Below are 144179 nucleotides of genomic sequence, written 5' to 3'. Positions count from 1 at the left end.
CGCGTCACGTCACGCCCCGCTGCCGTGGCTGTGGTTGCGCCCCTGGAGGAGGAGGCAGAGGGGGGAAGCACCGTGGAAAACGTCGTCCGCTCGCCCGCGCCTCCGCCGCCTCATGCCGTGGCGCCGTCCTTCCGCCAGCCCGGGAACCTGCATGGTCGGGCATGGGGAGCGCTGTGCCCTCCCGCGCCCCCAGGGCTGAGGCGCCGCTCGCCATTCTGCGGCGGCTGCTCGCCGCACTGGGGCTGCTGCTGCTGGGCGCAGGTACCGGAAGTGGGGGGCTGGGAGGGACAGGAGCGCAGCCATGTGCGCGCAGACTCGAGGAGCTGGCGGGTCCTTTCCCTTCCGGTAGAGCCTTTCATGAAGGAGGGATTAGCGAGCTGGGGCTATGTAGTCCAGAGGAGAGAAGACTGAGAGGGAATCTCGTTAGTGCATATAAATATCTCCATCCGAGAGGATGGTGCCAGATTTCTTCATTGGTACCGAGCGGCAAGAAGAGGAACAAGGCTATAAACTGAAATACAAAAAGCTTCAACTCAACATTAGGAAGAACTTCCTTGCATTAAGGGTAGCAGAACACTGGAACAGGCTGGCAGGGAGGTCATGGAGTTTCCCTCTCTCGAGACATTCAAACCCTATCTGGACACGTTCCTGTGTCACCTGGTCTGAGCGATTCTGCCTTGGCGGAGGAGTTGGACTAGATGATCCCCAGAGGTCCTTTCCAGCCCTAAAAATTCTGTCATTCTGTGTTTTATTGGACTGTTTGATAACTTAACAGACTTGCTCAGCTAGCCTGATTTACTTGTGATTAAAATAATATTATGAATACAACTAAAGGGAAATAAAAGTTTTGATGCTTTGAAAGTCTGGCTCTAAACCCAGTATTCCCTCTGTCATTTTGCTTGGCGTGGGTCTCTTTTGTGTATCTGGAAACAGAAGTTGATTCTTGTTAGGGTTTTTTTCCCGTATTGTGCAGAGGCATGTATGGCTTGCACAAAGAAATTTTTACCTTACCTACACGAGTCATGGTCATACTTAGCTGTAGGTGGGGGATTCCTCATTCAACTTTGTGTTGTCTTGGGATTTTGACAGATTTGTGTTAGGTATGCGTCACTGGCAAAACAGTGCTCTTATAAATTCATGGTTTGGGTATGCAGAGTAAGTCACCGCAATACTGACTCAGGAAGGTCAGCTAAGGAGCAGGCAAAGAAATTGATGATATTCTCTTATCACTGGGTGCATTGCTGAAAACAGCTGTTTAAAAGTGAAAAATGTTGTTATTCAGGCTATTTTCTACTTCTCATGGCTCAGGAGTTTCTCATACATTTTGTTTTCCCTTTTTTTTTTAACTTTTCTATGTGTCTTTGTGGCATTCAAAACCTGCTTTATGACAGTGGAAAATTTCAGTTAAATGTTCCCACAGATGAATTTTAATAGATAGTTTTGCACGCTTGAACAGCTGTTGCATGAAGTTGTGCACCTATTCTTTATGAAGGTCCATTTTCTCTTTGGATGGCAGGAAATGTGATCTCTCCTAGATTGGGGTCCTCCTGGTTTTAACCTGTGTGAAAAGTGGGGTTCTGTTGCTCTTAGTGTGTCTTCATTTAATTTTTGCCCCTAGTAAGTTCTGCAATGTATAGGTGTGTTAGCTGAAAACTTGCACTTCAGACAACTGGGTTTTTTCATGCTTTAGTCCCCAAAAAATGAGCAGTGAAGCTTTAGCTATGGCAGTACCAGGGAAATAAAGCAGACTGCTTGTCCACTTACCTACCCATTCTCCCCCACTCTGGTTTCTAAAAGAGAACTTGGTTTTTGCTTTATTCAGTCTAGTTTTTGTCTAAACATTTTTAGACATTTGGCATCTAACATCTAAGCAATGTCTAAAGAACATTGCTTTGTTGCCTTTACCACATTCTTCGGAGGGGCAGAATTCTATATAAAGATTAAGTGAATTGTGTAAAGCACTTCAAGACTAAATGAAGACTTTCTTATTGACTAAATGATTGATTTAAACAGAGAACTGCATCATCATCTTGGTATCTAGAAAAATATTTGGCTTGTGCTTGATAGGACTTAGTGCTCTTAATTTTCATCTGGACAATATGAAGTAATGGATTAAGACATCACGAGTCCTGTCATCTGAGATAGTCTCCATTGTTATCTTTCTATCTTTCAACCTTTCTTTTTTCTAAAATGCAATGATTCCATAATGGGTGAGCACTTTTAAGTTTTTTTTAAGTAGTTTTCTATGGTACTTGTGGGAGTGGAAAGGGGGATTGCCACCGAGGAGGTTTGCTTTATGTCTTTCTGCTGTCTATTTTGTGCTTAGGTGACTGTGAGCTGCACACATCTTGTGGAATCCAGAAGTGCACCACTGATTTTGTATCCTTTACCTCACATCTAAACGCAGCTCTTGAGGACTTTGATTTGGAATTCTGCAAGGCCCTGCGGGCATACTCTGTGTGTACCTATCGCAATGCCAAAGTATGCCGTGGAAACCTAGTCTACCATTCTGCAGTGCTTGGGATTGGTGATCTCATGACCCAGAGAAACTGTACCAAAAATGGACCCATATCCTCCACCAACTCTGAAATGACCCATGATCTTTGCAACTACAGTGGCCACACAGAAGCAAGAGAACATCAGGGGGGAGAGGAGATACCTCCTCCTACTTACCTGTTTTGTGGTTTGTTTGGGGATCCTCATCTGAGGACTTTTAAGGATCACTTCCAGACATGCAAAGTGGAAGGTGCTTGGCCCCTCATAGACAATAAATACTTATCAGTGCAAGTGACCAATGTGCCTGTGGTCCCAGGATCCAGCGCTACTGCTACAAACAAGGTACAGATTATTTTTCTGCACTGTGCATGCATGCAGAAGTAAAAGGCCAAGACAGTTAAGTAAGTCATTTAGCTCTTAACAGTGAAGAAGTATATTAGCTTCAGAATCTTCTATGCAGTAGTATAAAAAAGTAAAACTCTTAGCATCTTCTTCAGTGAGCAAACAAAACAGGTTCGTTTCTTCCCTCTGCTCCTGCTTAAGACAAGAAAACCTGTGCATATCACCACACAAACCTGTAATTATACTGATGTAACGCTTTAAACAGTTATTGATTATTGAACATCTGTGACTGCCTCTGCACTAACTAGAAGTTTTAAAAAACCATACAATGCTTTGGATTGGAAGGGAATTTAAAGATGGAAAGTATATATGTGTCTTCTTTTTATTAATTTTCTAAACTTCACAGCTAAAACAAAACTGGTTACCAAAACACTGATGACTCAGAGCCAAAACAAGAGGACTGAGAGGAGGTAGCAAGCTAAATGTTTGTGACAAGGACTTAGTACCTCACCTTTACTAAACAAGCAGTGGTCTTAAAATTGTGCCAAGAATATTAAACCCTTGTTGAGACAGGCAAGACTTAGGATTGTATGCCTCTCAGATACTTTGAGGAGTGTTGAGTAGAAATACGTCCGCTAGTATTTAATAACTGATGCTATTTCTTTAACTTAAGAAGAGTCCTTGTTTCTTCCTGCTGGATGTGGGTAGCAAGTGTGTCCATCAATTACTTAATCGTGCATTTGAAGATGATACTGTCACATATCTCTTTTGGAGGGAAAGAGCTTTTTTAAAAATTGTGGTAGCGTAGCTCTTGTATTGTCAAGCTACATCAGGCTATGTGTACACAGCCTCAAGACATTTACACTAGAGAATTTTCACTGTGTTGTTAAACCTGGAAGTAGGTTTTCTTAATTGCTGGACTCAGAAGCAGGAGTTGTCTCTCACAGTAGGGTAGAGCATCTTCTGTAGAGTTGGCTGGGCAGTAGTATTAATATAGAAAAATCAGTTTTACTATTAAGTTTGTGCTGGATTCTGAAGTATTGAAGTAATGGCAATGCTTGGATGAATGAACAGAGATTGGACCAAAGTTCAGAATTACATGTTCTTAACTTGTACTAGTTTCAAAACCAGTCTTCATTGTGAATGAGTTCTGAAGGTGTATAAAATAAGGAATGAGAGTAATATGAGTGTGCTTTGCAAAAGAGACTTTTATCTCCTGCAGTCTCCTCCAGTGGCTTTTTCTAAAGTGGAAGAAAAAGCTGCATTTCATAATCTGCAGTAAGCTTTTATGCTCAGTTTTACTAAACTCTCGCTGAATTTTCTTCTTTTTCTTGTTCCTGATAGTAGTAGAGGAAAAAGTTGAGATTCTTGTGTACAAAGTGTATGGATGGCTAGGGTGTGGTTGTAGTAGATAGGTGATCATAAGTTTATCTCCATTCTGAAAATTATTGATTATGGTAGCACATTATGCTGGTATTTGTCTTTTCAAAGAGATAAAGAGGAGAACACCAGGAGTAAATGTACGCACATACTGAGGGAAAGTATGATTTTAAAAAGTGCGCCTTCTGTCTTTATATATTCTTGATAAGAGGGGTTTTTTCCTTTTTCTTTGATTTGGGTATTTTTTTCTTCTCTTCCACTAGTCCCTGTCATTTGCCCAAGTGCAGCTAAGTGTGCAGAAGCAATCAAATGAAACAAGATCTATTATTTACAATACTAGAAACATTTCTAATGCTGATATATCTTGCATGTTGCATAATGCTGCGCCCTGATCTCGGGAGAGGAGGTGACGCAGGCTGCCAGCAAGCTCCAACCCCCTTCCTCTGCACGTGCCTTTAAGTGGCTGCTCCCCACCTTGAGCCACAGGCTAGGGCCGAGGGTAGCAGTTTGGCCACTGGTAGGAACCCCTTCTCGTGACCTGGCCGAGCAGGCAACCGGAGTTCTCGTCCAGCGGGAGTGGTTAAGGAGAAAGAGAGGGACTCTCTGACTGCAGTTTCCAAGTTGCTTTTATTCCTTCCTGGAGAGGAGACCACAGATGATAACAAAGAAGCAAACCAACAGGGAGGCGGCACAGAGGAGCAAGGAGTATGCAGATACATTAACTTATAAAGGGGGGCTGACTGTGGGGAGGAGTCAGCCTAACAACCAATGGTTAACAACTGGGGAGGGGCTTAAGGGGGGACTAAACTATCATATAACCAATGGAATAGGAGAGGGGAGGAGAGCAGATGTAACTGACTAATAAGAGGAGGAAAATTACATAACTGACATGGAAGAATCTAGACAAAGGTGTGAGGATTAGCAAGATTGACAGGCTGTAGGGGCAGAATTACAGGGATTGACATCAAAGTATCTGGAAAAAGAGGCAGGAACAAGGGTGATTGATAGAGAGGGTTGGTACAATGTAGGGTGAAACCAACTAGGAATAATGTAGGGGTACATGGAACAGAACATCGCAAACATGTTGAAGCACAGAACTAAAAACAATAAAGCTGAAAACCACACCACCACAGTTGCCTAGTCCTTGAACTTTTTTCCTTTTTTTTGACAGATAACAGAATTTACCACACCTGTTGTAGGCAAGGAAAGTTGTTTGAATGTACAAGTGACTTAGAAGATAAACTTTAATATCTCTGATACATGCTCTTGACTCTGTTATTTCTAGTAGGAGCAGAAATACTACTCTAATGAAATAGAAGAGGCCTGTTAAGCTACACTACCACTGCTTCATTCACTCAAGTAACATTTTCCTCTGCAAGTATTCCATTTTAACTGTGGTTGGCTGTCTGCTGTTGGATGTGCTTAAATTATTTTGGCCACTGGATAGCTTAAAGGACTTCTAAAGAGCTACACTTCAGTGACATTTATCTACATAGAGTAATCTCTACCTGAGAGCATCCAGTAGGTCATCTACCTTCACCATATGAAAAGTTTTCAGACTATTCCTTTTTGTTAGTTTGGCTGTTTTTTCATTGCACGTATTTGAAATAGATGTTTAATGGGAAATAAAAACAAAGGTATATGCTGAGCTTAAATTGTACAGAAGCCCAAGCAAATACTAACCTAATTAGTCCTGTCTAAAGAGGTTTAATGAAAAGAAGTACAACAAGTGTAGAAGATTTAATTTTTCCTGAATGCATTTTTCAGAGAAGTGGTTTTAGAAGCCGTAGAAACAGAATGGTTAATCTTCAGCCTATTCTCCTTTTGAAAGGTGCAAACTTTCCCTTGCCCTTGTAGGGAGTTAGTACTTTTCACTTTTATGGTAGCTTTCTGCTGTACCAATCTTTGAGGGAGTTGATAATGAAGGCAACTTTATAAGTGAAGTTTTCTTCTCTCTCCAAAACCTAAGAGACTGTGGGAACCCCAGCAGCCTGAGGACTATCCAGTAAGTTCATAAAGGACAAGAGAATGCCAGGACGACGCTTCAAGTAAGAATGTGAGGAATAAACGGATGTTGTCTCTCCCCTACCCCTGAACTTGCATCTGGCATGAAAGTATGAAAAGCAGGAAAAATTTCCCTTGAATCCCTTAATTGGAAGAGCACATCTTGTGAGAGTTGTGTACTTACAAAAATGCTCTTCACAATTTGTTTGTAGATCTTTTGCACATTTGTGTTACTCATAGTAACATGTTATCTTTCACCATGAGCAGAGCTATTCCATATTCTGTGGTCTAGCTGAAACTTTGAAACTCCAGTGTTTTGAGCTTACCTGATGTACTTTTGCCCCTTGGCATAGGATCCTAGGGCCTTTCAGATGGAAAAGGAAGATCATCAGCAGATAACTGGGAAACTGAGTTTAAATTTATGCTCTTCTTTCTTTTTTTTTCTTTTTTTCTGACAGACTTCCTGCACGTGTTTTGAGTAGGTCACTGGCATTATTCGTGTTTGATTTCTGCAGCTGTAGATAAAGAGCTTCCCCCTATCTTGGAGGGAGTTTTGAATTCCCTGAGAATAAATGTCTATTACAGGGAGCAGGTAGGAAGGGTATTGTATAGTGCATGAAATAGTACATTGAGGTTTTTAATTTTTATTTATTGTGTCCTTTTTTGGAGTAGTACAAAGTCTTTATAGCCTTTTGCACCTGTGACAGGTATTCTGGATATCACTAAAGTTATTGTCCCTGAATAGAAACTGAGGCAGGGATGCTTAGGCTTGCCAGTGGAAAGCTTCCCTTCTTGTTTGGAGGTGTCTTCTTGTTTGCATTAATTGGAAATGGGGGTTTTCCTGTCCAGGTGTTTTATAATAGATAGCTTGAGGGTGAGAGAGTGAATTTAATGACACAGAGAAGGAAAAAAACTACACAGCTTTTCACTATAGTGATTTATTGGGTACAAACCTTGGAACCTGGGAATTGGTGCTATCAACAGGGTAAAGGAATTTTGAGGATAAATGTTATTTTACCCAGAGTCAAAAAACCTTAAATATCTCTTTTGTAGCATGGTTTCATATTTGCAGGAAATTATTGCAGAGTGAGTACAGTGTAATAGAAAAATAATTAAAAGGTAGTTGGAAAATAAATGTTCTAAATGTTTTAAGAAATAGAAGGATCAGGTAACTTGTCACATCATTATTCTTTTCATCTTTATGGACATTTTGCTTAAGGCAGAGATTAATTTGTCTTATTAGGTAGAAGTAGCTTTATACTACAGTTTCATTGGAGGCTGCAATAGAATCATTGAGGTTGGAGAAGACCTTTAAGATCATTGAGTCCAGTTGGACTCAACTGTCCATTCCACCACTTAATGTAATCTGTGAGTGCCGTGTCTACATGCCTTTAAAACATTTTTGGGGATAATGATGCAAGAGGCTGAGAAGCCTGCTCCAGCGCTTGACAACTCTTTCAGAGAAGAAATTTTCTCTAATATTCAATCTAAATCTTCACAGGACAGCTTAAGGTCATTTCTTCTCATCCTGTCACTTGCTGTTTGAAAGGAGCGACTGACTCTTTCCTGGCTACAACCTCTTTCCAGAGACTTGTAGAGAGTAGTGAGGTCTCCCTTGAGCTTCCTTTTCTCCAGGCTGAACGTCCCCAGTGCCCTCAGCCTCTATTCATCAGTCTTGTGCTTCAGATCTTTCCCCCCGCTCCTTTTCCCTCCTGTGGACTTGCTCCAGCACCCTAGTGTCTTTCTGGTTAGGAGAGGTGCAAAACTCAACACAGGTTTTGAGGTGTCACCTCAGCAGTGCTGAGTAGCAGGTACAGTCCTGCCCGGGTCCATATAGCTGCACTTTGGCACCCAAGGCAGGATGTCCTTGGTCTTCTTGGGCCCCTAGGCCCACTCTGATCCGTTCAGCCAGCTGAACAACCAGCATCCCTACGTCCTTTTCCACTAGCCACTTTTTCACTCACTCCTCCCCAAGCTTGGCAGTGTTACAATAAATGTTGAAGTTAATGATGTTAGATTCTAGAATTCTGTGAAATGCATAGTAAAATAACAACATAGTGATACCTTCGTCATTGTAATTGAATTGTGGCACTAGGGAGGATATCACTGTTGTCACTAGAAATGTAGGGATGTGACTACCATCAGGCTAAGAATAATTTATTGCACTTCAGTCTAAGAAAAATTTACTGCTCATCAGTCTCAGAGGCCGTGAGATTTTAGAGGAGCAGGCAGTCGGCTGTAGCACAAAGTAGTCACAAGTTTCTTCGTTACAAGGAAAATATATAACTTTCTAAACCAATGGACAGTTGCCACAGGATTTATCTTATTTTTCTAACCTATCACCTTTATTTACTTCTGCTACACTGTGGATTCTTTTTATCCAATGGTCTTCTAATTCACAGGCAGACATATGCTTCTATTGTTACTTCTAAACTCTTAGCTTATTCCATACAACCACACCCCTACATTATAAACCCTTCACCATTTTACCAGTACAGATTCTCACTTGCTTAAGGCATATTCTTACCTACAACTGTAGAAATACAAATGTATGATTTTTCTGCTTAGTATCTGTGTATTGTATTTTTTCATCAATCTAAGCCTCTAAGGCTGCAGATCAAACCCTTCCATGTCTGATTCCCACAGGAAGATAAGTACAAGAACTCAAGAGTTGAAAGTGTTGGTTTTGTTTAAGGCATGTTTAAGGCATTTTTGTTTAAACTTTCTGCAAACACATTAGGGTCTTCTCTAGAAATGGTAGTTTTACAGCTCAGTAACACCATCTTTGAAAGGTTTTGTATGTGCAGTGGAATTTAAGAAAGCTTTTTGAGCAGTGTACTCATCAGTACTGGCATCACTAGGAGTGGGAGGATGAAGTCCAAAATGAAATGTGTGAATTTTATGTGTGGGATTTCTTTGGTTTAGTAATCTTACTATAGCTGATGTTTGTTTATAGTATCCTCAGATACAATAAACAAACCTCTGGAAACCTTTACTTTCATCTTTCAGGGTGCCTCACTTCAGAAGACCTCTGTATGTGCCCAAAGAACAAGGCTGATACACTGATAGTTTCAAAGATCTTTCTTCATGTGAAGATTTTGGCATTTGGGTTTTTCCATCCTAAGTTTAGAAAGGGCAGCTAATCTAGTCTGTAAACAGTACTGCATAAGCAGCTTTGTGAAGGTGTTCTTGGGAACCAGACAGAATATGAAAAGTACTGTAGGTACATAAATATATATAACATGAGTTTGTTAGAAATAACCATTCTCACTTTTTAATTCTCTCTGATACCTTGGTAATTTAGAGAGAAAGCTCTGCAATGACCTTGTGCTTCATCTCCCTTCACAACAGGTTCTAAAGTATCTATAGTACCAGGGCATGATGCTGAGATAGGAATGTGTGATAAGGCAAAGCCCATGCAGCACTCTGGTTTTACTAATCTGGCCTATGTATTAGATGGATGCCACCCAACATACAATAGAATATTAAAAATCAGTGTCTTGAGCTGCAATGTTTAAATACAATTATGTCCTTGGAAAATCTTAATGGTCTCTGTTGAGTCTCTGTTTAGAGAGTCCTTGCACCATGGAGGCCTTTATTCATTTAATAATATTTCAGCTGTCATTCAGCATCGATTGTTATTGCTAATCTTAAATTAGGATGAAGGCTTCTTGTTCCTTCTCTGTGTTCTGAAATTGTGTGCATTTCATTCTTGTAAATGAGGGAGTTCTGGAGAGAGCAATGTGATAGCTGCTTCCTGATAAATTTTGCCAGGTGCCTTGCTTAAATATTTAATCAAGCAGCCAGTTCAGTGTCTCATTAAAACAATGTGACTTCTTTTTGGCTCCAGGCTAAGGAGACTTAGAGCTTTACTTCTGTAGGTGTGTAAATTATTCTTTCCTGGCAGAACAGTGCAAATGTGCTCAAGGAAATAGCAATGCTTCTTTGTCTGAGCAGGCTGAGATTGAAGTCTGTTTCATTCAAACTGTGTTACACAAAATAAAAGGACTTTTACTGCACTATGGCCTGGATTATATGCAGAAATATTAATCATTTGAGAGACCTCAAGTTTCTCTTCTGTAGGTTGCTGAGCTTACTTTACTAAGAACAAAGCTGTGAGATCATCTTTACAGCAACAGGGGCACTTGTGTGTTTTCTGGATTTTGGGCATAAGCATTCCAGCTCAGCTGTGGTTCACAGTCATCACTTTACCAAATTACTTGACTACAGATGGTCTCAAGGTATATAGCTGATACATCTTATGCTGTATAACTAATTAATGCAAGGAAGAACCATTGGAAAAATCCAGTCAGCACTAGTGAGAATATATGAAGTCAAAATGGTAAGTAATGTCCATGCTGTGAGACAAACACTGACAAAGCATCAACCACCTGAGATTAACAAATATTGAAAATAAATGTAATATTGCTTAGGATACGTCTGCAGACTCCAAAGAAGAAATTGTTGCAATGGAAGGAGAGAGGTGGGAAGACTTGTGTCTAATACAAGTGGTGTAGAGAGGTGACGCTAATGAGGGCAGAGGTTTTATTCAAATTGTTTTTAACTGGCTCTTGATTTAACCTCTTCCTTTTACTTTAAAACAGAGAGGCAGAAATGAAAGTTGTGCAGAAGTGTGATGGTTAATTGAAATTAAAATGTGAAGTTGCTGTGGAACAGATTTTAAGTTTAACCTTTGTTTAAAAATCCCTTCTGATATGTTTTGAAGTAATGTGAGTCTCATGGCAGACTACTTAAATCATAGACTGTAAATCATTTGATATAATCCATCAATGATGAAAATAATTATTACAATATCTATTCTTGGTGCAAAATGTCTTTTGAGCTTTTCAAGAAGTCATTCCCCTCTAGTCATTCTTCCTCTAAAGGGAGTAGCATATCTGTTTGTAATACTTGGATGTGAATTCTAATTTTTGTTTTAGGAAAGCTGCTAGACACTCCGAACTTGGTCTGCCATATAGCCTAGTTATTCCCTTCAAGTAAGAATGGAGGACCTGCTTTTTTTTTTTTTTTGTGACCTACTCCAATAAATAGAAAGGTTTAAAAGGCTAGTTCTAATATAAAAAAAATTAATTGCTTTATGCTTATGATTTTGATGTTGAGCGTCACTCACTCTTCAAAGGCACATCTCTGGGTGTCTTTCAGTTTTGCATTGTTTCTCCTGTGGGCACATTTTCTAGCACAGTGGACTCTAAAGTCAAATCTCCCAGTTCCTAGGACTAATGTATCCAGGATCCCTAAGCTGTTATTTGACTAGTTGTTGTTCTTGGTCCTGATTATACCTTTCCCTGATTTGCATGGTCTCATTCTGGTTTTGCCATAGTTGCCAGCATTGTGGGAATTATTCGGTCGTTATGCTTCTCTATCATTGCAGGATGCATTCCAAAGTGTTAAGGAAGTGTGAGGCAGGAGGTAGTTGTTATGCTTAATTAAATGTAAAGTGTTTTCCTCTCCTGACCGGGAGGCTGTTGCCACATGCTAATAGTCTTACTTCCAGACCAACAAAAACACAAATCTAACACATGCCATCCAGTAAAATACTGCTTTAGGCATGTGTACAGGCTGCTTTCCTTAGGCGAGAGTTGTGAACAGCTGACAGGTTTGAAGGTAGTGGGCAGTTCCAGACATATTCAGTTACAAAATGGAAAAGGGATTGAGGTGATGATTTCTTTCCACTAACTTTGCCCTCTTTTCCCCCTCCCCCGCAGATAACTATTATCTTCAAATCATACCAAGATTGTACAGATCAGAAAGTATATCAAGCAATGACTGATGATTTGCCTGCAGCTTTTGTTGATGGTACAACAAGTGGAGGAGATGAGAACACCAGGGGCTTGCACATTGTGGAGAAAGTCAGTGGCAAATATATTGAGATGCATGCAAGGTACATCGGAACCACAGTGTATATCCGCCAGCTTGGGCACTACCTGACCCTGGCCATTCGCATGCCCCAGGAGTTGATCGTGGCCTTTGAGGAGAGCCAGGATCTGCAGCTGTGTCTGAACGGCTGCCCTTCCAGTGAACGTATTGATCAGAGTGGCTACTTGCCATTGCCTGTGATGGGAAAGCTGCTTCCTTGGGGTACTGCATCTCATCCCCGATCAGGGTACACACTGGAAACAGCCACCACCAAATGCCATGAGAAGATGCTTGTGAAGGACATCTATTTTTACTCATGTGTATTTGATCTACTCACCACTGGCGATGACAACTTCACAGCTGCTGCTCACAGCACCTTGCAGGATGTGGAGGCACTGCACCCCAGCAAAGAGCAGTGGCATATCATTCCCAGGAGTGGAAATGATGGTGTGGGCAGGGATAGCAAATTCTTTGTCAGTCTTGGACTTCTATGCTTGATCCTTGTTCCATATTTGTATGATTTTTTTAGACTCTTAACAAAATTTTGAAATATATATTGTTATAATATATTGAGTTAAGAGGAATATGTATGTATATACCATGTATATGAAGGAATGTTTTGTCTTGCAGCATCAATCAGATAGGATGTTCACTGTTTTCATGTATGTTTGATTCAGTATTCTATGTATCTATTTGTTTTACAGTTGTTGAAAAGTTTTATAGTGTCCCTGCATTGAGACCTGATAAAAAGCACTTTATTTTTCACACATTAAATATATAAGTGTGTACCTCAGTAACTATGTGTTACACAGTGCTCTCTTTTCTCTAAGTACTACTTGGTTTAGCACATTTTTTAAACTGTTTTCCCAAGAGACCTTTAGTTAATGCCAAACATGTATCTTTTGAAGTTAGTGAATGGTCTCTGGAGAGAGCTTAAACTTAGAGGGAACACCTTTTTTTATTTTTTTTTTATTATTCTCTCCACAGGCCCTCCAGTTGTCTGTATTCTAGAAGGCTACAGATTTATGGTTTTTTCATGCTTGGAAACCCCACAATGTATCAATCTTTGCAAAAAGTTGTAGGTGTGATTCATTAGCATACCAGTAAGTATTTGTGCGTGTGTAATAGAGTGGCTGTGCAGTGTGTAAATATTTTAAATTATTATAATAGAAGAACAGTTGTCGTGTCCCATCCCTGCCCCTGCTGAGGAATGTCAGTAAGGTGGTGTAAGTGACCCCTGGTGGGGTGCACAGAAATTGGATACATAGACCATGTACTGGGCAGGTAATCTATAAACAAACTCTCAGTTTGTCTCCTAGCCAAACAGGATGGATAGGATACTGGATAGCTATGTGCCAAATACAGTTGTTATGCTTCTTGCAGATGCTTGTTTCCCTCTGTTATATAGGATATGTAAATTTATGACCAGCAGCTGCAAAACAGGCTAGTTTATTGAAAAAGATGAGTTTATTGAAAGAGATGAGAAAGCTAAGATGAGGAACCATTCCCTCAAGATCAACAACTCCCAGTTGTACAGTTCCTTTGTGGTGTTTGCAGAGATACAAGAATTTTAACACAGGGATCTGTGTTACTTCTGCATCCCTCCTGAGAGACATTATAAAAATCCTCTTTTCAAGTTATTGGAGAACTCTCAGACCAGAAGAACCCCAGAACAGAAAATTATTTTCTGTAAAACTGAAGAAGAGATGGGGAAATTTGAATAAATTATACAGAAAAGTCAACAAGATTGCAGAACTTAGTGTAACAAGGTGATCTGTTAAATATTTATGGAGTATTTCAGCTGCAAGGCTAATCACACAGTGTATAAGCAAAGTGCCAAAACTTAAAAGAAGTTAGGTCAGATACATACAAAGAAATACAGACCTAATAAACCTAATCACAACTGTGAATGTTGCTTCACTAAGCTTGTATTTCAACTGGAAGTTGAAGTGTGTGAGAAATAATCTTATCTGGAAGATGAATGAGTCAAACGAGTTGTGGAAATTGCCATAGAAGGCAAAAGGTGCTTTAAATATGTATATGTTTACTGTACACAGAAGGCAGCTGTCATATCTGTGGGAGCTTTCTCACAGGGTCAGTCTAACACCACAAGCTCTGGAGAAGGCTATGTAATGTAATCATCCATTGGTATTGTAATGCAACAACCAGTCAGCCATTACTGATGCTGTTTGCTGGGCGTTCTCTTAAGCTACCTTGGATATTGTCACTCAAAAGGGTTTTTGAGTATCTTCTAGAACTGTCCTAATCATATGCTAACAGAGCTTCTAATAACAGGTGATTATAGTTCTCTGTAGTTGTGGAGTCTGACGACTTCCTTAGTGAGCATATTGCAGGACTGGCAGAGACTGTGTGCCTAATCCTTTATTTTGTGTGTACAGAAGGCTCCTAAATAAGGGTATTATAAAAAGAAATAGTAGGCTCAATTGCGTGTCAAACCAAAGATTATTTTTTTCTTCCTGGAAAACTTGTCTGGAATGTGCATAGAGCATCTGTTAAGTGGAATACAACCGGAAAGTACAACCTTTTCTTATGGGTCAAGTTACAGACCTTCAAAATTGCATTTCCTTTCAGACTACTGCTGTACTACCAGAAAATAGGATACCAATTATTTATATTCTCCTACTTTAGCGTTATGACTACTATGCCTTTGTTGTATGAGTTTTGAGGCTGTGCCAGTGTCTGTTTACTTATATATACTCCAAAGTGAAGCAAGCAATTCTGCAAGCTTTGTACTACCTAATGAGAGTTTCATTACTGGACATGTTTTGAAAAAAAGCCTAGGAGCATTATGGCTTTCTTCTCCTCTGAGAAGAGTCACAGAGCACAGTTTAAAATCTTGCATTCATTTTGTCATAAAGGTACAGCTATTGTCTGAAATTTTCATGCTCTGGTTATTTAATGCCCATCTGTGTCTTGACTGATATAAATTATTTAGTGTCTTTCCCTGTTCCAGTTATACAATATCCAAATGGGACTAGTAGCAATTCCCTTTTTTTAGCAGGTATTATGTGTTTTTTACAAGGTAAGTATTCTCTGTACTGTGCTGCTACTTCTCTTCAATTGTATTCAAAACAAATAGGGATTGTGGGGATCAGTGTTGTGCATTAGATTTTATAGTTCTCATTAATTACCTTGTTATGCAGAGCAACATAGCTACAGATTGAGTACAAGTATGCAGGTGAATTTGTGATGCTGATGTAAAACAACTGCATCTGATCTGATTCAGAATTCTTTATGTTTGTAAATGAACTTTGTTGACATTAAAAGCTGCTATTACTAAATTGACTGTGAACAGTAAGATTGATTAAAATCTTTGTGGAGGGGTATATATAAGAACTCATTAACTAGATATAAAAAAAGTATGTCATACGAGGTGTGCCAATACCTTATTTATAGGAATTATTTTACACTTATTTTCCAGTTACATTATTTTACAATTATTTTAGAGCTTAATGTACACATCTGTCTACACTGTAACAATAAAAGAATATTTATTTATGTACACAAAATATGTACATGTCATTGATTTAGCATGTGCTGAGGGCTGGATCTACAGAAGTTCTGTATATCTAGTTAGTGTGTGAAGTATCTAAATCCAAAACTGAGGCACACAGTAAAGCCTTTTCATCTTGAACCCAGATGTTTCTCGGGGTGAAGCAGTCCAGCTGGAGAACAATTGTCCTTCTCGGACGCCCTGGCTAGCTATCCAGCACCGCTAGCAGTAGGGGGGCACTATCCCAATTGCTGTTAGCAAACTATATACAGACATGAACAGAACAGGACAATCGGAATCAGTGGCGTGAGCTGTTTATTTCACACTTCAGTCTCAGTACATTGTTAGGACAATGGAGACAGAGTATGTTTACAGCTCTCTGATTCAAATGGAATGCCAAGGAAACGTCGTATTACAGGGTAGCATAAAGGCATCTCAGCCTAGGTTTCAGCCAATCACACATAGAGCAAAACATATTAACAATAATTCTATCCAATCATATGAAACACACGTAATCGTAGTTAACACAATAGAGACTTATTTTCTAACACAATGGCTGGTTTATGAGAGACAAAGCACAGAGACTCATTCATACTAACCTTCCAAAGATATATATTACATAAACTTGTTGCAACCTATAAGGGCAAATCACAGGGGCTTATTGTTCTATTTCTCACATCTGCTCTACTGCTTAGAAAACTTTTCGCTGTATTAGCAATGTTCACAAATTTGCTGTCTGAGGCCTGGTTTTTTTACCACTTGTTGAAGTGAGGGGGAGACGACCATCCTTTAATGCATCGAACTCAGGTTTATTGATTGATCAGTCACTTTAAGTAGCAGTGTTAATTAACTTCATGCATATTCCAAAATCCAGGTTTACGATAGGCTAACAGAGAAAACTCTAACCACTCCTTTTGCTTTACAATACTGTTGATTGTTTACACAAAATAAAACCAGTGTTCCCACTGTGATATGAACGGTTCCCAAAACTTCCATATCTGTTCCCAGGGTGCCATCTTTTCCCAGAGAGGGTGTTTCACTTGTTATGGGAAGACTGCCTGAGAACCTTATTGTTTATACAATGATGCCTGAGAGAGACTAATTGTTTATAGAACTCAGGCTGGGAACTGCTTTGGAACTGCTTCACAGCTACCTGTTACCTTTCTCTCAATTGCATGGCTTCATGGCCTTTTTCTTTAAGCCATGCTTGAACTAAACTCCCGACATTTCCCCCGTCTTTTTCTTTAAGAGAAAGGAGGTTAGTTTGCCACATTTTCTCTATTGTCCTACTAACCATCTTTTGGATACAGCTACAGAAACAAGGTACGATAAGTAAAAGCAATAAGAGTACACCTAATATCCCTATAGCATATTTTACAAGGTTTCTTAGCCATGATCCCAATCCTAAATTTTTAAGCCACTCATCAATTCCCAATCCTTCTTCTTCTTTAAGGCTGTTAAGCCCTAATCGTAGCTCTTTTAACTTAGCAAGAATAGATACAGAATGATCAGATAAGTTCATGCAACACATCCCTTCAAACTCCTCACATCCATGGCCTTGAGCTAATAATAAGAATCTATAGCAGCTCTATTTTGTAAAACAGCGTGATTAACACTTTGTACATCTGAAGTTAACATCTCTAATATCTGTGAAGTTCTATTTAATTCACCCTTAGCCCAACACCCTATTTGTTTTGCTAGAGTCATTGCTTTGCTTGCAGCACCCCATGGTAGGAGAGCTGAAACCATCACTTGTTTAAATTTACTCCAGAACCATGGATCTCCTATTTGACTACAGTCTAAGTTATGTAAGCTGCGCCTTTGCCTGCTTGTCTTATGACTTAGTTGCGTTAACACAGATATATTAGGGTGGAATAGTGATCACTTGCCTAAATAACAAGGTCCACCCTGAGGCTGGGCAGGTATACCATTCCAGGCTCTATCTCCACAAATTAGAAATATTCCTGTAGGTAATTTCTTAGGTGTCAGGATATTAGAGCCTTTACATTGATTATAAAGCTGTTTGGACACTATGTCTGGGCTTAGAGATGAATCCAGAGTAGCCCATGTTTGTTTATGCTGACTCATCTTTTGAGAATTAGAGTAATCAAAGCTGAACCATCCACCGTTGGAAGTGCTGGTCATGCTAGCATTTGCACTTCCAGAAAGCTCCAACTCCTCAGGTGGAGAATGCAAAGGAATATTAAGTGATTGAATTAGCAGACATTGGCGGTAGCCGTCACTCTGACTGGCAGTATACCCTTTTTGCGCAGGCAATTTAATATTTACCATATTGTGCATACATAAGGCACGGTTATTAATAAGACTGCAGAATTCTTGAGGAGACCATACTGGCAATGCTGAGACAAAGCGACGACTAATTAATCTGTCTAGCAAGTGTTATTCATACATTATCTCTAGGTTGATTAAAATGTGTTACCTTTAATTCTTCAGCTACTATTACACCTAGCAATATAACAAAAGTAAACCTCATTTTTCTGTTTTTACTTTGACCTTCTTTTTCTTATCAGTTTTTAACCTTGCTGTTCCTGAAACCTGAAGACCACACCTTTGTAACCTTCTAATGCAGTTATCTAATGCTTGATTGGGATCTCCTTTTATAGGCCCTACAACAGAATGTTGTGTTAAAGGCACCAGTTTTCTATACCTTACAGAGGTTATATATGATGCACTTTGAGCTTTAACCCTTTTCAAAATACACTGCACCTCCCACCGATAATAAGCCAAGATTTTCTGCTCATGTGATTCATAAAGATCTAAAGCTGAGGCAGTGTTTAGTCCTGTTTCATTTCGTAGTGCCCACTCCCAATTATGTTCCCAGGTATGTCTATAATTACAGGTGTTACACCATAAATGAAAAAGTGACAACTGATCCACCCAAAAGATCTTGTCACAACCCCCACAGCACAGTGCACCCAAGCAGCACAATTTGGGCTGTGACATTCAAGGCAGCTCTCTTTTGCCGGTCCTTTTATATGGAAAGATGATAATGATTCAATAATGTCAATCAGTTCCCTGGTCGTCCGGCAACGGCGTTTTATCCTTAAGGGTTAAAATCACCCCCAGCTGAGCCACAATGTCCAGCCTTATCGGGCATTACAGGGTAGGTGGTAATTAGACTAAGAAAAGAAGGCTGTTAGCTGTTTTCATTCATGTGAACCTGCAGAGGAGGTGAATGGCGAGTCTGAAAACGATCCTTTCTGTCCTTGAGATTTTCACATCCACCTTTTCCTTGGGTTTCTCAGAAAAGTTCAAAATCAGTTTTACAGTCTGTAATTCTTTAGTCATTTGGCTGAAATGGCATCAGCTGGGCGATTCTCAGTCCTTAGTTGATTTGGAGTGGTGAGAAAGTAGTATGCACTTGAAGCACTTAAAATATTTAACTTAGCAGACTTATTTTCAAATTAACAGAACTTAACTGGCTTCAAAATTCTATGGGCTAACTGTGCTACACTCTTTGCAACATAAGAATAGGCAATTCTAATAACTAAATAGTATTTTCAGCTAGCAAAGTTTCTCTGATGTTCACAACAACACTTTGAACACAAGTCACAAAATAAACACCTATCGTAAAAGCATAGATCTATCTAACATCACTTAAACTTAATAGCACTTATACTTAAAATACTTAAACTTAAAATATTTAAACTTAATAGAACTTAACATTACTTAAACTTATCTTTACTTAAACTTAATAGATTTTTAAATCAACAGAACTTACATGTAAAATCTCTTAATTCTAACAAAACTTAACTATAACAAAATTTAACTGATTTTAAATAACAGACTTATTTGTAAATAATGTAAGATCAAACTTAACAGAATCTAACTTATCTTAAACCTAATATGATTTAACCTTAACAGACCTCGAACTTAACAGAAAATAAACTTAACAAACTTAACCTTAATAGTATTTAGCATTTAATTTACTTAAACTACTTAATAACAGATAAAACTTACTATAGACATAAAATATAGCATTTACTATAACTTACTTACAGGCCTGATTCTAAAATATTAAGCTAAAATAACTTTGTTCACGTGTTTGCTATAGCATTTCTATATCAAAAAGCACACTCACGACATCTCACTCATACAATCAGTCTAACATATCTTAACATTTTTAAACTTTTCAAAATATAATTCTAGAGTCTGATGTTCCACTGACTGAGCCATCTGGGCTTCTGATGTTAAAGTCTCTGCCAATACAGGTGATTTCAAGACAGCACAACCAATGCCGAGCCAAACCGGCCGAAATTTGACCCATGCATACAGTACGCTGATTCCTGTTTCAGTCTCTGCCAGGAAGAACAAAAGTGCCTTTAACTTTCCTTGTTTACCATCACTTGTTTCTTAATTTCAACAGGGATCTTTTCCTTTTGTTGACAAAAGTTAGATCCATTAGGCTGTTAGGTCTTAAACTGAAGCTTTTGCCGGCTGTAGGAGGGAGGGAGAAACGCTCCCGCTGCAAAAAGCGCTCCAGTCCCGCGGCGCTGGGCACTTTGTTTACTCGCCGGCAGGCTGACTCCGCTGCAGGCACCGTTGCACCCGAGGCGGCTCCCGCCGCGGCGGCTTCGCTCTCCCCCTGCGGCGGCTTCGCTCTCCCCCCGCAGTGGCGGCTCCGCTCCCTCTCAGGTCGGCGCGGCTCGGCTCCCGCGGTGGCGGCTCCGCTCTCACCGCCGCTGCCTCCGCTCTCCCCGCCGCTACAGCGCAGCATTTTAGGCAGTCGGTCGCCGCGGCTGCTCCCCATGGCGGAGCGCCCGTGCCGAGTTCGGAGTAGCACAGACTCGGAAGCACCATGAGCTGCGGCTGCTGTCTTGCACTCAGAGAGATAGTAAAATAGTGCACCATATATCACTCGCCATGGCCTGCTTAGCTTCTTGGCAGTTTTACCACTCTCTAAAGCAGCCTCTGACAATAAATCAGCGAATTCACGCAATTCCGTTAACTCCTAAACTGTGTGGGGATTCACAAAGATTCCCTGTTCCAGACCATAAGCCAGAAGACCTTGCAATTCCTTCCGTAAGTCTATTCCCTTAATTTGCCTTTTTTGCAAAAACGTAATAAAAAGTTCATATGCGGCTTGCCTTTCCATACCTCTTTTTAAGTGCGCACTTTTGCCTAGCAGCGTTTTCCCAGACTTCGGCCACACATATCGGCTGGACCCATCTAATATGGTCGCCAGGGCACAGCGCGTATCGGCGGCTTTTTTCCTCCGCTTTGGTTTCGCGCTTGTTTGCCGCTCCTGCTGCTTCGGAGCCTGAACCAGTCCTCACTTCTCGTGGTGTTCGCAATCCCCGTGGTGTTCGCGATCATCGTGGTGTCCGCTATCACGTCCGGGTGTCACCATTTGTTGAAGTGAGGGGAGAACGACCATCCTATAATGCATCGAACTCCGATTTATTGATTGATCAGTCACTTTAAATAACAGTGTTAATTAACTTCATGCATATTCCAAAATCCAGGTTTATGATAGGCTAACAGAGAAAACTCTAACCACTCCTTTTGTTTTACAATACCGTTGATTGTTTACACAAAATAGAACCAGTGTTCCCACTGTGATATGAATGGTTCCCAAAACTTCCATATCTGTTCCCAGGGTGCCATCTTTTCCCAGAGAGGGTGTTTCACTTGTTATGGGAAGACTGCCTGAGAACCTTATTGTTTATACAATGATGCCTGAGAGAGACTAATTGTTTATAGAACTCAGGCTGGGAACTGCTTTGGAACTGCTTCACAGCTACCTGTTACTTTTCTCTCAATTGCATGGCTTCATGGCCTTTTTCTTTAAGCCATGCTTGAACTAAACTCCCGACAACCACCTTCTCAAACCTCTCTAATTTTATGAATCCCAACACCCAATCTCCGTGGTTTGGGACAGCACCTGAGATAACCGCTCTGTGCTATGACAGCAGCACTACCTTATGGTAGGACATGGCTTGGCTTAGGCCAAGTCAGCAGAAAAAGAAGAGAGCGCTCTCTCACAGCTACGGTGAATCCAGGTTTATTGGGTCCCAGGGGGAACTGACAGCCAAAGGGAAAGAGGGGGAAGTTGCAACAGCTTATAAGGAGGGAGGGAAACAAGGGAGGAGTCGGTCCTTGGACGAATAGGGTTTCAGAGGGGAGTGGGATACAAAAGATTGACTTGGGGAGAACACCAATGGGGATAACTTGAGGGTGGGGCCCTGGCCTCTGAACCAATCACTCAATGCTCTAGCTAGAAATTTCTAGAGAGTTCTAGAGAGAAGGGTAGGAGCGCCGAGTGACAGGGCACTGGGGAGGGATTTGAGAAAGGGTACATTAATCCCCAAGGCAACTGGGGAGGAGTTGGGATAACTGGCAGCACAAGGGAGGGAAGGGAGAACCAGGGCAGAACCATTACATGATGGGGGCAACAGAACAGTCCAACTTACATAGACACAACACAACATCTCCCCCTTTATTGTTTAAAAAAAATAATGAAAGGTAATCTCCAAATGATGGAGGACACAATTGAAACTACAACTAAAATTAAAAGAACTAAAAGCACAGAAAATCGGCCCCACCCGACCTGAGAGACCCCATAGGATAACAGCAGCTTGAGAGGGAGCCATCAGGTTGGGGTTGCTGAAACAACAGAGAAACAAAATTGAGAAACAAGTTTAAAAACCTTGGTTCTGCCCCAGGAGGAGGTCTAGATCTAGGCTGAAGGCTTTGTGCTTCCTCCTCCAACAGGCCTCCTCGACCTGCGCCACAACCCCGACTACCGGTGCTTTCTTTGGAAGAAAGGGCTGGACCCATTTGGATGGAGCCCATTTCAAACCTGAGGGAGTGGACACACATGCGTATCCCTTTCCCCAGGTTCCCAGGTCAAAGGGCCCTTCTGTCTTCCAGGTCTCCGGATCCTTGACTAGGACTGGAGGCCTGGCTTTCAGGTGCAGCTGTATGTGGTGACCAAAGTGCCTCACTATAGAAGGATTAAGGTTGTCAAGTGCCTTGGACAGTCGGACATGTGGGGACTCCACTGCCGTGCGTTGTTGTTTCAGAACCTTTTTTAGGCTCTGGTGGGTCCTCTCCACCACGGCTTGGCCTGTCGGGGAATAGGGGATGCCAGTCTTGTGCTCTATTCCCCATTGCTGCAGGAAGCTCTTGAGTTCCCTGGATTTGTACACTGGGCCATTGTCAGTTTTGATGACCTTGGGGGTGCCCACCACACAGAAAGCCTGCACAAGATGTTTTTCTGTGTTGGCTGCTTTTTGCCCTGTATGGGCAGAAGCATAGACTGCACCGGAGAAGGCATCCACGGAAACATGGACGTAATTCAACCGGCCAAAAGATGGGACATGTGTCACGTCCATTTGCCACACCTCACAACTAGACAAGCCTCTGGGGTTGATACCAGAGTTGATGGATGGGAGTTGATGGGACTGGCACTGAGACCAAGTAGCCACAATCACCTTGGCCTGTTCTCAAGTGATCTGAAATTTTTGAACAAGGCCAGGGGCGTTTTGGTGGAATAGCTGGTGGCTAATCTTAGCTTGGCTGCACACATCCGGGAGTGGGGGCCATCTGGACTGGAATGGGAAGGGCATCAGCTCTTTGATTGCCCTCTGCAATGAACCCCAGCAGGTCGGTATGCATTACGAAAAAGGTTGCTCTCGGTGGGAGACCAGCATGACTAATCTTGAGAGCAAGTTGAATAAGGGAATGTTGGACACTTCCTGCAATACTGCATTTTCTGCCCTGGACACTACACCTGCAATGTAAGACGAATTTGTGACCAAATTGAACGGTTCAGAGAACCTCTCGAAAGCCCTGATGACTGTGTCCAATTCAGCTACTTGAGGTGATCCTTCCAGCTCAGTAACATCAGCCTCCCACCGCTGGGTTTGAGGATCCTTCCAAGTCATTACAGACTTGTGAGATGCTCTGGACGCATGAGTAAACATGGTCAGTGCCTTCAGAGGGGTTTGTCTCTGAACCGAGAGCCGAAAAAAAAAAAAAGACAAGGAAAATTGAACATCCTGATTAAAAATTTTGTGGGCCAGCTGATCAACAGCGATTTGGCTGGTGTAGCTGTCCAGTGCTAATTGTAACATCTCATTCTCTCTGAGCAGTTTGTCAGATGTGTCCTTTTTGAATTGGCCCAATTTCAATTGGATGGGGATGTGAATGCTGTCAAAATCACAACCTGCAAGCTTCCTGATCTGTGATCTTGCCTTGCGGATCAGTTCTGCCATCAGCTCTTGTGGCTGTGTCATCCTCTTGGACCTATGGTGGCCGAGGAAGAGCCACTCTATAATTAAGAGAGGGTCTCTCGAGCCTCGGTCGTTGTCCTTGGGTGACTCGTCCCACTGAAAAATCACCCCATGGAGGTGTGGCAACTTTCCTAGAATAATAAATTTGAACGGCAGACCCGGCTGATATCTGTGGGCCTGCCTGGCTGAAGTGGACTTTTGGATTTTCTCCAGTGCTGTCTCTGCCTCCTAGGTAAGTGACCTAGGAGAACTGAGCTCCTCTCCCCTCTTCAACAAATTGAAAAGGGGGCTAGGTCATTGGTTGGAATTCCTAGCCAAGGCCTTACCCAATTCAAAGACCCACACAACTGGTGGACATCTGCCAAGGTCTTAACATTACCCTTTATAACCAATTTTTGCAGCACAATGGTCCGCCTGCTAATCTCCAAACCCAGGTACTTCCAGGGTGGCATCCACTGAATTTTGTCCTGCTGAAGCTCGAAGCCTGCAGCAATCAATGCATTGCTTGTCAGGTCAAGTACGTGAGTAAGTATGTCATCCATTGAAGCAAACAAGTATGTCGTCCATATAATGGAGAATTATAGCGTCTTTTGCAGCTGTATGTACTGGGGACAACAAGGAAGCCATGTACCACTGGCAGATAACAGGGCTGTTTTTCATTTCCTGTGTTAAAACACGCCAGTGGTAGCGCTTCGTTGGGGCTTCATGGTTGATGGTGGGGACCATGAAGGCAAAACATGGGGCGTTGTCAGGAAGTAGGGGAATTTAAAAGAAACAATCTTTTACATCTACAATTGCCAAATCCCAATTTTGGGGGAGCATCATTGGGGACAGCATCCCCGGTTGGAGAGGACCCATGTCCTTAATAACATTATTAATTTGGCGGAGGTCATGGAGGATCTGCCACTTATCTTTGTTGGGTTTTTTGATGACAAAAACTGGGGAGTTCCATTCCAACATGGTCTCTACTAGATTACCTTTAAGCAGCTGCTCCTGGACGAGCTCATTGAGCGCCTTCAACTTTTGTTTATTGAGTGGCCACTGTTCTACCCATACTGGTTTATCGGTCTTCCAATGCAACTTCTGGGTAGGATGCTCTTCAGTGACCGCAACCCAAAAAACCTGGGGAGCCGCTGGGAGGTCCATTCTGGCTCCCCACTGGGCAAGAAGATCTCTCTCCCACAGGGGTTCCATATATTCTAAAACAAATGGGCGTATAGATGCCAATTGCCCATCCAGCCCCTTAATTTGCACAATATTCTTGGATTGTCTCGCCAATTGCATGCCCCCAACACCTTGAACGCGACCAGCCACATCCTGCAACTCCCAATGTGACAACCATTCTCGAGAAGGAATGATCGTCACATCTGCCCCTGTGTCCAAAAGCCCCTGGACAGATTTGTGATCTCCACCCCTCAAAAGGCAGCAGGTGATCTGGGGCTTTTCTCTCCCCAAAACCTGGGTCCAGGCTGCCATGTAAGGGACATATTGCCGAGGTATGCAAGGCAGCTCTGAACCCCAGGTCAGCTCAGGCACTGGGATGGCCTGAGCTACAACCTGACCTTCAGGCAGGAAGAGGGGAGGGCGGACACAGTACAGCCCCATAGCAAACTTCCCTGGGTCTGATGTTAAGAGACCCGGGACTATATTTAATTCAAACAGTGTAAACTTTGTGTCTCTGACGACCACATACTTACATCCAATCTGTCTCCAGTTACCTGGGCACTCAAGGGAAACAGTTACCAGATGGAAGTTGAAGTCTCTTAGATGGAGTGGTCCGGTCAGCTGCAACCTGAAAGGGATAGTTTTAGAAAGTGTGGTTAAAATGGGACTAGGTTGAATGCAGTCTAGACAAGTCAAGTCCGGTTTCACAAAGTCAGGTTTGGTTGTGGACACAGGCAGGCCTGGTTTAGAATTCTCTCCTCCTTTCTCCGCCCAACAAGATGTTTTTAAACCTGCCTCATTTGTTTCTCCACACAAGGAGGGACTGCACTCAGAAACTAGTTTTTTTGTTGTGGGTTTCCCCGAGGTTCCTGCCCTTTCCTAAATTCTAAAAACTGGAGTCTCTGGGGGCAGTCAGGCATCCAGTGTCCAAGCTTCCCACAGAGATGGCAGGGAGCAGTTCTCCTTTGGAACGGTCCTGGGACGCGGGGACATGATGGACAATCGGCCAAAGACAGGGCTGGATCTACAGGTGTAACCTCCATGGTGTCAGCGGCAGCAATCCTTCGAGGTTGTGGTCGGGTTTTGTAGATGAGGTCTCCCGGTGACAGCGAGACTTTGTGTGCACGAACTTCCAGCATGTGCTGCAGAGTAGGAGGAGGGTCCAGGGGTAAACTGAAAATGGCAGTTTTGCAAGCCAGGTTAGCATTTGCAGATGCTACCTCCTTGAGAATCTCCATCCTGGCCTCCTCACTCTGCACCTGCAAATCAAACTGCTTTGCGAAGGCAGTCAACAAAGGACATAAATGATTCATCTGCATGCTGGAAAATTCTAGTATAGGTGAAACACTGCTGACCCCAACCACAAGAAAGCCCTTTCTGCTGCCCTGGCAGTTTCTTTTAATGCCTCCAGGGGAATGGACCTAGCTTGGGAATGACCATCCGCCCAATTCCCCATCCCGCACAGATGGTCATTTGAGATGTTATCACCATCAAAATCAACACCAGTGTGGGGATTGTCCCAAAGGGAGGGTAGGATTCCCACCACCTCCTTTTTCAATGATGCCTCCCACATGACAAACTCCATGGGGTTTAGCAGGCATGAAAAAAGGTGCCGCAAGTTGGAGGGGGTGACTTCTGATTCTGTCAACATGGCCCTCAGGATCCCCCAGAAGTACTGGCTCTCCCAGGAGAAATCCTTTTGGGCCTTGTCAGATGTTTGGGTCTCCGCCCCAAGGGAGGAGTCAAAGGGTGGAGCTTCATAGGAGGGAGGAGAAATGGGAGGAGCTGCCGAAGGAGGAGGGGCAGAAGGAAGTTGGGAGGAGTCTAGGGACAGGAAGGAGGTTTTTGGGAACGAAAAGGATTGTGGGATAAGGAAGGAGAAAGGGCGGGAAAAGCCATGTGGCTCCCTCCATCTTGTGCTCCATGGGAGCCACCTTGGGGAGGGAGATAAAACTGAACTGAGGATTTAGAAACTGGGGATTTATTAACTGGGTGAGAAAAGGAAGGAAAAGACCACCGAAGAGTCTGGCCAGGACTCCTCGGGCGGGAGGATTGGGAGCTTTGAGGGGAGCCAGGGGAATGGTGGACACCCTGTGCTGTGCTGAAGCGGGCTGCCCCTCTCAAAATCCCACTTTTAGGGCAAGCAGGGGAGGGAGAAGGGCTAGGAGCAGGGGAACAGGGAGAATTGGGCATTAAGCTCTGTAAAGACAACTGTTTTCCCAATTGAGCTGGATTTTAACACCGATTTAATTTGAGAAGTCCAAAATAGGATTTTTATCAAAGAAGAGTCCCCTGACTTAACAGAATCTTGTAATTTACAATTAACAACATCCCAGAAACTGGGGTCATAAATTTGGTTGGGGGAAATTTCTGGAAATTGGGAAAACAGCCATTTTAGTAATTTTTAAACTCTTTTTTCTGAACCTTAACACACACCCCCCCCACAAGGATTCCTGCAACTTGGGTAAAAGCTCTCTTCTGAGCTGCAGAAAAGCAAGCACCCATGATAAAGACATTATGTGGTGCGACTCAGTCCACCCACCACCCCAGAAAAACTTTAAGAAAAGGAACAAAGAGCCCCACACCAGCCCCTGTCAGAAAAAAGAGAAAGCTGCACAGCAAAGTGAAGCCCCCTGCCACACCACACGGAAAATGGCGAACGGCAGCTGCGGGCTTCCCCGTGCCATGCCACACGGCTCTTAAAATGGCGGGTGACGGCTGCCGGCTCCTCTGCGCCATGTGGTCACCACGCGGGAGCTTGGAGCTGCCCATGCTGGTGTCCTGCTGCAGCGGCAGGAACCAGCTGCACCGAAAAGCGGGAGCAGGAACAGGCCTGCGCTGCACCAAGAGAGCCCAAAAACCGAGCCGCCACCGCGCCACTGGATAGAGGAGGGGCAGGGAGAGAACGTGCCGCGGCTGCAAAACCGCGCACGTGAAAAACGGCAGAGGAAAGTGCTGCGCAGTGCCAGGGGATAGACAGAATAGAAAGACAGGGAGAGAAATAGAGAAATACTTACAATCTGGCAAGGGACAAAAGAAATCTGGGAGCAATGGTTTCTGCTGGGGGAACGACTCCTTGGGTGTGAGGAGCTGCCATTCCCGATCCCCCAGAGCACCACCCACCAAAAAGGGGTTGACTCTTCTGGAGGTAATTTGACGGCGAATGAGACTTACAGCCTCATCCGCAGAGTCTAGAGATGCCCTCAGGCCTCATGTTGGGCGCCAAAACTGAAGCGGTCCAGCTGGAGAACAACTGTCCTTCTCAGACATCCCGGCTAGCTATCCAGCACCGCTAGCAGTAGGAGGGCACTATCCCGATCTCCATGGTTTGCGACAGCACCTAAGATAACCGCTCTGTGCTATGACAGCAGCACAACCTTGTGGTAGGACATGGCTTGGCTTATGGCCAAGTCAGCAGAAAAAGAAGAGAGCGCTCTCTCACAGCTATGGTGAATCCAGGTTTATTGGGTCCTGGGGGAACCGACAGCTGAAGGGAAAGAGGGGGAAGTTGCAACAGCTTATAAGGAGGGAGGGAAACAAGGGAGGAGTCGGTCCTTGGACGAATAGGGTTTCAGAGGGGAGTGGGATACAAAAGATTGACTTGGGGAGAACACCAATGGGGATAACTTGAGGGTGGGGCCCTGGCCTCTGAACCAATCACTCAATGCTCTAGCTAGAAATTTCTAGAGAGTTCTAGAGAGAAGGGTAGGAGCGCCGAGTGACAGGGCACTGGGGAGGGATTTGAGAAAGGGTACGTTAATCTCCAAGGCAACTGGGGAGGAGTTGGGATAACTGGCAGCACAAGGGAGGAAAGGGAGAACCAGGGCAGAACCATTACATGATAGGGGGGAACAGAACAGTCCAACTTACACAGACACAACACAACGTCTGGGATCTCTAATTCTTTTCTCAGTCCAGTGAGCCCCCTTAAAGAATCTGTGTTTTGCTGCTGAGCAGAGAAAATGAAAGCAGTCTTCAGAGTTGTACCTACACCCCAGCCAGAGTCATATGTTGGTCATTTGCCTGGTTTACTTGCAGGACCTTTTGGCCAGGTTTGACTTGCTCACTCATGTTTGGCAGGTGATAGTGGAGTTGTTTAGAGTATAGCGGTGATGAGCATTCTGCTGGAGTTTGGGAGAGGCAAGTTGAAATTCTTCTTTTGCCTTGGTCCTTCACATCTTGTGAGTAATAGCTGGGAGCTATTATTGAATAAACATAATTTTGTGGTACCACAGGGGTATAGCTTTATCCAGACTTAGGTCCAGAGGTCCTAAGTGCCTCAAAAGAGATGGAGGCATACTTCAGCACTTGAAGTAACACTGTAAACTTGTAAACTACTTCTGTGGTTGGTGGACTGAATGGCAACATTTTAGATGAATCAAATTATCTTCTGGAAATGCCTATTGCTATTGTCCAGGAGAGGAGGAAACAGCTATTTTAAGTAGCTGAAGTCAGGTGAAACTATTCCAGTCCTGATGGGTACATTTTAAATTCCAGCCTAGGTTCACACCCAGGGACAACCTAAGTTCACTAGAGACAAGCCACCTGATCCAGCACTTCCTGCACAGCTCCTTGTCTTCCAGACTTGGATGATGGAGACACCTTGCCCTGCAAAAGTCTCACATCAGACCTAGGTCTTGCCTGTAGTCTGAGACTTTCAATGTTTGATTATCTTGAAAGTAGAACTGAAGAAAGTAACAAGGCCACCCCATGCTTGTTGTACTAGCCCGTTCTCCAAAAGCACTCTGTGGGTCAGGGGTAGGGTGGAAAAGAGAAACAAAGAAGCTGAAGTCAGAGGGTAAAGAGGAGAGTGGACCATGTGGGTAAGATCTTAGCGGTGTTTAAATCCCAAACTGTTTACATTTTCTAGTGAATTGTATATAACAGTACAGTATATAACAAATCTGCAGAGGAACAAGGGCTGCATTTTCTAATTAGAGAATTTTATCTTTTCGTCTCTTCTTGGATGTGTCCTTGCTGCCATTACCATACAAGTGTTTTACAGAAAGCAAAACAGTTTCAACAGCTGAGGCTGGCAAAACCCTTACATACCCTGCAGCCGTATTATTAATGTATTTGACTAAGAGGTGTTTGTTTGAATCCCCACTCCAAACTGTGTGAAGGAGATGTGTAAACAAAGGTTTCTTGCCTGCTTGGGTGACTGCAATAGTTATTCTACTAGGCTTACCATTTTTATCTGATAAAAGAGCAAGTTGCTGTCCTTTCTCAGGGAAAATGCTCTGCTTGGAAGTGTATGAGACCTGCATTCAAAGAGTATGTTGGATTGAAACTACTCCCACTTTCTATAGGTGGGGTATGTCACAGGAATAACTTTCTCTAACACTGTCTGTAGAGACATCTCAGCAGTGGCAAACCCTTGTGGGCAGGTCAAGTTAAAAAATCACGTACATCACCATCTGTCATGCCATCTCTAATCCCTTACTTCTAACCTTTGTAGTGCCAGTGGTTTGGCATGACCTGCCTTCATCTAGTTCTTCCTTCAGGTGCTGCCAGTCATCACTCACCAACTTGCCTAAAACACCATGAACAAATTCTCTGTAAAAATAAGTAAACTGATACTCAGCCAAAATCGAGAACTGTTACCAGAACAGGCTTTTGGGGGGGGGGGGGGGGGGGGAAATTACAATGCTTTAGCAATTATAAATCCTGTAGAAAGGCCCTAATCATTAAATTGTGCCTTGCACAGTAGTGTTTGGGATTCTTTGGAATGCTACCATTTCAGAGTGATTTTTTGCATTGTTTTACTCTGATCATAAAATCTGACAATCTTGATGTTGCTGTTTTGTGGATGGAAATAGAAGGCCCTTAAAAGTGGAAACACTTTCTACTTCAGTGTTTAGACTCAGATAAAAATCCAAATTTCACAATAATAAAAATGAAGCCAAATAGAGCTCTTTTCATAAATGTGTTAAGATGTTGCTCCTACATTGTCTGCTGGGAGCAAAATGTGTGGGGAAATCTTTAGTTCTGCACAGTTGAGGTGATTTTGCTACAAGTTTCTTCTACACTAGCTCAAGCAAAGCAAACAGCTGTCAGCAGCTGGAGTGCATTACATAATCTTCTAAACATTTCTTTCCATTTAGTTCTACCAGGAAGGATCCATTTCACTCACTCAGAGATGTGCATCAAAAGGAGGGTAAGAGGGAGGAAGAAATAAGGAGGTTCTCTTCAAAAGTGAAAATCTCACCAGCTCTTTCAATATTAAGAAAAGGTCAGTTGTCTTGTAATTATAATGCAAACCTTTAAAATCAATATTCTATGTAATATCTCTGCATAAAAAAATAACAACCAGAACCCTGCAATCTAAAAGCAGTTCATTAGTCTAATGACCAAAAAAACCTTTCCAATTTCAACTTTAACTAGCCAGTAAAAATATCCTCTGAGCAAAGTGCCAGTAGTTAAATGGCAATATATTGGCCTCTGGTGGAGGCTTTAAATTAAGGGCTATTAACTGCAGTGTAATTGTGCACAATAGAATTGTATTACATTACATTACATTACACTGACAGTCATTGATGAAGTTTCCCAAGGTAACAATTTAAGCATGATTTTTTACCACTAATTTTGCCTTAGTGGGGTTCTTTAATTTATGTGTGTGTGGACCACTATGAATACAGAGAGTCTCCTTGATTTTTGGATTCCAGATACAGTTTTCTTTTGTGCCAGAGTATTCGGTGTTTCAGAGACTAAGACAATTAGGAATTTCTCTATCTTGCCTTTTCACCGCTGTTGCTTATGCATAGAGTCAGCATTCCTAAAGAGGGAATACAATTCTTCCATTAATAATTTCTTTCACCCTTACACATAACTTCAAATATAGGGATTATTGTGTATCACCTTTGGTTAAAGCACTGCATCCTAGAATCTCAGACAGACTCTTTCCCCTGCATGTAACTTCCAAAGCTTTTTTTCAAACTCATAGCACTCACTGTTAGCTGCATTTTTCTACAAAGGGACAAAACAATGCTTGTCACTTCCTTACACTGATTGTCTTATGCTACCAAGGAGCAGCCGAGTTGAAGTTACCGTTTCATCTCTAGTATCCAGCAGTCTGCACCCATAAATGTAATTTTAACAAGCAAATAAGCATCCTACAAGAAAAATTTCATGTGTGAAGTTAACAGAGCCTTGTGTTCTCACTTTTTTTCTCATATTGATTTTTTACCTAGACAGAAAAAATCCACAACATAACCTTCTACACATGGGTAAACCCATTTCTGGGATTATGTCAAGAATAGCCTTTCAAAAGCCTGTTATCCCTGCAAATTAACAAACTCCAGTTTTTGCAGATGAGCTTTAATTTTGAATATCCAAAAATCCTAGGACCTAGTGAGCTGCATCTCAGCATTCTCATCCTTTGTATTTGAAAAGCCATGACTGTCAGGTGAAGTCTATAATGACTATATGTTCCATGCACGTAGAGATGCACCCAGTTATGATGATCCTGTGTAAAAGGTGTGATAACTTTCGCCACAATGCACAAAGTGCTCTTTGCACATCCTTGTTCCTGTGAGCTGGGCCCCCTTCTACCCTGTTTTACTGGCACAGTTTCTCCTGTCCACATCAGCCTAAGCCCTTTGCACGTCAGTCCAGATCACACCTTTTTCTCTTGATGCTTGTGAGGAATACTCTCTTGTGGAAAAAGTTTGTGGGAGACACCTGCTTACTTTAAAAATTTTAAAAAGTTTATTAAACCTTAACAAAAATACAACAAAAGGACTAAATAAGTATGGGGACAAAGGGTAGATATAGGTCCAATTGTGTCAGGAACCCACGTCTTAAGAAAGGAACCCACTTGCCGCGGCAAACCAGACCAGTGAAGAGCCTTTTTTTATTATTTGCACATCAGTCTCAGAACATGGTTTTACAATGGAGACAGGATGTTAACAGCTCGCTGATCCACAGGGAATGCCAGAGAAGGTGGGGTGATACAGAATGACATAAAACCATCTCAGTCTAGATTTCAGCCAATCATACATAGAACAACACATATTGACAAGCATTCTATCCAATCTTATAAAACACACGTAATGGTAGTTAAAACAATGACTGGTTCATAAGAGACAAAGAACAGAGCTCTATTCATGCTAACCTTCTAAAGATATACGTTAAATAACCTTGTTGCCATCCTAAAGCCAATTCTACAGAGGCCTATTGTTATTTGTCACGTATGCTCTACTGCTTGGGAAGCTTTTCTGCTGTATCTGCAATGCTAACAAAACTTCAGTCTGAGGCCTATACTTCTTTAACCATTTCCTAAAAACCCTCTAACTTTATGGATTCCAACAATTCCCCCTCTCTGTTTGACCCAGAAGCTTTCATTTTCTTGTCACTTACTACTTGTGCTTCATAGCTCTATTGCAAAATTTCTGCTTATTATCTGTTGGAGACCTATTTGCACTAAACTGAGGCATTGCTAAATTACGGCACAGCAACTTAATGCTGTGAAGGCCCAATTCTTGAAAGAGATATATTACAGCGTCCTGAGTGGGTCGCTGCTGGTAAGAGAGAGACGGTGAATCTTGTTTCTAGATCAGAAGGCTGGATTTATTGATATATAATATATAGTACATTATGACTATACTAAATTGAAGAGAGAGGTTTGCAGAGCTGCTAGCTAGCTAAGAATAGAAAGAAAGAATCTCTAACAAAGTTGTGTCCAAGGACTCAGTCCCCTAGCTTGCACTTTGTGATTGGCCCTTAATTATAAACAAGAAGCATGAGCCAATCAAGGTGCATCCCATTACATTCCACAGCAGCTGATAACAATTGTTTACATTTCCTTCTGAGGCGTCTGCCTTCCAGAAGACGCAGAAATCTGAAAGAAAGGATTTCTGTGAAAAAATGTCTGCGACAGAGATATGAATCACATTTGGTAATAGTCACAAGTCATTGTTCAAAAAACTCTGGTCAATTCCAAGGTCTTAATTCAAAACCTTCGTTCATGTCTATACCTTCATCTACTGCTTTCGTGAGATTTTGAACACTCTCTGTGCTTCTACTTCCTAACTCTCCTGCTTGTATGACAAAAACTTCTCGGACTGTTTTGTTCATCATTCGTCATACACAACAAAGTATACAAGGTACCACTATCAGTATTAAAACACCTAATACGTAAAGACCTATCTTGCAAAGTTGCCTTAGCCAAGGTGCAAAGCTCCATTTTTGAAACAAATCATCCAGCCAGGAACCTCCATCTTCTTTAATCTGGGCTGTCAGATCCTTCAGTTTTTGAATGCTTTTGTGAATGGATTCAGAATGATCAGACACATTCATACAACACAATCCTTCAAATTCCTCACAACTGTGCCCTTGTGCCAGTAAAAGAAAATCAATGGCTGCTCTGTTTTGAAGAGTAGCATGTCTAATACTATCAACATCGGTCAACATATCACTGATTGCAGAGGATGTGGCATTAGCTTGTTTGCTCAGCCAGCATCCAACTCGATCTAATTGTCTCAATGCCACTGCTGAAGCCAATTGGGGTAAAAATATACCTGCTGAAACCCTTCTGGCAGCATTCCAAGGCATAAAATCACTCTGACAGTTCTCCTCATAATGAGGGACAGCTCTTGTTCTCCTTTATTTCTTTTTCATCACTGCTTTGGCAGTGGGGGCAATTATGGTGAGCATACCAATGCTACAAGGGCCACCTTCAAGGTGAGCTGGAATGCCTTGCTAAGCTCTGTCTCTACAAATGAACCAATACCCTTTCGGCAATTTCCGTGGATATTGATCCGTCTCAGGAAGCACATCCCAACTGTTTGAAACATTACACCAAAACCTGAAATTTTTATATGCAAAATAATGAGGGGTAACACTGTACTTTGGGGGATCACCTTTTCGCCAGGCACGGGTCATGAAAGTAAAACAAAGATCCATGGTCAAAGAACCAAGGATTTCCAATTCCTGAGGTTCAGATGCTGCCCTGAGAAGTTTTTTGGACCAAACATTCCAATTGAAGGAGGGATTGTTTCCATTGTCAATTCCACCTGGCCTACCATTGGATTGTTTTTTGACCAAAGGCAACTCTTTCACTGGCACACCAACCAGACAGGTTGAAAAAGGCTTTTCTGGTTCCGAATTAGACAGACATATAGTATCCGATCCGGCAGCCTTGGCTAAGGTCACCCAAACATTTGTTTTTGGTTGTTCCACAGGCAAATCTGCACGACAAAAAACAATTAAGATCAAGCAAAACAAGTATACCATTTGAATTTGCCCCATCTCTTTCATGAACTAAGTTTTGGCAGAATTCTTTTTACACAAAAACAATAACCTAAGCTTTTGCCAAAAATTAGCTCTGTTAAACAAACATTCAGCATTCAATTGGCATACTCATAAATAACATTGGCACAAAATCAGAGTTCATGGGTTCCACCGATGCACAAAGAACGTCAGGCACAAGAGGTGTCAGGCGAGATCCAGGATCTTTCGATTCGGCTCACGTCTGCGTAATTGCTTCCTCGGTTCTGGGCTCGTCAACAGGATCTGAGGTGCGATATGGTTTGACGTTTTTGGCAGGAACCCACTTAATTCCAGCACCTGTGGAGACAGAAGCATACCCTTTCCCCATGTTATTAATCTGAATCTGTGATTAAATTAAAAGGTTGAGGGAAAAGCTGAAAAGCTCAAACGACAGTCAAAGTCCAGTGATGAGGTTGTCTTCTTTGAAGAGTTGATGTGTCAGCCTTGGATCTTTGTTGCATCCTTGAAGTTTAGTTGTAGAAATGTCAATCCAGCCTTTTGGATTTCAGTCCCAACACCAGCACAGGTTTGCTGCATCTCTGTCTGAGTTGAAGCTGTGATGAGCAAATCATCCATGTAGTAGTAGAATCTTGAATCCTGGAAAATTCTGTGGACTAAGGACAAAACTTATACAACAAGACATTAGCAGATCATATACATCATGACAATCACATCTTATGACAGGTAGAAAGTCACTTTGATTGGAATCTTTACATATGACAATCCTTTTGTGACATGACCAGGTTTACAGTGAGGCCTTTTGTCAGAGGCTGCCACTAGCTACCAGGCGTTCTGCCAGTGTCCGAATTCTTGGCAAGGACATTGTACTCTTGTCCGGGAATTCTGCCAGGCCTGGGACTTTGGCCAGGTCCGGGACTTTGGCCAAGTCCGGGAACTTTTCCAATGTCCAGTTTTTTGACAGAGACCTCCAAACCACATGCCCCCTTGGAGCCCTGCCATGAAAGGCAGGGGTGGGCTCCAACAAACAACACGCCTCCTCCGAAACCCTGCCCAAAGGGGCTGGGACAGAGGCGTGTTCCCCTGGTCCAGGAAAAATGCCAACGTTGGCCTTTTAACCTTGGATTTGTTACTTTAGAAAAATTACCACAAGTTTCACATTGTCTCCCTGCCAAGAAAAACTCAGCTGGAGAGCTGCCATAGCTTACATGGTTTTGTTTTAAAATACAAGGAATAGAGTCATGACATTTTAAAAATTCAACCTGTGTTTTTACAGGGAATTTTTGAGAGTTATCCATCCGTTCAAAAGACTCCATCCTTTGGATTAAAGCCAATTTTTCTTTCCCTGAATCCATGGATTGACAAACACCAGAAAAACCATGTTTTTGCTTTACTGAAAAGGAATTCCCAGAATCCCCCTGCATTCGACACGTTTGAATTGAACCCGGAACCACAATTTCCCGAGTGGAAGCGACCTCTTCAGCTTCCACCTCAGGCATAGTAGAATCTAATTCAGTTTTCAGTGTCCCTGCATAAACAATTTTAGGTAGTACAATCTCTTTATCACAAAGCCTTTTTTCATTTCCCTTTTCTACACATTTCATCCCTTCCCCCTTACAAGATTCACATATTTTTACATTTACAGAACAATGCGAAAAGTCCGAAAGAGTTTCATTTTTTCCCAGAGGGAGAGAAGAAAGATTTTTTTCAACAGAGTTCAAAGCATTACTTTCAGCATCTGAAACAACATTTGTTACATTCTCCGATACACACACAGTCTCTGTTTTACTGGAATTTAAAGAGACAGAAACAGAAATTTTGTTTTCTGAGTCCGAGTTGACCTTATTATTATCAGTTTGTTTAAAACACTCCATCAGAGCTCTAGAAGTCAGCATAAGTGCTCTTAAGCTTTCATCTTTTTTGAGAGAGACTAAATTATATATTCTCCAGTTTATCTGGTCCCAAAAATGAAAAGTAAAAGCAGACTGTAAGTTTAAATCTTGAGTATTCGCTTTAACCCAGATAAGTAAGTTTTTAAGCTCAGTTTTTGAGACTTCAGAACGACCTTTTTCTTGTAACATTGTCTCTAATTGATGAAAAACATTCAATTTTTGATAAGTTCATTCCCATTTTTGTTTTCTTTTAATGATTTTTTTTTTCTATCTTTGCTCCCAATGTTACTCAAGCGCTCTCCTGAGATAAGTTACTTACAAATTCCTTGGCTTCGGCGGGAGAGATGATACCATCCTCCTGATTAACACTTGAGTCTCCAGCAGCAGGTAAATCCACGATTTTTCTTTTTTCTTCTAATCTACATCCTCGAACGTGGTATCCTCACACGGGTAGGCACCAATTATGGGGACAAAGGGTAGATATAGGTCCAATTGTGTCAGGAACCCACGTCTTAAGAAAGGAACCCACTTGCCGCGGCAAAACGTCCAGATATGGACAACACTGGACAAACCAGACCAGTGAAGAGCCTTTTTTTATTATTTGCACATCAGTCTCAGAATATGGTTTTACAATGGAGACAGGATGTTAACAGCTCGCTGATCCACAGGGAATGCCAGAGAAGGTGGGGTGATACAGAATGACATAAAACCATCTCAGTCTAGATTTCAGCCAATCATACATAGAACAACACATATTGACAAGCATTCTATCCAATCTTATAAAACACACGTAATGGTAGTTAAAACAATGACTGGTTCATAAGAGACAAAGAACAGAGCTCTATTCATGCTAACCTTCTAAAGATATACGTTAAATAACCTTGTTGCCATCCTAAAGCCAATTCTACAGAGGCCTATTGTTATTTGTCACGTATGCTCTACTGCTTGGGAAGCTTTTCTGCTGTATCTGCAATGCTAACAAAACTTCAGTCTGAGGCCTATACTTTTTTAACCATTTCCTAAAAACCCTCTAACTTTATGGATTCCAACAATAAGGAAAAATTGCAGTGCTGGGAACAGCCTTCATGGCTGCCTACCACGTGGCAGGTTCATCTTCAAGATGGATGCTCAGTGTTTTATACCCCTAGGAATTGTGTCAGCCAACCCTGGCCCCTCCCCATGGTCTGTCAGTCAACTCTTCTTTGCCGTTTATCAGTGGAGACTGCTTTCTTGTCACTTGATTGGAGGGCCACGTGTTGTCATGCCCCTTAGAAACAAGCCTTTTCATTCCCAACTGCCCCATGGAAGGGGCACATGTGCCCACCTTCTTTCTACCTGTCCTAGACAACCCAGGCTGCCTAATGGCAACAATACAGAGGGGGAGAGGAGGAAAGGGAACTATGGAGAGGACAGAGGACATCTAAACTACAATAACATAACTATGCCTCAATAAAGATTCTCTTAATATTCACACAGTATTCATCCCCATGCGAGAGCCAATCATCTCACTATCCATCTGTAACAAGTTGAAAGAGAACAAAGTCACCAAAGCATCACTTACTTACTGATAACAAGTCATCTGAGTCAGGTGCATCTCACTGAGGAGGCATACATCTCTCTAAAATGCACCAACTTTTATACTCTTCCTCAACCGCTGTTGTCCCTGTCCCATTATCCCATTGGCTGGGTATCAGGAACTTACATTCCTCACATTCTTTCTGAATGCCTGAAGTGCTCAAGCTGATACCTCCCTTCCCCCCACACTTTCTATACCTCTAAGTACCAAGCACTGGTTAACTCCCCTTTTCCTACCCCACCCCACCCCACACTGAAGCAGCCTAGGCTCATGCTAGCTACATCTTTGCCTAAAAGACTGTTTCTAGTTCAAAACCTTTCTCACTATCTTGCCCAGACTTGACAGACATGAGAAGTCATGTTGGACCAACTAACCATCCTTCATCTTTCAAAATGGCCCTGTGGTCATAAAAGCTGAAGTTTTAATCAAGACCAGCTGCAACAGTGGTTGTTGACCTGCACCATCAATCTACTCCTCCTCAAGTTCCTCCCTTCACTGGCAAGTGAAAGGGCAGGGCACCACTGGGCCCTGGCACCCTTGGTCCTCACTTGCACAGCCTCACACTCATTCGTGCTTTGCTCCAGGTCTTGCCTGGTGTAGGGAATGAGTAAAAAGTAAGGAATGTTTCTCAATTGCCTCTTAGAAAATTAAGGTTTGAAAGTTAAAGTGTTCAACTGCCTCTAACAAAAACTTTAGAAACTGCTTTATTTTAGAAAATGAAGCATCCTGTTTCAAGTCATTAGAAGGGCTTGTACTTGGTACATCAGCAGAGTAAGTAATAAACTTCGAAACATCAGGCAAACTTCTCCTGAACACCAATGAACCAGCCAACCTCAAGGGAGCAAATAAAGTTATGATGGATGCGGCTAACCTGCCCCCATGTCTAAAAACTTATCAAAGTGCTGGAGTCTTTACTGTCTTTGCTGTCCTTCACTGTTCTGGCTGCTCCTACAAAGCTGTTTGTCCTTCCCCTCCTCCTCCCTCAACCCCTGCCCCATCCCCCGCTGGTCTGGCTGCCTGGCTCAGCTCCCTTGCTGGATTGCTGGCCAGCTCTCAGAGGAGCTTCACCAGGGAAAGACCCATCATGCCCCATGAAGATATTCCCCATGCATTCTATAAGCCAGTGCTGGACCCCTGGTAATCCCTTTCCTGTGGTATTCGTCATTATTCTTGGAAATTTCCTATTTTTCTGTTTCCTTTTTATCCTTCCTTCATGAAAAAATAAGTGAGTTATCACTTTGAATCCAAACATCTAATCTCATTTGTGTTTTAATATCACTTTCAGATATGTCTAGAACCTAGTTCCTTTGCTTAATTGTTGATCAAAGCAAAAGTCACCTCACCTTAAGGTATGGCTGGTTCTCAAGTTGGCCAGGAACTAGAGAAGCCTTATCAGCCTCCCCACAGTGCCCCTGTAAAGCAGCCCATCTCTTTTATCCTGACCCAGGCCAGGCAGCATGGTAGGAGGGAACTTCTGCCCCTCCACAGGGAGTTCCAATGTCACTTGCCACCTCACCCAGCTTTTCCTGGGGAGACTCAGGGGCTGCCAGATGGGGGGATGTGCCAGCCCATCATATGTTTTTGGGGTACTAAATCCCTTTTGTAGGTACAGACCTTCATTTCCCACACCTCTATGCGTGCATAGACTATACCTGTGCCCCCAAGTGCAGCCCCCAAGGGGTTCAGGCTGACACATCCTTGTTGCTGTCAGGAGAAATTATTAGAGAAGGTCAGGCACAGGTTAACAAGCCTCACAAGACCACTCCGGCATGTAATTAAGATCAGTCTATTGCTGGAAATACTCTCCTTTGCTCTTCGTCTGCTTTGCCCTTGTTCATGCCCACTAAGAGTCTGGCAAGTCTATCATGGTGTTATCCAAACACATGATGAAAGATTCACTTTCTATTATCTAACAACTGGAACTTCAGTTCTAAAAGTCTTTAGACAGTCTAAAGACTGTGTGATGCTTTGTTCTTCTTGTCTCTCTTGTCTCTGTTTATAATGTTGTAAACTCTACCTGAAATATTCATTTCAATCAATAAAGTACATCAGAAATAGCCATGATTATACATCTATATTTGTGCTGTAGTTATTATTTTAGAATCTGCTCTTTTGATGGTTTCACTTCGGAGTCTGGAAAGACCTGAACGTACCAACCATCTAGTTCTCTAAGTTTTAGTTTTGGCCTTAACTGCAAGAAGGTTGCTACATTCTGGAGCTCAAAATACGGCTAACACACATATTTTGCATTTGAATTAGGCTTGAGAGAAATACACAGATTGTAGGAAGCATGAAAATTTTACTATTCACAAAGCTGAAAATTAATAAAAAATATGGGTAATTATTACATATTTAACATTAAAAAATAGTTGAACATTAACAATGCTCTGGGAAAAGAAGTGAACCATATTAAAATATTTCAGGGTGCTGTATTCTTTGGCATTACTGATTATTGCTAGCAAGTTTATAGAAATCAGTGTTTCATTTGTAAGTACATTTCTTGTAACCATAAAAGAGCTTCACAAGATTTCACAGTCACATAATCTTAAAGAGGAAACTGTGTGGAAAAATTAAAAATGCCAGTGTTTATGTCCAAGGAGGAGACATAGGAGTCCTGTACCTTTATTCAAATAAAGGGAGAGGCCATGGGGCATTTCCTAAGGAGTCTTTAAAATTGTTGGAGAAAGCAACTAATTTATTATCGGAAGTTGTCAGGCACATCACCATCTTCCTTTCCCCATTGGCTGAGGTACTTGGAAGGTAGAGACACCCTGAATTGCTTACTCTGTGACCACTTCTAATATGCACTGTCCCTTTTTAAAATTTTGTTGCAAAACACTATTCATAATTCCATTATGTCTCTGTTCTTTTCCTCTAAGTTCAAGAATTTAACACAGCCTTGGTTGAGCATCAGTCCATGTCAATTAGTAAAATTTTTTAGAACTGATAGTTTCTTTCTTCTGTTACTTCCTTATCTGTAAGTTCCTGGCCCTATCTACAAGCCAATTCACATGGTCTGTTTATAAAGACACATTCATCTTACTAATTTCAATCCTTCCCCTTTTAATTTTCTCAATAATTCTCTTTACAAACCTTAATTATAATTTGTGACAGCTATAGCTGGTATACACCTACACAAACAGTTCGGCCTTGATAGTCACTTATTCAACCAGCTAGCTCCTTAGCTTATGGAAGTACAGAAGTCTCCAAGTATGAAAGTGATTGGCTGAATTCAACCTCAAACATGGGGACCCCAGCCAATTCCTTTAAGCCAGAGATGTGCCCACATCATTGGCTAGTAAGATGGGTGGAGTTGAAACCTTTGTCCAATCAACTCAGTATGAGTAGAAAGGTTGAAGCCCCTATAAAAAGGGCTGCCCTTCAATAAACACTGGCTGTTGCTGCATGAGCATAAAGTTTATTTGTTGTTTTTCTGTCTCCAAAACTGTGACAATCATTCATTTAATATTTTCTTCCTGGGTGTTCTTTGGTTTTGCAATTATTCATGGTGATATAATTTTCTTTCCTTTAGCCATTTCTGGATCAGTAGGCACGGCTACTGTTATAAGTAAAAGTTGAGTTATGTTAAATTAGCGTATAGTTCAATTATATTCTAGTAATTATATTATATTAATGGCATTATGTTAAGAGTGGGGGCGGTTATTAGAATGTTCTAGGAGAAGGATCCAGGGTTTGGTGGAAGGGTGGTCTGGCAGGGCAAGGTGAGGTCGAAGGGGGATTGGATGGAAGATCTGACCAATCATTCAAAGCCCTGCAGAAATGATTGGTACGGAACGAACAGCGTTAAAGACCAATGAGAAGCCTGGAAATGGACCAATCATCATGCAGATCCACAATGGACCAATCCTGGACTCGAAGGGGGCTATAAATGGGGAGACTTCAGATGGGTCAGGGTTCTTTTTGGAAACTTGTTTTCTGGGGAGAACCCAGTGCACTTGGGGATAGCGCACTGTTCTGTTTTTGGCTTGCTGTGTGGGTGTTTGGGCTTATCCTAGGTAGTCTGTTCCTTGCAGCTATTTTAATAAATGAGAACCTCTTTTCCAGAGAATGTTTGGCTTAGTTCATATTCGTAACATTTTTTGGGAGAACGTCCGGGATAGGCCACGCCCCAAAACAGTCCAGGGTAGCCCAGGACCTGGGAGATGCGTCCAGTCACCTTTTTGGCTGCCAGAGATTGGACTACATCGGACTGCGGAAGGGCTTGAGCCTAGACCCAAGGCTGCAGGGAACACAGCGACACAAAAGGTGAGAGCCCTCCAAGAGGGAGCAAGGCTCATGTTGCCTCAGAGCAACATGAGTGGGGTTAAAGGTAATAGGGGGTGTGAAGTGCGTGTGAGTGAATGAGATGGGGGCTGTGAGTACAGACCCCCGAAGCGAGTGCAGTCCTCCCAGTACCACAATTCTGGACTCCCACAGGGGGGTTGGCTGGGAAAAGAGGGAAGTGAGTGTTGTCGTGGAGTGCATGTACCCCTATGGACCCCCGGGAGTAGGGGAGACGGGGAATGCCAACCTATAGCTGCCCTTACCCGCACAGGCTTCCCTTCCTCCGGTGATTGGAGGCTCCTAGGAGTGGTTTGAGCCCTTGGCCTGAGTTATACCCCTCGAACTAGGACCCCGTTGCAGGGTCATAGAGTGGGACACACTCGGTATCCCGAACTAGGATCCCACTGGGGGGTCATAGGGTTACCTGAGGGGGTTAGTGGGGTGGGCTTTCCCAGAGAGGAGTAGAGCTCCGACTGCTAGCTCAAACTACCTGGAGGACTGTTCCTCAGGGATAGACTAGGGGAGTCTACTCCCTGAGGAACTAGGACCTTGGGGGTGGGAGAAAATAGTCCTATACGGAGACCACTGAACAAAGTGGCCACCGTGTAGGGGAGTGCCCCTTTTCTGAAGCCAGGGAAGGGGAGGGTGCCCAACCCAAGGGCAGTAGGGTCCCTTTGAACTAGGACCCCAGTGGGAAGGGGGTCATAGAGGGGAAGTAGGCTTACCCTGAGCTAGGATCCCAGCTAAAGAGGGTCGTAGGGGTGGCTGACAATAGACTTCACAGGGATGGTGACGCACAGGGGGGAGGTGGGCCACTGGCTGTGGAAGGGCCCTTTCAGTCACTGAGGTTGAAGGGGAGGTTAGAACCAGCTTACATTACAGAGAATTTTTCTCTTTTTTTGTATGTTAAGAGTCAGGGCCCCTAAGGAGTGAGGTTTGAAGGCGAGGGCAGGCCAAAATTCCTTTGATCACTCCTTAGGAATTTTGGAGTTTTCTGTGTGGCTGGCCAAGAAGCGGCCATTTGGGGTTTTCTGTGAGATGGGCCAATAAGCAGCCATTTGGAGTTTTCTGTGAGGCGAGCTGACAAGCGGTCATTTTGAGTTTTCAGTGAGGCAGACCAAGAAGCAGCCATTTTGAGTTTTTGGTGAGGCGAGCTGAGAAGCGGCCATTTTGAGTTTTCAATGCAGTGGGCCAGGCAGCGGCCATTTTGATTTTCATGTGCGGTGGGCCAGGAAGCGGCCATTCTGAGTTTCATGTGTGGTGTGCAGTGACCATTTTAAGTAAGTGGCTTGCTGCATCTATTTTGTATTTGGTTGAGCAAGTAAGTTGTTTCATTTCTTGAAATAGCCATCATTATTGTTTAGTTTTCCAGCTAAAAGGATAGATAATATATTTCTTTTTAGAATTAATTTTGACATTTCACTATTGTTAGGTTATAAATGTTCATTGGAATTGACATTATTATTCTGAAACCCTTGTTAAACCGCCATAGTTATTTTGTTTCCCACACTAAATATTTAAGTCACCTTTTTTTTTGTTTTGTTTCCCACTAAAGCCATCATATTTATTTCATTTCTCACGTCAAACATTTATTTAAAGTTGCCATCTTTGTCTTGTCTCTTATGAGAAGGAACTTTTTAAAGTAACCATTATTATTACATTTTCCACAATAATTAATATTTATTTTCTCTTCCTCATTTATAACTAATACATATACCTTATGAGAAAAAAAAAATTGTATTTGGATACCAATTGCTAATTAAAGATGGTACAGTGTGCTGGCAAAAGTGCCAGCAGGAAGAGAAAAGGGAAGGAAGTTTTTAAGAAAATACCTCCTAGTAGTCCTTTAGGTGAACTTTTAAATAATTGGGATACTAATGAGGGAATGAAGGATCTAGATAAGATAAAAATGATAAGATACTGTACAAAATATGGCCTAAAGAGAGTACTGCTGAAGGACCTATTTTCTGGCCCTGGTACGGGACAAAAGAAAGATGGCTACGTATAGCATTAAATAGATAAGTCAATATCCGAGTAGAACCTTGCGATGAAGAGATTAGATATGCTAAATGTTGGTTAGAAAGGGAGAAACAGGAAGAGGAAATAAAATTATATAAAATATCCAGAGAAGAAGAAAAAGAAGAAACTAAGCTACCAGAAAGCAGGTGGGATCCTTTAGACCATCTTCCTCTGCCTCCCCCTCCTGATCCCTTAGATTACCTCCTGTTACCTCCTCCTCCAACTCCTCCTATTACCACCTTCCTCCTCCCCCTCCAAATTTGTACCCCTTGGTACCATCTCACGAGGTGGATGCAATTTCAGTATCTACTCCCACAGGAGTTTTAAAATCACCTCAAGATTTTAATTCAAGTTGTCCTGCTCCTGGCATCCCATCTTCTGTATCACCTCCCTTCCCAAATATACCAGAACCTGCCCATTCTAGTAGTCCTTCAGTTTTGCAGATTCCCTCCAGTTCCTCAAGTACCCAGACACTGGTCTCTAGTACCACTCAGAGTGTCCATACCCCAGTTTTGGCTCCCAAAACTTTCCAAAATACCCCTCTTTATTTTTCCCCCATGCTTCAACCCATAACCCAGAGTACCTCTTCCCCTATTCTTATTCCTGGAACATCACAAAACATTCCTTTTTATTTATCCCCCATACCCCAACATACCGAGAGTCAAAAGCAGGAGCAAAGTTTGCAAACAAAAGGTCAGGGAGTGAAAAAGGCCTGTTGTTATAAAGATATAGAGGAAAAGAAGGTAATTGAACTACATGAGCATGTAGCAAGCTATCAATATAATAAAAGGTTCCAAGCAAAGAAAATTCAAGATGAACGTGGGAGAACTGAAAAGTTATATCCTCTAAGGGAAGTGCCTATGGGGGGGCCAGAGGTGGTACTGGTTTTGTGAATGCCCCATTAACCGCCTCTGAAGTTAGAAATTTTAAGAAAGAAATTAAAACTTTATTAGAAGACCCAATAGGCATCTCCCAACAATTAGACCAATTCTTAGGGCCTAACATCTTTATGTGGGAGGAATTCAATTCTATCCTAGAAATATTGTTCTCTTCCGAAGAAAGACAAATAATTCATACCGCAGGTAAGAGGATTTGGGAAAGAGAAAATAGTCAAGGTCCTAGAGGGGAAGATAAAATGCCTGTCAACCCACCTAACTGGGATCCAAACCAGGAAGAGGGAAGAGCGAGCATGAGGCAATATAGGACACTAATTGTAAGAGGGATAAGAGAGGCAGTCCCAAGAACAAATAATGCATGATTGGCATTTGATAGTCAACAGGAGCAAGATGAATCATCCAGCACCTTAGAAAGATTAAAAAGAAACTTTCAGTTATACTCAAGTGTGGATCCAGATAGTCCAGAAGGACAAATTTTAGTTAAAATTCAATTTGTTACAAGGGCCTGGGTGGATATATGAAGGAAATTGGAAAAGTTAGATGATTGGCAGGAAAAAGGAATGAACGAGTTATTAAGAGAGGTGCAAGAAGTATATCTAAGGAGGGACAAGGAGAAAACCAGGACAAAAGCAAAAATTATGGTAGCAGTAGCTAGAGAGAGTGCTAGATTTGAGAATAGTGAGTCACCAGGAGATGGAAAAAGAGAGTACACAGGTCCAAGAATAAGTGGGTTTAAAGATCAGCCAAGTAGAAGGTACGAGCCAGACATAGATAATAAGTCACCTTGGCCCGAGAAAAGACCACCTTGGGCAGAAATCACATGCTTTTATTGTGGTAAGAAAGGACATACCAGAAATTTCTGCAGAAAAAGAAAGATGGATGAGGCTATTGCTCAGGAACAAGACACCTTAGGGAGAAGGCTGAAAGGAGAGGACTTGGGGTGTCAGGGGCTCTACTCTCTGAGGGATGATATTGGACATCAAAAGGAGCCCCTGGTAAACCTAGAAATTTGCCCTCAGAGTGAGGAAATGGAATTTTTAGTGGATACTGGAGCAGATCGTTCAAGTATTTCAAATTTTCCCAAGGGATGCAAATTAAGTAACCGAACCTGTAAAGTTAAAGGTGCTGAGAATAACCCTTTTGAAGTACCCATTGTTAAAGAAGTACCTATAAAAGGAAGTTTCAGAGAAGGCTGTGCTGACCTGCTGTATATGCCTGATTTAGACTCTAACCTCTTAGGCTTTAGGGATTTACAAGTGCAGTTGTAGTCCCTGAAGGAAAACGTATGGTAGTGAAAATGATGGTTTTAAAAGAAGAAGATGAGAGAGAGATAGATCCAAGAGTGTGCACAGAAGGAGGGGGTCATGGACTGTTGGAATCCACCCATAGAAATCAAAATGAAATCTGACATTCTCCCAGTAAGAGTTAAACAATTTCTGTAGAAGGGAATGCGGGATTAACACCTGTAATTAAAGACTTAACTAAAGAGGGAATTTTAGAACCGTGCATGTCTCCACATAACACCCCAATATTACCCATAAAGAAACCCAATGGTACATACCGATTAGTCCAAGATTCATGAGAAGTAAATAAGCAAACTGTTACTCGATATCCAGTAGTAGCCAACCTGTATAATTCATTGAGCAAAGTACCATTGAGACATGCATGGTTTAGTGTTATAGATTTAAAAGATGCTTTTTGGTCCTGTTTGCTTGAGAAAGAAAGCAGAAAATGGATTGTGTTTGAATGGGAAGATGAGGAAACTGGGACAAAACAACAATTAAAATGGACAAGGTTGCCTCAGGGATTCACGGAGTCACCAAACCTATTTGGCCATACCCTAGAAGAACTAATGAAACAGTTTATACCTGAAGAAGGATCTCAAACCCTACAGTATGTAGATGATCTATTAATCTCTGGGAAACAGAAAGAAGACATACAAACAGCAACTGATAATTTACTGAACTTCCTAGGGGAAAAGGGGTTAAAAGTATCTAAAAGAAAGTTACAATTTGTGGAATCAGAAGTAAAGTATCTAGGCCATATAACAGGGAAAGTATATAAGAGATTAGATGCTGACCGAATTCAGGGAATACTGTCATTGCCAGCACCAAAACCAAAAACAGATGTGAGAAAATTAACAGGATTAATTAGGTATTGAAAATTATGGATAGATGGATGCACAAAATTAGTTAAGTTTCTGTATGATAAATTAGTTGAAAATGAGCCCATATGTTGGGATGAAAATGATGAGAAAATGTTAGAAGACCTAAAAGAAAAGTTGGCAAATGCTCCAGTATTAAGTTTATCAGATTTAAATAGACTGTTTGAACTACTCGTCAATGTAGAAGAAGGAATAGCTTATGGAGTTATTGTACAAGAATGGTGTGGGGTGCGAAAACCCATGCTTATCTCTCCAAATTGCTGGATCCCGTAGTTAGAGGCTGGCCCACTTGTCTCCAGGCAGTGGCTGGAACTGTAACTCTTGTGGAGGAAGGTTACAAGTTGACATTAGGAAACAACATCAAGGTGTTTACTCCACATGATATAAAAGGTATACTAAGTAAGAAAGCCTGTCAATGGATTCCAGATAGCAGACTTTTAAAATATGAATTGATATTAAACAAAAGTGAAAATATAGAATTGACAACAACAAGGATCCAAAATCCTGCACAATTTTTATATGGAGAATCAAAAGAAGAATTGGAACATCACTGTCTTGAAACCATAGATTGGCAGATAAAAGTTAGAGAAGATTTATGAGAACTACCTTTACTTGAAGCAGATATACTGCTTATAGATGGTTCATCATGGGTAGTAGATGGTAAGCGAGTTTCAGGGTATGCTATTGTAAATGGACGTATGATGACAGTCATAGAAAAAGGAAAGCTTCCCAATAGTTGATCTGCACAATGCTGTGAGCTATATGCCTTATTGAAAGGGCTAAAATGGCTTGATCAAAGGAGTGGGACCATATTCACTGACTCAAAATATGCCTGTGGGGTAGTATATACTTTTGGGAAGATCTGGGCAGAGAGATGATTTGTTAACTCAAAGGGAAGAACCATAATTCATGAAGGCCTCATAAAGGCAGTGTTAGAAGCCTTGAAAAGACCAAAAGAAATTGCAGTGGTACATATAAAGGGACATCAAAAAGGCAATACTAGAGAAATAAAAGGGAGCAACTTGGCAGACGTAACTGCAAAAAAGGCCCCTCTAGAAGATTCTGAAAAGATCTTCAGGTTAAATGAAGTAGGAGATGGGAATGAGGAAAATGCTATCATCCTCTGTACGCAGGAGAGTCTCGGACTCCTGTCCTCAGAACACACTCGAATCCAAGCCCCAGTTGTATCAACATTTATCATTAACCACTTCTATAGAGGATGGCAAAGTGTATTGGCTATTCGAAAATATAGGGAATTTTTAAACAGAAATTGTTGGGGGAATGCCCTATGAAAGAAAAATCGATCTATTCAGAAAGGAAACAGATTAAAAGGAGAAGTAAGACATGCGGCTTAAGAACCAGATTTACTGGACATTGAGACAACTATACACAATTGAAGAGGAAACGTGTTAAAGCACTGATTAAAAGACTGGTTAAGGAACTAATTAAATAACTGTCAAGACACTGTTAAGAGGTTGATGTGGGCTAAAGCCCAATCAAAGTTTTAGGGGGGGAGATGTTACAAGTAAACTTTAAGTTATGTTAAATTAGGGTATAGTTCAATTATATTCTAGTAATTATATTATATTAATGGCATTATGTTAAGAGTGGGGGTGGTTATTGGAATGTTCTAGGGAAAGGGTCCAGGGTTTGGTGGAAGGGCGGTCTGGCAGGCAAGGTGAGGTCAAAGAGGGATTGGATGGAAGATCTGACCAATCATTCAAAGCCCTGCAGAAATGATTGGTACGGAACAAACAGCGTTAAAGACCAATGAGAAGCCTGGAAATGGACCAATCATCATGCAGATCCACAATGGACCAATCCTGGACTCGAAGGGTGCTATAAATGGAGGGGGGGAGTTCTGATGGGTCAGGGTGCTTCTTTTTGGAAACTTGTTTTCTGGGGAGAACCCAGTGCACTTGGGGATAGCGCACTGTTCTGTTTTTGGCTTGCTGTGTGGGTGTTTGGGCTTATCCTAGGTAGTCTGTTCCTTGCAGCTATTTTAATAAACGAGAACCTCTTTGTCCAGAGGAGGTTTGGCCTCGTTCACATTCACAACAGCTGCCACCTGCATCCCCTTGATTACATGCTGAATGAGCTACACTAAGTAGGGTATCATGCAGGGTAAAAAAAGATTTAAGTTGCTATAGCACATAAAAGGAAAAATAGCATTTGTTTAACCCGTAGTCCACCAGGTAACCATGAAAAATGTCCCATTACCATCCTTTTCATGTTTGGGCTGGTACATGAGTTAATTGTCTTATTTCCTTTGCTATCTGCTTGACCACTTTTCTGTTGTCATCCATTTGAAAACAGTAGTTTGAGTCACTTATCTTCCCACAAATTCTTCCTTTTTCTGCTAATAATCTAACACCATCCAATGTTTAAATATTGCATTCCTCAACTGAGTGGATTTATCAGCAAGAAGATTCAGAGCTGTACTTGTCTGGTTGATTAGTCTTTAAAAGACAGCTTGTAACCTAATTATCTAATTCCAATTATAAATGGGTTGTCTGGTACCTAATTTGTTAGGATTCCAGGTGGCTGGTGTGCCGTGCTGTATAATCTGTTCTGGTGGCCATTCATCTTTTCCCTGCTTTGGGGCAATCCCTGCAGCCAGGGATGTGTCAATTGACTGCTTTTCTCTACTTAAATCATCATATGCTTTGATCCCTGATTTCCCTGAATTTGTGGTAGCAAAAATACTCCAGCAGTTTAATATAGGATATAAAACATATCCTTGACCAGTTTGGAGGTAACTTGGGATAATGATGTTGGCCACAAACCCCATAATGTCCTTTCAAGTTCCATATTGTGTTGGCAAAGGGACCTTCCCACTTTTCGTCAACAACTAGTGGGTCAAAATGTAGCTTATTTCCTGGGCCTAACGGTATTCCAACAGTACTTGCCCCACCATAAAAGCCACAATATTTCCATTTCCAAGCTCCTAAATGGAGTTTCCATTTACAATATCATCCCAAGCTGCTTGCTGGATTTGGACCAGAATTCATTAAAAAGGGTTCAAGTTCTATTCTGATGTTACCACTTCCACTGATTATCATGGACATGTGTCTTACTTATAAAATAGGTAGTCAGAAAAGTGTCTCTTCCTAGTGCTTTACAGCCTTCAAAATCCCTGTGGTAGGATCACTTTACCCAGGTACCATTAGTGAGCTTAATGTACATGTGATTCCATCTGCCTCAATATTTAGAACAATCATAAGGAAGGCAATTTGGGATCCAACATTCATCCCAAAGATATCTATTTATCCCAAAGATAAAGTCCAGTCATTTACGATGTGTTCATTTAATTAAAACAAAAATAAGGAAGCCTGCACTGTCAAAGGTAATACATCAGATGGAAGCTATATTTTAAAAACTTGTCCAGAACATGCTAGAAGATGATTTGTTGTGGTAGTTCACCTTTCTTCAGTAATTAGCAGAGGCATTTAAAAGAAAGAATAGTTTTAAAACATCAAACTAGAGAGTGTTGTGCTTCATGTGTTTTTTCTTTTTCATTAAAGTACATGGTGCATACTCCTGTGCATGTTTCCCTCCAGCATTATGGTTAATGCATAACTCCAACCTAACTCTTCAAATGTGTTTATTTGGAATTTGACATGACTTATTGAACACTTGGAAAATGAAATAAACAAGGGCCAGGAGAATTCTTCTCCTTTTTAATGCCTTTATTAAAAGTGATCAGCTCAGGATTGGGCGGCTCGACAGTCTGCAGCGTCTGTCGTCTCTCCCAAGGCGACTCAGAGGAGGAGGATATGCACAGCTCTGTCCACCAGGGGCAGAGCTGGGGATCAGATCCTCTTGGGAGCCTTTAGGGCCTGCTGATCCCGTCAGATGGTGCCCCTCCCACTCTGTCAGCTTGGTCTCACCGCTGGGGTCAACTCTCATGGTCAGGGCGAGAGGGTCCGAAGGTGTTCCGCGTCTCTGCAGGCTCAGTACTCGGCTCCTCACGTCCAGACATCACTCCAGTCTCTCAACTCTTAGGTGGCTCGTTGTTTTTGGGGTTTCTCCGTGGGTTTGGAGTCGGGGGTTCCACAAAGCATTCTGGTCTTGGGAGTCACTTTGCATAACCCCCCCCCCCCCACCCACCCTCTCAGGTGTCTTCACTATTCTGAGAAAGGTAAAACTTAGCCTCGGGCAAGGTCCCCACCCAGGAGAAGGGCCATTACCTTGCCCCAGCCAGGGCTTTTACTAATACAAAAACAACCATTAACGACAACGACCCGTGATCACAATAACAAAGGCAGCAGCCCAGCAGTAGTGGTAACTTTTTCTCACAGAAAAAATATTAACCGAATTTTTGTTCATAACAGTCCCCCCTCTTTTTCTTTGATCGAGCTTAAATTCTAAGCTCGCATCAACTCCCAATTTTTGTTTTGAATCTACTATAAATCTCTTGTGCACTTTGGTAATCATGGTTGCTTAACCTTGTTACTTTCCTTGGTTTCTTCAGGTTGGTCTGCACGGCAAGTACTATTCTACTAAAACAGATAAATAAGCATAGTAAAAAAAGCAATCCTCCAAGTACACACACAGTGAGAAAAACTACCTTTTCCCATACATCCTTTTTTAAAATCTCCAGGTTCTCCCACCCACTGGGATCAAGTGTAGGAGTTTGTTCCTCATTATTTACACATGCTAACCTTTTTATTTCGTTTGAAATGTTCCTAATAATTGAATTCTTTATTTTTAATACTGCCTGGAGCCGGATAACTTTGTTTAACATAGATATTGGGATCCGAATTTGGCTTTTACAGTCTTGGATTTTCTCAATTTCTATTCCACTTTGCTTGTTCTGTTTAATTTCTCCCAAATCATTATATATAGGAACTCCCAAACTTGATCCAGTTTCTTTGGGTAATAAGAAAATTGGTTTTATCACTCTAGCTGTGGAGCTGCCAGATGAGATCAAATCTAGGGGTTTAAGGCTCCCCTGAAATGTGTTCCAAAAGGGGTTTATCTCTTTTCCAGTACACTCATATAAATACTTGTAAGAAACAATTTTTCTTACCATTTTCACCATTTCTTTGCTTTTCACTAGATCTGCTGAGCTTGTTTCAGCAGCATCACATTCAAAGCACAACCAGGCTTCCCCTATAGGGCACTCTCCTAGGAGTGGCTGCCTAAAAGTGGCAGTATTGTATGCTCTCCAATACATTCTCTTATTTTTCTGATAAAAGACCAATTGGGAGAGGTTAACACAATCAGGGTTAGAACTGATGTGGACTCTCGACAAGGAGCTCACTTCCTCCTCACAGAGGGGTTGGTAGCATTCATTGCGCGGCTCAGCTGGGCTCCCCTGAGCACCACCAGCAATCAGAGCCATCAGTACTACCCTTCCCAAGAGTCCGGTATGGGTCATCTTGCAGAGCCTGCCCACCCGGCCTTGCCTCTTAAGGAATTTGACTGAGGAAAAGCTTCCAGGCTCTTTAGAGTCCCTTCTACCCGCTTCTCTGCTTAAACCTCTCTTGGTCTGTTCCCTACCAATTTTGGTTTCCCCTCCCAGGGGAGTGTTCTGTAGAGGATTAACCTGGAGTCTTTAGAATTAAATTGGGGAACTTAACCAGAATTACTTATTTACAGTCTTAAACTTTTTACCAACATAGTTTACACAGAACAGTCTTAAAACATTTTAAGCAATATTAGAACTCTTAACAAACAATTTTTTTCCACACAGTTCAGTCTTTTTGACTCTTCCTTCTGAGAGTCAACTTTAAATCTTTTGGTCCTTTTACAACAGTGTACTCAGGTGATTTAGCTTGTGAAGCAGATGAGTCTTGTCCAGCGCCGGGGGGTGAGAGTGGTGTGGACTCTGGTCCAATGCCAGAGGGGGAAGCTGATGTTGGATCCAGTCCCGTACCTGGGGGTGAGACTGGCCCTTTTATTCCTGTGATATGAGTCCAACCTTTTTCTTTGTTCCGCACAGCTGAATTTGTGATCAGGAGCACCTGGAAGGGGCCTTCAAATTTAGGCATTAATGTTCCCGTAGTCCATGATTTTATCAAAACCCAATCTTCTGGACTAATGTTGTGAACTTTTGTGTCGAGAGGGGAAGTTTGAGGAAGGTATCCTTTCTTTCTAAGTCTCTCCAGAGCTCTTCCAATTATTTCTAAATACTTTCTGGTAGCTTCTTCCCCTTCCAGATAGTCTCCTGTGCTATAAGGTGTTAACAAGAATGGCAGCCCAAACATCATTTCATAAGGTGAAATTCTTATGTCAGCCCGAGGTCTTGTTCTGATACGCAATAGCGCTAGGGGCAAACACTTCAGCCAATTCATCTTTGTTTCCTCAATCAATTTAGTTAATACATTTTTGAGAGTTTTGTTCATTTGCTCCACCCTCCCAGAACTCTGGGGATGCCACGGAGTATGCAACCTCCATTTCATTCCTAAAGCCTCAATTATATTTTGTAATGTTTGGGACACAAAATGTGGACCTCTGTCTGAGTCTATGGTGCCCACAATACCATATCTGGGGATAATATTCTCTAGGATTGCTTTTGCCACGACTTGAGCTGTTTCCCTCCTGGTCGGGAAGGCTTCTACCCAGTGTGTGAGATGATCAACTATAACCAGTAAATATCTGTACCCTTGCACTGGGGGCATTTCAGTGAAATCTATCTGTATGCTTTGGAAGGGTCTCAAGGCTAATTCCCTTCCTCCAGGTGCTACTTTTCTCATAACTTTCTGGTTCACTTTTTGACAAATGATACACCCTCTGGTAACAGCTTTAGACAGGCTGTATATCCCGATGCATAGGTTATTTCTTAGGAAATGATCACATAGTCCTTGGACTCCCCAGTGAGTTAATTTATGTAGTTCCGTTAGCACTGTCCGAGCCAGTGCTTTTTTCAAAAACACCCGTCCATCTGAGGTTAACCACTCTCCCTGTTGTCCTTGATGTAACTTTAAATCTTTTATTGCTTCTAATTCTTCTTCACTAAATATTGGTTCCTCCCCTTTTTCAGGTGTCATTTTTGTCTTCAAAATTTTTACTGGATCCCCTGGTTCTAGAGCTGCTTCTTTGGCTATCTGATCAGCCAGTCGGTTTCCTTTAACTTCTAAACTGTCTCCTCTTTGGTGCCCCTTTATATGGACCACTGCTATTTCTGTAGGATTTTGAAGGGCTTCTAGTACTGATCGGACTAGGTTCTCATGGGCTAAGCTCTTTCCCTTTGAACTTAAATACCCACGTTCCTCCCATATTTTCCCAAATGTGTGAACTGTCCCATACGCATATTGGGAGTCCGTATAAATGGTTCCCCGGTCCCCCTCCAGTAAGTCCAGTCCCCTTTTCAGGGCATATATTTCACAACTTTGGGCTGACCAGCTTGGGGATAGGTTCCCTTTTTCTGCAATTTGTAATGTTTCTCCATCTATAATGGCATAACCTGAAGCTCTTTTTCCATTTACTACTCTTGAAGAGCCATCTATGAATAAGCTTCATTAGTATTATCTCATATTTTAATATTCTAGCATTGGTTAACCACTGCGGAGCTCTCTGTCTCAGTACTGCCTTAAGATCATGAGGAGTATGCACTTTAATTTTTCCCTGTAAGGTCAATTTTTGAGTCTTCTCTATCAGGATTGCGGTTGCTGCTATTGCCTGTATACAAACTGGCCAGCCTCTAGCCACTGGATCTAACAATTTGGAGATGTATGCCACAGGTTTCCTGCACCCTCCCCACTCTTGAGTTAATACTCCATAGGCTATACCTCCTTCTGCACTCACAAACAGGTCAAAGCCCTTCCTGAGGTCTGGTAAGCTTAGGACCGGGGCAGAAGACAATTTGTTTTTTAAGTTTTCCAATTGTTGATCATCTTCAGCTGTCCAAATTAGGGGTCCTGGATCCACTAGTTTATTGTACAGAAATTTCACACTCTGTGTGTATTGATCCAACCATAACTTACAATACCCGGACAAGCCCAGGAGTTTTCTCACATCTCTTTTCGTTTTTGGGGCCGGGAGAGCTAAAATATCTGAAATTCTGTCAGGGCTCAGTTTCTTATACCCTCCCCCTATTATGTGCCCCAAGTATGTTACTTCTGATTGCACAAATTGTAGTTTCCCTTGGGAAACTTTTAGTCCTTTCTCCTCCAGAAAATTCAAAAGTTTAATACTAGTTTGTCTGACTTGATCATTTTCCTTTCCTGATACCATCAGGTCATCAACATACTGCAAGATCTGCACTTCTTGTTCAGGGACAAATTGTTCCAACAAACTCTCTAAAGCTTATCCAAAGAGATTGGGGGTTTCAGTGAACCCCTGTGGTAATCGGGTCCACCTTAACTGTTGTCTCCTTTTCATACTCGGGTCCTCCCATTCAAAGGCAAACCAATCCCTCCATTCTGTTGCCAGAGGACACGCCCAGAAAGCATCCTTCAAATCTATGACAGTGAACCAAGCATGTTCTCTTGGAATTCTGCTTAGGAGACTATACGGGTTGGGCACAACTGGATGTCTGGCAATGGTTCTTTTGTTGACTTCCCTCAAATCTTGTACCAGCCTATATTTCCCTTCAGCCTTTTAAACTGCCAGTATAGGGGTATTATGTGGTGACATGCAGGGTTCTAAAATTCCCTCCTGCAACAGTTGCTCAATGACTATAGCAAGCCCCTTCTTTCCTTCTAGGGAAATCGGATACTGTTTAACTCGTATGGGTGAGGTATCATCCTGCATTTTTATTGTTATCAGTGGAATGTCTAATAAGCCTCTCTTTCCCCCCTCAGCCCATACCTCAGGATTTATCTCTGCAACATCTCCTTGAGACAGCTTCATCACTTGTACTACCATCCTCCCTTCCCTTGGAACAATCCCAACCCCCAAATGGACTTGCAGATCCCTTCCTAACAAACTTTTTTCTAAGTTAGGCAGATAAAGAAAATTAGCTTTACATTGCCTTGAGTTTCCAATTATTTTCACTTCTTCAATCACTGATGCTCTAAATGGTCTCCCCTCTGCACCCAATACTTCACAAAATTGTCTCCCAATTTCCATACCTTGTGGTATTTTGTTGAGACAGGACTTATCTGCCCCTGTATCAACCAAAAATTCAAACTCCTCATTTAGGGGTCCCACTTCTAAGTTTACCAAGGGCTCTTCTAGATGTTTCATCGGGTCCCCTGTAGTAAAAAGCCCTTGACACCCCTAGTCCTCCCCCTTAAGAATCCTTCCTAAATTGTCCTGTTCCTTGGCTATTGCCTCATCGAGACTGAGCTTTTTACAAAACCTCCTGACGTGTCCTGCCTTTCCACAGTAATAGCAATGCCGTTCTCTCAAAGGGACTTGAGGTCTCTCAACCCTTCGTGCACTGGTCAGTACTGGCCTACCTCTGCCTCCTCCTGGTGGTGGACCCGCCCACCCTGCACTTTCTCTAGCTACAGCAACCATGATCTTAGCCTTGGCCTTTGCTTTATCTTCCTCCCTCCTTAAATACACCTTCAATGCCTCTTTTAATAACTCATTAATGTCCTTCTCTTGCCAATCTTCCATCTTTTCCAGTTTTCTCCTTATATCAGGCCAAGATTTGGTAACAAATTGGACTTTTAGCAGCATTTGACCTTCTGAGGTGTCTGGGTCTATTCTAGAGTACAACTGGAAGTTCCGCCTTAGGCGATTAAGCCAGGCAGCAGGAGCTTCATCCTTCTCCTGTGTACCCTCAAATGCCAATTGGGTATTAGTTCCTTTGGGAACTGACTCTTTGATCCCCTGTATTATCAAAGACCTATATTCCCTCATGGCCTTCCTCCCCTCTTCCTGGTTAGGGTTCCAGCTGGGCTCCGTTAATGGCAATTTCTGTTCACCTGTTGGCACCTGGGGTCCTGGACTGTTATCTTTCTCCCAAATTTTTATGCCAGCCGCCCTTATCATCTGAACCTTCTCTGGGGAAAATAATATACTCAGGATGGAATTCATCTCCCCCAAGCGTAGATATTTGGACCTAGAAATTGATCCACTTGGTTGGCTATGCCCACTGGGTCCTCAACCAAATGCCCCAACTCTTTCTTGAATCCTTTCACCTCAGAAGCAATTAGGGGAGCATTCACAAAGCCAACACCACCCGCCACTCCTCCCATAGAAACCTCTCTGAGGGGAAAGAGTCTCTCTGTCTTGGAGGTCTTGGATCTGGTGCTACAGTATGGCCCATCTTCAGATGCCAAACTACTTTGAGGGTTCTCTGGGTTACCCTGAATGTTCCGCCCATCAGCAGGTATATTTGCTGATAGCTGTTTATTGGACGAGGAGGCATTTGTGTCCCAACTAGGAGGAGGTAAAGGGACTGCAATAGGTGGGGGAGAAGAGCCTGAGTGTATAATAAGCGGAGTTGGAGAAGGGGTGGAGAATGCAGCAGGTGGAGTAGGCACTTGTGGTGGTGCAGAAGGGACTGGAGGAGATACTGGGTTCATCATAGCGGAAGCTGAAGAGGTAGAAGGAGGAGTTTGAGCAGGTGATAATGAGATGGCAGCCGGGGGAAGAACCGGACCTGCCATTTGAGGTGCTTGAAGAAGAGGATTATAAAGTGGAGGGGCAGAAGGAGGCAAATAATCCAGGGGGTCCCATCTTTTACTAGACCTATCATCCCCTCCTTCATTCCCCTTTTTCTTCCTCTGTACCTTACAAATTCGCACCCCTTCATCCTCAACAGCACTCTTTAACCAGCAAGCCACATAGAGTAATTGCTCAGGATCAGTATCTCTTCGAGCTGTCAGATAATTATTTAATTGTTGGCACATCCACTTATCCTTTGTCCCACACCAAGGCCATCCTCCTTGCAACTCTAATTCTGGCCACACTTCCATACAATAATGGATCATTTTCACTTTATCTAATCCCTCCGTGGCATCTATAGAATCCCATTTTTCTAACAGTTCTCCTAAGGGACTATTGGGATGTATATACCTCAGTCTCTTGCCAGTCTTTTTACTACTACAACATCCCATTTTTCAGGTTTCAATAAAAAAGTCCCAAAGGTGCCTCTACTGACCGGGAGTTTCAGAAAAAACCTTGTTTGAGGAGCTTCAGCCTCCTCCACTGAACTTCAAATTTCTGCCTGATGCTCAGGACTTTATACTGAAACAACTGCCCAATCTCTTGATTGCCCAACTTCCCAACGTCAGGTCTTACATCTATCGGGACTTAAACACACGAAGCCTCGGCCAAGAATCTGGGTCGTGCCTGACTCCCTCAGTCAGGAAAAACAACTGCCTGATTTTTAGTTCACCTAACCCGCCAATTTTTAGGCTTCACCGTATCAGGACTTAAAAGCAAACCACAGCCTCCTTTGCTGGGGTTTGTGCCTGACTCCCTTTGTCAGGACTTACTTTGCCTGCAGGGCTTGTGAAACACCCGAATCCTTCTCGCGACTGACAAATCTTACTCGAATCCTTCTCGAGACTTACAAAAGTGCCTGACCTCCCTTTGTCAGGACTTTGGGGTGCGTGCCACTCATACACAGTAATTCACTCCGCACGCCTGGAGTGGGGGGCCCTTTATTCCCCCTTGGGAGACGACTCACTCACATTAATTCCACTTGCTTCCCCCTGTTCCTGGCCGGTTTTCTCGCGAAAAGCCGGAACCGCAGTACTGAGGGGTCCCTCTCACTTCGAAGGTCCGGCTGCCGGCCCTCGTCTCACTCACACACACATGCACATGTCTCCCACTCCCGCCACCGGATTTCTCACCAGTCCGGTGCTCCGGTGCTCCTCTGCGTCACTGTCCTGAGCCGATCTCTCTGGTCCTGGTAGCCAGCTGTCCTCTGAAGATCCAAGATGGCCAGTCCTGAGTCCTCTTGCGGCGTGGCTATCCCGGATGAGCATCCCCAGCTGAAATAAACAAGGGCCAGGAGAATTCTTCTCCTTTTTAATGCCTTTATTAAAAGTGATCAGCTCAGGATTGGGCGGCTCGACAGTCTGCAGCGTCTGTCGTCTCTCCCAGGGCGACTCAGAGGAGGAGGATATGCACAGCTCTGTCCACCAGGGGCAGAGCTGGGGATCAGATCCTCTTGGGAGCCTTTAGGGCCTGCTGATCCCGTCAGATGGTGCCCCTCCCACTCTGTCAGCTTGGTCTCACCGCCGGGGTCAACTCTCATGGTCAGGGCGAGAGGGTCCGAAGGTGTTCCGCGTCTCTGCAGGCTCAGTACTCGGCTCCTCACGTCCAGACATCACTCCAGTCTCTCAACTCTTAGGTGGCTCGTTGTTTTTGGGGTTTCTCCGTGGGTTTGGAGTCGGGGGTTCCACAAAGCATTCTGGTCTTGGGAGTCACTTTGCATAACCCCCCCCCCCCACCCACCCTCTCAGGTGTCTTCACTATTCTGAGAAAGGTAAAACTTAGCCTCGGGCAAGGTCCCCACCCAGGAGAAGGGCCATTACCTTGCCCCAGCCAGGGCTTTTACTAATACAAAAACAACCATTAACGACAACGACCCGTGATCACAATAACAAAGGCAGCAGCCCAGCAGTAGTGGTAACTTTTTCTCACAGAAAAAATATTAACCGAATTTTTGTTCATAACAGAAAGTAGTTCTCCAGCCCTGTTTTCTTACATGACAAGGAAAAAAAAAATTAGTTAGACCTTACCCTTCCAGATTTTATAGCTTTGATAGAGTTCTGTGAGGTAGAATTACAATTTTGTAGTCTAGGTATTTCGAAACTGACCTCCTGCTTACTGTATTCTGAATAGAGGTTTCACCTGCAGATTTCATTACAAAAGGAATATCATCAACCCTCCTATGAGAAATGAGTGCTCACTTTTAAAAAAATTAATGAAACTTTAACGAAAAGTACAAGGAAAAGACTAAATAAGGGAAAATTATAGCTCTGGGAGCTGCTGCAACTACCAGCCATGTACACCTCTTCAAAATGGATGCTCCTCCTTCTATAACTTTAGCCCCTCCTAGAGTCTTGTCAGTCCAGCGGTGGAGATCACTTTCTTACATCTTGATTGGAGGTCAGGTGTCAGGATAGTAACAAGCCAACGCTCCCCAAGTGCCCCAACTACCAAGGCCATCCTGTGATAACAATGTGGGGAGGAGAAGGACATATTACAGGTAACATAACTACACATCTACAAAATTTCTCTTAACATACTCTGAACATTAACAATGTTTACCCGTTAATTGTGAGAGGTGAAATAAACATGGCCAGGAGACTTCTTCTCCTTTTTAATACCTTTATTATAAGTGATCAGCTCAGGATTGGGCAGCTCAGACAGGTCTGCAGCTTCCAGTTGTCTCTCCCAGGGCGACTCAGAAGAGGAGGAGGATATGCGCAGCTTTGCCCACTAGGAGCACAGCTGGGGATCAGGTCCTTGTGGGAGCCTTTAGGGTGTGGTGATCCCTTCTGATGTTACTGCTGCTAGCTCTCTTACACGGCTCTCAGCACTGGGGACGACTCCCTCTGTCAGGGTGAGAGGGACTACGAAGGTGTTCTGCATCTCTGCAGGCTCAGCACTCGGCTCCTCACGTCCAGACATCACTCCAATCTCTCAACTCTTAGGTGGCTCATTGTTTTTGGGGTTTTCTCAGTATGTTTGGAGCAGGGGTCCCACACAGCATGCTGGTCCTTAGAGTTATGTGCATATCCCTCCCCTCAAGTCTCTTCTCCTCACTGTTTGGGAGGTACCCCACCCTTCACTGTCTCAGAGAGGTGCCATTAACTCGCCCCAGCCAGGGCTTTTACTGATACAAAAACAACTGTTAACAACAACGACCTCTAATTACCATAGCACAAGCAGCAGCCCAGCAGCAACAGTGGTAACCTTTTTCTCACAGAAAAAATTGGCAGAATTCTTGTTCATAACAAGAGCCAACCATCTCATTACTCATCTATAAAAATCCCAAGTGAAATTTAGTTAAAATTTAAACTAGAAAGCTACCTCTCTTATTAACAGCTTCTTTGCAAGCAGTACTAAAAAGAGATGCAACTGTTAAGTTCCAGAAAAAAAGACTAAAGGACATTTAAGGTTGTGGACATGTAACAACTTTATTATGGATACTTGGTGCCACAGTAGTTTTGAGGGGTTGGGTTTCTTTCTTTTGGGGGTTGGGTTTCTTTCTTTTTTCTTTCTTTTTCTTTTACTTACAGAATTTTTTCCAATAAGTTGCTAGGAAACTAACTACTGAGTACTTATGGGTACTTAAGACAAAAGAAGTAGCTGAAGTGTTGAAGTGAGGGGGAGAACGACCATCCTATAATGCATCGAACTCCGATTTATTGATTGATCAGTCACTTTAAATAACAGTGTTAATTAACTTCATGCATATTCCAAAATCCAGGTTTACGATAGGCTAACAGAGAAAACTCTAACCACTCCTTTTGCTTTACAATACTGTTGATTGTTTACACAAAACAAAACCAGTGTTCCCACTATGATATGAAAGGTTCCCAAAACTTCCATATCTGTTCCCAGGGTGCCATCTTTTCCCAGAGAGGGTGTTTCACTTGTTATGGGAAGACTGTCTGAGAACCTTATTGTTTATACAATGATGCCTGAGAGAGACTAATTGTTTATAGAAGTCAGACTGGGAACTGCTTTGGAACTGCTTCACAGCTACCTGTTACCTTTCTCTCAATTGCATGGCTTCATGGCCTTTTTCTTTAAGCCATGCTTGAACTAAACTCCCGACATTTCCCCCGTCTTTTTCTTTAAGAGAAAGGAGGTTAGTTTGCCACATTTTCTCTATCATCCTACTAACCATCTTTTGGATACAGCTACAGAAACAAGGTAAGATAAGTAAAAGCAATAAGAGTACACCTAATATCCCTATAGCATATTTTACAAGGTTTCTTAGCCATGGTCCCAATCCTAAATTTTTAAGCCACTCATCAATACCCAATCCTTCTTCTTCGTTAAGTTTGTTAAGTCCTAGCCGTAGCTCCTTTAACTTAGCATGAATAGATACAGAATGATCAGATAAGTTCATGCAACACATCCCTTCAAACTCTTCACACCCATGGCTTTGTGCTAATAATAAGAAATCTATAGCAGCTCTATTTTGTAGAACAGCGTGATTAACACTTTGTACATCTGAAGTTAACATCTCTAATATCTGTGAAGTTCTATTTAATTCACCCTTAGCCCAACACCCTATTTGTTTTGCTAGAGTCATTGCTTTGCTTGCAGCACCCCAGGGTAGGAAAGCAGAAACCATCACTTGTTTAAATTTACTCCAGAACCATGGATCTCCTATTTGACTACAGTCTAAGTTATGTAATTTGCGCCTTTGCTTGCCTGTCTTATGACTTAGTTGCATTAACACAGATATATTAGGGTGGAATAGTGATAACTTGCCTAAATAACAAGGTCCACCCTGAGGTTGGGCTGGTATTCCATTCCAGGCTCTATCTCCACAAATTGGAAATATTCCTGTAGGTAATTTCTTAGGTGTCAGGATATTAGAGCCTTTACATTGATTATAAAGCTGTTTGGACACTATGTCTGGGCTTAGAGATGAATCCAGAGTTGCCCATGTTTGTTTATGCTGATTCATCTTTTAAGAATTAGAGTAATCAAAGCTGAACCATCCACCGTTGGAAGTGCTGGTCATGCTAGCATTTGCACTTCCAGAAAGCTCCAACTCCTCGGGTGGAGAATGCAAAGGAATATTAAGTGATTGAATTAGCAGACATTGTCGGTAGCCATCACTCTGACTGGCAGTATACCCTTTCTGTGCAGGCAATTTAATATTTACCATATTGTGCATACATAAAGCACGGTTATTAATAAGACTGCAGAATTCTTGAGGAGACCATACTGGCAATGCTGAGACAAAGCGACGACTGATTAATCTGTCTAGCAAGTGTTATTCATACATTATCTCTAGGTTGATTAAACTGTATTACCCTTAATTCTTCAGCTACTACTAGACCTAGCAATATAACAAAAGTAAACCTCATTTTTCTGTTTTTACTTTGACCTTCTTTTTCTTATCAGTTTTTAACCTTGCTGTTCCTGAAACCTGAAGACCACACCTTTGTAACCTTCTAATGCAGTTATCTAATGCTTGATTGGGATCTCCTTTTATAGGCCCTACAACAGAATGTTGTGTTAAAGGCACCAGTTTTCTATACCTTACAGAGGTTATATATGATGCACTTTGAGCTTTAACCCTTTTCAAAATACACTGCACCTCCCACCGATAATAAGCCAAGATTTTCTGCTCATGTGATTCATAAAGATCTAAAGCTGAGGCAGTGTTTAGTCCTGTTTCATTTCGTAGTGCCCACTCCCAATTATGTTCCCAGGTATGTCTATAATTACTATAAATGAAAAAGTGACAACTGATCCACCCAAAAGATCTTGTCACAACCCCCACAACACAGTGCACCCAAGCAGCACAATTTGGGCTGTGACATTCAAGGCAGCTCTCTTTTGCCGGTCCTTTTATATGGAAAGATGATAATGATTCAATAATGTCAATCAGTTCCCTGGTCGTCCGGCAACGGCGTTTTATCCTTAAGGGTTAAAACCACCCCCAGCTGAGCCACAATGTCCAGCCTTATCAGGCATTACAGGGTAGGTGGTAATTAGACTAAGAAAAGAAGGCTGTTAGCTGTTTTTATTCATGTGAACCTGCAGAGGAGGTGAATGGCGAGTCTGAAAATGATCCTTTCTGTCCTTGAGATTTTCACATCCACCTTTTCCTTGGGTTTCTCAGAAAAGTTCAAAATCAGTTTTACAGTCTGTAATTCTTTAGTCATTTGGCTGAAATGGCATCAGCTGGGCGATTCTCAGTCCTTAGTTGATTTGGAGTGGTGAGAAAGTAGTATGCACTTGAAGCACTTAAAATACTTAACTTAGCAGACTTATTTTCAAATTAATAGAATTTAACTGGCTTCAAAATTCTATGGGCTAACTGTGCTACACTCTTTGCAACATAAGAATAGGCAATTCTAATAACTAAATAGTATTTTCAGCTAGCAAGGTTTCTCTGATGTTCACAACAACACTTTGAACACAAGTCATAAAACAAACACCTATCGTAAAAGCATAGATCTATCTAACGTCACTTAAACTTAATAGCACTTATACTTAAAATACTTAAACTTAAAATATTTAAACTTAATAGAACTTAACATTACTTAAACTTATCTTTACTTAAACTTAATAGATTTTTAAATCAACAGAACTTACATGTAAAATCTCTTAATTCTAACAAAACTTAACTATAACAATATAATTTAAACTTAACAGAATCTAACTTAACTTAAACCTATGATTTAACCTTAACAGACCTTGAACTTAACAGAAAATAAACTTAACAAACTTAACCTTAATAGTATTTAGCATTTAATTTAACTTAAACTACTTAATAACAGATAAAACTTACTATAGACATAAAATATAGCATTTACTATAACTTGCTTACAGGTCTGATTCTAAAATATTAAGCTAAAATAACTTTGTTCACGTGTTTGCTATAGCATTTCTATATCAAAAAGCACACTCATAACATCTCACTCATACAATCAGTCTAACATATCTTAACATTTTTAAACTTTTCAAAATATAATTCTAGAGTCTGATGTTCCACTGACTGAGCCGTCTGGGCTTCTGATGTTAAAGTCTCTGCCAATACAGGTGATTTCAAGACAGCACAACCAATGCCGAGCCAAACCGGCCGAAATTTGACCCATGCATACAGTACGCTGATTCCTGTTTCAGTCTCTGCCAGGAAGAACAAAAGTGCCTTTAACTTTCCTTGTTTACCATCACTTGTTTCTTAATTTCAACAGGGATCTTTTCCTTTTGCTGACAAAAGTTACATCCATTAGGCTGTTAGGTCTTAAACTGAAGCTTTTGCCGGCTGTGGGGGGAGGGAGAAACGCTCCCGCTGCAAAAAGCGCTCCAGTCCCGCGGCGCGTGTGTCGGAGCGGGCGAAACCCCCCCCTGCGCTGGGCTCTTTGTTTACTCGCCGGCAGGCTGACTCCGCTGCAGGCACCGCTGCACCTGTGGCGGCTCCCCCCGCGGCGGCTTTGCTCTCCCCCCGCGGCGGCTTCGCTCTCTCCCGGGGCAGCGCGCCTTGGCTCCCGCAGCGGCGGCTCCGCTCTCCCCGCCGCTGCCTCCGCTCTCCCCGCCGCTACAGCGCAGCATTTTAGGCGGTCGGTCGCCGCGACTGCTCCCCATGGCGGAGCGCCCGTGCCGAGTTCGGAGTAGCACAGACTCGGAAGCACCATGAGCTGCGGCCGCTGTCTTGCACTCAGAGAGATAGTAAAATAGTGCACCATATATCACTTGCCATGGCCTGCTTAGCTTCTTGGCAGTTTTACCACTCTCTAAAGCAGCCTCTGACAATAAATCAGCGAATTCACGCAATTCCGTTAACTCCTAAACTGTGTGGGGATTCACAAAGATTCCCCGTTCCAAACCATAAGCCAGAAGACCTTGCAATTCCTTCCGTAAGTCTATTCCCTTAATTTGCCTTTTTTGCAAAAACGTAATAAAAAGTTCATATGCGGCTTGCCTTTCCATACCTCTTTTTAAGTGCGCACTTTCACTTAGCAGCTTTTTTCCAGGCGTCGGCTGCACATATCGGCTGGACCCATCTAATATGGTCGCCAGGGCACGGTGCGTATCGGCGGCTCTTTTTTTCTCCGCTTTGGTTTCGCGCTTATCTGCTGCTCCGGCTGCTTTGGAGCCTGAACCAGTCCTCACTTCTCGTGGTGTTCGCAATCCCTGTGGTGTTCGTGATCATCGTGGTGTCCGCTATCACGTCCGGGTGTCACCATTTGTTGAAGTGAGGGGGAGAACGACCATCCTATAATGCATCGAACTCCGATTTATTGATCGATCAGTCACTTTAAATAACAGTGTTAATTAACTTCATGCATATTCCAAAATCCAGGTTTACGATAGGCTAACAGAGAAAACTCTAACCACTCCTTTTGTTTTACAATACTGTTGATTGTTTACACAAAACAAAACCAGTGTTCCCACTGTGATATGAAAGATTCCCAAAACTTCCACATCTGTTCCCAGGGTGCCATCTTTTCCCAGAGAGGGTGTTTCACTTGTTATGGGAAGACTGTCTGAGAACCTTATTGTTTATACAATGATGCCTGAGAGAGACTAATTGTTTATAGAACTCAGGCTGGGAACTGCTTTGGAACTGCTTCACAGCTACCTGTTACTTTTCTCTCAATTGCATGGCTTCATGGCCTTTTTCTTTAAGCCATGCTTGAACTAAACTCCTGACACTGAAGTCAGGAGAAGAGTGTGGCATCTGGCTACTTTTTTCTCAGGGGGTTTCTCTTGGAGAGACTCTTTGAGAATAGAGGCAGGTAAAAGAGAGGAGATGGGCCAGCTGCTCCCTCTCATTCTTTAGACTCCAGAGAAGGACGATCAGGCCGTCACTTACTGTGGGGAGAATTCACTGGCACTGCTAGAGTTCAGCCCTGAGGGACCAATTACCATCTGCTTGCATGTCCCAGGAATCCTGATCTTCGCCTCTCCCGGCCCTGCTCAGAGCCAGCAGGCCACTCCTCTGTCCCCGCTGTTTCTTCTGTACTACTCTCGGTTTCCCTATGCTGTAATTCGCACCCTTCTGCCCTGCCAGAACGTCCTGCAGTTCCAGCTACCGCCGCCGAGCTTCTGATACATCCCATCCACCACTCTGGGATTTTTTTGCTCACTTCTGTTGTTTTCCAGCCTGGTGCACCTCAGAGTCCTGCAGGGGCACTGAGAATTGACTGCTGCAGGGTTTAGTGAAGCAGAGCTGCTCCTCCATCCCTTCCCGTCTTGGCCGAGAAGGCTGTCATGGGGTTCCTGGTTCTGTTTGTTGTTTGTTTGCCTTGTTACACATACTAGTAAAGAACTGTTATTGCTATTGTAATATATGTTATGAAATGCTTATAGAGATAATGTATTTTATAAGATTGTGAAATCCAAATGAGTCTCTGACCACAAGCAGCCCAAAGACAGACGTCTACTTGAATTCTGAGATTCCTGGAGGCAGCAGGAGAACAATACGCAGTTAACTTATGAATAGACGTACCCAGCGCGATCATCACCGCTATCCCGAGTGAGATAGCAGGAGTTGCCAGAAAGATATATCTGAATACATGACTTCCCTGGACACAATTAACACTGGCTGTCGACCAGAAAACAGCGATTGTCCAGCTCTGCACAGTGAAAGAAAAGTTACAAAAGAACTCCTCTGCCTCAGGCATAAAACCGTATCAAACAGTCCCGCAAAAAGCAGTGCACATGAACGGGGGTAGACCTGATGTGTAGAGGTCAGATCTAGGTTCAGTCAGCGCCAACCTCGGGCTCGACGCTGCCTCTTTGGCTGTGGTGGTTTTGAGGACTGTATTTTTGTCACGTAAAAAGAAAAATAAAATCTTTCCACATTTTTGATAAATTGGCTTTTCAATTGATCATTTATAACACTATCTTCATATATTTGCCCAAGAGTCCCTTAATTTCAGTATTATAATAATTTGGAGGGAGACTGAAATAAACAGGAGACTTTTTCTCCTTTTAATGCCTTTATTAAAAGTAAACAGCTCAAGATTGGGAAGCCCAACGGGTCTGCAGCCTCCATCGTCTCTCCCAGGGTGACTCGGAGGAGGAGGATATGCACAGCTTTGTCCACTAAAGGGCAGAGCTGGGGGTCCCATCCTCATGGGAGCCTTGGGCGTAACCCCAATCTTGACTCTCCACTGACTCCTGGCTCTGGGTCTTGGTGTCATGCTCAGGGTGAGGGACAAAGGTTTTCAGCATCTCTGCAGGCTCAGCACTCTGTTCTTCACGTCCAGGCATCACTCTAATTTCTTAATTCTGTATTGGCTCGTTGTTTTTGGGGTCTTTTTGGTAAGTTTGACATTTCCCATGGCATGCTGGTCCCGAAGTTATTTTGCATCTTCTGATGTCCCCTCACTGTCTGGGTAGAAGAGCCATTAACTTAGCCCTATCCAGGGCCTTTACTGATACAAAAGGAGCCATTAACTACCAGGACTTGTGATTATAACAAACAGGTGTAACTGTAGCAGCAACAACTGGCTTGACTGGTTTGCAACTCTTTTTTTTTTTTTTTTTCCCCAAAAATTTGGCAGATTTTTTATTTATAACAGACACCTGTCTTTCAAACTAAGACATTGCTCAGTCATTGAACACTTACTACTGTTCCAAGACTGGAAAAGAATGTTGAGCTAGTATGCTTATACAAATCAAACCTTTGAAGTTTGCTGTGCTTCTTAGTGATTAAAAAGAATGTCAAAGTGTCATTTGGTCTATACAATACAGGTAGCCACTTATCAATGCTAGATTAGGGAAACCCAAATCTGGTAGCTAATTTTAAGTGATGAATGAGATTACTTTCCAAATGCTTCAGTTCCTGCAGCAAATACTAGTTCCGATGCAAATAAAACACAGTGGATGTCTAAGAGTACTGCAGTAATAAAAGCTCTCTGATTATTTTCTCTCATGGGATCAGTGTCACATGATTTTCTTCCATGATATCTGTGTGTTTATTTTCAGAGAAGACAGACTTGTCTGATGAAAAAAATGTGTGAAATAAATAATGTGTATTGTTCAAGTGTTATTCAGGCTCCGATCTTAGCTCTTGAACTAGAATATAGATATATAGTTTATATGTCAAAATGTCTCAGAAGTCTTGCAGCTGCAATTTCCAAAGTCTTCAAGAAACACTGAGGGTGAAGTAGTGGGGTGGGAATTTGGGGTATAAAAATAGTTTCACTCAGTATCAGGCTGGGTTTGGACACTTTGGACACACTGGAATAGCAGGCATCAGAGGGACTTGCAGCACCCTGGGGCACCATTTCTTTCACAGTCACCTATCTGGCATACAAGAAATTTGCACTCACCTGACTCCCTCACAGGCATCCTAACACAGCTGAGACTGTCAGCCTTCCAGCAAATCATTTCTTTTTGTTACTGCAAAAATGGGATCAACTGTGGTAATGCCTCAATCTCAAGAGTAGTTTTTGAATAGGTTTATGAAGATGCTAAAAATAATTTACAAATCAGAATTATTTTGTTATGCAAGGTTCAGAAATAGTTATTTTCTTTTAATCAGGACAATTACACAGAAGTTCTTACATTTTTATGCAAATTAACAATCATCACTAAATTTAATCTTTTATGACAAATTTTTCATTTTTAAAAGCTTTAAAAATAAAAAAAAAACCAATAAATTGGTAGGGCTATGGGCCTGGAAAATACATGCTAGAAATATTGGTTTTGTGTTGGCCATATCCAAATACACCATGGGCGTTTAAGGATAGAAGGTACTTACCATTACTCAGGTGTTCTCCACTTATATCTTATGTAAATGGAATAGAGAGTTAAATAAAAGCTTAAGAAACAACTAATTCCATTAACCTTCTCTTCATTCTGCTCCTATCAGCATCCCACAAAATTGTGTTCCTTAGCTACTGCTTCTAGATTGTTTCACTGAATAAAAGATTCAGTGTAAAATTTTAATAACAAAACTGAAATTTCAGCTGCAGCCACACTAGTTTGTTGGAAGAATAATGACATAAAGTGCCAGCACACACTTGTCCCAACACAGTTCACTAAAACAAACCTTGTTTGGTACAAATGGATAACTCGTACCAGGTATTATTATTTTAACATTATTTACTACTCTCTAACAGAAACAAAAATTTTTCTACATTGATTTCTGTATAATTCCTAAGTAATGGTGAGGTAATTTCCTACCAAAAAGAGCTATTGTCACTGAACACAACACTAGGTGCAACACTGGAGATGGAAACAGCTCCTTAAAACTGCTTTGCTACCAGAATACTTCCCTGGGATCTTATATTCTAAGTGGAGCCCTGCAGCTACCCAATTAGGGCTGTGAAACTCACAAGATATGTCTGTGGATGACAAACTATCTCACAGGGACAAAACAAGCAATCAAGCTTCAAAAGGGCATCAAAGGTACTTATCCTAGGGAGTCTCAAAGGGAGGTCAGTGCTCATGTTAACGCCACAGGAACTGCCAATCCTTCAGTGAGAGATGCCCGAGTCTTTTGCAAGTCCTGTTGATTGTGGTGAAAGACTCTCAGAAACCAGCAACTGTCTGAATGCTGATCAGACACCACAACATATACATGAAGGATCAAAATAGGGGAAAACATAGAGAGCAGAGAAAAACTGCAGCAGCAGATGCAGCTCCTGCCACCTGATGCCAGGCTAGGTACCTTCTCTATTTATCACCAGGAATAAAATTCAGTAAACCTGGGGAAAAGTAATGCAGTATAGAAAAACACAGCAGAAAACTACAAGACCCACATGTCCTTTTACTTTAAATTTAATTTGTCAGATAGAAGTTATCTATGTACAATCAGTGTGCATTGTAACAATTCTGTCAGTAAAGTCATAATTCAAATCTTCTAAAATACTAACTACCTGCATAGCACATTTGACATTATTGCCCGTGTTGAAGAGGGAACATATGAATTTACAATTAATTTTGATTGATTCGGATACTGAACTGTTCAGGTATTTGACACACCTCCTTTAAAACCAATGCACCTGAAAGCTTTCCAGAGCACAGTTTAGCTAGAAATTTCTTACCATTTCATTACAAACAATCACAACATCAACAGCTTAATACAGAAAAAAGACCCCCCCCAAAAAAAAACTCCCACAAAAACAAACCCACCCCAACAAAAAATCAAAACCAACAAAAACAAACAAACCAAAACAAACAAAAAAACCCCCCAAAACCACAAAACATGTATCTGAAGTATCAAAAAAAAGGGAGCACTAAATGCAAGTTTCCTTTCCCCATTTTTACATTCTGAACAGTGACTCCATCAAAGTTTTTTATTGAAACACGTACACTGATTTTGTTTCATAACTGTGACTAGAAGTCCTGAGTTGGTGAGGAAAGGAACAGTCAAAAAAAGCCTGAGGGGTGGGGGGGAAAGCTCATTTAATAAATTTACAACAATTTACAGCCATTATTTTGTGTTTTGCTTTTATTTTTATTTTTTTGTTTGTTTTGTAAAAAGGCATTGTAACTGATCACAAACAGGAGAAATCCTGACTATTTTACAGTTATAGGTACAGAATTTAAATATTCAAGCTTGTGATGAAAAGCGGCAAGGTGGTCGCAGTGTACAATGTAAACAAGTAGCTTTGGAAAGTGAACAAAGTCCTTGAGAATTCTTTACTAAGAAAAAAAAAATATTCTCCCCATTCCCTCCTGAAATATGAGCACAGGTCAGTGTTTAAAAGTTCATTTACAAACATAACTTAAAACATTATCAGCCTCAAACCACTTTGACATGAAGAGTGTCATACTAAGATCCAGTCTGAAATGGGCAGTGTTGAGGTCCCTGTAAAAGTAAACATCTTCAATTTCTTAAAAAAAGTGCCACAGCATTTGCAGCACAGTGCAGCATAAACTTTAAATACAAAAATATTTTTCTTCTGTTGGGATAATAGACCTTGCATCCTGGAAAGAAGTAACAATACTGCTACTGATAGAATATCCCGTCTGTATCTTTCAAGTCATGTAAGGCAATTACTGTGTTAATTTACTGTATATGGCTAAAAGAAGGTCCAGAAAAGATCAGTCTTTGTTATGTTTTCCGACTACTCCATGTATGTTCAGGTGTACTTTTGTGATCTGATGAATGTTCAAATGGAGATCTGTGACCGAGGGGAGATCTTGAACCATAAGGAGATCTCTGATCCAGGGGTGACCTTGGGGCACTACCTGAAGCTCTATGGTCCATTTGCCAGTCTGAGTGGTACCTATAATCTCTGGGAGATTTATGATGGCTGTACTCTGAAGAGGAACGGTGATCTGAATGTATCCTGTGGTCTGAATGGGAACGGTGATCCAAATGAACCCGGCTGTCTTTTAGACTCCCTTCCAGGCTTGACCTGTGGTCTCTGCTCCTGTAGTCATCTAACTTCCTATGTTTACTATCACTGTAGTACCTAAAAACCAGGAACTTATTTGTATTAGTTACTGGTAACATATCAAGAGCCACAATTATGTAAAACTGACAGAACTGCATTAGAGAAAGATCATTATTGCAATTTTGTGTTACTCAGAAAAGACTGTTTGGCACTTCCTACAAGCATAACTACAAAAACACAAAGGGAATTCTGACCGGCTTTCAAAATTGCTAAAGAAACTCACCTGCTGTCTTGTTTGTAGTGATCCCAGTCTCTGTGATCTTTTCCATTGCTGAAGGCTGAATAAGGCCTTTTCCTGGAATCATTTTTCTTGTAAGCATCTCCCTGATGCCTGTCCTTATGATGATCATGGTATTGTGACAGATGTCTATCAGAGGAATAGCTGTCCCTGCTACTGTCATCATGGTTTGTATTCTCCTTCAATCTTTCCACATCTGTTTAATAAAGCAGAGGTTAAAAGGAAATACCGTAACATTTTTACTTCACCTAATTCAAACAGCACTTCTATCTGTCAGCTGTAAACCAGTATGAAATGGACATAATTTAAAAGAAAGAAGACCTAAATAGCTGAAAATCAAATGCAATAATGCCAGTGAACACAAAAAAATCTCAGATTTAAGAGGAAATCAAGCTAGAATGTAGATGCATAGGACTTGGAAATGTAGATGCATAGAACTTCTCAACCTCTCCAGTCTATGAAGCTGAGTGTCCAAATGGGCAGTGAGTAGAGAGTACCTTCAGTAGAGCAATTTTAGATAGAATGGCAGCAACTTCCTCTCTAAGAAGGCATAGACTTAGTATGAGTAATAGTTTAAAGAAACACCTTCTTAGCAAAAAAATTTCAGTGGTATTCCTAAAATTTGTGATTGTTAAGTCCATGACAATATACTTGGAAGTTCAGTAACACAAGATTAAATAAAGCACTACATACAAAAAGGCAGGTGTGGAAACATGTGGGGAAAAAAATGAGTGTTAATGACAACAATAAAAGACAACTGTAACTAACAACTCTGACAGCAAGTCAGACTATGAGACTATAGTCTTTCATCATAGTGATACTGTGACAGCTACACACTTATCAGAATTTCTGATAAGTTTACAGGTTTTAAGTAGACCTCTTGCCCTCTCCAAAATTTAACACAAAAATAGTTTTTATTTTAAAGGATGCTCAAATAACCTGCTAAGTACCAGCTTCACTCTGCACTTTGCTGATTTCAAGAGCAAATTAGTGAAGGTTTTCGAATTAGTCTATTACTGTGGTACATAACCATGTGGAAAACAGAACCAGAAGACATGTGAAATGAAATAAACAAGAATACTTAAGGTATTTAATACAAGAATATACTTGAAAGTTTCTTACCTGGATTTCTAATTACATGTGTATTCACATGACCGCTAATATTCTGATCGCTGTGTTGCTAAAAAAGACAAGTACACTTTTTACACTGGTAAATGTACTTATTAGTAAATCCCAAAGTTCATTTGAATACATTAGAAAAATACTCTATCAAAAGAGACTATTATACTGCAAACACGAATAGCAACTTGAAGTGTATTTCCATGTTCTTCATAATCCTCTAAATCTAATAAAAATTATAATAATTAAAATATATATTTGTGTATTTCAAAACTATTTAAAAATATTACCTGAGACTCTTGACGTTTTTTGATTGCATGTTTATACAGTTTGTGCAGCTTTCTGGCATCGAATTCTGTAAACTTAGAGACAAAAATCCACAAATTTCTGAGGAAGAAGAAAAAAAGTTGTAAGTCTTCTTTAAATTTCTTTGCCCTTTATTATGTAGCAGAACATGGATTTGACTGAAATTATTTGAACAGTACTTCAGTAAACTGGAAATGGTATATAAGCTACACAATATTGCCAAATTGCACAAGAAATGTTATGCGGTTGTAAATTAAATACTTGAAAGACTGATCCCTTTAAAAATTTTTCACTTTTTAATATTTATTGTAAGTACTTCAGAGTGTGAAGTGCAAGGACAATAGTACTAATAAAAATTGTTAAATTTTTGTAAAATTCTTATTTAAAACATAGCTATCAGTTGATATATATATCTTCTAAAAATTTGTTTGAATTGTGAGTATTTACCAGTCTGTAAATTAAAAATTTAAGTACCTAAAGGAAGTAAAAATTCTTTCAAATGTGAAATTTCTTACAGGATAACACACTTGACACAACAAACCTTATCGTATTAAACCATCAGCAAGAGAAATTTTCCACAGACTTTTGAAAGTCTAGTCAAGGCTTTTGGAAACCAAGTAAGAGATGTGAAAGAGAACAGAAGTCATAGGGTAATAAATCTGTGCCAAATCTGTGCTTGAAGGAACTGAAGAAGAGCAAAGACAGTTTTTCGCTGTCAAGATGCCAAAATTCTGAAGAAAGCTTTTTTTTCCATGATCACAGGTGAAGTTTTTTTAACAGATACTTAATTTTTTAGTGAAATTTGCAGGTGGAATGCTTAGAAAAGTCTACAGAATACAGTGTTCAGAAACACTTGAAGTGTGCGGGTTCACAAAGCAGCAGGATTCTCCTTCACTGTGATTATTTAAACATGATAATTTCTGTCCACAAGTTTGACTAAGTATGCAGCCAGTCAATGCTGTGCCTAATGAGACCATTCTAACTTAATATAAACTACAATACTTCTTATCAAATGTAGCTAAAATAATTTTATTTATCTACACATAACATCATAGCATTATTCTCAATAACAGCTCTATTACAAGTTTCCACTTAAAATAATAAAAAAAAACCCTACCAAAACCTAAGACATGGATCTTGCTTTTGTATCTCAGATCACCTTACTATTTTCAAGTAAAGAAAGTAAAATCAGCAGAAGCAAATTACACTAGCAGAATTCTTCAAGAAAATGCAAGACTTAAGAATTAGATATATATATATAATCAGAAGATGTATTTTCAAGCATAGAGACATTAACTGAACATTCTGACAAAAGTAAGTGAAATTACATTAAGAATGTATCAATGAAATACAAGACCAGTATTTTTTTCTTAGTTGTTTTATATTGTCATCTGATATAGATGTAAACTCTTTCCTCGCTTTTCAAGTGCATCTGAGTATATTATAATAAATACTTGTCATCAAGTAATAGTTAATACATAATACACAATTTCATTTTAGATTACATTAAAAAAAAGAAAGAATCCTACAACTTGGAATCATACATTCAACACAATTTTAGAACTGTATTTTCAACATGAATTATTAAAAAACCAAAATGACCTGAAGTTGAAAAACCAGATCGTTAAAGGTAAGAATGGTTTTCACTGAACACAGTGGCAGTGACCAGTCCCTAGCATTTGCTGTCCGTGTTAAAGACAGAGATGTCTCCACCTTCTGGACAAAATATAGGGCTCTGCATCAATGCTTAAAGTCAATCTATTACAAGTCAGAACAATGTATAATCACCTTTTAATAGACTCCTATTTAAAACAGCAGAAAGATACAAGAAAAGGGGAAAAATAAACAGGAGAAATAACTAAAACCTGCTCTTCTCAAAGGAACCAATTGCAGACTTCCCTTTTTCAAGTAAAACCCAAGAAAATAACTTACTTTCTCCACTGTTTAATTTGTTCGGGACTTGTGTACTCCTTTAGACACTCAGTAATATGATCCCCAATTTTGATAAGACACTGTCTAGTATGTTCCAGCTGTTCTCTTTCAGAAAGGCCCTTCTCTGGTCGATCAAGCTGTTTCAATGCTGCCTTGACAGGTCTCATTCTTTCTTTGCACTGTAAAATGGAAAAAAGGAATGTATCGATCCAAAAGAAAAAAATTAATTCTCAAGCATGACTCATCTTTTACTGTGATATATAACCACAGGTGAAGACAGGATTGTTAGAAGTCAAATGAAACACAAGGCTGTCTCAGAGGTCTAAAAAATGTTTTACATGTTCCCTTTGGAAGATTATCAATCCAATTGGAAATTCACTTCTTTATGAAAGCATCAGATTGTATAAAATACGTGTATCCAGCTGTAGAAGGTGCCAATGTGTATATCTCAAACATCAGCAGTCTGATAGCTGTGAAGCCACACTTTTTTCTGTTCAAAACCCACTGCTGCGGGCTTATATGGCAGATCAGGGACTAACATACTGATTTTCATTCAAAGTGTGTAATCTACTAATAAAACCTTCTAAGCTTTTGCAGACCTGCTCACTTTTGAAGTTCCTTTCTCTTGCAAGCTTCCAGGAATCTAGGGTGATGTCTTCCCCTTAAGGGTAGGACACTACTAGGATGAGAAAGCACTAATTTAATATATAGGATTTGTGAGGAAAAGGACTTACTCCAACCGTATTTTGCAATTACAACTCTGAGCATAATCATGTAGGGCAAGACTTACCACCTAAAAAGCTATACAAACTCAATGTCAAAATTAAATATGAGAGTGTTCAGTACATTTCAAACAAATACTTTCTGCCACCATTACGCTTGGCGTTCAACAAAGGATCAAAATTGCTTCTCTGAGCATTTTTCAAACCTCACTCCTTTGCAGATATTAGCAGAAGTTAAGCTACCTAGAAGAAAGCTAGTTTGCGTATAGGACCATAAAGGGTGGAAACAACCTCCAAGATCATTAAATCCAAACTCTGACTGAACACCACCATCTCAACTGGACTATATCAAGTTCCACATCATTGTTCTTTTGAACATTTCCAGGCATACTGATTTTATCTCCTCCTTGAGCAGACTGTTCACTGTTCAACCACTCTTTCACTGAAGAAATCTTTCCTTACATTCAACATAAACCTTCCCTTAAGTAGCTTGTGGCCGTTTCTCCTTGTCCTGTCACTGGTTCCCCAGGAAAAGACCTGATCCTCACCTGGCTACAACCTGCTATCAGGCAGCTGTAGGGTGTGGTAAAGTCTCCCCTGATTCTCCTTTGGGCTCAAAAACTCCAGCTCTCTCAGCCACTCCTCATAAGACTGGTGCTCCAGACCCTTCCCCAGCTCCATTCCCTTCTCTAGACTGGCTTCCACATCAAAATGTCCTTTTTGAACTGATGGGCCCAGAACTGAACACAGCACTTGAGATGTGGCTGCAGGGAATGCTTAGACTAGCCACAGATAAAGGTCATGCATTCTTGAATTTTCATATTCTGAATCCAGTGTTTTAATAATAAATCCAGACAAATCCAGTTGGCATGGTTTAAATTGCAGACACTTGCTTAATCATACATCAAACTCCAATAGCATGGTACCCATGACCAAAAGAATATCCTCCTTGTCATCAAGGTCACTGTCAGTTAAGCCTGAACATTTCCATTTGAAAGTGCACTTAACTAGTATGTTTAGACTGCACCTTACCATGGCATAATGATAAAAACCAATCATCTCCTTCCCCCATTCTTCCCCACTATATGCTACCAAACCTAGAAAAACCAAACAAATACCTGGAATGGAATGAAATAGAATATCATCATTACCAGGTAAGCATCTAGGGACAACTAGGAAAAACTGGGGAAGCTGTTCCATTGCCATCTCATGCCACTAAGGAATCAAGCATTTGGTTTACATATTAAACTTGCCACAGATTAAAGTAGCTTTTTAAAAGACAGCTTATAGAGTGCAATTCTTAAATATAGAAAAGTGATCAGAAATATATAACTGCACATGGAAATCAAATTATTTTCTGTCATTAGCCACACTGACATATCCACTTGAATCACTCAAGGGCCATGCTGAAAATCACAAGTGAGTTAAGAATAAACTCATGGACAGTAACTGCCATAATCACAAGAATCCTACTGGTGTTCTCACGGCCAGTACCACAATACACCGAACAGACCTAGCTGGCAAAAACACAGCTGTTGAAATCTGAATGACAAAACAACCACAGCTGTGAAAGTAGCTCACTGATACTTTTCCACGGGCCTCAGCCAACCTATAAAACTTCATATAAATTGTGCATATACATTTTTCTCAAATGTTAATTATATTCTTGTAAGCAGTAGTGATTAAACAGAATTCTTTTGGTATCAGAGACATTACCTCAGCAAGATATTTCTAAGTGCTTTAGCACTGTTTCTTCCTGTGTTTACTAACTAAAGTTTGCAATACTTCAGAAGAGAAGTGCTGAATCCTAGTTTTTCTTGCTATCTTACAAAGAAGAAAAGCATATATTATATGGTGAAGCCAAAGACTCCATGAATTCCATTAACATTCATTCACATCTGCTCTTAAGAAGCAGGATATACAGGTGATTCTCATGGATAAATCTTTAGTTAATATTCTCAACCTATTAATCCTACAAACTGTTGGGTTTTTCTATTATCTTGCATATATACAACAAAAATCCAAAATAAAACTGCTAGAACAGAGTCAAAAATCACTTTAGTACACTGTCAATAACATTCATTGATCCAAGACATTGCAAAAGATCACCTGTGTTACTGTGCCAAGTAACAGTATCAAGAATATCAGTAATTGTCCTCATTTAGACTATTAAGTATACACAATAATTTATTAAAAGGTGACTTACCACACTGAAAGTTTTCTGATCTAGCTCTTCAGATTCTTCTGATATTGGAACTGGTTCACTAGATGCAGTAATATGAACTGGAGTATCCAGCAATGGAATTTTTTTAGTTTTTTCCTTATTTTCGGATTTGATTTCATTTACCTAAGAATAAGATACAAAATTTTATTTTGGTTCTGCAGTTATTTGATTTCATTTACCTAAGAACAAGATACTACATTTTATTTTGGTTCTGCAGTTATAACAGATGACAATACCCATAACCACTGCATTCTCTTAAATATATAAGAATAAAATCTATGCCGACATTCAATTACAGCACATTTTACTCTCTCTGTGAAATGGAAAAATAAATTTTTTTGCATACATTCAGTCCAATTAAGAGCTGTATCACTGAACTTCCCCATTTCAAATGCCTGCCCTAATGATTTCAGGTAGTAAAAGTAAAGCTTCAAATAACATAAAATACTTTACTGAAATGACAACTATTCAGATCCACAACATTTTTTCATCTCAAAATCATTTACAAAAACCTGGTGGCCTTCTCTAGCACTATATAATATAAGTAAACCTAGTTACCTTCTCTTCCTTTACTTCTTTTTCTTTCTGTGTGGATTCTTTTACTTTGTTTTCTCTCTTTTCTTTAATATCCTTTTCTTTTAATTCTTTCTTATCCTCTTTTTCTTTTTTGTCCCTTTTCAAATCCCTCTTATTTTCCTTTTCTTTTGTCTCTCTCTTTTCTTCAGCCTCCTTCTTTATACCAGTATCTGGCTCAGGCTTTTCTTCATTTTCTTTTTCTGCTTTAAATTTTTTATGCAGATGTTTCACTGAAACAATCTCATCCTGCAATATGCAAGCATATATGTCACATCAAATTGGGTTCCTATCTATACAAGTTTTGCATAGATTAAAACACTTTTTATCTGTGAATTTTTTTATTTCTGGACATAGATTTATCATATCACCTCTAAATAGAACTGAATGCAGTTGGTCAAGAAATATGAGTGCTATGCACTCACTTCCTTGATGTGACAAAGCAAGTACTGATTGGTGGAGGCAGTGGGCATGAGAAATTGTATCCAGTTAACTTGGAATAAAATTTGAATTTGATCCCATTAAAGGCTGTTAGACTGAAAACCTGAAATCTAAAAGGAAGTATGGTTTTGAAAAACTGACCTGGTCAGTCAAGCTAGTCAAGTGATGGGAGATGTTAGAAGACCTCTGATCTAATTAGCTCTGTCCCAATCCCATATTAAACACTCACAGGAGAAGGTAACAGAATCCCAACTTTCTCTTTTCCAGAACTGTTAATTTCACTAGGCTTTAAAAAAATCTTTAATTACAGACTCTCTGTTATGTGCCCATTTAACCTGTCTGAAGGTGAACAAAGTATTCCTCACTGCTCTTTATAATATTCACTGAAAAGGTCTAGGATAAAAACTAATATCCTTTCAGACACAGAAAAATACTATAAATAAAGTATTATTATAACACAGATGGAAGAATCATTATCATGTTTGAATTTATTTGAACATACCAGAAAGGCACATACAGAAACTGCTTATCTGTTGCATGAAAACAGATGAAAGACTGTCTAGTACTTGAACTGAACCAGTTACTTAGAACATGTATGAAGTTATGAGCTCAATCAGGGCTAAGTTTTAGTGTTTAGGTATCATGGGAACTACTTTCTAGCAAAAATCCAATGATTTGATAACTTTTTTGTTAATTCTAGCAGTAAAATAGGTAAGTTTTAGATACTGCACACAGTATGGAATCTACGTAGCTAAAGCCAGTAGTTTAGAAAGGTTGTAGTATACAGTCCAGTATTCAGAAATGGAATTGTTATTCAGTGCCCAAAAGTACTGAAGCGATGAGCACCTGTTATTAACAGAGAGGACAGCATTCTAGGCAGTTTCTCAAAACACAGTTAGTCCATCAGCTGATGGCAGTGTCTTTTCTTTTGAGTGGAGATGAAGACTAACACTCATTTTTGAAGTAGTCTGAACAATTAATTTGCTTAGTTTTAGGGTCCAGTTGTTCCCATTAATGTACTGGCAACTGTGGCAACATTTGCAGGTCTTAGTCTTACATTCCAGGCAGATTATTCTAGCTATAAACACAGGGCAGTCTACATTGATTTTTTTTTTTTTTTTTATTGCTGGCCTCACATTTTATTCTTTATAGTACAATTTAAATACATACACTGAAAGAGTGATTAAAAATTACTATTTTTTCATAGATTTATAATGGCTTTTCTAATGCTAATTTAAACTATGTATTCCATAAGTAGTTTTTCTTTTAGAACAAGCTGACAATTACAATAGCTTGTAACTGTTTGCTTTAAACAAAGTATAGTATTTTATGGATTATAGAATTGCAGTTACTTAATTCAACTGCTTTCAAATCAGCTGTGACATGATCCTAAATTTTATCCAAATTTTTATGTCTAGTGATTTTGCTATGTGATGAAGAACAAAAAGACACAACAAAAGCATAATACCAAGATTAATAATCATAAGTAAAAAAACCCAACAAGGTTAGTTTTTCTGAAAAATGAGAGCCATGATGTATACATGAGCTTTCATATGCAAGCCTTGAAATACAATTTTTTATGCTGCGCATTCCAATGGAGCTTGGTGACATTTTTCTCAGCCTCAATAAAAAAGTCTTTACCTTAAGAATCATTACCGGCAGTAGTAACACATGAGCAACATCCAGTAGTTTTACAACTGTGATTTGCAATTCTTGCAAATACAGGGCTAATGCTTAAAAAAAAAAAGTTGAAACTGAGCGATGTCACTATTATTTAGACTATAATATTTTAATAACTATTTGGAAAACTCATAATTCCTTATTAATTTATTTATGATTAAACTGAAATAGATAGTCTTCCATGTGCTTATACTGATGCAACATCAGTTGTAGTGGCCACGGGAAAAGAATGACATTCAGGTGTTTTAATTTTATTAAACCAAGCAGAAGATGAAATACAAATTGATACTAACAGGAAGAACTGAATGTATGGTAAGTATCTTTACTGTGTGAAAGATACTCACCTTGTTATTCTCATCATCATCTTCATCAGATTTTTCTGACGGTTGTGGTGAAGAATCACTTTTTATTTCTTCTTTTAATTTTGCAGCCTTTAGCACCTTATTCTTCTTAGTCCTTGTTTTCCTCCTCTTTGAATTGCCCTGAATGTAAATTGATCTCTTTAATCATGTCAACTGACAGGCATCCTAGCACTATATTTGCAAAGTAAGATTTGGTTTTACATCAAAGAGAGAGTTCCTTTTATTTTATTTATTGCCACTTATGACCACCACTTTACTCAGGACTGCAGACAGAGCTTAGTGCAACAGTAGAGAATACACACAAATAATAAGAGACTAATACTATATGAAACTTGCAATTAATATCCTGAGTTTGTCTTGTGTTCTAAAATTAAGAATAGAGTAATACTACACAAATAAAAAGTGTGGAACTGAAAAATTAAAAGGATCAGGTGACATGCCAATCAGCATATTGTTTTACCTTATTAATGAATGCCACATTTTACTTACTGCTCCAGCAAGCCTTTGTGCTTCCTTCCTCACAAGGTCTTTATTCAGTAATTTAATGAGGTAGTCTGCACGGGTCTGTAACTGCTTTGCCTGGGGTTTCTTATCTGGATCATCAGGCAAAATCTGAGGAGAAAATGATAGCATCACAGCTGTGAGTACAGATTATCAACTTCAGATGGTAGCCTGGAGCACATTCCAACTATACTCAGTAAATATATCAGAATGTTTAAAGTGAAGGAGAATTTCATGTAAGTTTTCATTTCTCTCCAATGAAACCAATGCAAGTGACCAATGCAGTCTTGGAAATTGCATCAGAGTTTAAAACCAGCTCAAGAAACCAGCCTCATATTTCTATCTCCACTCTGATGTCTCATCTAAGAAATTACAGCCACCTGTACCAGTCAGTCACAGAACTCCAGCATCTGACTCATTCATCTTCTAAATGAAGCTGCCAAGAACACAAATACATGGTTTCAAAAGCCAGACAAATTAATGAAAAGCAGGTGCAGGAATCATGACTAAGCAAATTTGGACACAAACCTGTCTTCTCAAATCCCAAAGCTATAGGTTGTTGTCACTGTCATAAAGTTTACTTCACCCCAGGCTTTTCCTCAGTATCTGCTGCTCACTATTGCTAAGAAGTTACTGCACTAATTCTAGTATAGCTACTCTCAATTGAGAGTAGAAGACAGCTTCAACTGAAGAACCTGGGGATTAAGCAGGGATGGAGAAACAAAACCAGAACATCTGAAGTAAAGAAAGAAAAGACTGAAAAAAATCAAATTACACAGAACCAACCACGTGAGAATATGAAAACACACACCGACTGCAAGAAGGCATGCTTCAAAATAAATACTCAAGACCCCAAAATTTAGTACTATACTATGAGAAGGATATGAATTACATATGAAGTACAACTGACGTACATTTTTGCAATTTCATTTATCATAAAATAAGTTCTTTCAGTAACACTACTTAGCAGCATCAATACCTAAGCAAACAGTCCTTGATGAACTATTGTAGATGACATACCTTCTGTGTCAAACTGAGATCAGGATCCATTTTTATCATTTCCCAGCTGCCATAACCATATTCATAGATGCCTATCAACAAATTGGAGTCATCTTCCTTACCCCAGTCTATATCAAAATGAGCAGCCTTAGTGTGGCATGGGATGACATATCTAGAAGAAATGTATTAGAAAGAAAAATACACGATTTTTACATCTGAAATTTAGTGAGGGGAAAGAGAACATACTGAAGGTAATGTAACTAGATTTATTTTCTCTGCTGAGATGCTGGTAAATTTAAGAAATTAATCCAAATATTTATAATAATATTTTCTTAGTATTTCTATAACACATTTATTGAAATCAGCACTGGAATGTGTTTCAAAGCTTATTAAGACTAAAATATGAAGAACAGATATCTGTCTGTACCCATGAGCCTTGTGATAGGACTGGCTAGCCACGAATAAAAGCAAAAATTAACATCCAAGTGTTCTAACGAAGTGGATAGCTTAGGAACTGCAATACACAAGGTGGCAAGTTTAGAGGGTAGGAACAACTACTGCTGCACTTTGATACTCCTCTCAAGCAGAGGTGACACATTTAGCTCCTCCTCAAGCCTGAATTCCAGTCCTAATTATTATTAGTAATTGAACACAGTTCATAGTGAATACAATTGACAAATTAAGGCTCTTACTGGCTTCTGTGGCAAAGGAAGAAAAAACAAAGTACAGCTGTGGAGCAGGTTACTGCTGCCAGTTCTTCAAGGGAACAGAGGAATAGAGGGACAATGCTTTTAACAAAATGTTTGAATCAAAGTTGCAAAAAAAAAAAAAAACTTGAGAAGTTTTCTGCATTACTAATCCCTTAAAAATATGCAAAAATCAGTACCTTTTTCTTTCTTCTGGATCTGAAGGAATGGATTTGTGCAATGGTGCCAACTCTTCTTCATGAGAGATGACTAACTTTGCATTTACTTGCACTCCTGAGATTCGGAATGTCGGGCCTTTAACCTTCCCAAGTCTACCTCCTTAAAATAAATGACAATGCTATTAAAATATTTACCTTTACAAATAACACGAGAAAAACGTACAGAAAACAATTATATGTCATCACCTTTTCTTGACCAAATGCTTGAATTAAATGCTTCAGAATTGAAAAGTCCCTACTTAACAGAAGTACATCCAAATTTTATAGCAAATCAAAAATCTATTTCCTTTTTCAGTGGTAAGTCACACAGAAAGGGGAAAAAGTCATCTTACTGTAACTCTGGGTTTATTTAAATTATCCAGTATGCACCCTAACAGTTTTGTTTGTATTTCCCAACAAAACTGTTTTCTGTTATAATCAGAGTGCAAGAGTGACTAATTTTTCTTGTCAATTTTCACTGTCCTCTCAAGCCCCCTGAATATTGTACCTGCTCTTTCTTGTCCAGATGAATTGTCCTTTAAGGCTTTAATGCATCCATTATGTACAAGCTCTCCCAAACGTCTGAGATCTGTCTCTGATTTATCAACTAGCTCAGCATCTCTAGCTACAGCATCTAACCTGTAATTAAAAAAAAGACTAATTTTTGTAAGTCTGAAAATTTGGCAGTTGTGAATGATTCCTTCAGACTTGAAAACAAAATACATAATCACGTAAGTTAGTAGTCAGCTGTGGTTTCTGTTTGGTGTACAATTTTGATCCAAGAAAAAAAACCTCTACATTACTGAGGTATGAGGACAATAAAACAAGAACTGTAAAGAACCGTTACCCTAGTGTTAAATTATTTCACATTTCTTTAGAAAATGAATCATTAAATCATACACACATATATGTATCATATGATCATATGCACTATAAATATTTGTAAGGATTAACATTTTTAAGGATGGGAAGTTTTTCTTAAAATAGGAATAATGAAAGAAGCTCAAAAATGACAATTGGCAATATGTAAAATGCAAAACTAACTTTGACAGAGTGGATAAACTAACAGGCTTTCAACAGGCTTATCAAACATGAAAAGTGAATGATTATCACCAATGAAGAGTAAACAAGTCAGCAGATACATATAAAGGAAGTGCTCCTCCAAATGGCAAAGTCTGTTGTGTGGCTGTCTGCACACATACCATACATGAAGAAAAGGAAGATACTACACTAAAGTCACGCTATATTCAAGATTATGTATTTCCCCTACTGCCAAAAGTTTCATGGTACATTCTAATATATATAAAAAAATAGATTCCAAGCTGCTGCACAAATAATAATCAAACAACTTTACCTCTCAAGAGGGCCACCAAATTTCTTGTAACTCTTGATAAACCTAGTAACAGAAAATAATGTTACCATTTAAATACACGCTTAACAAATAACATTTGTTTTAAAGTTGCATTGATACAATTGTTAATCTTAGTATAACGCTATGTGGACAATAGATGGAAAAAAAGTAGAGCAGCCTCATATATTCAGATAAAATCAGTTTTATGGGTTTAAGAACTGATACAAATAAAACAATAGAAGATATCATTTATTTCAGAAATCACTTTATTAATTTCACAAGACTGAGGACTCCGCAGCTGTACGTATCTAAAAATGAAAACTGAATGTGCATTTACAGTAAATGAAGATTTCAGACATCATGTTATGTATGGTTATTAAAAAGAGCAATAATTCCAACAGGTAACTGGAAGATTTAGGAAAATGACATGAAATATACTCTCTGTTCAAATATATAAGCAATGGAAAAAAACTGGAGATATTTGGAGGAGAAAGGAAAATGAATAGAAAGAATTTTTAAGAAATTTAAAAAAAAAGAAGAAAGAAAACTTCCTCAACAATTGCTTGTTCATGCACAAGAATAGCCTTAAAAAAAGTACCAATTTGCCTCACTGTTAGATGAGATAGAAAGCAGAAAAGGATCTTTGAAGTTATTCCTCTAAAACAAATACTCTGAAGACTTTACAGCAATTTAGGGAAAAATTTCAGAAGCAAAGTAGCATTTCACAAACCCAAAAATGTTAACAAAAAGAATTCCTCCTCCTCCTACCAAAACAATACTTCAGCAAATATTTAGCATGTACAGAAGGGATCAATGATAATACGAGTTTCAAATAGGATTTTATATTTTCTTAGTTTTAAAAAAGCAGGATGTAACAATTCAATTATAGTGCCAAGAAGTTTAAAATGAAAACAAAATCCAATCAAATTGTTTCATTTGTCACCAAAGAGATGTAACACAGTCTTTGAACACTGCAAGTTTTCAATAAATTGGTGGAAACCAGATTATTTTGCTTGTTAATTTTTAAAGGAAAGCACCCCTTGTAAAATCACTGTCAGTAATTATTCAGTGAAATTACTGTCTTCATAGGCTGCAGGAACTAAAAAATTTAAACCAATCATACATATTTTTAAAACCTAATTTTACACCTCATTAAAATGGGTTCAGATTCTTGCTATAACAGTTCACTATGTCAGCAACACAAGGTAAAAACAATAAATGTCTAGAATAAAAAGATGTCAAACAACTTCAGGAAAAACAGATTACCAGCTATAGTTTCCAGACTGATAATAATATTATTATTAATAAAAATAATCATAATTTCTTGTTCCTTTAAATATGCATGTCCTCCCATATCTTACCGCCTTATCTCTGCATCACTAAATCCTTTAATATTTTCTCGAGGAATAGTTCGTGGTCTTCCACGTTTTTTTGGCCTTTTTCTTTCTGAGATGGAGTCACTATCAGATCCAGAGTATCTTCTACTCCTATTGCGTCTCCCTTCGCTGCCATTGAAGCTAATCTGGAATTCCAGAGCAAGCTATGTAAGTAACAAATATAAGCAAGTTTTACCTGCTCTGTCAAAAAAAAGTGTTCAGAAAAAGAAAAAAAACCCCAAACCCCAAAAGCAACAAACTACACCAAAAGCAACACAGAACTATAATTCAGTCAAAACCAAGAGATACCTGTTTTGCACAGTTTCTCATTCTTGGAAGCATGTATATTTCTTCAAGTTCTTTTTGTCTTTCCTCCTCTTCTATTCTTCGCCTCTGGACCTCCGGAATTATTTCTTCCCAATTTCTTGAATTTCTTTCTGGCTCCAACTCAATATCATCTTCATCCATATTGGAGAAGTTGGCCACCTTGTAACATCAAAATATATATATTCTCATCAAGTCAATACATGACACAATTTAAAAAAATCTGATCAACTACTATTTAAGGAAAACAAGGTTACAGATTCCATATTTTATGCATTTATACACATAACACATATTTTATCTATATATATGCTGTTGTTTTATAAGATATATGTTAAATTTATAAATTCAAAATGTTTCATGAAACAGACTCTAATGAAAGTACTTTTAATCATTTAGGGAAGATAGATTCCTTTCAGCATGGGCTAAGAAGAGACACAAGGAGAATCACACCACTCACACCTGTATGACTGTGGTTTAATAGGGCTAACAACATTTAAATGCCTGATTTAATCTGAAATTAAATTAATCAAACATTAATACAATGCTGATATAAAAATATGGTTTATTTATATTTTTATATTTTATATGAGTGATTAGCAGGAGAGCTATTTAATAATCTCCTGAACCAAACAAACATATCATGCTCTGCATTTTTTTTTCTTGCACACATAATATGTTTAACTCATAACACTTAAAAATACGTGATATTCCAAGTTTACTTTGGGGCTAAAAGCAACTTGGAGAAATTATCAGTTAAGAAACACAAAAAACACATTGCATTTATTGATACTATAGCTGCTTAATAACAAAGACAGTAAATAAACACTAACTTAAATTCTAAGCATTAACACATTCATAAATACAAAATACATAATATATTTCTATTGTTTATAATGACGGTAAGATATCATGTAGAGGCAAAAAAACATTTTACTAGGAAGTGATACAGAGTTGACTTATTGAGGCATCTATTTCGGAATAATCAAGAATTAGATACATAGAAGAGAAATAATACTGTTTAAAAAGGAAAGTATAATTATGGCAGGAAGGAGGGAACAGAGCCATACCTTGAACTGCGAAAGCAACTCATCTCCTACAGTTAATGGACCTGGCTCATTTTCCCGAGTTTCAGCCCTCTTCAATATTTCATCTATATCCATTTCCTGAGGGTAAAAAAAAGAAGTTTCTCTTTACAATTACATAATTCATATATATTTTGGGCTGATTTATCTACCTAGTCCAGAAGCACTACTTACTTGAGGCTCCTGTTCTTCCCCTTCAGGTTCTTTAAAAAGTTCCTCAGCACCAAACTTTAAAATTGCCGACAACTCCTCCTTATTAAAAGGTGTTGAGCTGAAATAAATGATGTTTTAGGAAAAACATTTTAACTTATAAACTTGCAGTTTTCTATAATCATGAGTCAATTAAGCATTCTTCTTACTAAATATAAACTCTTAATATATTTGCAATATGCATTTATTATGCAAATAAAAATCTACAAAGACCTCGCATCTTCTGTTTTGCCTTTCATTTACAACTGAAATATTCTTAAGGTAAGTTCATAGAGAAACAAACATAAAGGTACCTTGAAGGAGTAGAGCCTGTATGTAACACAGTTTTCCCTGTAGTGTCCATTCTCTGAATTACTAAATGATCTAACACCATCTTTTTCTTGGCTCGTTCAAGAATATCTTCTTCTACTGATCCTTTTGTGACTAGTCGATAAATATTAACCTATGTGTATTTAAAAAATAAAGAAATTTAAAAGCAGCAATCTCAGTCTTCATTACATGATTTCTGAACTTTTTAATGGGTTCAAAATATGAAATACTAATTTAATCACATTACCACAGTCTTTACAGAAATGTTTTATATTAAGTCATCGTAGACCTTTCTTTATAAACTTTAGTGACTTGGCACAAGCTTTGCCAGAGGCAATAATGTCATATTTCTAACTGTTTCTGTATGTCTTCAGTAAGAAGGAAAGAATCATCTTGAGAACTCGAATATTTAAGCATTGGGGATGTGCCTGATGTAGCAGTTATTTTGTAAAATGACATCATACCAATGAACATAAGACAGACAAGTTGACAACTCTTCTCCCTTTCCCACCCAAATACCACAGCTGCCATATTATTTCTTCCTGTATGGAGACTTAGGAAAAAAGAAATTAGCATTACTAACATTTCTGGAGATACGCAGAAAGTATTAGTTATTCTCAAAAATACATGAGGACTGAATGGTGCAGACAGAGGGTGGACAGCTAATGTACAGAACTGTCTTTCAGGTCTGGAGCTTAAACTGAGTGTGTTTACCTGTTTCTTCTGTCCAATTCTATGTGCTCTAGCCTGTGCTTGCAGATCGTTCTGTGGATTCCAGTCAGAATCAAATATAACCACTGTATCAGCAGATGCCAAGTTGATACCTAATCCTCCAGCTCTGGTAGACAGTAAAAAGCAGAAGTCCTGAAATTATAAGGTAGGAAATAGTTTTATATACAATACTAGTAATATTCCTAAAGGAATATATCCTTTATGCCGTATGTGGTGCTACCAAATCCATAATTGTTCTATGCTTAAAGCATCTTTAAATATAAAGCAAACACTGATTACCAATTTCTTTCATAAAGTTACTGACTTCTCAAGTCAGTTTAAAGGAAGCAGTGTCCTAGATGACGATCACTGAGCAAGACATCCCAACAAAACCAGACTGGCCAAAAAATCACCAAATCTTACTGTCAAAGCCTTTAGTGCTACAAAAACCCTCTCCCACCCTCCCTGCCCCAAGCCCTGGAAGACTAAACAGCCATGTCAGAGCAGGGAAAGCACTTGAGCCTACACATAACTGATTAAGAGACAGAAGCAAAAACCTTCTTTGAAGTTCAATGCTGTTCAGCATATTCAGGAACAATATGAAAATGGTAAGCAGCAAGGAGAAAAAACCCTGTAGGCAATATAAACTTATTGAGAAGGATGACCCTGTAGAAGGATATTGAGACATGCAAAAAACAAGATATGAAATCCAAGCTAAAGTAAAGCAGGTTAAAAAACTCCAACCAAACCAAATTTTGAGTACAGTTACAGGAAACAGCATCCATTACAATAAGGAAAGAGTCCTGAGAATTGTGTTAAAGATTTTCAGGTAGCCTGTAGCTCAGTAACACAAAAACTCTACAAAATCCACCCAAAAATATTATGAAATTTTAGGAAATAAAAAATAAAACTGAGAGCATTCTTCTTCTTGCTGCACAAATGCAGAGGTTGCATCAATTTTAGAAATGCATAAATTCTTCTTCATCTCAAAAAATATACAGTGTTACTGCTAAGATTTCAGAAAATGTCAACAATGTCTATGAAAGAAATTTGAAAGAGAGTTAGCTTTTGTATTTAACACGGAATTTGGTCCTTCTCCCTATACAAAGCAGAAACAGGCTCAGCAGCAACTAAGAAATGCTGTCTTCATATACAAATTAAACTAAACCAAAATCAATGACCAACCAACCTCCTCTCCCTCAAATCTGAGAGTGTAGGACAAAAAATTTAAACCAATCCAACAGTATGGAATGACATGCCTAATAGGAGTGCTAAATAAGGTACAAATATTCCAGTTCAGAATCTAAAGAATTGTGACAGATGCCTACGCACTCACAGGTTGCTCACAAAGAATTGCTAGAAATCAGTACTTTACTATTTCTTCCATGGCATGTAACAGGTGTCAATAAATGAAGACAACGGGAATCGTATTTGAAACAAGTAAAATATGATTGTTTGTGCAAGAATATATGAAGTTAGTTGTACCCACTGCCAAAGGACTTTCGAATACTAACTGCTTAAGTTCAGTACTTTTGTAAATACTACTAATTTCTACATAGGAACAAAGCTGGAGTTAAAATTTTGCAACATTTATAGAGCAATCAGCTACCACTTTCCTAATTTATGTGTTATCTACTTAACATCTTAAAAAAATATTACATAAACCTTATACTCTAGGCAGTAGCAATGAATTTCCAACCTTACTGATATATTCCTGACTTTTTTCTTCTCTTCTTTTCTGTGCAATGTCTTTTGGTACTTGGGAAAAAATAAGACAGACTCCCCAGGGAAAAAAAACCTTTACCTCTGATCCTTCTGCATTAAAATGATCCAGTGCTTGTTTCCTCAATTCCCCTTTTATTGATCCATCAAGTCTCTAGAGAGATTGAGAACTACAGTTAAAAAGTAATTTTACATTGTACTCAACATCAGAACAATTTCAATTGCCAGCTGCCAAACTATTATGCGAAGGGGAAAAAAGTAAATAAACAGCTCACATCATTTTTAATTCATCTGTTTCACTTCAAAATAACATTCATCATAGAGCCAGTCCCCTCCTGGAAAAAGAAGACATTTTCATCCTTTTTTTTTTTTTAATCAAAGGGCTAAAGGCTACATAATCACAAACAAAGCTCAAGGGGACTGCTGAGAGTCATCTTATCTAAATCCCCTACTGGGGCAGGGACAGCTAAAGCATGCAGCCCGAGGTCATGTCCAAGTAGCTTTTGTACCTCAACAAGAAACAGAAATTTCATAACCTCTGGAAAACCTGTTCCAGTGCTTTGACACCCTCACAGTAAAGAAAAAAAAAAATATTCAAGATCAAAGCTTCTTAGCTGCTACTATTAGCAAGTTTCTTACCTGAAATGGAAACTGACGATATTTCAGATATTCTGCCAGGATGTCCAGCATCCTTACCATCTGTGAAAAAATCAGGACTCTGTTGCCACGTTCTCGCAGACGAATCAGTAGCTTGTCAAGAAGGATTAGCTTCCCACTGCTACGTATTAAATGCTACAAAAAGCAAGAAACACACATTGCAAAATAAATTAATCTCAACACTAATACACACTGGGGTACGTTGGACATCCATCTGAGGTTTGTTTTTCTTTCTATTACTGTGGGCAGAAAAATAAAATTTATTATATTCCTGAAGAATTTTACAATTTAAAATATCCATTCAATAGTATGTGATTAAATCTGGGCATATTTATTTACTCAATTCTCTTTCAATTATTCAATTTCAATTAAGAATTAAAAAATACTCCAATGTAAAAACACAGGATGCACATTTAATGGAAAACCTGTTTTTTCTTAATACACTTCAATAAGAAGTAATGAGCTGCCAAGAAACTATAAAATTCTGTGAAAACTACAGATGTAAAATCTCTCTTTTTCTTTTTTTAATTAAAAAGTGACACTACCTGTAAGGCCTCCTGTTTATTATAGAATTCATTATCATCTGGTGGTTTAATGAGGTAGCAATGGTTGCAACACTTCTTGAGTTCCATCATGATGTTCAAAAAGCCTGAGGTACTGCCTTTTGAACCTTTGCTAAGGGCTTTATAATTCCTGGTTAAAATCCACCTATGAAATAAAATGTACAATATTAGTAACTTCTAACCGTAGAAGAATGTGGAAGTAAAACAGATGTAGCTGTCAAAATATGAACAAGCTATAGATTAAAAGCATCTCCCAAAAGAGTATATTAATATGCTGAATAAAAGAAACTACATAAATAGACATTAGACCAATGCAATTCCTGAGCCATTGCTTCACAGGATTTTATTGCTGTGAAACTCTACCAAAGCCCCAACTTCCATACAGTATACAAATCACTGTAATTCAGTAAATTGTACATAGACATAATCACTGAAACAGCAGAATACGCAAAGAGAGGGTACATACTTGTAGTATTGCTTCTGCAATGCACTCATTTCCATCCTCAGAATTTGCTCAACTTTAGCAGGTAAGGACTTTTCTACATCTTTTTTAACTCTTCTCAGCAGAAATGGCTCAAGTTCTTTGTGAAGACTTGCATAACCACATTCTCTCCCTTTGCCATGCTCCTCTTCAAAATCTTCCCATGAAGAAAACCTTCAACACAAAAACACCCTGATGAAGCAAAATTCAGGAATAAAGGTAACACAGACACAGATCATATACCACAAAAACACTTATACATTCAGATTTCTTCCCCACTCCCTTCTGTTTCATCCCATTTCTGAATTTTCATCTCCCAAGAAATCCCAGATACTGTGCCTGCAAATAGAAGAATGGAATTTTCAAAAAATGCCTACAGAATGAAAACCTCTGATTCCTCAATGGAAATGCAATGTTTCTCTGCAAGGACACTTGTCTAGATTGTTGCAGAAAAGTCCATTATTATATTTTATCAAGACAGCATAAAAAACCAGCTCCATGTCCAGAGGGTGTGCAAGAGAATAAGAATAGACTTAAAATATGTCTTGCAGCTTGTATGGTCTAGCTAATGTGTAGCTATTGTCGGTACTAATAGACTTGGAGAATGGAGTTTATGATCAAACAAATGAATAATGGCTAGCCAAACTCAGTGGCTTTGCTTGTACTGTTCTGTATAATCCATAGCTCGGCTTAAACAGAGCGATGGTGCTTGGGATTTACAAGACGTCTAACAGGAACATGCACTTTCACACACGACCTCTAGTTTACCTTAGGTTTAAACAAGTCAGTACACAGTCAAGTCAATGCAATAAGTTTACTGTATTCAAAACACATGGGAAAACCAGCTATCTGATTGAATTACAGTGTATGTGGCATCTTGACACAAATTTGTTTTCATCAATAGTATTAACATATGAAAAATTTCACCCTTCTTCCCCCAGAGCAAATCTATATGGTTTTTCTTTTAGGCGAAGATGAAGCCTTTTCCCCAGGTTCTGATCCATACATCAATCCATCATTTTTGCACACTGCTAAAATGGGAAAAGGTGACATCTGCTACCAGCATTACTTACCTAAAGCAGCATCAAAAGATACTTTCTGTAGAATATTTAAGCTATCTTTCAGTACAATTCTCTATTTCTACTGATTCTCACATCACTACACTACTTCACAATAAAAAACTTAACACAAAAAATCTTTCTTACTTTTCTGGCATGATGAAGTGGAGTAAAGACCAAAGCTCTTTGAGAGAGTTTTGCAGAGGTGTTCCAGTAATAAGAAGACGATGGTTAGACTTAAAGTCTATTAAAGTTTTGTACAGAAGAGAGTCATCATTTTTTAAACGATGAGCTTCATCAACTCCTATGAATGCCCAATTCAGACCACCAAGGAATGACTTGAAAAGGAAATGGAGATGGGGGAAAACATTATTGAAATCAACAAATTACATGATTTTCCACATAATATAAACAAGCTCTCAACCTGATCACTTCTTGGTTTATTTCAATAAAATAACAGCTATATGTTTTTAGTAATAATTATGGCTTTTACATTTTCAGGTTCAATGAAAAGCTGTGCAGTCATCCTAAGAAAACATAAATTCAATTTCTTATTTAAAAAAAATGCCCAGAACTCTGACCCACATTTTTTTACATGGCAGGAAAAAAAAATCATTATTGATTTCTTCCGATACAAACAATGAAGTAAACAAAGTCAAGTGCTTCTTGAATAACTGTATCAACTTCCACATACTGCTAGAGGTATTAACAATAACTCCGCACGCTATCACTTCAGAGACAGTATTAATACATGTGCACATACATATGCAAGAATATCACAGAAAAATATTTTGGGATTTCCTAGTTTGCATCAAATTTGGGATTAAGGTTCTGTTAGGTTTTGCTTCAGTTCCTTGATGGTGGTCTGCAAAGAAGCGGAGCAAGAAGCTGAGAGGAGATCATTACAGCAATGAGATTCTCAAGCAAACTGAAGAAAAGTGTTACCCACCTCATAAAACGGGAAAAGGCTGAAAGCCTGACCACATGTATGTAAAATCCAGAAGTGCTTAAAATAAGAAAAGACTCCCAAGAAACAAAAACCAAAACCCCAAACTACACACTATTGTAGCACAACTATCAGACTCTCCATGAATTTAATGGGACATAAATCAAATATGTGCAAGTCTAAGCAGAATTATTCTATACTGGGGAAATTATTTTTGCCTCCCCAAAGAAGGGCAATTACCTTATCCTTTAGCAAAATTTCATATGTTGTTAAGAGTATGTTAAATTTCAATCGTTTGGTCTGTGGATGCATCCATTCATGAGTTCTTATCTACAAAAAGAAACAAGTAAACTATAAGCTGCAGAAAAAAGGTCTTGCTGACTGGAATCAACTGAAATACTGCAACAATGTAGATATTTACTAGCATAAAACACTATGATAATGGAACAGAAGGATGACACACATATATATAATATTAATATGTATATAACATAAATATATATATATATGAACATATATACATTTTATACATAAATATGTACACACGCATATGCACGCTATACACACACACACACATACACATTTTAAAACAGACAAGGACTCTTTACTTTAACAAGTATGATTAATAACATTAACAAACCAACAACCTTTCAGGAAAGTAAGATCATGACTGGCTTTCTTATATACTTATATTCACTATATCCACCTAAACAATCACATGAGAGAAGATAACTGGTTTTCAAATGCAAAATTCTTAATTCTGTCCACTATTAAGTAGAAAAGAAACTTCTCACACACATTTACATGAGATCAAAATCCAAGTCTTCAATTCACATTTTAAAGACAGGACTTCAGCAAATATTTCCTCAGTCCCAACCAAAAAATCTGAGATATGCAGATGATAAAAATATTAAGTATGTCTTGTTTATGAACAAGACTTTCCAATGACAAGGAGAAATACTCACCATATTTCTACTAGTTATATCTCCTAAGTAAACTACAGCATTCATCTGAGGAGCCCAGGTTTGAATCTCTCTTTGCCAAGACGTCAAGGTAGAAAGTGGCACAACCAACAAGAAAGGCCCATACAATTGATGTTCGTGAAACAGGTAGTTCAGAAAAGAAATTGTTTGTATTGTTTTACCTAGACCCATTTCATCTGCGAGAATACAGCTATTTCCTCTAAAAAAAAAGAAGAAAAAAAAGGAAACAAAACTATTTAGGGGGTGTGTGGAGATTGGGAAGGTTTGGATTAAAAGAAATCATTATCTTTTGAATATAAAATCCAATCATAACAGTTTTCAAGATTTTACTACTACACATTTTGAAGACATTTATTCACATTGTTTTTCCATCGCAAGATTTCCAACTGCTCCTACCCCCCTGAATTAACAAAAAGGTTTTAAGTAGTTCTCCTGAGTCTAATTTTTAAATTTTAACAGTAATATTGACATTCTATAAATGTTTGTTCGGCTTTTTTAATATTACTGGTTTAGGTCTGTTGGTTGTTTTAAAAATATTACTTATTCCATTGAAACTAAAAGCAAAGTAATGACACATCTTAACTGCTTTTTGTTGAGAACAACCATAAAATTATAATTTTGGTACTACTTAGAGCAAAACCAGTCCCTTCAGATCTCTGTTTTGAGCTTACAGTATGAAAGTTTCCAACTTTAAAAAAAACCCACCCAACAAAAAAACCATTTCAATATGTTACAAATGCTTGCAATTTACAAACAAAATTGAGAGTCCTTACTTGCACCATGAGTGAGCAAGCCAATTCAACCCATTTAACTGATAATCTCTTAACTCTAAACTTTCGTGTCCTCCAATGTAAGATGGTTGTTTTTTTAGTGCAACAAATCGTGGCCTTTGTTTTAGAACCTGTGAAAAGCAAATTGATCATCGGTCAATGATTGAACTGCAACTGAAATTACCAGAAGATCTTCCTATAGAAAAAGTAACAGGAGGTATTTACTAACTCATCAACTCTAGTTTTTATCTATCAGTGTAAGCCAGGCCATAAAAAAAACCCAAGTAATTGGCAAATTGTAACTAGTTTGATTGCCAACCTAAATGTCACAACATGAATGACATTAACTCAATGTTAATAAAATAAACTGCAATACTAAACAAATCCATTTCTGAACGCTAGTAAAAATGCAGAGGACTGGCATCTACAAAACCTATTCTCAGTAGTGCTACTGTCCAGACATCCTACTATACATCATTATTGGTATTCTGAAAAAACTTTCAAAAAACCTCACAATGTGTATTTGATATGTAGATTTAAAAAAAAAAAAAAAACTCAGTTTTACTATTGCAACTGATGTGGTAGCTTGAACTTGGCCAGGAGCCAAGCTGCTACCCAACTGCTTACTCACTTACCACCCTAGAGAGACAAGAGAGAGAAATGAAAAGGTAAAAAGTGGGAAAAAAATTGTGGGTCAAAATAAGGAGTCTACTGGATGAAGGAAAAACACCCAACCAATCAAAACAAAAAACATATAGAAAAAAAAATCCCACAAGGGACACAATGAGTCACACATCAATTCACCAGCAGACTGATGACCAACAAATTTCCAGGCAACAGGCAGCCCCTGCTCAGCCCACTAATTTATTGCTGAGTAAGACATTAAACGGCAACAAGCACCTCTTTGGTCAGCAGGTGGTTCAGCTGCTACTGGTGTGCTCCCTCCTAACCTACTCAATAGTGGGGAACGAGTACACAGGATACAGAGAAGGCACTGCGCAAGCACTGTTCAGTAACAGCCAATATGTGTTACCAAAACCATTTAGGTCACAAAAATAAACCACAGACTGCAGAGCCTGCTATGAAGAAAATTAGCCCTATCCTAGTCAGACCCGGTACAGCTGATTATAAATCTATTGCAAGTTACCTACTCACCTTGCAGTCTTTAAAGGGAGTGGTCTTGGATTGATTTCTGCTGAAGTATTCATCAATGCGTGCCTGAAACTTTTTGGCAATGAGAGCTCCATCTTCCCAGCTACATTCAGAATAAGGTAGACCCTGCCACTTACAATAGTAGTCTGGATAACCAGCAGCTGATTTCTGATTTGAATGAGCTGCAAAAATGCATCAGAATTCTGATCAGCATTTTACTTCTGTACTGTAGGAAAACATTCATTTTACATAATAATACAACAGAAGCTAGACCCATACAGACAGCCTGACAGCTTTTCTCTTCACCTGAAGTTTTGTTTTGGATTAAAATTTTGTGGTATCAATATTTGACATTTCTTAAGTATAAAAACAATAGCATTGAGAACATAGAGAATCCCTGACATTGATTTCTGTCCACAAGTTTGTAACATACCAATTATTCTTTCCACTATCTGGTACTGTTTATGTAGATCATCTGTAAGCTCCTGCTGGCAGTTGTAATATTCCACATCTTCTGGAGAAGCATTTTTCAGCCTGGAGCAGGAATTAATTCACAACACTTATTACACCATGTACTTCTAAAACTAAGAAAATTCAGCAACTCTACAGCTCTGAATGTAAGCATCCCATGAATCTTGCCTGGAAAGTTTTTTTGAAGGAACAACCTAAAAATCCCTACTACAAAATGGCTGTGTCTGGCCTAAGTGCCTCACCAATAATGACCGAAAATACTTATTGCTGAAAATTAGTATTCTCCATTAGTTGCTTGACTAGTACAACTGATAGCTGTAGCTATCTCTCCAGATAAGCAGTACACTTTTACAGGTTATTTTCATGGAATAGTACTCAGGGTGGCTCACTCTGTAAGAATCCATCTTAAGATTAGTGGCTAAAAATCCCACCAGCATTCACTGATTATATTAAACATTCTAATAAAACTAGACACCAAAGAGATGACTTTAAAATGTATGTATTTCTTCATGGTTTTTATTCTCAAGCTTCAACCTCAGGTTTCAGCAAAGAAAGCTGAATTCTGCAAAGTCACCTGAAATGACTAATGCACCAAGAAAACATTGATCCTTGAAGCAATTCTTGAAGAACTCCAATCAAAGTATAATGGAAAAATTACCAAAAGCTACAATTTATTATTCATTTTTAAATACTACCCATCTTGTTAAAACTCCATTTATATCATACAGACACATACACACACACACAAACGTGCACACACACACCAGATTCATAGAATTATGTTACTGGAACATGTTAAAGGGGCTTTGGCTTTCAAAGTTTTTGTCTTCCCAAAAAGACAAAAAACAGTTACCTTCTCAAAACCAGGTAACAGGTCTCAGAAACAAAACAGAATACCTACAGTGTTTCAAAATAAGTATAATTAAAAAAATATATTCACCATCGTTTTGTTTCCTGATCCTTTTTCTTGTAATTGTCCAGTTTCTTCATTCCTTTAACATTTTGTTGCTTCAGTGTTTCCTCAGTTTCCCAAGTGTTGTGGATGTGTGACCAACCTTTCCATTTAATAAGATACTGCACTTCTGCTGGCTCCTTTGATTTTTCAAACCCAGCATTTGGATCACCATCGGCCTCAACTGCATATATTGTGGTTGCAGCACCTGTGGCTGAAAAAGAAACCACACCATATGCCTTGAGTAAGTGTGTGTTGTTCTAAGTTAACCAGTTAAAAATGTAGCAAAGTAGTTGGTGGTAATTTTAGATGAGCACATACTTGACCAGTGCCTCCTGCACTCATGTCATTACTATTATTTGAAAGATTTATGATGTAGATATATTACGACATGCACAAGTAGTCAAGAGAATAAAAGAGCAACCAAAATTTCTACACCTACCCTGCAATATCTTATCTTTCCTCATGAAAATTTTATTTGCATTCCCGGTTTTTAAAGTAGTCACTAGGGAATGCTCCACACTTACAATGCTTGTCATCTTCTGTTACACTAGTCTTATCTCTGAGCATAAAAAAGACATCTGATGTTATATCTGATCAGCCTCAAGACATGAAAAACCTACTAACAGGGACACTATAAATCTCCTTCTTCCTAAACAAGTTTGTTGGTTGTCCTGACTCTGTTATTTTACGAGGTAATAATTATTAAGTACAGATTAAGCACAGACTGTATTGTAGCTGCAGCACACTAGCAGCAGGTAACAGCTCATTTTGGTGAGGACAGGGTACAGAATCACAGAATATTCTGAGCTGGGAGGGACCCACAAGGATCATAGAGTCCAACTCTTCAGCTTGTACAGGGATAATCCTGGCATTATTACCAGCCAGCTCTAACCAAGTGAGCTAATCTCAGTGATGTTGATAAGGAAATGAGACCAGCAAGCTGGTGGGGCAGATAAACTCTGCCTAGAGAGGCAATGCCAACAAAACAGCAACATCATCTGTGCAGGAAGAATGAAGAAGCTTTGTCCCTAAGGCTTTGACTACAGTAGTAACACCATACACTGGAGCAGGATATGGGAGAGGGAATTTGAGAGAAGAGTACTAGTTGTGACAAGGGTCAATCATTTAAGACAGTACATATAACTAATGGAGAAAGGTAGCCCTGCAGTGCAAGAGGCTTAGCATTTGGGTGGGGTTTTTTCATGTGTTTGTTTAGATATCTAAGAGTAGTATGGAAGAACTGGTTACTTGGGACAAGGAGCAGGCTGAGATACATGACAACTGCTTTGCCTCAGTCTTCACTATGCAAGTGACTAAGCCACACCAGAGAAAGCAAAGGCAGGGAGGGAATGGGAGAAGGAGGAATCACCCACTCCAGGAAAAGATCAGGTTTGAGACCAATTAAGGAAACTGAAAGTGGGACCAGATAAGATACATCTACAGGTCCCGAGGGAACTGGCAGATGAAATAGCTAAGCCACAACCATAATCTTTGAGGTCATGGTGGTCCAGGGAAGTTCATACTAACTAGAAAAGGAGAAATATAACTTCATTTTCGAAAAAGAGGAAAAAGGAAGACCCCAGGCTCTAGGGTCCCCACTGTAACAAGGATGTGGGCTTTCTGGAGTAGATCCAGAGGAGGCCACCAACATGGTAAAGTGGGCTGGAACAGCTTTGGTATGAAAACAGGCTAACAGTTGAGGCTGCTATGCCAGGAGAAGCCTCTGGGGAGACCTTGCAGCACCTTCTAGTACCTAAAGGAGGCTATAAGAAGGCTGGAGAGGGACATTAGACAAGGGCACATAGTAGTAAGACAAGAGGTAATGACTTTAAACTGAAGGAGACTTATATTAGGTATCAGGAAGAATTCTTTGCTAAGAGGGGGGTGAGGCACCATAACTGGTTGCCTGGCTACACCCAGAGAAGCTGTAACCCAGGAAGTGTTCAAGACCAGTTGCATGCGTCTTTGACCAAACTGGTGTAGTGAAATGTATACCTGCCAATGGCAGAGGAGTTGGAATTAGCTGATCTTTAAGGTCCCTTCCAACCAAAACCATTCTGTGAGTCTATAATTTTAACTTGCAGACTCAAATACAAAGCAGAATTCTAGATACCATTGCAATTTTAGATGCATTTTCTGTAGCCATTCCACACATTGTTCTGTATTTGTACTGCAGTACCTGAAATCATTATTTCAGTGGTTCAGCCTTACCAACACTGTCTTTCAATGTTCAGACTACTAGTCAGCTGTCCCATGTAGTCTACTTTCTGCACATACATAATTTGCACTGATCAAGACCACTGAACTGTACAAACAGCATCACAACAACATGGTGTGCATTCATGCAATAGAGAGTTATCTTCCACCTGATTTTTACACTCTACTCAGGTATGCAATTTTTCTGTATTCTACAATACTTAGAAAGGAATAGAAACATTCTTACAAATATAAAAGGTGCAACAGTATGACTTCTTTGTAACTGTGGTGGTTGGACCGGAAATGGGATTTCTGGGATGCTGTGGTCACTACCATCAGGCCAATGGATGCTCAGATTGTAGGACCACCTCTGAGAAAAACACAGGGGTTAAAACCCAGAGCGGCCCGCCCCAGGAGTCTCTTGGGACTTCTGTGGGGAGAGGCTTTGGATCTCTCCCCCTGTCCCAGCTGCCGGCTGGGCGGGGGGAGGGGAAAAGCCACGCGGCCATGAGGTAGGCCCAGCCCAAGGATGGAAGGGTGGAAGAGACCAAGAGACATCAGGCAGCCCGCCAGGGAAGAGAGAGAGAGAGAGAGAGCCAGCATCTGAATTCGATAGCAGAGATGGCCCAGGAGGAGAAGGGGGGGAGTGTGAGGGCAGCGTGGGAGTTCCAGAGCTCTGGGACAGGCAGAGACTGAAATTTTTAACCCTTTCCTTGCATGATTGAGACCTTGCAAAATGCTTATCTCCCTGGTGCTGAATGAGAAGAGAGATAAGAGATAAGAGGGAATGGGCCACGAGGGAAGTGGAGAAGACTTTTGAGTGGGGGAGAGATGACAGAGTGGCCTTTTGGCTGGACTTTTCTTGTGTGGCCATAGACAGAACCATTTCTTTTTTCCTGTGACACAGAGACTGCATTTAGGGAGAGGCAGTGCCTCAAAACCGGGAGGGTTCAGTGTGGGTACCCCTCGGCCCCAGGGGGTGAAAAACTGGGGGGGACAGACGTCCCAAAAGAGAGACTGTGCCTTTTTTGGAGTGAGACAAAGCATCCTTGAAAGACAACCCTAGAAGCAGCTCTGGTCCATGCACAGTGGTGAGAGCACTGGGCATGGAAGGAAGATGTCACGATGGCAAAAGGACTTTCTGGGTGGTGCTGAGTGACATGGGAGCACACGAGGTTTCAGTGTGTTTCCAGGGGAAGCCTATGGTGCAAGAAGGACTCCTCTCCTCTTGATGAACTGAAGATTGAGTATTCTAAAGGGTGGTGCCAGACTGAGAGTTGGTGATTTGGGGGAATGTATTGGACTGGGGAATTTGGTGGGGGGGAAGAGGAAAGTGCTTTTTGTAAGGTTTTCAATTTTTCCCTTATAGTTTTTTTCCTTCTTTTCTTGTAGTTTAGTTAATAAAGTTTTCTTTATTTCTAAGCTGGGGCCTGCTTTGCTTATTCCTGGTCACATCTCACAGCAGATACCAGGGAGAGGGTATTCTCATGGGGGCACTGGCTTTGCGCCAGGCCTAAACCATGACAGTAACTTTAAAATGATTGCTTTTTAACCTATAGACGAGAATATGCATTGAAGTTGCACCGTGATCTTAACAAGGATTTTAAAAACACTTAAAAAATATACCTCCTTTACGGCCAACTCGACTATCCATAAATTTCTCTATAGTTTCAAATTCATCTTCTTCAGGTTGTGGAACGTCTTCTCCACAAACTTCTAGCAAATCATCAGAATCTGTCTTGGTTTCTTCAGCTTCCTTGTAACTAATGTTGACTGTCGCCTGACGACGAGATCCCCTCTTATCATAATCATCATCATCCTCCTCCTCCTCATCATCCTCTGAAGAATCAAGTTGCCTCTTTTTTGGTCCTGCATTTTTCTTCCCACTTTTTGGCTTAATTCTTCAAGACAATAATGTATGACACAAAAATGACGTTTCAATGGAGGCAACAATTAATTTTCTGCATTGTTTTCTGAATACAAGTATTTAATGAATGTTCAATTACTCTCATTTAAAGCAGACAGGAAAAAGTAGTCACTAGAAAGCATAAATATATTGTCATATTATGTATATTAAAAAAAAACCCTTTTCCAGTAAGTACTACCATTTTCAGTCGAATGCATAGTAGTAGTAAATACTCAGTTGGTTTTTAGAAATAGTTTAGAACAGAGCATTCAAATGCCCAACTTCTTACCTGGTTGGAGGTTTACGGCTTTTGACCTTGTTTTTCGGCTCATAGTCAGATTCACTCTCCTCACAGCTGCTTTTCTCTCTGTCTTCCTCTGACTCAGAATCTGAACCTGTTCCCGACATTGACCCTGATCCTGACATTTGCCAGTCTTCACTGTACATGATGAAAGACAAAACAGTAATTTCATATTGTTACATTTTTTAGAACAGTTATTCACCCATGAGGGATCTGCTGTTATTTCAAGACTCTTCACAGAAATAAAAATCTTGTAACAGTTATTTCAATTGATGAGACAGAAATTTATCCTCAGTGAATACTAGGTAAGTTAAAAAATGTCCAATGGCATCAAAAGGATTTGGACTAAGAGGAAGATTTAAAATCTAAAAAAACAACAAAAATCTGGATTTCCATATAAATTTCAGCATGAAGAAATGAGTGAACAAGACATTAAGAAAACAAGTCTACCTGGTAAGATACATTTCATCAGAAGTTAGACATGTTCAAAACATAAAGTTCTATCATACTGTATTCTGCAGAGTCTCATATTTCTCATATTGTCTAATGCCTGCAGTCTCTGCGGCCCATGTGAAGAATCGGCAACTTTGGCACGAGAAATGAAAAATAACAGAGGCAGATTTGAGAAATGCAGAAAAACCTGAAAACCTGAACTGCAACAACTAGTGAGTGGCACTGGCTCCCAAAACCTTCCACTAAACTCTCAAATCAGCGCTTCACAGCCAGGCCAGGTACTATGAGTAAGACACTTGTGACTGACTGTCCTAGGTTACAATATAAAGATGTATTCTATTCCCATCTTCAAGAGCTGCTGAAACCAGGAGGGGTATTGTTTTTTCCTCATCTCCTGTTGATGGGCCCAACAACGCCTTGCCACATGACTCAGAGATAACTCCCTCCAGAGGCCATTTCTATTTAATGGGTAATCAAGAACCCACTGCATAACTCAGAATGATATCAGCCCATCGTGAGATGCTCCACCCAAGGGGGAGGAGCTAAGCATCACCACCCAGATATAATCTGGGCTTTGGGACAGAACTGGCAGCCCTTACCTGTTTCCAGAGGACAAGAGCTTCCAGATCTTTTTCACAGGATCACCACTTCAACAAGACCATTTTATCTAGACTGTTACCACCACCCTAACTAGCAGGGTGTCAGGTTGTATTCTGACTCTGTCAATGGTTTTCTTCTTTTGTACTATTGCATGTATTTGGTTTTTGTTGTGTTGTGTCTGTTTAAGTTGGAGTGTACTGTTTCCCCCTTTCTTGTAATGGCTCTGCCCTGGTTCTCTCCTCCCTCCCTTGTGCTGCCAGTTATCCCAACTCCTCCCCAGTTGCCATGGCAACCAATGTATCCTATCTCAAATCCCTCCCCAGTGTCCTGTCCATCACTCAGCACTCCCACCTTTCTCTCCAGAAACTTCCAGCTAGAGCGTCAAGTGATTGGTTCAGGGACTGGGGCCCCACCCTCAAGTTATCCCCATTGGTGCTTTCCCTAAGTCAATCTTTTGTATCTCACTCCTCCCTGAAATTCTATTTGCCCGAGGACTGACCCCTCCCCTGTCTCCTTTCCCCCTTATAAGCTCTTGTAACCTCTCTGAAATTGTCTTTGGGTGTTGGTTCCCCTGGGACTCAATAAACCTGGATTCACCACAGCTGGAGTCCGCTCTCTTCCTCTGCTGATTATAGCTGCAAGCCACGTCCTTCAACAAGGCTATCATTGCTGTGTCATAGCATAGGGCGATTGCCTTAGGTGCTGTCCTGGATCACTGAAATCAGGATAGTGCCCCCATACTGCTAGCTGTGCTGGATTGCTAGCAGGGATGTCCAAGAAGGACAATCCTTCTCTAGCTGGCCGCTTCAGGTTTTATTACCTTTTCCTAATAAACTGTATTTCTGACTTGGAGTCTCTCACTGGTTTTGCTTTCAACCCAGAACTCTGAGTAGCAGGATTCCCTGGTTTCTGCTTAACTGAAATTTTTTAGTTCGTGACGGGAAAGATGATGTACAGAATCTTGAATCAATTTTGACTTCATGCAGGAAAATTCAATCTTAATACCTTAAATAACAACTTAATAGAGTTAACTTGTTGTTAAACTGCAACAAAGTTAAACTCAACAAAGTATTTTAGAAATAAAAGCACTGATGAATGTTTTCAAACATATTGCAGACTCATACTGAGAAAGTAGTGCGATAGAGATGCTCATTTGACAGTTCATTTTAAAATTACAAAATTAGAAATGAAAGATCAAGATAAATTAAGAAGAGAAGCATTTTAAGAGTGAGGAAATGAAACATAAGCATCTGTCTCTATGATAAAAAATGTGTGCTATTACTTAGGAAAATAGCTTACTCTTTATGTGTTTTTTTCTTGGTTTCACTGGATGAGTCATCTGCTGAATCTTCACTACTTGAGGAGTCCTGCAGAGGAAGAAAATAAACCAAAGCCAAAGGACATAAACCAAAGACAACTCATTTTTACAAAAACAATTATGTAAAAAATCTTCTAACAAGTAGATTTTGAAACGATATATCAGTTTCCACCCTCTTCATGCCTTCCAAATTAGCTGTTTGAATCCTGGTATTGTTTTTGTACTTACCCATCTATGAATACACTATGCCAATACTGCTCTGGAGAACACCACATAAAACTCCCAGCTTAAAAAATCAACATTGTGCCCACATAAAAACAGTCATGGTGTAAGCTGCCCCACATTACTCAAGATGGCATCTCTATAAAAATCCTAATGAAATCTCCTACCCTCAAGAGCTTTTTCACCTTTCATATCCGTTCACATTAAAACACCAGTTTAAGAAAATTTTGAGAATAACATATTCCTTCTTTCTTTACAATAAAAGTAAAAACAAGAACCCTCTAAAGCTAGGTTTTCTTAAGACCAGTCTCATTGTCTTAAACTTAGTTTAGAATAACTTTTATCCTGAAAAGCATCTTTCTTCAAGATAGTGCTTAACAGGTGTAAAGTAAAATTTTAATGATACATGATTAAGTTTTCTGTTTAAAAGATGAGCTCCTAAATCAGAAAAAAGCAGAAATTCAACCAAATGTGTGTGACTACAGTACAAAGTCTTTCTAATACAGGACAAAAAGACAGCTTTACAAATAAATTACATTTCATGGTTCAGATTACTGTTCTTAAAAGATATTCCTACTGCAAAAAGTCAGTATTTCTTTAGCCTATGATTTAGGTTTTGAAATACCTGGAATACAGGTCTCATACTTAAAATATAAGAATTCTTCTGTGGTAACTACTACTAGACTTGTAAAAATTAGTTTTCTACTTCATACAGAATTTCTTAAGACTCTAGCAGACATCTTTTCCAAAAACACATTGAAAAAACAATTTAGCATTTTATTTGTCTTTACAATAAACTCAAGAAGCCAGAAATACAGTGTAAGTCAGCACTGTGTGGCTTGAAAATTTTGTCTAGACAACACAGAAAAGCTACGTAAAAAAAGCACAGAATAGCACTGCTATAATTTTGGGACAACTCACTTGGAAACAAGTAACCAGAGGTATCTTTACTTTTCTGCATAAAAATGTCAGTTATTTAAATGTTAATTTTATAGACTAACCCCAGGCTTCTATGCCCACTCAGAGAATATATATATTTGCTCAATGTAATTTTATTGCAATGTGTACATTTTTAAAATTACATTAATCACCTCTTCTGAAACACTGTCTGATGAGGCTGCCTTTTGTTGTTGCTGCTTCTTGAGTACTCCTGATCTTTGCACGGCAAGTATACTTGGACTAGACTTCCAAAACTAAACAGGAATAGACATGCAAGAGTCAGTTAAACATACTGAAAATCTCCAGTTTACCACATATTTACTTTTCCTAAGTAGCATCTTAATTTTATCAATTTAAACATTTCACTACAAAACAATTCACTACAAAACACTTAACATTAACTAACAATATCAGACAGCTTTTTAAAGTCGTAAGATTTCTACAAAACAGAATGTTATATGCTAATCACTAGGATGATTACTGAAACATGTTTAACCATAGTTGTGTAGGTAATTGTTAAAGCAAAACTTCATAAAGTACATTTTTAAATTCACACAGATAAATTCTTTCAGATTGTTTAACTGCTATGATTTTGTTTCATACAGTAATAGTTAAACATATGGGAAAAAAATTTAACAGAGAATCCTTAACTGTCTTCAGTTCTTGGTGTGATTCATCCATAACTACCTTCATAAATACAGTATACCACTCCATAAACATGGGAGAGTGCATGTAATTCTGGCCCACTGGATTGAAGAGATTTCTCAACATCACTTTTTTCCTGCTCTTAGCAGACTTATTGATAAAGAAAAGCCTGAAATTTCTAAACAATTATTTATACATACAATGAAACCAAGCATTTGAGAAACAATGTAAAAACAGAATTCAGGAACAACAGTATATGTTATCTTTCTCTTACATAAGTTCCAGTAAATAAGCACATGCTTCTGTATGATGAAATTTAGGTAGCCTTTTAACTGAAAATACTTACAAATAAGAGAATTTTAAAAGTACAAATTTAAACACTTATATGAGAAACCTGCCCAATGTTTAAGGCAGCAAAGTACATGCTTTCACTAACCCAATCAAGTTAAAAATCTAATTAAGAACATTTCATTACCTCTTTTTTTTTTAATGAGCACTGCTCTTTAAAATAATTTAAAAATATTTTTTACTATTCCCTTTCCACTTTTTTAGTATTTCCTTTGCCATTTCCTTGACAAAGAATTCATTTATATATCTTGTTTACCTCAGATCCGTCAACTTTTGTTTGTTTAGACTGAATTTGTTTCTTCTCTCTAGATGTGTCAGACTCTGATTCTGACCGAGTCCCTGACTCTGAACCAGAGTCAGAGTCACTGCTGCCTGACTGGCTGCTGCTTCCGTCACTACTGCTTCCAGAACTTGAACCAGATCCAGAAGCTGATGCTGACCCAGAATCATCATCTGATCGGCTGCAATGACAAGTTAGTAGGATATTACACAAGTGCCAAAGTAACAGGATTAAAAGAAAAAATAAGACACCTTAGCTTTACCTATAACTCAACTGCTAAGTCAGACCAGACTACATAAGCAGAGTTGAAAAATGCTAAAAATAAACAGGGAATAAGAATTTAAAGTGTAATTAGATACTTTATGTGACGCCAAAATAAAGATAAAGCAAAACCATTCTAATTATTACAGCAGTGTCATACAGGGAAATTAAAAGTGGTAGAAATGCTTTGTAGCCATACAAACAAGCTTCACTCCCTTCAAAATCCCTGCCTTTAGGGCCATCAAATGCCATACTAGCTAATGGTTTAGACTACTTCACAAAAGACTATCCAATATTGTTTTCAATAAAGCCGTGCTAGTCCTTAAAACAAAACAGAAAGCTACACAGACCATGGTCTTCTGTTAAAAGAGCAGCACAAACTTTCCCCACACAGGCAACTCTGAATTTATCAGAGGTGGTAAGACTTGTGCCAAAGCACTTTCTTTGGCATACATTTGAGCTGTCTAAATTACTTCATCTGTATATTCATCTTACACCACATTTAACATAATTAGAACACGCATTAATTAAAGATACTTCTTTTATAATTTTAGCATTTGTTTTTCACTGAGTAGATGAGTTTGAAACTTTAGTAAAATTCCTTACTAGATTAATACTACATTTCAAAGATATCATGAGAAAGAAACAGCGCATGGCAAAATTATTTCAAATTATGTACACACTGACACAAATGCTTAAAAACCAGAGTACACATGAAGCTGGAACTGAAAATGTTAAAGCCAAAACCGTATCAAAGCCCATCTGGTCTCTGCCAGCACAATTCATCTGGCTGACAATCAGCTGGAGGTGAGGTGAGGGAGAGGGAAGATTGATCATTTGCCCCAGAATATACTTAACTGACTATTTTACAACTGTAGAACAAAGCAAAATCACTCGTCTGCTTTTGCTGCAACCAGTAAAACTGTGCCAGAAAAGAAGAAATGAAGCTATTCATTAACAGATCCCTGCAGAATGCACCTCCATCAGCCATCTGCAACCAGCAACCAGGAAAATAAAGAGGGGCAAAGTAAACACAGTGAAGCTTCCTTGCTCTGAAGGGCAAGATGTGGAGAAACATGTTGCTACATGCCAGAGAGACTACAAAAGGCATTTACTAACTGTAAATGAAGATATATAGAAGAAAACTCAGCATGGAGAGACACAAATAAATACCGGACAAAGTTCTAGTCATAAAAAGCTAACAAAAGTATGTAAATCCTACAGAACCTTGAAGGAGGGGAAAGGAATCAAGTACCTTCATGCAGGACAAGGCTTGCTTGAAGAGGACATTAATAACATGGATTCCCGAATCAAAAACTTATGCAAAACACTAAGCCATATGGATGGTAATTAAGTTAGCTTTCCATATAGCAGGAAAATTGTTCACACATACTAATACAGTGCTAACCATAGGTTTAACTGCATACACAGACAGAGGCAACCAAGACAAAGTGCCTGCTTTCTAAGGTAGCATGGGGAAACTAACACTGGAATAAAACATCTTCGTCAACTTCCTAACACTGTAAGAAACATCTAAACCACATACAGAAGAGAATGGTGGAGAGATAAAAGAAAATGCAAAAAAAAATTCCAGTTTACTCAGATAAGTAAGCCAGAATTACAGAATCATCAAGATTGGAAGAGACTTTTCAAGAACATCCAGTGAACCCAGCACTATCACTCTAACTCCTAAACCACACCACCCAGCACCAGACCAAATGCCTCTTGGACATCTCCAAGGATAAACAATTGATGGGAAATTTTAAGTTGTTTTATGTTCTTCCCAGAAATTGAGTGTAGGTTTAAAACCAAAGAGGACTGAAATAGGGAAATTAAAACTGTAGTGGGTAATGCTATTTGCTGTAGAGTTCAATGCAAAAAAAACAGCTAATACCAGATTTTATTATTTACTAAGAGATCAGCTACCTATCATCTAAGGTCTCTGTTAAACAATAGCAACATGTCAACGTGTGGATTTTGATGTAGATCATACAGTATTCGAAGACAAGAACATGGGCTCCTTATCTTGCCAGCTAGCTCTCATCGAAGCTCTGAGTCTGGTAATGAATTTCCATTAGGCTTACAAGAAGGACAAGCAATGTAAGAGCTATTCCATAATCCTTATTTCTCAAAATAAATTGGCCTGATTTGGATAAAAGCAGCCTAACAGAACTCACATCACAACACATAGTAACATCTGACAAAGAGTAAAAATCTTAATTCAACCACATTACTAATAAATGCAAGACAAGAAAACAAACCTACACGTGGAAGTAAAAGAAATGGGGAGAGAAATTACAAGAAAATTATAAGAAATTACAAGAAGAAAAAAGCAAATAATAAAGTTCACCACAACTGATTTAGAGCTTCCCTAACGATACCATGCATGAAGGACAATGTAGGATCCCTACCAGAGATTAACATATGGTACACAGAACAGCAAAAAATAGTCAAATGAAATCCAAACACTATAGCACCAATAATAACTTACTAGGCTTTCTTATGCCACAGCATCAAATAAGAACAAGGAAAGGGGAAAAGACAAACTGAGTAGCCTGAAATAATTTTACAACCAGGGTAACAGCAACAACTTGCTGAAATATTTATCAAAGCTTAGTAATCCATGACAGTTTACATACATGCATAAAACATTTGAAATTAACTCACAAAAAGCACTACAGATGTTCAAACACACAAGGCTACTCCATGTTGGGAAGAGCCTACTTCAACTATAATCATCCAAATTAATGCAGTTGCGTGAAACTTGTATGAATTACAAGTTCTGCCTGTGCACCACATAGTCCCAGATATCTTCACAGAACTACAGCATGTATTAAGAAAATTGGGTAAGAATAACAAATAGGTTTTCACTTCTACAGTTGACTTGCCTGTTGACTTCTTCCTGATTTGACTTACCACGGAACAAGTAACTGACAGGCTCTCTTGAGGGCTACCAAAGCAATGTTTCTTTTATCATGTACTGTCATACACTCTTTCAGCCTGAAACCTATAGGCACAAACTTACAAAGATAGCCCTATAAGTCAGAAACCTAAAGCTCTTGTTTGCAAAGGAGATAGAAAGTCGAATAATATATAAGCTCTGCATAACAACAAATTGCAGATCTTTAAGACAGTATAGACAAGCAGCACGGCATGAGATAGAACATTACAAATCCCCGACAGCTGCAACTTCAAAGAACTTTCCTCCACAGAAATATGAAGGATTTGAAGCAACAGTAACAGAGATGCGGCACATAAGGCAAAAAACACATCTACAGGAAGAACTACAGGTTTAGGGCTCAGTTTTCAGTGTGCAAAATATTTTCAATATTAGAGAGAAAATTTTTCTTTCTATAAGTCAAAGACCCAAAAAAGATCATGTTTATGCCAAGATCAAAATTTTATACTCTTCTGGATGCATACTGTCCTTTTGCTTTTCCTGTACTTAAAAAAAATAAAGTATTTGTCTAGCACTTTTAATGATAATATTTTGTGTAACACAGCAGTTTAAAGAAAACATTTTTGTAGAAACACAACAACAACAAAACCTCTATTGTCTAACAGGACTAGGTATATTCAATTTCTGTTTGAATAGATAATTTTTCAGTCCAAGAATTAGTTATTAATTAGCTATAAAGTTCTGTATCTGCAAGACAGACAGAAAGAATAGTTGATTATCAACTGGGGTTTTTTTATTTCTTCACATATCTCACGCAAAGCAGTTTTAGACTGATATCAGATTCAACTAACAATCCACTTTTGATATAACGAAGCACCTTATTTGTTTTTTACAAAACACCTGTAAAAAAGCAGCAGCAATGAAGTAAAAGCACAGACCTATGTAACTTTTTCTAACAATGAACAAATCCACCAAAATGTGCACAGACTTATCTGGGACAAAGGGAAAAGAGTTATGTAAAGAGGAGAATAAAGAAACACGTTTCCCCTTACAACAAATGGAAAAGTTAAATATATCCATGGCATTTTCTAGCCATATCTCTTAAACAGTGTCCATAATGAAAAAATGGGGCAGTAAAAATTAAGTCTTACTGAAAACCCAATGCAGCAGCAGTTTTCCATTTCAACTTCCATTAGGCATAGATACTAGCAGTTACTGTATCATATCAATTTAACACAGAGAGACCAATGATTTCTAGCACTTTGCCTCTGCAGACGTAACATCACTGGGACATTATCTGTACTTCTACTTTTGTTTCACATGTAGAACAAAACAATGAGTCGTTGCTTCACATTATCGCATGAGCCAGACTGACCCTGCCTCAGGACTTAGCTGAGAAACTATCTCTTAAAGACAGCCTTCCTAGTGATAAGGACAATCCATACCTCAAACTGATGTGAGGAATGCCAGGATTTACCTAAAGGCTTTATCATGCTCCAAGGAGCCAGCCTTGGAGCTGCAGTATTTGCCCTAAGGTGTTTTATGAATGAGAAACAGCTTCCCCTTCTCCCAGCCTCACCACACTTCACTGATGAGTGAAAACTGGCACATGAAGACAGTGGTTATCAAAGAGGAGTGCACATAAGCAGACAAGACAATCAGTGGGGGTACATAAAGAATACATTGGAACTGATATTAAGATTTAATTTTTATTTAAAACAAACAAACAAAGCAAAAAACCCCACCCAAACCTATGAAATGCAAGAAGGAAAGGACAGCAAGGGACAAAAAGGAAGGAAGGGGAGGCAAGGAGACCCCCAAACCACAAACTAAACTCTACAAATATTCAACTATTTAATAAATGATTTGATGTTGGAATGTTGGGGGACACAAGACAGATAATGGACTTTGGACCTGGTTAACATAAGAGATTTGATTACAAGATGCCTCGGCAAAAGCGAATGGAACTTTGAAAATTAGACCTAGATTGCAAGAAGACTAAATCAGACACATTTATCAGAAAAAAAATCCCATTAAACTCTGCAAGCAAGAGATGTTATATGCTTAAGGTTGTGTATGTGATTTTAACTTAATCATTGTAACACACATTACTAGTCTCTCTGAAATAGCATATAAGCGTTTGTATCCAACAATAAAATTGGATATTGATCAACGAATCAGTCTTCCCAGTCTCTCTCCATCGCCAACAGTTTGACACCTGTAAGCTCACTCAGCCCGTATGTCTGTCTGATGGCCCGGTGTCACATAAGGCAGTTGAGGGGCCCTGGAGTAAGTATCTGCTCCACAACCCAGGGGTGACAGTGGCACAATCACTCCATTCCTTCTGTGTGCAAGTGAGAGAGACCTGTGCGCAGCTTATCTCTGCCCTATGAGGTGGACTCCTGGATAGTATTACTTAGTTTTAACCAAATTAACCCTTACAGAATGGAGTAGTTTAAAAAGAGTCCTGTAAGGAAACAATGGACTCAAAGTACTGTGAGTGCATGTGAAAAGAAAATGGCAGCACTACACTTCTATTACATACAAGCTCTTAATAAGCCACACTCCCAAGGTAACAAACAATGACAATTAATGACATCTGACAAGAATTTGGATTAAAGAAAATTTCAGTTATCAAGACTATTCAAAATACTGCTTACCATTGTTAACAATTACTCGTACCCTAAATGTGTATCATATCTTGAGATATTAGCCAATGGTAGCACGAAACCATCACAATTAACAAGACACCTGAAAACTAACCATCCAAAACACAAAGACAAACCTTCATTTTTTCCAGCAATGTTTCAAGTAATGCAATAATAGCAAATCTTGTACTTTAAAAAATGTCCCTTTTTTTAATGATAAATTAAAGTAGCAGCCTACTCTGAGGTTTTCTTACCTAAGAGCAAGGGGGAAAAAACCATCATGCCAACTGAGAATTGATTTTTTGTGACTTAAAAATAGGTAAAATACTGCATGGAAAACTACAGTGACAAACTGAAGCTCATTTCTTTGACAGCAAATGCTATTCAAAGACACATAGAAAACATTGCTGAAGATTTGAAAAAGCAAGTACTAGAACAAATCATCCATTTCAGAAGATTTGCTCTACAATTGGATGAAAGTACAGATGTTTCTAACATGTCTCAAATTTAGGAATTTCAATAATGAGGTACATTAAAAATTACTTTTCCTAAGCCACTAAAGGAAAAGCATTAGAGAAGTTACTTTATCAACAGTAAACTACTTCTTTAATTAAAAAAAGTAAAAAAAAGTTTTATGAAAAAACTATGCAAATATATCTGGGAATGTGTGGTTGCTTTGACTGGAATAAAAAACAGAGTCTAGTAAGGGTGGTAAGAGACTGCAGTACAAAATAAATTCATCCACTCCATCAACAACCGGCAAGCTACTGCAGCAAAGAATCTGGAGCCAGAAGAATGTAGGAAGTCACTGATGTTCTTAATTTTAAGAAAATAAGTCTATTAAATAGTAAAATATTTACCATATTTTGTAACAAGATAGGAAAGAAACTATTTATGCCATAAGAGGTTTAACTACTAAGAAGCACTGTCGACAAGGAATATTTGTTTGTTTTAGAAAGAAGAGTGCTTCAAATATACTGACCATTTCTGTGGAAATAATTTTTTACCAGTAGTATGCTACCTAGCAGATATTTTTGAAAATAATAAACAGACTTTATATATCCCTTCCAAGTGAAGGTGACATTTTAACAGTTAAAAAGCAGGTGCTTTTCAAAAGAAACTCATGCCATAGAGATAGCATTTTGAAAACAGATGTTTGGAAAGGTTTCCATCATTATATGATCATATTACTAAAACCAATGCATGTTCCCTAAAAAAGCTATTATATTTATACACATTAAAAGCTGGGGGATAAAAATTTCCAGCCTTTATGAAAATCTTCCAAGAAGTTTCAGTGGGTTTTGAACCCATTTCTTAAAAACATGAAAACTGCAACCCCTTCAGATTAACACGCATGAAATGACTGTACAGGGTACTTGGAAATTTACTAGACAAAATATAATAAAAACCTTCACATAATTAGCTGATGGGATTGAAAAAAATAGTACTACAACTTAGTAAGTGCAGTAGACAATGCACTTCTTCCATATGAAGCCATGTATCTCTGCTGGGTATCTTCTTAGATGTACTAATCACTAAAATAAGGTAACAAAATAAACTTAATGAGGAACCATACCTTCAAGACACTGTGTCACAAAATGCTAAACCAAGATATTACTAAACAAGAATATTCTTAATATTTTTATTAAGTGCTAAAATAGTTATTTTACCAATAAAAATCTAATATTTTCAAATATTAAATCTTTATCTCATAATTTTAAATTTTCTAATTCTTGTATATGTTTTATAAAGGTAGATTTTAGTACAAGTATTACTACATTTATATACTTCATAAATAAAATATATATACATTGAGATGCATGCTGAAATATTGCCAGGAGTGCACAAACAACAATTTTGGAGACCACTGCACCAAGGCATTAAACAAAAAAGGTAAAGGAGAGATGTCCTCCTTCACCCAGAGAAGGAGCAAGCCTTGGTTATTAAAAACAAACATCAGTCTGTAGTCCATTTTGCAAAATTAACTATGACACTCTTCCACATGAGCAGTAATTCAGATTAAATCCTAGTATGCTAGATGCTAAACTTAAGAGTAGAAATGGAATTACTTAAAAAGAGGGATATACATTTACACACATGGATTCAAAGTGAGCATTTACATCTGTCATCTCCTCATAGTAAAAGGGGAACACAGAAACGAGAAACAGAACTGTAAAGCTTCTCTTTAACTGCTCCTGCCTTTACTCTGAGTTACAGAAATATTTACACAATTCATACTGGGAACAGTATGCCCTGCCACACTTTGAAAACACATTCAGTCCTCACCAATACATTCATCTATTGGTGAGGATATATAAAAACAACTTTTTCTGACACTGATATTTTTGCCCTCTCCAATGTCCCCTATGGTGTCAAAGAGAAGACAGAGCTTTTCAAAGCTACTTCTGTTCTCATAAACATCCTTAAGCATCTATGAAAATGTGGAAGAAACAAGCAGGAACAATCAAGCAGTATTTCTTGAGACTGCTGTCCTGAAACCAAGGCATAAACCAGTGGAAATCAACATAGAATCTAGGAAAAAACACTATACCAATTTCAAATGAAAAAGGCATCTTTGGTATTATTCAATTTTAGCACATCTACTACATGGTGTAACACCTCTCCTTTCTATGTGACACCTCTCCATTCCTGCACATGGAACTGCAGATGTGACTGATAAAACAGGCAACAGCACAGAGAACTCAAACTACACTGCAGTGTCTAGCAGCATCACTGCAAATTTAGAGCCCATTTACCAGTTTTTGAAATGTAATTGTTTCAGTTTCTGAAAGTCATAGGAAAACACATACAGAAGTTTCAGACAGATTTTTAGTAGCTTAGCTGACATTTTCTTCATCTGCTGAAATGCTCAAAACAAGTATCCTGCCACACAGCCATTAGTTTAGCTGCCACAGTCTTAAGTTCAGCTTCATTAGTTGATTCTTTAGAACAAGATGCCCCTGAGAGGATCATACAATGAGAAACTAGGCACTAGGAATACAAATCCTAAAATGGAAAGCTAAACAAGCCACATTCTGGAAGAACTGACAGAAAATTTAGACTCCTGTCTAGGACAGTAACTGATCCAATAACAGCTAATTTAACATCACTGATTTCAAGTGCATTCATTAGACAATGTTACCTTAGCCACCTTCTGTTTCAAGGCTAGTAAATCAGAGTGTAACAATTCAAGCAAACTAAAGCTCAACACACTAAGAAGAAGAGATTACTATCTGCAAAGTCTTTGAAACTTATCTGAGATGACAGTGGACTGTCTCCTTTGATGCTTGGTTGCTGGGTTTTTTAAAAAAAGCTGAAGGAAGAAAAGCATAGGAATTTGAAGAACCCATTCAAAATATGCAGAAGTAATAGATACTAAATGCCAAACTCATAAAATTACAAGTAAGTTTCTATATGCAAATGTTATGTAAATAGTTTTATTTCTTCCAGAAATCTTAACTGTTTAACTTAATTAGAATGCATAAGGCAGATTTATCTTATTCATCACTGCCAGTAAAGAACAGAGGGCACAAGAATATAATGTTCAATCTGCCAAATGTTATTTCCTGTTCTCAGCTATTACAGAGTATGAACTGCATTGAATTTTCCTGGTATGGGCTAATATTCACCAATATTGTATTTCCTGTCCTGCAGACTAATTATTTGCTGCTACTACTGTAAGCAAAGCAACGTTATCAAAATTAAACTGATACCTACCAACTTTCATGAACGTATGAACTACAGTATTTGAAAGATACAAGTCACGCATCTTAAGAGCACAAAGTTGTTCCAGGAATCCTTCACAGGCAGGAGTATCAGTGATTACCAGGGGTCTACTACTTTGTTGTGTAATCTGAGAAACCTTCAACACATAGCTGGATCCAGCAGCAACAAAATGATGTCTTTACTGGAAGCTCCTTAGAGACTACCAGCAAAAAGTATTACATGGAATTTAACAAACAAACAAAACAACCTTTGAAAACCCAAACAAACAAACAGACAAAAAAACCCCCAACCAAACAAAGAAAATAGTTGAAGACAGCTGAGGGACCACATCTGGACAGGTCTGATGTATACACTGCTGGTATCATAACACTTAGTTTGGAGGAACATGAAAAGCTTGCATCAGCTAAAATCCTGAAACTTCTAGAGTAAAGGAATTTAATTTAAAATATGTGGTACAGGTATGTGACATCCAGTTGGGTTACACAAAACACAGGGATAAATTCAGCAAGAGTTACAAAACCAAAGTTAAGATCACATGCAGATCAAGAGCCAGACCATGAATTTTTAATTTTTTCTTTTCGTTAGAAAGGTTTCTAGGAAAAAAATACTTGGGCTTGGATACATGTTCTCTCTGAACTCTTCCAAAAAGAAGGGGAAAGATGCTTTTAACTTGGATTTGGACACCTTATCATAATTTAGTATGCTTAATTTTTTAAGAGATTGTTCCTGATAAAATAAACATTTGTTAATTAAGGAGAAAAATACTGCAAAGAGTTAGCTTTATCCACTAGCTCTTTACAGTTCATGCTACCAACAGTTTTCTTTACCATTCAGGTACTTTCGTTGATCTGAGAATTCCTGTGCAGTAAATATGTATCTAAATATATACAGTTTTATTTACAGGCTCTCTCTTGCTGTATACACTTTTACTAATACCATCTATTGAACTCCTACTAAAAAGAAGTCAGTGCATACAAGTAATTCTGCAAATACGCTTGGTCAATTTCTATTTTAACTCCCACTTAGATTTCAGGAAAACGAGAACCTAAAGTCACAGCTTTAAACAAATCTTCTTTACTTTCTATGGAAGGTATGCATTTATATAGTAAATTGAAGCCTGTTGACCACGTCTTTACTGTTTACTTAATTATGTGATTCACAGATTGTGCAGTCCACAAAACAAATTAAAGCCACTGAAATTCCTCTTATTTTAACATCAACTTTCAAGTGTAAAAACTTGTAGAAGTCTTTGGTGTAAACAGCTGCTTCCTGCTTACTGCAAAAATGGCCAGCTACCTTCCACTCAAGCAACACTGACCACATGCCTTTTTACCTAGGAAAGAAAGATATGCTCAAGTCCTCTACACCTTGTTCTGCAGAAACACATAACAGCAAAGAGATACAAAATCAGATTGTTATTCAAATAGTGCCAACATTTCATTGCTGCAGTCCTTGTTCTACCTGGCACTTGTCTTGCAGTTCAGGTACAACTGCCCTTCCTTGCTGATTAAGCTTTCTTATTGCGATGTAATTTGAATGTATGTATTCATATTGAAGTTTATATGATGAATTGTACTGAATGACGTCAAGAACACTATACTAAGATACTCTGCTTGAGTAAGCTTCTCAGCATATTACTAATAAGTCTGCGTCTACACCCACTTGCTATCCAGATGAATAGTATCTGTGATATTTAACCTTGAGCTACATAAAAACATTATAGAATAGTTATTTCTAGTAAACAAGAAACTGGAAACTACACTCCATTGTGATTACTGGACAGAAACTGGAACACCAAGAAACAAGACTAATTAGCAATGTTTACAACAATTTCCATCATGCTCAGTTCTAGTAGTGATTTAGAGCTTCAGAGGCTGAAATAGCCAAAGAAAGTCCAAATGGTGTGGCCATGCACTTTTCCACCTGTAGCAAAAGAGAACTTCAGGATGAATACCTGCAACCAGGGAAAGTTTTCTAGTGATCTAGCAGACAGATGAATAGATGCAATGCTGGAAAGGTATGAAGCAGTGTGGCAAACTGTTCATTCTTCTCACTTAAGAAAAAACAATCACCTTCATAGCTAGACACGGTGAATAAAGGCAAGCTACAATCCCGTACCACAGTGCACCAAGTCAAAGGTCTATGATCAGTTCCTTCTCCAGCCCTCCTACTGCTGAGAATACTACAAGCTTTCAACAACTTTTTCAAGTCATGGTGTTTCCATAAAATTAATGAAAATTTGAAATGAATGAAAATAAATGAAAGTAATTAAAATAAAACAACACAGGAATGGAACTTGACACCATATACCAAAGGCAAGTGAACTGCTTTACTGCACTTTTGAAGTATCAAATGTGCAAACTGACACAAATTTTCAAAGACTTCTCCTACTTAACACCAATGCTGCAGCTTAGATGATCACTGTACTCATCTTCACCTCTTCTTTTTTCCTGCTAATTCTTGAATTTGATCTTCTTTGCAATTCACTCCCAGCAGCAGTTCTCAATTGCTTTCTTCACTTATTTCATTTCCACCCCTAGCATTCTGAACAGAATGGGATCACTATAAGCTTAGGAAACATATTCTGTTGCCAATTTTTACCTCCATTCTCTAAAATCACACATCCAGATCAGAAGGATAATTACAGAAACAAATCCCAAGTTACAGTAAAGTATGTCTACAGCTGCAGCTTGCTAAGGTACCTCAGGGTGAAAATCATCTCGAGTACTCGAAATCTACACATTAAAGTAAAAAATGCTCAGCTATAAACCAAGGCTAAGTCATATAAAAATATTTTGCATTATTTTAATAACGGAACTAGGTTAGACAGAAGAGAGTTCCATCATTTTAAATGTCAAGTTTTCTTGCTTCACTTATACAAACAGCTTTCTGATAATGAACATGAAAATAAACTTTCCAAGGCCTGCCTGTGAATTAGACTACAAGGTTATCAAGTGACACAAGTCTAGGAAAAAGAGTTGTTTGGATTTTAAAATTTTAAAGTTTTAAGATGTGCTCAGCAGGACATTTAAGAGGAAGAATAAAGTCTCACTATCCAGACAAAAATGAAGTTTTGAGCACTGTGCATCCTCCTGATACTTATTTTTCATTAAATTCATGGGAACTTTATGACATTTAATTTCTTTAGTCTTATGAACTGCTGTGGCTTTTAAGTAACTTTGATATACAGATAGTTATGAGCAATCACAGTTCAGTACAAAATAGCTTCTCCATAGACCTTTAGCAAGGTGGTTTCTTTCAAGCAGTAAGAAAATCCACATGCTAACTTGTCCCAGGTAGGTTCATGTTCCTTAGAAGGTTTTGTTTTGCCTTTTTTTTTAAGCAACAAGCAATATTATTTCCCATAAGAGACTTCATACTTGTTTTTTAACTGTAACATTAACTTTATAAGAAGCAGAAATCTTCAAAAATTACTATGTGTTAAGAGCTTACAAATTATTCACAAATGTGAAAACTTCTGCATATAACCAGAATCTTGACGTAAAAATACACAATAATAAAAGTCTCTTTAGTTTAACTGTTCATAAATTTCCTTCTGATTTGTACCCAGGGTCTCCTAAACAATTCTCTCTTCCCTGTCTTCCCAGTCCATCATACACTGTAGAAGTTTGATGGCCAGCACAGGCTGTCTGATTAGCTGGCAGTTATATGTTGTTCTTGCATTTCTTCTCTTGAGGCAATAATTCAGATCTCTCTCTACCCAGCTGGAAGTTTCATAGTCTGCAGAACGTAGTTTTCTTTATGGCACTCTGACTGAAAGAATTAGCTAACCAGTTGAACAGGCTGTAATCTGACAGGAAGAGGGGCAGAAAAACAGCACAGTCACAAACGACCTCTTAGAGGAGAAGTCTAATGCTCACCTTTTATTGGTAAATTGATTTTTAAACATCTTCTAAACATTTATCATACTTCCAGTTTTAGAAATCTGAACTTTGTAGCACAGGAGGGGCTTTTTGAACTTAGAACTGTTCTAGTAAGTGAACTTAATTCCACACCCTACAAACTGGCTGTCACCCTGCATAAACACAAGGACATTCTAATCCTTCTCCAAACATCTTAACATTCTGCACTTCATAGAAGACTGTAATCTGACATTAGAGAACTGATTTTAGGTACCGTTTTAGTTAAGAACACAGCTGGACAACAGTTCTTTCACTTCCAAAAACAAAGTTAACACTTTGAGCTACACAAGTCTGACAGCTCTGAAGAATGACAGAATCATAAAGTATTTCATATCAAAAACTGACGTGAACCACTGCTTCTTTAATGACACCCTAATTAGGGTTTTATACAACATATATTATGCATGTGTGCCTTGCACTTTATAGAGGATAGCTTTAACACTTTAATCCAATGGTTTTGAATTTGTTTTTTCAGGCACTTTTTTTCCTCAAGAGAGATACTAAGCTGCTGGATGCTGACATGGCTTTAATGCTTCTTCAGCTTTATTATGTAAGACGTATACATGATCACTCCCATTCTTAGCTGAAATTATGTGAATGTAATAAGCAGATTAAGCACCTGTAGGAAAGCAAAGCCAGTCTTCCTAACGATGATCTGCCTTCTAACCACATTTCAGCATTCAGTTCAAATATAAATTAGTTTTAGCAAATAAAATGTAAGAAAATACATAGCCAAGGATAAGTGAAATAAACAAGTGCTTACCTTGACTCTCCACTACTGTTTCCTACACTTTCTTCATCACTGTGCCCATTCATTGTAAATATTAAAAAGTTCAAAAAAATAAATAGAAGTCCACTCAAGGTACAAGGTGGATATCAGGAATCCACTTCTTGTTACTCTGTATGTTTTCCAGACACTGTACGGGTTTGCTTTAGTGGTGTCAGCAGGTATTCAAGATTTCTCCCAAAACACCTAAAACAGGAAAGGAAAACATTAACACAATTTTAAAGTATGTTTGCAATTAAAGATATACCAAAAATAAATTTTTTTCCCCACTAACAGTGAAAGGGGCATGTTTGACATCATGTCTGTAACTCAAAAAAAGCTTTTTTTTTGTGCGTGTGTTACCTGTTCATGGTTGATCATTTTATCACTATTTCCTTTTCTGAGGAAAAAAAAAATTCCTGCTATCTGTGAAAACAAGAAAAAATAATGCCAGATAACAGGTCTTCACACTAATTATTTTTTAAAAACTGGAACATGTAAATAAAATACACAAAATGCAGGGGGAAAATTGTTTTGCTTTTTGTCTAGTGCATTTCTTTTTGCCATTATGCTTCTTTATGCAACTTTTCATGGATGGTCCTATAAAGATGGAAATTTCTGCTGAACTACTAGCTCCAGAATAAGAAAAATTACAGAAATTACATTTTCATTAGTACTGTGGGCTGAGAACAATTTACTGCCTATCTGCACTATACGTCGTGTCTTAACTTTGGGCATAGTATTGAATGCAGGACAAAACAGACCTAAATATTAAAGAAAAAATGCCTACTGAATGAGGTAGGTAAATATTAATGTTCTGCTAAGATCTTCTTAGTAAAATGTATTTCATACACAAAACATAGTGCAAGTATTTCCAAGAACACACGTAATGCGACCCACTTACAGCTGTGGGCAGGAGCAGGAAGGTAAAAGACTGTACATGAGCTTCCACAAAATCAAATTAGCAAGATCCCAGAGATGGAATGACCATTATTCCGTATACATTAGTCTCCTAGGCCTGATTACTACGCAGTCAGTATTCGATGCAGCCAGAGAAAGTTTAGGCTCACGGTAAATAGGCCGCAAGTACAAGCTCAGTGATAATCAGATCAACTCGCGCCCTCATGGACTTAGTGGTGTGAAGGCGATTAGGGTCTTGCCTGCCCCGGGGTGCTCCCCAAGAACAAGCTACAGCCCAAACCCCAGCCCATCAAGGCGGTGGGGAGGGAACTCTCGCCCTGGGGCGGACACTGCCCTCCGCTGACACCACCGGGCCGCTCCGGACCGCGAACAATGGCGATGAGGAACGGCAGCGAGATCGGAAGGAAACCCGCAGCCACAGCGGGGCCGCGAAGAACAACTGGGGACCCCGCGGGGAAGTCGGGGGGCGCCGGGAGATCCCGCGACGGCACGAACCGCCGCGCCTTGGGCACCCAGGAAACATCGTGCGCGGCGGCAAAACTTTCCCCCCGCCGCCTGCTCTCTGCTCCGGGCCGATCCGATCTCGACCCTCATCCTCCACCGCCCGCGCCGCTCTCTCGCTGCCCGCCCACAGGGAGCGCGGGCAGCGCCGCCCGCTCGCACCGCAATCGGCGCGGCCTGCACGGGCGCCGCTCTCTGGCAGCGCTTCCAAGGCCATCGCCGCCGCCCTCCACGATCGCTTCCCCCGGCGCCCCCCACAGCCCGGAGCGGAGCCGCTCTCGGGCCGCCCGGGTGGCTTCGCAGTGGCTCCCCCCGCAGGAGCGCGCGGGAGCACCTCGGCCACACTGCCCACCTCGGTCCCGCAGAATCCCTTCCTCTTCTCCACAGAGAACAGGCAGAGAACCCGAGGAGCCAGCCTGGCGCCGGGCATCGACGCCCCTCGAGACCGGCAGCGGGCCCGCATTTCCTCCACACCGTCCGCCCCCCTCTGGCTTTCATCTCCCGGCCGGCGAAGGGAGCCATGGCGGCCTTTGCCTACCTGCAGTGCGTGGGGCCCCACCGGCCCAACCCACCCCGGGACCCCCAAGGCCCGAGGCCTCGATGTGCCCCGCGGGGCGTACTGCCGCTCGTACCGCAGTCCCGGGTCGCGGGCGGCTCCCGCGGCCGCGGCCGGGCCTGAGCGGCCGCCGCTGCTCTTGCTGGCTCCGCGCTGCCCGCGCCGCGGGCTCGCTCGCTCTATCGCTCAAACAATGGGGTCAGGACCACGCTGGGAGGGGCGCAGGGAGAACCGGGGTGGGCGCAGCTCTGCTCCGCCGCCGACTCCTAAGTCCTGGCGACCGCCGCCATCACGCCGTCGCTCCGTTCAGCCTCCCCCTCCCGCAGTCGGATGGAAACCCCGGGCGTGATGTCAGCCCTGCGCCCTGGGACCGACCGGCAGCGGGAGGAGGAGCTTCGGGCGGGGACGGTGAGCAGCAGCCCCGCAGCCCGGCCTCGCACTGCACCAGGGAAGTCGTGCGGTCGCTCTGGGAGCCGGTGGGCTCGCTGCAGCTCCCGCCCGCCATCTGCCCTTACCTCGCTTCTGCCTAGCGCTGGGAATACTCCCATCCCGGTGTGCGGGCACCGGACACTGCCCGAGGAGCGCCATGAGCTGAGCGCCGCGGCCGCAGCCCGCAGCGGGTCGCCTGATACTGCGCTGCGCGGCGCAGGGGTTTTGTTTGCGGTTTTCGGTGTAAAATCACGGCCCGACGACAAATGTAACTGCGTTTCTCACTTCACGTGGTCACAAGGGGTGATGAAGCATGCTTAAAGAGGTTTGGACTGTTCCCAGGCAAGGAGGTGGCCTTACTCCTCGAATCCAACTATCCGCTCCTTGCCAGTGATCAGTATGGTTTAACGAGACGCATGTTCGTTATTGGAAAAAACCGAACAACTCAACCCCGAAAAAAACAACAAAAAAGCAAAAAAGTATTTTGTGTGTCCAAATGTTCCCAGAGTGAGTGGCAAAGGAAAGTAGCAGCTGTGTGAGAGAGTGCTGTAAACAACATAGCACGGCGCTGGAAAGTGGAAGCAGCTTACCTGCCTTCTTCCCCATGAAAGCGCACCTGCGCTGTAAGGCTCTGACATTCTGCAAGAGGATTGTGGGGGCATTGCTGACTGACATCTAGCACCAGACCTTTGAACACCCTGCAAGGGTGAAAGAGGTCAGATCAGCAGGAAAACAGTTCCGTCATCAGTGAAGGAGATCTTGAAGGAAGCTACTCACCCTGTGGGTATATGAGAGGAAGATAGTCACAGCAGCTGTCAAATTAATTCAGGCTTGAAGAGTTGTGTTGGCTGGAACCCACATGTGAGCCACAGTCACTCAGCTGGAGGCCTTAACTCATGGTTACTCTTCCAGGGTGAGCAATGCTGACTGCCTTGGTGCTCACTGATGTGTGGGACAGCTGTTGCACACACCACCCTGCAGCTGAGTTGGTTAGGTTTCTTGGAGCCTACCAAGGAACCTTCAGTGCGCCAAGCATGATGTGGTGTTGGCTGTCACACTTAGTTCCCTGTCTGAGGAGCTGCAGAGGCCAGATGAGGCACATACATTGTCTCAGTTCTCAAGCACCGTATAGGAGATTATGACAAAATCTCAGTGATGGATGGCAGAGAAAAAAATTTTCCCTCTGGAGTTAAAAAAGATGCATTTAGGAATTGTTTGGACAAGAAAACAGCCTGAAAGTTTACAACAAGGGGATAATTATACTATGTTCCTTACTGAAGCACTAAAGTTTGCCTAAGTCATCTTAACAGAGAATATTTTGTGATAGAGTGCTGCAAAGAGGAATGAACTCAAGTTTAAATTGAAGAGTGTCAGAATAAAAATAACTTTTAAATTAAGGTAAATTTAAAAAAAACACTTAACCCCTTCCCATGGGCAGGTGGTTGTTCAGCCATCCCTAGGGGAGCAGCGCATTGTCACCTATCCCACCATCCTTCTTTTCCCCTCAGTTTTATATACTGAGCATGACACCATATGGTCTGACCCTGTGGTCATTTGGGCTCCACTATCCTGGCTTCCACTCCTTGTGCACCTCTAGCCTCCTCACTGGTGGGATGGGATGAGGAGCATGAAAAGCACTGACTCTGCATAACCCCTGCTCAGCAGTAATTAAAACATACTTCTTTTATCAACACTATTTCTAGCACAAATCCAAAACATAGCCCCATTCCAGCTATTGTAAATAAAACTAATTTTATCCCAGCCAAAACTAGCACACCTTCATGTTTGTTGTATTTTACTTAATAATCTTCTTGGCTTTTTCAGTTTTCTTTACCCTAGAAACTCTATGTTTATAGAGTTTCTCAGTTCTGAGCCTTGGAAATCCCTTTTGAAGGTATATTTTTACAATGATTTAAATAACTGGAGTCAGAACTGCTGTGATACCAACCTCATCTGCTACGAGAGCCAAAAAATATCCAGTTAACTGTCTGAACTAGGTCACCACGCAGCTGCACATGCAATGATCCCTGTGCAGTGTAATACTAGCAGCAGTTACTTAGAGTGCTTGAAAATTGCCAAAACATTATCTGGAGATCTTTCTCCACTTCCATGTGAGAAGGACTTTTCTTTTACTTTTCTTTCTTCATTTTGCATCTTTAACCAATTCCTTCTTTCCCAGATGCCATAGCAAAGTATAGATGACATTGCTATCTTAGCAGCATTTTATACTGTAAGTAAAACTGACTTCTGGTACGCACATCTTTCAGTCAGCATCAAGAAAGAAATACACATAATGCACAACATTTTAAGGACAGATGGACAAAGCTTTTTCTCATTACAGAAAGCTACCACCTGTGGAATAAATTATAATTAAATATAAAAAAAAAGAATTAAATTGGTTTTTTGTGAAGCTGTATTGCAAGTTTCTGACACCTCACCAGGGTGTGGGTGAGAATATTTATTGTGCCTAAGGAGTCACTGATTTACCCCACCCCAGCAGTTTGTGAGTTGGATTTTTGCTTATAGACAAGAGATAATCAATGCACTGTACAACACAGCTGCACTGTTATGCATGAACAGAATCACTTTCAATGTCTATGTTTTCAGATTATTTATCTTTCTAACACTGGTAGGGGTTCATGTTTATCACAGCAACTTTTGTTTAAGAAAGGACTTACCACTGTTCTATTCTTAACATTTAGAAGTTCTGGGTAAAGAAGCTTTTTCTTTTTAAAGTACTGAAGCCTTCAATACTGCACCTAGCAGTTTTAGTGAGGCAAGATAGATGCAAGAAATAGCCTTAAGATTTAACTATGCACTAAATTATGTTCTAGTTTCTTTGCTTTTTGTTCTCTTCTTTCTAAACAACTCCTTCACCACACTTAGTACTTCGGTTCTTCTGCTTCTACCCTTCAGGTAGCTCTAAAACATGTCCTGAAGATCTTAAAGACCACAACTTGAGATATAATTTCGTAGCAAAGATTTTCTTTCTCTTGAGTATCTGTTAAATGCAGCAGGTATAGTCTAGTTTGCTTCTTTTCATTTTCATTCATTTTGTATCCCTACTGTTACTCCATTTAATTTTACATTCTCTCTTCTACTAAGAAGCAATTTATGTAAGTAACACAGTCATTATCCTGTGACTTGAGTCTTTCTTGCCTTCTTTCTTGCCTTCTTTGCCTCTCACACTCCTTTTATTTTTACGATACGCAGAATGATGTCCTCACTTGGGCCTAACCAACCAGCCAGCTGCAAAGTGCTAAAGACTAGAGAGATAAGATTTAGAGAAAAACAACAGTGACAAAAACTCCAGTTATTTTATAGAATTAGTTGAAAGAAAAATAAATTGATTCAGAGCATTCTGGTCTAGGGGGAAAAAGCTAGTCTGAATTTTTTTATCAGTTTAGTCTGTGGGCCTCTTTCAGATTACTCTTGTTAGAAATCAGTTTAGTTTAGATCTGCGACTTGCTTAGGTCTTCATAAACAGTTGATCAGAAGTGGTTATTCCAAAAGAATTTGGAATATGCAAAGTCTTGTTAAATTTAAATATCAATTATCTGCCAATACTTAAAGTGCAAGTAGATTTGTCAACTGCAGTGCACAGAAACTGGAATTATGGAAGAAAAAAGAAAGAGTGAGTAGTTAGATATATTGCTTAAGTTTGACCAACTAAGCATAGAGATTTTTTTCATTACTTAATTATAAGTTTCTTACACTATTTGTGCGATTCATAAAAAAATATGCCAGTACATAATTTAAATTATTTTCAATTTAAAAATAACACCTTTGGCTGGTACAAATGTATGCATAAAATTTCTTAACTATATGGATTTAATTAAATAGAACAACAAACTGATCGCTGGACAAGCATGACTACTGCTTCACTTAAAACTGCACATTACAATCAACTAAAGTTTTAACAGATTGCTACCTTGTTTGAACAGAGTATCTGTACACAACTGGACCTCTACAGAAACACTGTATCGCTGCATTGACTGAATATCTTGCTGAAAAGCTGAAACGACTAATATAAACAGGGGCATTTATATGGTTATAATAAGCCTCTAAAGTTAATATGCATCAGGACATCTGGGAAAAGTTCACACTTTTCTTTGAAGTACTGTTTTGTTTGGTCTAATTCACCACAGATTTGTTGGAAGCGTTAATTCTCTCCAAAAACAGCTGCAGGGTGTAGACCATAGATGTCAAATAAGCATTATGTCTATTACTGTTTCCTTCTCAATGTTTAGCTAACAAAAGTATAAACTGAGTGTAAACTGTACTTTTCTTTCTCTTCTTAGATATTAACCTGAACAATCAAAATATGTCAGGTTCTACATGTTGGTAGGTTTAATATGCCATAACTCTCCTTTAGAGATCTGTTATACTATTTCTAGGGCAGACTCTTTTTCAGGGTTTGCAACAGTCATATCCAAGTCTTGTTCATCTGGCACCTTTCTCGCTTTCCTTGTTTGCTTGGTGGTGTATCGTGAACTTGTAGAGATCTCATTCATGATTTGTCTTCCCAAATTCACGTGACTGGCCAGCTGGCCTGGTTTGTAAAGCGTTGATCAGGTACACTTGGCAGGTAGAATATCACAGCAAAAGGCATTATACTGCGCAGGTCTGTTGGAATTTGCACCCATGCTTAATGAGCTCCCATCATAAGGCATTTCTTGTGCTGCAGGCCCTCCTCTGTGACCATGTGTTAGCAGGAACCTGTTTTTCATTTGATTTCATTGTTATGTAGCCTAGTGCATATAATGCCAATTCTTTGTAATGTGTCACTGTAGCCTTAGATTTTCTAATTTTCTGAAGTTAAGAAGCATAAAGTGGTATAACTATATGCTACTATATATAACACTCTATTTATACCTGGAAATTTTATTTGCATGCCTGTTTCACTCACAAGCTTCCGCTGCTCATATTCCAATCTGACAGAGCTTACACTGCAAGTGTTTACAAATGCAGATGTTTGGAGCTTCCTCTCTGCTACAGGAAGGCCAATCTTAGGCATCAGTTCTAGCAAACCAACATATTTTATGCTAGTATATTGGTTACATTTGGCCAAAACCTTGAAAACTATGCCCTTTGTACTGGAGTAATGCAATTCTCTAACTAGACCAACTGAAAAAATGTATTACATTAGACTTAGTGCAAGTTATATAAGACTTTTTTTCTGTCTGAATTGTGACGGTATAATGGGTAGGTCATACTAGAAGTTAAAGTAATGAGTAGTCTTTTGGTACTTCAGTGCGGGGGACGGGAAGATATAAGTCCAATTGTGTCAGGAACCCACATCTTAAAAAGGAACCCAATAGGCTGCAGCAAAATATCCAAATATGGATAACATTGTAACCAGACCAGTGAAGAGATTTTTGCTTTTATTTCCAGCACATCAGTCTCAAAATACAAAATGGAGACATGACAGCTCACTGATCCACACGAAAAAATGTCTCCTCCCGCAGCACTGGTACAGAAATACATAAAATCATCTCAGACTAGAATTCAGCCAATCAGACACAGAAAACACGTATTGACAAGCATTCTATCCAATCCCACAAAGCACACACAATGATAGTTAAAACAAAGACTAGTTCATAAGAGACAAAGAACAAAGTTCTATTCATGCTAACCTCTAAAGATATACATTAAATAACCTTGTTGCCATCCTAAAGCCAATTCTACAGAAGCCTATTGTTATTTGTCACATCTACTGCTTGGGAAACTTTTCTGCTTGCATGGGAAACTTTTCTGCAATGCTAACAAAACTCCAATCTAAGGCCTACATACTTTTTTTAACCATTTCTTAAAAATCCTCTAACCTTATGGATTCCAACACTTCAGTACTTCTAGGTATAAATAAGTTTATAAAGAGCAACAGTTTTCAGTGTCTGAGTCTTTTTCTGAGAAGAGCTATTTGAGTGTGCAGAATTCAGCTCAAAGCTTTGTTACTTAATCCTAATGCTGTTAAGAAAAATAATTCCAGTTACTAAATGGAGGATAAGCAGGAATGCTGTCTGAAAGAGGAATCGTGCTTCTGTACCTAACATGTAACATATAAAATATGAAGGTGTGTTTGGAAAAGACCTGAACTATATTGCTCTGTACAACAAAACCAATCAATTCTTTGATAGAGTGATGGAAAGCAGTGATTTTGAAGCTGAGAAGAGTTGCAAAAATGCAGAATATATTTATTCCTTCAAAGTGTTTGTACTGTCATTCAGAATTTAATCCTCAAAATATTCCTGCAAGACACAGTAAATAAGAATTAAAAGGCTCCAATAGCATTGGAAGAAAAAATGGCTACAAAGTGTTAACTGCATGTACTTTACAGCAAGACACTGAAGATGTAACAGTGTCTCTATCTATTTTCTCAGGTTGATTTTTAAACTAATCACAAAATTCATTTACTGCTAATGTAAATAAAAGAAGGGCAATGGGACCTCAGATTTCTGAGGTCTTGTCTAAGACAGATCATTAATGTATTAAAATATAGATCTCTGTCTCCAGGTTTTACCAACAAGATTGGATAAAAATTCTGAAATTATTGATACCAAGCCTTAATTCTTCCAAAGGATTATTATAGAAGTTAAATCATTAACTTTAGAAGTAGAGCTGAGAACTCAGTTTAGTAGAAAGGAACACCTTAGAGACAGGGATTTGTTACTTGAGGCAGAAGAGAGCTAAGTCAACCCTAACACTTAAAGAAATGTAAGAGAAATACCTTTGCTGTCAGACTAGCATGTAAGACTCCATTGTCCAATCATACAAGGCAAGGAAATATAAGAGGGTTTACATCATGTGCTAGAAAATATGAAGCTGTATGCGAGGGCTGGAGCAAAAAAGATAAAGTTCTGTGAATTCTTGGCAGCTGGTAACTGTAAAGTTAGAAAATGTCAGACTTTCTTAGAAGGTAGCATAAGTAACAAGAAATTCTAATGTGAGTTTTAACATTTTCCTTTTTGTTTCTGCTACAGTTTGCAATTTTAAGTGAGCAGGTTATTTTTGTTCTTATAGCTTGTCTGTCAATGAAACTGATTATTATTATGAAACTAATTATCTGATTTTTCCGTTTCCTCTTTGTGACAAATTCCACTACATGAGGTGGGTTGATTTTGGCTGCCTGCAAGACACACACAGAGCTGTTTTCTCATTCCTCCATATCAGCAGGATGGAGAGAAATATAGAATAAATTCATGGGTCAAGATAAAGACAGAGAAAAAACCTACTAAGTAACATCACAGGGGAAACAGACCGGACATGGGAGAAATAATTTAATTTATTGCCAATTAAAATAGAACTGGATGGTGAAAAACAAATTTAAAATATCTATACTGCCTTCCCTTCATCCTCCTGCTCTTTCTCAGGCCCAGCTTCAGTCCTTCAATCCTGACTCCTCTCCCTGAGTGGTGCCAGGACACAGGAAATGGCTGCTGGGATCAACCTGTAGCAGCTCCTCACTGCCCCTTTTTCCTTATCACACTCTTCCAGTACTCCCAAGTGGGTCCTTTCTGTGGATACAGTCCTTCCCAAACTGCTTCAACATGGGCCACAGTTCTATCAAGATAAAACTTACTCCAGCATGGGCTGTATGGAAATCTCTTGACCAGTGCCTGGAGCGCCTCATCCCCTTGTTCTCTGATCTTGGTTTCACATATTCCTCACTCCTCTCTCTCAGCTGCTGTGCAGCATTGAACTTTAAATGGTACGGCCCTTTAGGTGGAGATAGGAAGTAAAAGCACTGCTGTAAGTCAGAGATATTTCATCAACTTAGTAAATTATTATGAAGCAGGAAAATGCAATAATATTTTTTCCTAAAGAAAAGCATCACAGGAAATTAATACTTGGCAGGACTGTATTTGGCCATTCTGTGTTTCTAAACTGAGAACATTCAGTGATATGGATACCAAACTACTTGGTAAAGCAACAGTATCATATAATTTGAATGTGGGACTGTGAAGTGGCTGCTGGAACCTGGGCTAGCTCTTAGAACTCCAGTGCCATACCAGGAATGGGGAACTGCCTCGGTGTGAGGATTTACCAGAGGCAGAACCTTTAGAGCCACTTGCTCCAAGATGCTAGACACAAGCCACGACAGAGACCAGGCAGAGAAGAAAGGAAGAGGCTCCCTGTCTTGAGGTTCCACAAGGAACGGTTTATTCCAGCCGAGGTGAGCAGGACAAAAAGCCCCTAGCTGTATTCCCAAGGGGTTTTCTACAGATGCAAATCAGGGGGTGGATACAAACAGCTAACCAATAGGGAATCCTCAGGGGAGGAATGAGCGTCTGGGGCCAATTGGGGTAGAGGGGTGGAGAGGATGGGTCATATTCATCAAAGGGCTGGATCTTCAAAGGAAGACTGTCCCGGTGCCTCTCTGAGTGTGTGCTGGGAGTCACCCCGGCTTGCTCTGGCACAGCGAGCAGCGGAGGACACTCTCCCGTTCCTCAGGAGCTCAGGAGAACAGCTAAGGCTTTCACCTTTCTCATGAGACAGTGGGATGACGTAGGTAGAAGAAGGAGAGTGGACTCCAGTTGAGGGCAAAGTCCAGGTTTATTCTGGAACTCAAACAAGATCCCTAACCCAGGGAATCCAACCAAATGAAGACAACCAAAATGGGGTGTGCAGGGTGTTATAAAGGGGAGAATAAACCAGGGAGGGTTTTGCCCGCCTGCCAATGGGGATATAGGAGGGTGTGGGGATAAGCAAAACAAGCAGGTAGGGGGACCAATAAGGGCCACCCGAGAAAGGGGCCCCAGTACCTTGAACCTATCACTTGACGTCCTTGGTAGAATTTTCTAGAGGGAGGGTATGGGCTGCCAAGTGAAGGACAGGACACCGGGGAGGGGTTAAGGGAAGGATTGAGCCACATTGGGGGAACAGGGGGAGGAGGTAGCGAGATTGACATTAAAAAGAAGAAGATTGACATTCAAACCAAGACAAGTGTATCTGGAGAGTCTTAATTTAACTTTTTAGTTTGAAATACATTTCCAGATACATAAATTAGAAATCTTGCTGCAAAAATACATCAATACATGTTTTTAGAATACCCATTTAAAACAGAAAAAAAACTCCCAAAACTCCCAACCTCCAAAACTTCACTATTGATGTAACTGTTGTTTTTTGGTTTTTTTTTTCTTTGAAGGCATGGAGAATACAATAATATGACCAAATCAATGAACCATACCAGGTGCCTTTATTTCAAATAAATCTCTAGAGATCAGTTAGTTCTCCTGATCAGTCCATGGAATCATGATGATTCTCACTAGTATTGCAGGTGTAATAAAAGTGTTCAAGTTAAATTACCACCTCAATTTAGTTGGTCCCCTAAAATGCTGCTTTCCTTTTTTGTTGTTGTTGATTGCAGATACTTTCATACACTAGAAGTCCTACCACATCTTTCTATAAACACAGACTTAAAGAGATTCCGCTTTCGCCTCCCTCCTTTTCAATGTCAAAACTTAAAGAAAAACTAAATTCAATTACTGAATTTGAAATAGACAAAGTTCTGAGTTTTAATTGAAGAAAGAAGTCCTAGATCAAAATAAAATGGCACTTTCTGTTTTAAAAGTCTAGGAAAGATAAATCCAATAGTGCTTTTAACTCTTAACTTTGCTGAGAATACCAGACAGGAAAATATTTTCATAATTTTAAATATGAAGGGAGTGTTGAATAGGAATGAGGGCTGTCTTTAGTTTATTTTTATTTCACATTGTTTACCAAACAGTTTGATAAATCATTTAAAATCTATGTTGGCATTAAGGAAGTTCACAGTCAAAGGAAGAAAGCTACTTACTTAGGCTGTATATTACTAAATTTTATTCCTGAGCTCCAAAAATAAGAGAAATGTAAAGACTAGTGAGAAAGGGTGCTTCAAGATACAGGATGCTTTTCATGCAGAGTGCTTTGATGCATACTAATGCTATGAAAAAAATTTCAGAGGTGCATTTATGGAAGTGGGAAGATAAATGGTAATTGTGAATTGCTTGAGATCACAGAGCTGTATGAGACAATTCTGGCAATTAAGGAAAATTTTCCTAGACACAGGAATGGATTTTACTTAATAAGTGGACAATAGAGATACACTTTCCAAATCATGTTGAGGATTTGTCATACTGATTTTTAAAATAATATCTATTTTAAAACTTTTTCTTTACTGTTACAATCACGAGGTAAGTCAAACCTGAAAAAAGTTTCTTAAAATTCCAAGACATGATTTCTTCTATTGGAAAATTAAGATACGGTTTTGTAACAAAGAATTGAATCAGTTAGTCCCTAAATAAATATGTCTTAAAGTCATTCTTCTACTAGCTAAGAAATATTTGCTGTTGCAGTGATGTGGTTTTCAGGGCTTTATTTGTTTGTTTATTTGTATTTTAAACAGTTTTGAAAATCAACCCTTCAAAAACAACCTTAGGGGCCTTGTACAGCTTGTAAATGAGAGCCACAGTATCTCTATCTTTGGTAGAAAAGCCTGGATTATAATATTAACAGGTGTTGCTTCCTTCAATACACAGAGATTATTTCATATATTTAAGGGATCTAGGACTCAGAAATAATTGTATTATCCAAAATGGAAGACTGGGAAAGGTGCTTGCAAATTATGATTTTAATAGTGTTTGTCCTTTGTATTTACAAAGCATATTTCTACCAAAAAGGAAACAGCAGATTGTGTAGTTTCTTCCTTACAAACATGTAACTTTGGGAATCAGCCAGCAGAGGAGCAAAGGATGTTTAAGAAGGGAAAAGTTAAAACTAATCAGAAAAGGTAGTAAATCCATTGTTTGGCTCCTCCTCTGTTACTTAGAACATTGGTTTAATTTTTTTGTCTCTGACCCAGTACTAGATTTTGCACATGCATTTTTCTTGTGTTGGAACCTAGTAATTAAACTGTTGAATCTAAGTTCTGGTAGGTTTTTCTTGTAAGATTTAACCTTTTTCATTATGAAATCAGATTTTAACCTCATTTTGGATAAAGAAGGAAATCCCAAAAGGTTAGGTTTTTTCTTCCAAGAAAATTCAATGAGTCAAAGTCAGTACATGGAAGGAAAACAAGTGAATACTTCAGCCTATGATTAAAGTGTTGATGTAATATGGTATAAAAGAATGAGCATACTGAAACTTACAAGACTTCAGCCTTCAGCTGGAGTGAATATTTGTGTAAGAAACAGATGATCACTTTTATGTTATTGAGAATCATGTTCAAGAATTTAATTGAAAAGAGTTGACAACATTCTGTGACATGTTGAGAAAAGTAGTGCTGTAATTTAAAATCTTAAGAATTGCCTATTTTATGCTTACGTGAAAGTGCTAATTAAGTATGGGGTCATGACTTTCTGAAGTTTCATTTCCAAGTTAAGTTGCCTCCATCTGGGTGGATCCATAGCCGTGTCATGTCTTTCTTTGTACTATAAATTATATTGAGTTCTAAGGTTTGTACTATCCTGTTGGTCATTCTTAAGAAGAAAATGGAATTATTATGGCGGCAAACATTACCCATCGTTAAGAAAATAAAAAAGAAATATGCTGTGCAGCTGTTCCACTTTGGAAAGCTGTTGGTAAATTAAAAATAGTAGCTCTTCACTTAGAGATTCTGGGTTATTGTGTAGCGGTTGTGCAAAAGTCTCTGTTCAGTACCTTCTAGTACATGTGTGTGGCTGAAATCTGAGATGTAGTTGGTGTTAATTCCCTGCATCAGTAAAAATTAGTGATTTTTGAAATGAAATATTCTTTAGTACAGTAAATTTTCTTTTAATAATAGATGTCTCTTACTTCTTGAAGTAAACTGTTCTTCATTGGAAATTCTACTTGGAAACTAATTTAATGTAAGTAGTTTGTCTGTGTTTTTAAACATTTTTTTCCCAAGTATGGAACTACACCTTTCACAGTCAGTTTACAATTGGTAGTAGTAGTTTTAGTAGTAGTAGTAATTTTAATTTGTTTGAAATACTAGCTTTTCATAACACACACTAAAATTCCAGGGGGAATCCCCCACATTATAAACAATTTTGTTATGAAACAAGCTCTGGAAAACCATAAGTGGAATTATCAGCATTTGTAAAAACTAGAATTCTGGATGTTCTCCAGTGACAGTCTTTTATTCATTATTAAATTGATCTAGTTCTGTAATGTTGGAACTGTTTATACTAGTAAAGTATCTGCCCTATTTTAGTTTATAATTCTTAATAATAATGGGAATAGTTTTTGTAATAATTTTTACATCTGTGTTTTAACATTGATGAGTTACAGTGGGAGATACTGTTGTAGTGTGTTAGGTTAGTTTGTTCAGTTGCTCCCCCATTTTGTATTATGGTTCTGTCCTCCATTATTTTTCCCACCTAAGTAATGTCTGTCATTGAGTTGCCATGGTTACTCCCGCCTTTAGTTTTGTCAGTCCCCTGGTTATATAAGTTGACTCCCAGTTCTCCTCCCCCTGTTTCCCTATATGGGAACATACTCCTCCCTCCCTGGCCCTGCCAGTCACTCCATACTCCACCTGTTTTTCTAGAATGTTCCTTACTTTGGGAGTTATGATTGGCTGTGGGACTGGGGCCCCTCCTTTGTTATGTATTTATTGGCTTTCCTGTAATGTCTATTATCCTAAGTTCACTCCCTCACCTCCCATGATTGGTTCTTTTGTAATCCCCTCCCCTGGATTCCTCCCCCTTTATAACTCCCTGACACCTCTGGATCTTCATCACTCCCTGGCTGTCTTCTGTCAGGCGCAATAAACCTGATTGACCCCAGAGAGTGTCCGGCTCTTGGTCTCGCCATTCTTCGCAGCTCGGCATCGGATCCAGCGTGATCTCATCCCCACGGACGCAGCCCGAAGCCTTTAGCCACTGAGGGGTGTCCGTAGGAGCGATCCTGGGGCCCTGCCACTGGGATTGGCTCTCCACTTATGCAGTAGGGCAGTGGCCACCCTGCTAACCGGATGGACATTAATTTAAGGCCGCTGACCACTGCAAGATACTACTGGCACTTTAACTTTAATTCAGACTAAATGGAAAAAAAACATGATGTAACATGTTCTTGTGTTTGTATTCTGAAATTTGGTGAAATTTGGTACAATTTGCCAGTGTGCAATAGAAGGAGCATCAGTGAGAATTCCAGCTAGACCCAAGAGAATTATTCAATTGGATCTTCAGTATAGTTTTTAAGTGTTAGTTAGTTTTACATATCTTTGTATTACTTTAATCAGAACTGATAGTCCTGAAGTAGTCATAGTTGAGCAGTAATAACTCACATGATGATGTTGTCCAGAAGATATTTATCAAACTGCTATGTGGGTCTGCTAATTCTAAACCACTGCTGTTGATTTGCCTTTTGATTTTACTGGGTTTGTTGTTTTGGGGTTGGTTTTTTTCTTAGATTGTTAAGGGTAACTTACATTAACTCAAAAACTGGAACATCTTATTCCTTTCTAGGAGGATGAAGTCTACAGATAATTGAGAAATATTAAAGCAAAAATACTAAATTATAATTTAGACCTTTATCTTTCATCTCTCATTGCTGATCTTTTTGATACCTAATTTGACAACTTGGATACTAGAAAGGGACAAAGAAATGGCTAGTTGGATCACTAACTAGAAAATTATTTGATTTTTAAAAAATGCAGATACCTTGTCACGGAGGAGATAATGGTGAGTCAATTTTGGAATAAGTATTTTACTACTCTATCCTTCAGAGTGTTGTCATGCTCTTTCTTGATTGAATGAAAACAGCTCTGGCAAGTTACTGCTTTAAGCAGGGTAAATTGATTATAGTAAAGAATGTTAAAATGCATTAGGACTGCACATTAATCATTCATTAGTTATCTATAGAGAATCTCAGTATGCCTAATGTTCTTTACAAGGTCTGAAATAGAGGAAGGAGTTTCATTGTAATGTTTTGAAACATAATTTGTTACATAAACCTCTATGGAAAAAAGGATTTTGTTAGAAGCAGATGTCAATCATTCTAATAGAATATAAGATATGTCACTGGTTTTTTTGCATCATAAATTTTAAATCAGTGATAGTGAAAGTTGTTGCTTATGGAGAAATATATGATCCAATAGTGATAACCCAGCAGGAAAATCTTATAAAAGAAGGCATTCCTGACAAATTAGAGGATTGGGGTTAGCCTAATCCTCTAATTTGTCAAGAATATGTTACTATGAAGTTTAACAAGGACAGATGCTGGATTCTGCTTCTGGGACAGGGCAACCATGGCTGTTGCGTATACAATGGGGAATGAGGTGCTGGACAGCAGTCCCATGGAAAGGGACATGGGGGTCTTGGTGGATGGCAAGTTGAACATGAGTCAGCAGTGTCTTGGCGGCCCAAGTGGCCAAATATAGCCTGCCCCAGCATTGCCAGCGGGCAAGGGAGGGGATTGTCTCACTCTGCTCTGCAGTAGGGCAGCCTCACCTTGACCGCTGGGGGTAGTTTTGGGCACTGCAATACAAGAAAGACATTAAACTATTAGAGAGCATACAAAGGAGGGTCATGAGGATGATGAAGGATCTGGAAGGGAAGCCATATGAGAAGCAGCTGAGGTCACTTGATCTGACTGAGGAGACACCTGATCAGGCTCCACAACTTGCTTATGAGGCACATTGTCTGTTTGTGATCATTGTCACAAACGGTCAATGATCTTTTCTCTGTGGTGACCGGATGAGTAAATGGCATGAAGTTGAGTGAGGGAAAGTTTTGGTTGGATATCAGGATAATGTTTTTAACTCACAGGATAGTTGGGCATTGGGGCAGGATCCCCAGGGAAATTGTCACAACAAATAGCCTGAAATAGTTCAAGAAGTGTTTGGACAATGCTCTCAGGCCTATAGTAGGATTCATGGGGTGTCCTGTGTAAGCCCCAGAGTTGGACTCAATGATAGGTCCCTTCCAAGTCAGCATATTATGTGATTCTGTGATTCTATTCCCAAGATCTCTGAAATAAGGTCAAAACTTCAACTTAAGATTCTTGACATTCTTATACTTGTAATATATGTTAGAAATAATTCATGCTATAAAAGAATGTATTTTATAAAGACTGTGAAATCCAAATGAGTCTCTACCACAGGCAGCCTGAGAGGTGGATGTCTATTCAAACTCCGAAATTCCTGAGTTGGCCAGATAACAATCGGCATTTAGCTCAAGAATAGACGCACCCAACGCGATGATCACCAGTATCCCGAGTAATCGGCAACCGTGTAAGAGCGATCATTGCCCTGGGGATAACATCGATCAAGATAGCTGAAGTCATCAGAAAGATACATGTGAATACACAACTTCCCAGGATTCAATCAACGCTGGTTATCAACCAGGAGACGGCCTGTCCAGCTCTGCACAGTGAAAGAACCAACTATGAATGTGAAGAGTTACAAAAGAAACTGGGACTCTTCACCTCAGGCACAATACACTGTATAAAACATCACCGCTAGAAGCGACCTTCATGAACGGGGGGGGGAGGGGGGGGCTTCGGCTTCGATGCGATAGAAGTCAGATCCAGGTTCACCCAGCACCGATCCTGGGCTTGATGCTGTCTTTGGCCGTGGTAGTTTTGAGGACTGTATTTTGGTCTCAGAAAAAGATAAATAAATATTTTTGCATTTTTTATAATTTAGCTTTTGATTAATGATTTATAACATACTGAAGTATAAAGACCCATGAAATTGCTGCTGGTCTTAACAAAACTGAATTTGTTAGTCAACAATTTTATTTTCTTTTTAATATGATGAAAGATGGGGAAAATTATTTTCTGTGTAACCTTCAGAGAAAATGTGAAGAGGCTACATACTAATTTGACCTATAGGGTAAATACATTTTCTACATCAACCCCCACGTTCCTGTTCCTCTTTTATGAAAATGCTGCAAGGTGATCCATGGACGGAATAGGCACAATAATTAAAAAGGTACTTCTTGCTTTTTGTATTAAGAGAAAGTTATAGGTTGAGATAAGAACAGTTAGATAATGAACAAGAGAGAGGGAAAACGAGCAATTATTGTTATGGCAGTGACTTGCCATCTCCAAACAGCATATACCAGTGCCCAGCTTGTGTCTGAGGATTGGCTACTTTGGAAAGACTACACCCCCACATCTGACTGCTGAGCATGTTATTGTATGGCATATGGCATTTGCATTTCTTCAGTTGGGGTCACCTGTCCTGGCTGCTTCTCTTGCCAGGTTCTTGCTCACCCCTGGCGTGCTTGCTGCAGGGACAGAGTGACAAACAGAGGGGCCCTGGACTCTGCAAGCCTGGTTCAATAACCAAAACATTTTGGTCACAGATGCAGAGTGGGGCACCATAAACCCTGCTTTATGAAATTAAGAAACATAATTATATACTAAGCAGGGACAGTACAGGTATACAGATGCTAATGCATAACTCTGTTACTATAGTGCAAATTATTATTAGGCAGTCTTTATTTGCTTAGCCGCTACTTCCTTCTTCTGTACTTAGAGAGTTTTATTAGATCTATACGGGGCTTTCAAGCACAGTTCTGTTATGCAAAGTAAGGTTTGAACCCCTTTAGGGTTCACCAAGAGAGCTTCCTTAAAAAATATCCCCAGGTGCATTGTGTTTGCAACCAGGCTTGGACAGTGCAGAGGTGAAGGGTGAAGGAGAGAAGGCTATTGGGCTTTGTGGAGATATTATGGACAAGGAAACTGTGTCATTAACAGATACAGCTGTAAGTGCTCTTAAATTCACTAACGCAGTGGAGGGCAGGACTGATTGTCATGAGTCATTAGCATAGAGAGCTGAAGCTGCAGTGGTCATTAATATGTAGACACTAGATATGCATTCACAATCTGACACTGTCCACTGAAATTGAAGAGATTTTAGATTCTGAAGCCAATGTTATGTTCTTATATTTTAGTTTTGTTCACTTTGTTTTTTGATTAGACCTAGATGATGTTTTAAAATAAAAAATGTTACCTCTCCTTAATTCCTATCATGTGTAGAAATTTCCACTTTTGTATCCAAATTATTTATGTAATTTCTTAAAACAAGCCTATAATCTCATCAAACCTTTGCAAGTATATGTCTGTAAGTTCAAAGCACAAATGCAGTGCAATAAAGATATCAAAATATGACTTAGCTGTCCTTCTGCTATATTCGCAAATCTATGAGAGTTACTTTTCCCTGGTAAAGGGTAATTATTTCCCCTACTCTCTTGCTTTTTTTCCTCCTCCAAAACAATGAGATTGGATAACACATAAAACTTTTCTAGGTAAAAAAATTTACTGGGAAAAAAAAAATTGACTGAAATGACTGAAATTGACTATGAAGATAAAAAACAAAGGAATTCTATTGAGGATCTTCTAAAAGATATTTTGATGTGGTCAATAAAAATTTTTCTGGAAACCAGCATGATGATTTCCTTCTCAATTAGAAACTAAGACATGTTGCTTTGAAGATTAACAAGTGATCAGATGCTATCTTCATTATTATTATTATTAACAATTTTTTTTCTAATGTCATAGATTCAGAGAATGGTTTGGTTTGGTAGGGGTCTTTTTCCAACAGCATCAGCATTTTTTCCCTTACATCCATTTCATGCAATAAATAATCTAAAGAAACAGCAATGTGTCATGGTGTATACAATGGCATTAATGTGAGCTGTAGTTAGTCATAAATAATTTTTTTTAAACAGGTAAAACCAAATATAAACCAAAATATAATAGTAATCTAGATAACAAATGAAAACTAAACTGTCTTGTACAAATTTTTTTAGAGGCTTAAAGAGGATTTATAGCTGAGAAAATGTACATTTTATTTTCAGTAACTTAAGGCCATAGTTTTCAGAAGCTATTAAGGGGGGAAAAAAGGAAAGAGAAAAAAAAGAAAACCTGAAAGAGAACTCCAAACTTTGAAGTCCCCAAATACAATTCTTTCATTCTTTGTATGCAGCCTTTTGCCAAATAGAAATCCAGTATTGCAACATCACTGGAATCATCATACATATGAAAAAAATTGACCTTGCTCACATTATCAAAACAATGGAGAAGATCAGTTTTTTGACCAAAAAACCCATTTGAGCATTCTCCTTGTTACACTAAAAATTAGCACTGTGTTCTCCAGCTGTGATTTTATGGTTAAGCCATGTTTAGTTGTATAGTTTCTCCAAGTGCTTGCTTGGTGAATGCTGCCTTTGGTTACTGCACAACATACATGCCATGAAGCCAAGCTGCAGTAATGTTGCTGATCCTGTTCTACA

General features: G+C 39.6%; 2 protein-coding genes across 2 annotated transcripts; one reads left to right on the top strand and one right to left on the bottom strand.

Annotated features, from left to right (window-relative positions):
• The first annotated feature begins 46 nt into the window (after window positions 1-46).
• Window positions 47-15293, top strand: RGMB (repulsive guidance molecule BMP co-receptor b). Its single transcript, XM_058823880.1, has 3 exons — window positions 47-261; window positions 2327-2838; window positions 11949-15293. Exons 1-3 carry the CDS (start codon window positions 162-164, stop codon window positions 12645-12647), a joined length of 1311 nt encoding a protein of 436 aa, XP_058679863.1. The 5' UTR covers window positions 47-161; the 3' UTR covers window positions 12648-15293.
• A 56476-nt stretch (window positions 15294-71769) lies between these two features.
• On the bottom strand, window positions 71770-125725 carry CHD1 (chromodomain helicase DNA binding protein 1). Its single transcript, XM_058824253.1, has 37 exons — window positions 125530-125725; window positions 123567-123776; window positions 109323-109527; window positions 108226-108327; window positions 106894-106961; window positions 104530-104679; window positions 103961-104235; window positions 100124-100349; window positions 99146-99246; window positions 98716-98894; window positions 97564-97691; window positions 96773-96989; window positions 96048-96137; window positions 95009-95199; window positions 93789-93977; window positions 93305-93467; window positions 92742-92894; window positions 92185-92256; window positions 90384-90533; window positions 89654-89802; window positions 89325-89421; window positions 89136-89231; window positions 88051-88227; window positions 87727-87887; window positions 86369-86410; window positions 85523-85653; window positions 84997-85135; window positions 84132-84282; window positions 83100-83222; window positions 82593-82730; window positions 80113-80376; window positions 79537-79677; window positions 76609-76787; window positions 74661-74757; window positions 74374-74431; window positions 73237-73447; window positions 71770-73031 (listed from the first exon to the last, which is right to left on the bottom strand). The coding sequence occupies exons 2-37, from the start codon at window positions 123617-123619 to the stop codon at window positions 72668-72670; spliced, it is 5430 nt and encodes a 1809-aa protein (XP_058680236.1). The 5' UTR covers window positions 123620-123776; window positions 125530-125725; the 3' UTR covers window positions 71770-72667.
• Between the last annotated feature and the right edge of the window lie 18454 nt (window positions 125726-144179).

The sequence above is a fragment of the Ammospiza caudacuta genome, chromosome Z, assembly GCF_027887145.1.
Source record: "Ammospiza caudacuta isolate bAmmCau1 chromosome Z, bAmmCau1.pri, whole genome shotgun sequence".
Taxonomy (NCBI): domain Eukaryota; kingdom Metazoa; phylum Chordata; class Aves; order Passeriformes; family Passerellidae; genus Ammospiza; species Ammospiza caudacuta.
Note: the sequence above shows the minus strand (reverse complement) of the source record. Positions and strands in the feature narration are given on the sequence as shown.

Excerpts from the sequence above, each read along its gene's own strand:
- RGMB (XM_058823880.1), top strand. The coding sequence starts at position 162 with ATGGGGAGCGCTGTGCCCTCCCGCGCCCCCAGGGCTGAGGCGCCGCTC. Across the intron at positions 262-2,326 it reads GCTGCTGCTGCTGGGCGCAG|GTGACTGTGAGCTGCACACA; the intron begins GTACCGGAAGTG and ends TTTTGTGCTTAG. Across the intron at positions 2,839-11,948 it reads GCGCTACTGCTACAAACAAG|ATAACTATTATCTTCAAATC; the intron begins GTACAGATTATT and ends CCTCCCCCGCAG.
- CHD1 (XM_058824253.1), bottom strand. The coding sequence starts at position 123,619 with ATGAATGGGCACAGTGATGAAGAAAGTGTAGGAAACAGTAGTGGAGAG. Across the intron at positions 108,328-109,322 it reads CAAAAGTTGACGGATCTGAG|TTTTGGAAGTCTAGTCCAAG; the intron begins GTAAACAAGATA and ends ATTCCTGTTTAG. Across the intron at positions 74,758-76,608 it reads CAAATTAAACAGTGGAGAAA|AAATTTGTGGATTTTTGTCT; the intron begins GTAAGTTATTTT and ends CTTCTTCCTCAG.